The sequence below is a fragment of the Argiope bruennichi genome, chromosome 3 (genome assembly GCF_947563725.1).
Source record: "Argiope bruennichi chromosome 3, qqArgBrue1.1, whole genome shotgun sequence".
NCBI classification, from domain to species: domain Eukaryota; kingdom Metazoa; phylum Arthropoda; class Arachnida; order Araneae; family Araneidae; genus Argiope; species Argiope bruennichi.
In genome coordinates, this window is record NC_079153.1 from 21,328,269 (window position 1) to 21,457,270 (window position 129,002).

Below are 129,002 nucleotides of genomic sequence, written 5' to 3' on the forward strand. Positions count from 1 at the left end.
GCGAAATTTATTCAAATTATTCGATAGTTAGAATATACTAACCACTTACGATGACCAGCCAGTTAGCTAGGAATATTGATTGACTTTAATTTAATCAAATCTCAGTTTGTGATAAAATTATAAGTTCTGTCATTTTATCAAAGTGCCATTAAAATGTAACCGTCCAAGTAATGCATCTTCTAATTATACTTTTTATTTGCAGCTCTGAAACATCACTTTTTAATACCTCATAAAAATTAATCAGATACTGAACAGGATTTTTTTGACTTTCAAAAATGGGGAAAAAATATGTAATTAAATATTTCATTAAAAATAAAACGACTGGAATTTTAATTCAACAACGAAATCGATTGTTGAATATGAATAACAAAATTCAATTGAAAAATACTTGTCAAAATTTTTAAAAAAATTTATGAAAATCAAATTAGTATTTTTTACAAGGACAATTTTTTGTACCTTAAAAATGATGTAAAAATGTAAAAATTGTTTGTGTACAAAAATATTTACGGATCTTTTCTCAAAAAAACCCCCACTAAAATCTGTCATAAAGATTTTTTAATAAATCGTTCTAAGTGCAATTACTTATCCTCCGAAGTATATATTTGATCCAAATTTAGCAACTCTATATAAAAATACATTCTCTCTAAAGAACATCAACATGTACATAGAAACATAAATTCTATCTCGTTAACAAACTCATAAATTCGCCTTCATTCATTGAATAGAGATTACTGTTACTATTACTGTCTGCAAAGTATTCGTATTTCTGTATTCCAGCAAAGAACTCTGTACTCTACAAAGTATTCGTATTTCACTATTCCTGCAAAGTATTCGTATTTCTCTATTACTGCAAAGCATTCGTATTTCACTATTCCAGCAAATTATTCTGTATTCTGCAAAATTTTATGTTATTCTGTTTTCTTGCGAACTATTCTGTATTCTGCAAAGTATTCATATTTCACTATTCCTACAAAGTATTTTGTATTCTGCAAAATATTCGTATTTCTGTATTCCAGCAAAGTATTCTGTATTCTTCAAAGTATTAGGATTTGACTATTCCTGCAAAATATTCTGTATTCTGCAAAGGATTTGTTATTCTGTATTCCTGCAAAGTATTCGTATTTTACTATTCTTGCAAAGTATTCATATATCACTATTCCTGCAAAGTATTCATATATCACTATTCCTGCAAAGTATTCATATATCACTATTCCTGCAAAGTATTCATATATCACTATTCCTGCAAAGTATTCATATATCACTATTCCTGCAAAGTATTCATATATCACTATTCCTGCAAAGTATTCATATATCACTATTCCTGCAAAGTATTCATATATCACTATTCCTGCAAAGTATTCTGTATTCTGCAAAATTTTATGTTATTCTGTTTTCTTGCGAACTATTCTGTATTCTGCAAAGTATTCATATTTCACTATTCCTACAAAGTATTTTGTATTCTGCAAAATATTCGTATTTCTGTATTCCAGCAAAGTATTCTGTATTCTTCAAAGTATTAGGATTTGACTATTCCTGCAAAATATTCTGTATTCTGCAAAGGATTTGTTATTCTGTATTCCTGCAAAGTATTCGTATTTTACTATTCTTGCAAAGTATTCATATATCACTATTCCTGCAAAGTATTCATATATCACTATTCCTGCAAAGTATTCATATATCACTATTCCTGCAAAGTATTCTGTATTCTGCAAAATTTTATGTTATTCTGTTTTCTTGCGAACTATTCTGTATTCTGCAAAGTATTCATATTTCATTATTCCTACAAAGTATTTTGTATTCTGCAAAATATTCGTATTTCTGTATTCCAGCAAAGTATTCTGTATTCTTCAAAGTATTAGGATTTGACTATTCCTGCAAAATATTCTGTATTCTGCAAAGGATTTGTTATTCTGTATTCCTGCAAAGAATTCGTATTTTACTATTCTTGCAAAGTATTCATATATCACTATTCCTGCAAAGTATTCATATATCACTATTCCTGCAAAGTATTCATATATCACTATTCCTGCAAAGTATTCATATATCACTATTCCTGCAAAGTATTCATATATCACTATTCCTGCAAAGTATTCTGTATTCTGCAAAATATTCGTATTTCTGTATTCCAGCAAAGTATTCTGTACTCTGCAAAGTATTCGTATTTCACAATTCTTGCAAAGTATTCTGTATTCTGCAAAGTATTTGTTATTCTGTATTCCTACAAAGTATTCCTCCAATGATTTTGTATTTTCATTGATTAAAAATTTTTGCAGCCAATCTGTTCCAGATTCTAAACTTGATAAATATTTATAAATTGGCACTCTATTTATAAACTGTATCAAGCTGTAACATCTTGACGCTATTGATAATTAAAACTGCGCAATTATATTTAAAACCATACAGTGATTAAAAAGTATTTCTTATAAATCTTTCTTTATTCAATTTTTCTCGATTACGCTAATATCTTATAAGTACATTTTTGCTATCTACTGCAAAGACGCTCTAAAAATATCATTTACCCGCGCAACTGAACCACATTTTGCTTCATCTACCTCTGGGAATCTGCCGCGGTCATTCACTCCAACGCTTACGTCAGTTGCCCCCTCTCCTACACTTCTGTCCGTCATTAAAGATCTTACAGGTGGGGGGAGGGGATTAGTATTACTGGTCTGTTGTCACAGGACATCACATTTCAGTGTGGATAATGAAAAGATAAATTTAAAACGCATTACAGAGTAACCAGAGAATCTAGAGATAAAAAATTTGGAATATAATTATTTCGCGGATAGTAGGTGCTCATAAAGAAAGGATTTTTAAAAATTTTTAATAAGATATTTAATTAAAAATCAAATAGTATTCCAACGTTTTTCACCTACATAATTTTGAAATTGAGAATTAAAGAAAAATATAATTTTTATATATATATATATAAATCAAACAAAAGTTTTCTAATCAAAAAACATACTTAAATATTACTGCAAAAAGCGAGATAGATTTCGTCCATAGAATGAAATATACTTTAAGGAAGGAAAAATCAAAAACAGTTTCATTTATTCTGTATGCAACAGAAATTCAAGGAGATCAGAAATCCTTTATTAAAATGAAAAATTAACGTGTACTGATGGACTATTTGCTTCACCAAGAGAGACATAATTTCCATACAAAGAATAAGTTGTAAGAAATACGGCAGTCTACATCGCGACACAAGAGCAGAGGAGACAGAAATTTTCTCCCTCAGTGATTTTAGAATGAGATTTTGATAGGGATATCTTTGAATCGTGTCTATTTAAGAAAGGCAACTTTAGGTATCTTTAAAAAAATATTCTAAGCACTAGGGATATTTATCCCTTCTCTCGGAGCTGAGATTTGCAGTTTTACAGAGCGCATGTAGATTTAATTAAATAAAAAGTGGGAATTGGAACAGGAAATAAGAGAACATTTTAGAATGGTTTTCTAAATTAAGTTAAATTTTGGAAATTAATTAGGATTTAAAATAGATTAAGAAACTATATATATGTATGTAATGATATTTTAAAATCTAATTTAAATTTTAATCATTTTCTAAAATTTTATCTTAATTTAGAAAACCATTTTAACTTCATTCTAAAATGTTCGCTTATTTCCTGTTCCAATTCCCATTCTTTTTTATTTAATTAATTCTAAATGGGCTCTATAAAACTGCTGACTTTAATATTTTAACACGCTCCTAAAGAAGGAATAAAAATACCTAATGCTTACAACATTCTTTTAAAGTCACCTAAAATTCCCTTCCTAAATAGACATGATTCAAAGATGTCCCTATCAAAATCTCATTCTAAAATCACTGAGGAGGAAATTTTCTGTCTCTTTTACTTTTGTGTTGCGATGTGAATTGACGTCAGTGTATCATCGCCACTTTCCTAACTATTTTTTTTTACAGAATATAATATTATAATCCATAATCCATCTTAAGATATACTGAACTATCACCGGCTGTAAGTTGGAAATAAATCTAATCCTTTGTGTCTTACATACGATGATTTTTTTAACCAATCAACGGGTGAAATTATTCAGAAAAACAAACCGTTTCTGCGTCAGCAATTGGCAATAATCATATATCCTATATCCTCTATATATCGCTGCCGCCTGTTTCTGGTTATTAGATTTGCTGCCACGTTACGAGGCATTGCAAACTTAATAAGCAATTCATCTTCTGCCTTGTTGTTTTTTCCGATTCTTCGATGACTGAGTCGAGAATTCGCCGGTCTCATGACGATTGGAGTTCAATAGACGAAACGACTCATAAATTAAATGACGGGAATTCTCTCTCTCTTATATTTCGAATACAAGTCGCGTGTTCAAATTAGTTAGTTTCTTTCTTCATCGAAAAATTCATGCTCAAATTGTGATAAATCATCTTATTTTAAACTTTCTGACGTTCGAAAAACACATTTTTACTTTCTCACTTCCAAAATATATATAAATATAGTTAAGTATTAAAAAAATACGAATTCGAGATTTTGACGACGTTTCCACGTTTTAACCTCTCTTGAGCTCGAAAAGTCTATTTTTTCTCAGTTGTCTGTTACAAAGATAACTCAAAAACGTTTTAAACTAAAAGGATGATATTTATTATATATCTTTACACCAAATTTGCAGATTTCTACCTATACATATTATAGATACTTAACCTATATATATTATAGATACTATACTACCTATATATATTATAGATACTATATATACTACCTATACTTAACCCAAATTTGTAGATTCCTCTCATATTTTGAGTAAAATCTAATCTGAGCGAATATGTCTGTCAATCTGTTCGAATACTAAGTTAATAGAGTAACTACAAACAAAGACAGCTGACATAGATAAAATTCGGTAAACAGATTTAACATCTATAATGTAGAAACCTATCAAATTTGGAACCAAATCCAAAAAGGGGTTGAACGTTTGTTGGTCTGTACTTTTAGAAGCCTGTAAATGGGATTAACTCAATGATTTAAATAACGCAATGATTTGCAACGCAATAACGCAATGATTTAAATATATCAAATTTGATATTTAATTTTTGTGACTACAATTGTAATTCTGAATCAAATTTTGGTTTCAGTCGGTGGTGAAAAACGCGTCTAAATTCACCTTGTGTGAATTGGAGGAGGTCACGAGGAGGCCACAGTAATGTGGATGGAACTTGTGACATTATAGGCCTAACTCAGATGTTGAGCAAAATCAAACACTCCATAATGATTTTTCAATTGCCATAAAATTGGTTAAACGTATTGTTAACTGTCAGTATTCTTATCATATTTTCCCATTTCAGGAGGTGAAAACTAATTAATGAAGTACTCAAATGATACTAAAATTTTTAAAAAGATACTCTGAAATCATTCCAATGCTGTCAAATATTAAATCCAAGAAGTTTCAATTGAAGAGCAATGTTTAACGAAGACTGAATATGTACATAAAAATAGAAGTATTTTTGCTAAAGAATCAAACTCGAGAATATAAAAAAATGATTTTAGATAAATACGCAGATTTAGCTACAGTCGGAATATTAAAATTTGCAAATGCTTTAAATGAATATATCTGTAAATATTTGGAAACAAACTTTTCAATAAAGCAAATATTAATTATCCATTTTCTTTGATGTTTGGTGTAGCCACACTGAAAATTAAAAAATAAGTAAATAATGTTTTACAACCGAAAGTAAATTCACCATCAAAAATAGTTGAAATACATTTTTATGAATAATTATTTACATTCAGTTTCTTTTTATTTATATCTGGAAAAATTCATCAATATTTGCAAGATCAGATTTGGCGACACAAAATGAGTCAATACATATTTTTTATATATTTTTGAAATATCAAATATCTTTAAACTAATATACAAATGCGAACAATAATTTATAAAAGTATCATTGTTTATACAATACTCAACAATATTTGTGCTACTTATTTCATAAAGTTTATCCGTCATTTATAAGCAAGCAATTCTTAAAAAATATGAATAATTTTAAAAATACATATACATGAACAAAAGTATAGTTTAATTCAAAAAATAATGTGCTTTACGCCTGATTTACATGGAATACTACACTTTTAAAATATCGTTAACTACATCTTCAATGCAAATGTCAAAGTTCGAATAAATAATTTTAAATTCATTATTTTTTAATTTACGTTCGAACATATAAGAGATCCACATATAAGAGAAAAAAATATCAGGCAAATTAAATTTAAAAAGTCGTCTGCAAAAAAAATATAAGGTTTTTTTATTCACGTCTTGAAGAAATAAATTTTTAATAAAAAAAATCACTTCATACTGAAGTGCTAACTATTTTGCTTTAGAATATTTCTTTTATTTTTGTGAAAAACATTCCATAATTCTTGCAGAATAATCTAGAATAAAAGGCACACAATTCTCTCACAGAATAACCTAGAATAAAAAGCAATTGCTTTTTCATTAAGAATTTGAGTAAATAAATTAAATTGTCGAGAAAAAAAATTACTGGGTTTTTTTCTCTTACCCGTCTTTTGTTGAAGATCAACCACTTTAACCCATTCAAGATTTCTAAGAAAAAATTCATCCAATGCCAAGATTCTTATGCTTTTCAATTATGAAGGGATGCTTTTGCTAGCTGTTGCTCGAAATATAGAAAATAAGTTCAACAGGTGTGAATGAAAGGGCCCGAAGTGACGAGCATTGAGATTCATTCAAAGCGAAGGTTTTGAGGTGATAATTCTTTTGTTTTATTCGCTCGAGTATTTCAGCCACGTAACTATAAATTTATCTGGAAAAAATATTATTAATTAGATTTAGAACGTGATAAAAATTTGTTAATTATAATAATTAAAAAGGAAATTTATTTTTTGTACTTAAGGTTTGGTTCTTAATTTTTTTGTTCAAGTATTTTTTTTGTTATATTTTATCATGTAGTAATGTAATTAACAGATTTATACGTTTTTAAAAAATACATCTGTATTCATTGTTTAAAGAATTTTATTTACTTATAACACAATTCTTTTTTTTATTTAGGTGCACTTAGTTTTTCAAGCTTACTAACCAGTGGCAAGTTAAGTTGACAGTCCGAAAAAAGCTACAGCGAGGTATGTAATACGTATTTCCTTACTTTCTCGAATATTGAAAAAAAATTAAAGTACTTAAAAGGCATCCCTTTGCACAAAACATCGAGTATCGCTTTTTAATAGAAAAAAAGGTTTCTAATAGTAATTTAAAATACATTCAGGTTATATAAATAGACATAATTATAAAGGATGTCCCAAAATTAATGCAAGAATTGAATTTTGCTCCATTCATGCAGTAAAAGTGTTAAAAGCCCTATTAAAAAACATTTGACACTTGATAGTTAAGGGTTAGTGAAAATGGAGCTTTAGAAACAACGTGTAGAACTATAGAATGTATGGAGCGTAGAATAATGGAACTATAGAAAAGCGCGTTTTCATTATTAAGCAATATTTTAAAAATAATGAATATCTGGCAGCCACAGTTCAAAAATGTGAGAATTGGCTCCCTAGATCGTATGATTTAACCCCATTAGATTTCTTCTTATGGGAGTATTTGAAATCAAAGTCTATGCCAACAATACCAAGCACGCGTGCATTGATGGAGAAAATTCAACGCTGCATCAACGAAATCCAGCCACATTTATGCAAAATGGTCCTGTAAAATTTCGATAAAAGAGGGCGTTAAGTGCCAGAAAAGCCGTGGAGGCCATTTACCCTATGTGTTATTCCATATATAATCTTATCTTATGTACTTCACAATTTAATAAAAATATAAAAAAATTTTTAAGAAACTATGTTTTTTAATTTAATTCAGATCATGCGTTAATACGTCGAACACTCCATTTTTACTAACCCTGGACTATCAGCTGTCAAATGGTTTTTTAATAGGGTTGTCAACACGTTTCTGCACGAATGGTGGTAAATTCAAATCTTGCCTTAATTTTGGAACACCCTTTATAGGACACCAGAATAGATATATTTTTTCATTGTCAAGGAAATGGATTTAACATTGTCCATACTCTGTAGATAAAAAAATTCTTTGTTATATATAATGTTTTTAGCTATTTTTCATAGGAAATGATTGCATCTTTCAATTTTATAAATCCTTTCCTTCATATACTATGTATTATATATAAAGTATCCCCTAAAATATTGAACTTTTCATTCCCTCTTGAAAAACAACAGCTACGGTTATAAAAGTGCTATCTATGAACAGCAGAATTGATCTTATATGCAATGCGAGAGTCATCGCTGATCCTGCATCCTACATTCAACAATTTTCACGCACCAACCTAAGTATATTAGATCCTCCACAGTTGCATGAAATTACGAAAGTCCTCTATACTAATGTTCGGTGGAATTTGGTGTTATATATATGATTATCTTATCTCTAAATCAAAATCTATCACAAGGCAATCTCCAGATTATCTTCACGAAGACGCAAAAAGTGAGTCTTCAACAAATAGTGCATTTTTATATTAGTTGAAGCAATCATTCGTTTAAATTATATTTCCATCGTCACAAACTATGTTGAATAATCCTTTGACATTCAAATATTTCTCTCAGATCAATAAACAAGCACAGAAGTATATTCTTGCTTTTTAAACAAGATTTCTCATTGTATTTTCAAAACAAAATGCTAATCCAATAAATTAAATTAGAGACGAATAGGACACATTTAAATGGGGAAAAAATGTTGTTGTCAGTTAGTAAACTCTTAAAAAATGAGTTCAAAAGATTTTGGCGACTTTTTTTTTTCATTCCGAATTGTCAGCTGTTTTTAGTTTCATTTTTTTTTAAATACGCCAATGTATACTGGAACGAAATTTGAGGGTTTTTTTTTTCCTTTAAAGCTCCTTGCTGTTGATGGAACTACCCATTTGCAACAGGAAAATTAAGTTATCGACAAGGACATATTGTTACTTTGAGATCTTTTCAGATTACTTCATTCTAAGAAGTCGTATTTAAATCGGTTATATAATCGGCGTTAGATTCTTTTAAAAGATTTTAAAAATAATTTTAACCAACAATACGGTTCTAAGCTTTACTTCACCTATAAAATTTTAATTAATTTTATTAATGGAAGATGTTCTGTCTAAATGGGCTATTATCCTGTTAATAATATTTCAAATCTAATTAAATGCCATTCCATTTTACTTTGTCTCAACTTCCATCGTGTAATCCTCTCTCTTTAGCTGACCTTCATCTTCCTATAATGGAATTATCTCAATATATAATGTTCACGAACAATAAAATCAGAATTAAGCTGTAAAATTAAATTGGAATAAACCGTAAAGCGAGAATATGATATATCAGTTTAACTATAAAATAATAAAAAATGCAGACCTCAGCTCATTCACCTTTGTTATAACCTATTATTAAAAATTAAAAATTGAATGGAAAGTTTACAATCCTATAACTGATTTTTATTCCTTCTTTATTAGCATATAGATTAGGTAACTCATGCATTAAAAAATCTGGCCGATATTCTTGACGCCAATCAGAGCTGGGATCTAATAATGAAGCAGACTAATTAGGTTGGGGATATTTTTATCTCCTCCCAGCTTTACAGATGACGATGGTCAACTATATATACTGATTATTAATCCACAGATCGGATAAGGTTTCTAGTTAAACAATACTTTCTCGGCATGAGTAAGAATCAAAATGTAGTCCTTGTCGGAGATTATTTATGAATGGGCGCATTTGCGTGAGTTGATGTCCATCTGTCCAGAAATATGGAAAACTCAGGTAGAGAGAGAGATGAGATTAAAAACTCATCACACTTTTCTGAAACTAAGACGAAAGCAATTGCAATTCAATCTAGTCATCCTCAGGACATTATGAAAAACTCTTTGTCAATGAATTTTATGAAATGATAGGTTACAGCAAATTAAAATGAGTAACACAGATTTAATATGAAAATGTTATAATGATTGAATAACAACTTGCGAAACGAGTATCGCTTCGAATGGCAAGACATTTGAACATGTACTTTAAATACTTCAAACATTTGTTATTAATACATCATCAAATTTGCTGTTCTTTACATTATGTTATCTATGATTAATAATGTTTTATTCAAGCAATTGTGTTTGTTGTGTTGTCTTTGGTACCCTATTTTATTGCAAAACAGACTTGTTTATGTATGAATAATGTTTGTGAAACATCTTTTGAAACACCCTGCATTTAAATAGTTAAAAACGTTGAATGCGCTGTATTGCCATAATGTTTGAATACGATCCAATCCACAATGAAATCAGTTTCATACATTTAAAACTTCAAACAGTACCAGTGGACAAACTGAAACCAGTTGTTTCTTTTCCGACCTTACTTTTTAATCGATCTGTTTTAAAAAGAGAAAAAAATAATAACAATTCTTTACAAAAAATAATAATAATTCTTTCCAAAGGAAAGAATTAAATGTAATTTGGATTTTGCGGCCCCTTTCAATCAAACTACAGCGCCTAAAATAGAAAAAATCAGAGTCCTGGTTTTTTTCTAGAATGGTTTCATCTTTCTTCTAAATTATGGGCAGTGTGATTATCCAGTTTAGAAGAATCGAGTGAAAAAAAAATTTCTCAAAATCATATGGAAATGGATTTTCTCTTTTTTGATTGATAATGAAAGGTTGATTAAAATTCTCGGAGTTGGAGGTGAAAAATTGTCCTTCTTTATATTTCTTGCGTACTTATTTATTCAAAGAATCTGAAGCAATTTATCAGTTCTTAGAGAGGAAGGTAAAATATACTGAAATATACGTTATTTTGGAATGGGGATCTCTGCAAATGAGTTGGACTAAACAAAAATAATGAACATTGTATTTCGGAAAAGAAACGACACATATATTTATGAAAAAAAGATATAGCATTCTTTTTTCTTATTAAAGACTAGCCGCCTTTGGCGACCAGCCGGTTCGCCAGTACTAATGTTCACGAAATTCTTCAATTAATATTTTATGTAACTTGTTCTCATAATAGATATTTTAGCAAAATATTTTTAAGCTTCAAATTTTGATAGTCATATTATTTAGTTATACTATTATGTAGCCCTTATGTTCATTGTATTCCGCATCTCTCTCTTTCTATTGGCGCCCGTAAAATTCAATTTCAAATTAAAGAGGAAATGATGAAACTGCAATTAATATAAAGATGTATTTCAGTGAATCCAAGCATGTCTTTAAAAAAAAATATAAGAACTGAAAGAAGAGTCGTTTGGTATTGAAGTCTTATTTACACTATAGAGTAATTTTCGTAATTTATAACATCTCAAAGAATTATTCAACAAAAATTTCACGGATTCAATGAAAAATTTAATTTTTAGTTTTATTTTTAAGAGGATATAAACACTTTCAATAATATTTTATTTTTTTCTGTTTATAAGTATATTACAAAAAATTATAATGTTTAAATTTTAGGCAGACCTTTGGTCCTAAGAAATGATATTCTGCAAAATATTCTTGATACTCCAACTTTTAAATGAATAAATAAAAGTTTCTATCTTTTGCTTTCAAATCTGACCAACTTATTAAGTTTTGAATATTACAATATTAGAACAATCAACATTTTCATAATCTATGCAAATCATAGGGAAATTATTGCTTCTTTGTGACGGTCGATGAATGGATCTAAAATCGCCTGTTTTTATAAAATAGTGATATTGAAATTTTCCTAAATCCGTCAGCTTTAGTGATTGATTAGTTGATTGGAATGTAAATCTTTTTATTTTAAGTATCAGCGTCTTAAGAATGTTTTTTTTAATATCAATCACAGGGCAGAAAATATATGTAAAGTCGTAATTCATCAGCATTTATTGACTCAATTAATATAAAATATAATTATTTATTTCATTTAGATCATTCGTTAGCAGATGTATGTCTATTACTAAATATTTACAAATTAGCTGTTCTGCTCCGATTAGAATAGATATCTTGTACATAATAAACAATATTTGCTTTAAATAAAACTGTTTCATTGAATTAGTAATATAAGTATTGTAAAAGATCGTAGAAAACGTTTCCCTTCATTTACTTTTTGAAATAGTATCATGTTTCATATTCTTTCATTCCATACAGACACGTGCTCAAAATTACATTTTTATATGTTAAATTTCCAATAATTGTTTGAATTATTTTTTAATTTGATCTTTGGTCAATATGATGGCAACGCGTTCATAAAAGTTAATTTTTTCTCATTAACGTGCAAATTAAATTTTATTTTATTTTTGTACGAAATAAATTGTTGAAAAATATGATTAAATTATTTTTTAAAAATTAATTAAAAATAGAAATTTAATTTGTTGATTAGTATCATTTAAAAGATTATTTTTTAATGATACATTAAAAAATCATATTTGTGAGATAATATTTATAGCGGAAAAACGGCAAAATTTCGCTTAATTTTTAATTAATTGAAATTCTAACAAAAAATTTAAAAAAATCGCTCCGATGTGCACATTTTCGACTTAAAAGGTATACATGTGTCGAATTTGGAAGCTGTAGGTCAAACGGTCTGGCCTGTAAAGCGCCAACACACACACACACATTGAGCTTTATTATAAGTATAGATAACCATAAATAATTTGTAACATGTAGATTATTAGGTGAAGGTAAAACACAGAAACATTTAAAGATTTCAGAATATATTTTTTTTATAATTTTATGACTTTATTTTCAAGTAAACGAAAGAGGTGCATTGTTCTTTGCTTTTTCATTCTTACTTTATTTATATTTATTTATCTATTTCTTTCCGGATTAAAATTATAATACGCCCACCTACTCACAAAGAATTCAGTAGCCTAAATATCGTAATGTTGAGCTTAACCCTTTGCGCTTAACTCTTTGCAAAGTAATCCGATGCAAGATTATTCACCTAATAAAGGTTGTCCCAAAATTAACGCAAGGTTTGAATTTGTCGTTATTCGTGTAATAAAGCGTTGACCACTCTATTAAAAAAAACTGTTTGACAGCTGATAGTTTAGGGTTAGTAAAAATTTAGCGTTACGCGATGGAACAACTTGTTAACACAAAATATGAATTAAATAAAAAGCATAGTTTTTTTCCTTTAAATTGTTATATTTTTATTGAATCGTAAAGTACATAGGATAGGGTTATGTTTGGAATAGCAAATAGGGCAAATGGCCTCTATGGATTTACTAGCACATTCGCACTGTTTTGTCGGAATTTTCCACGACCGATTTCCAGAAATGTGGCTGAATTTCGTTGATCGTTGAATTTCCTCCTTTAATGCACTCGGGCTTGTGGGCTTATTGGCATAGAATTTTGATTTCAAATAACTCCATAAAAATAAATCCAATGGGGTTAAATCACACGATCTAGGGAGACAATTCTCAATTTTTTTAACTGTGGCCGCCAGATTTACATTCTTTTTGAAATATTGCTCAACAATGAAAACCCGTTATTCTATCGTGTAATTCTCCATTTTTACTAACCCTAAACTGTCAGCTGTCAAATGTTTTTTCTATAAAGTTTCAATCATTTTACAGCACGAACAGTGGCAATTGAGTTTTGTGACATCCTTTAGAATGTGACCAGAAAATTGATTAAAAATAAATTTCATCTTTCCAAATACATGTCAAGCTGAATTAAAGTGTATAAAAACAAGAAAAGATAAATTGAATTATTAGAACTTATCTTGTCTGCTGTATTATTAACTTTCTTGAGAAACAGAATCACAAAAGAATCCACCCATTCTTCAACAAACCATAACATTGCAAACATTCTTTTTTCTAATGAAATAAATAGCAATTTCGCCCCAGAAATATGGATTGTCTAAGCAATAATATCTAAAAGCTAATAAATGAAACGTTAGATTTGATATTTCAGCAAAGCAATTGATAGAAAAAGAATTGGTAAAATATTTGACCATAAAGATAATTTTTTGACAAAGGGAACTCAAATGAAATCTCTAGATTCGTTTACCATCAAAAAGGAATTTATAGTTATCAATATATTTTTTACAATACTAAATATTGATTTTTTTTAGATTTTAGTGTACACAAAGAAGAAGTATTTGAGCTCAAAATGTTGACAAATTCTTAAGTTCCAAATATCTCTTGCTTCAAAACATTTATTTTAAAATTTCTCCTGTTCTTGTAATTAAAATTGTTTGTCTGTATTTGAAATCGACTGTGGCGAATTTCGTAATTTTTGAAATATTGTTCAACAATGAAAACACGTTGTTCTATCGCGTATCCATTTTCCATTTTTACTAACCCTAAGCTATCAGTTGTTAAATGGTTTTTTAAAATAGGATTGCCAATACTTTACTGCACGAATGGTGGAAAATTCAAATCTTGCCTTAATTTTGGGACAACATTTACAATCACTTGTTTATTGCTCATTAAAATAAATATACATATTTGTTTTAAATTGAAATTTTCCTGAAAAATTAATCTACATCTCCTTTCTACTCTCTGTAAATATTTTTAAAAATCAAAATTAAAAAACAAATAAGTGGAATGTCAAAAATGATGCACCGTCTTGAATGATGCCTGAAAAGAGCTATCCGAGTACAAAGAGATAATAAAACTGCCAAAATGTGAAAATTATTTTGGTGAAAAAGAATTTTTTTCCCTAAGTGAGAAGTTTTTCATTTACTTAATTATTAAATGATCCAGAAAAGATAAACATAATATTGCCCAGTAATTGTTTTCCCTTTATTCCAAAAAGTCTAACAAATTTTTAACCACAAGCATTTTAAAAGTGTGTTCGAATTGAAGGTACGGTTTTCGATTTGGGAGTGTTAAAATCCCTTTTGCAACTCTTTATATTGTTTGTGTTCCTTTATCTCAAACTAATAGAAAAGAATCCAAATTCCATCCATTGTTACAGACATGCGTAAAATACCTTTGGATTCCCTTTAAGAATGTTTAATCCTGTTGTTGTTTTATTATGACACTTGTCCTAGACATGCTCACTAACAAAGTCAGAGGTTTCACGCCGAAAGAGCATCTATTATTTTTCAGTAGCGCCATCTAGGGCTAATAGTATGTCTTAACTACTCACGCGTCACAACCTTTTGCACGAGGTGGATTTCATTCACTCAACCGCAGATCGTAAGTTAGACCTGAATCAGAGAACGATCACCTCTGAACCAGTACCCCAGGTGGTATTGCTCTCTACATAGAGTACTTTGTCACCACAACAGATTTAAACGCGTGCCAGCCACCCTACACAAGGAGAATCTTCGGCCGGCGAAGATTCGAACTCACAACCCAATGAAAGCGAATCTAACGCCCTACCAACCAGGCTACCCCGGCATTAATTTCAACCCTTCTAACTATTACTGTAGGTCCACCTTGCCGGAAGTTTTCTCGTATGTCCATATAAAATACCATCCCCTTATGGTAATGTAAAGAATATCAATTTAAAAATTAATTTTCTGTGTAAATTTAAAGTGAATAAGATCTAAATCGTTCCGAAGTTACCTATTATTTTTAAGATTTGCATGTTATGACTGTAATTAACGTTGATGAAAATTAATTGATTTTAAAAATATCCAATTTCATTCCTGTAAACAAGGAAGCGCATTTTAATTCTCAAAAAGAATCGAAATTAATTTTATTTCTATACTTTGATTTCTTTATTTTTCAGATGCTCTCTTTTGAAAAACTAACGATAAAATGAATGAAACGATTATGTTGTAATTATAAAACTCGCGAATATTTCAATTTCAGCGTATAGTAATTTCTCGAAAGATTTTTTTTTTCTTTTTGTAAACAAACTACAAAACTATCAACTATCCTTATAATCTAATTTATTTCTCTTTACAACACTAAAGAGAAATAAATTAGATTGTAGGGATAATTGGACAGCCTTTGTTTACAAGAAAAAAGATTAAAATATTCGAATTAATGAGAATTATGCAGAACATTAGCTTGGAGTTTCTTTTAGTACTGTATTCATTTATTTTAGCAGAATAAGATAAAGTGTATGCTAAAAAATAAAATTAATTTCTGAATACGAAATGTAATTATATTTAAGTTGAATTTTTTGGATTGTTAGAAATATTATATTTCTGTTCTGTTTGTTACCTCTCTCAACAATATTCCTCTACCCACCTTCCAACTGTTTAATTACGCTGTTGTGACATAAAAAGCTGCACATATTATAACGAAGACAACTTTCTGCGTATGAAGTGTAGTAAATTATTAAAAGTGTGTTACATATGCCTCATTTATTTCTCAACAACAACAACAAAAAATACCATCACAGATTCATCAGGTACATACAGGGTGTCCCTGAATTCGTGGGCCAGACATTAAGGGTAGGTAAAATACATATAAATAAACAATTTTTGCTTATCAATATGGAATCGGAAATAAAAAGTGTAGGCAGAACAAACAAGTGTAAGTAAGTACAAGCAAGGCTGAAATATGCAGTGTCTCCCAAGACTCCAATTGACTCTGATGAGGGCCTCAGTGCAAAACTTTCTGTTGCTGCTGCAATTGTTCGTGTAAGAACAGACATCTTCGAAACAGTACGCCAATCAGCTGCTAGAGGATTGATTCTAAGCGTGTATCGTTGCTTGTGATGACATATTTTAGCACTTACTAAAATATTATTTCTTTTCATTTCCTAATTTTTTTTTCCGCTGTAACTTTCCATTTTTCACCTCTCATTGCTATACAAAAAATGCTTCTTTATAGGTATTTTACGTACCCTTAAAGTTTGGTCCATGAATTCAGGGATCCATCAATAGTGCGTATTCTAATTGCGATGTAACAGCCAATAATTTCAAAATCTTATATAGGTATGCACCTATTACAAAAAATTCTCTGAATGATTTGAATAATTATATTTTATGTTGTTCAAGTCAGGAAATGTGCTTCAAAGAATTACAAAATTTGAAATTTAAACTGTCTTCCAGTTCTATTAGTTATATTTTAAAAAACAATCTTCACAAAGTAATATTTTAAGTTCAAAAAAGTTTAAAGTTAACCGAGTTATGAAGTTTTGAATTTCAATACTTAAAGACAATCAATAGCTATCACGAAAATGCGCAATCCATTGATTGTTGTATCTTTCTTGAGTCGATCAATGAAATTATCCAAAAAATCTTTTAAAATTGTGATATTTAAAACTTCGTAATTAGTACAGTTATAATAGTATAAGAGTGGGAGATCTTTATTTTCAAATATTTGTGGATCAAGAATATTTTTGCTGAATGTACGTAATAGACTTGAAAAATTGTATAAAAAATTCGAATTCATAATTTTTTCAATAGATATCGGAAAACATAATATTTAATTCCTAACATGATTTTAAAAACTTGTCCAATTGGAAATATATCTCTGTCACTATTTAGAATAAAGCTATATTGAGCCGATTAGAGTAGATATATATAGCTATTTTAAAGCATCTGTTCTCGCAAGTCATTATTCAAATTATTATTCTAAAATGTATCATATTTTATATTATTTTTTAAAACATTCCATCAAAACATAATGGACTTAAGATCATTATTAAGCTTGATATAATTCTTTTACTCTTTTTTTTTAACATTTTATTCCTGAAAAGTGTAATACTTTAAAATTCAAAAAAAATGAGCTTTTTAGTGATATCAGTTTTATTTATTATGCTCGAATCACTTTAATTTATCAGAATATAGAATAAAAATATATCGAAGTTATATGATTGTTAGGAATAAAGAAAATCGCTATTGTTTGATTCCGTAAGTCGGAGGCCAGTTTTAATTTATATATTTAAATGAAACATATGTAAAAACGAATGTAATTTTTCATACATAAATAATACAAATTTATTATGATATTTGCTGTTTCAATACAAAAACATCACAAATCCTAATAAATAAACGGTGTGGAATTTTTTTTTTTTCGGAAAGCACATGTTTGAACTTCTGTTTGCATATCTATGATAATATAAACAAAATAATTTAAAAATGAAAAACGCTATATAGTTGACAACTGATATTTTATCTACATATAAAGTTTTATAGCAAGATAATTTTTTTTATTACTAATGATTATAAATATTACTATTACTTATATTCTTCACTATTGTTTGGAGGTTCTAAAATGTTTAACCGTCTGTCAATCTTGCCATTACCATTTGTTTTCGTGACATATTTAGATTTGAGATGTTCTACCTATAATAGCAATTTCCATTCGTTTGATAAATTCATCGACTGTTACTTCAACAATTCATTGTTATCATCTTCCAAATGAAATTACTTTGCAATATAAAGAGGTTCTTCTATTAAATGAGTGAGTTGGACTTGTTTTTGTCACATTCATTTTTGAAAAAAAATTGACACATTATTTTAAATTCTGTTATTTGTGTTTATTTTTGAATTTTACATTTATATCATTCTCTAAAATATAAAAGTATTCAAAATGGAAAAAAAATCCTCAACTTCGAATTCACGTTAGTTGAGATTTTGCTGTGCTATAATCCCCTCGCCATCTTAACTACAGTCTTATTTTATCAGTACTAAATACGATAATGAAAGCTTATGTACTAAATCAGTGCTAAAAGATGATAAAAAGAGCTATTTTATTTATCTTTCATGTATTCAACAGGTGCGATGGAGTGGGTGCGTGTCACCCTGAATATGAGCAACAGCAGCAACCCTTCTAGCGCAGCCAATGGAAGCGTTTGGGAAGGGGTGGACCTACATGATTTCTACCGAGAGCGACTGACCGTCACCCATCTACAGAATCTGGTACTGGTCACCCTCTACGTGGTCACCTTCCTCCTCGCCACTTCAGCCAATTCCATGGCTCTCTTGGTATTTTGGAGGTAAATATTTCTTTACTCCTTTCCCAGTCTTCTATCCTTAAAACTGTCAATTATGAATTATTTATTATTCAGTCATAGCAATTAATTCATTCATGCGAACTCTGATTAAAATTAGATTTTTTGTGGGAAACAAAATTTTAAATAACATCAATGCATCAACATACTATTTCAAATCTGTAATTTTTCGACCCAGCACGGTTAGTTCAATCACCGGAAAGACCATTTTTCTATCAGCTCTGCTGGATGCTGATCGAATAACAAATCAGTGATCCCAGGGTTTGACGTCCATTTGGCGACTTGGCGATGAATTTGATGATTTTGGTGACAAAATAGAAAATACTTGAATCTTTCAGAATTTTGACGCTAAAGCCAATAGGAACCGAGGTATGCTTGACTGCTCCAGAACCTTTGCTGCCGAGTCTTGGGAATTATAAAAAGCCGTGCGACCGAGCTGGAGGCAATGTTTTGAGTTCAACTCTGGTTAATATTTGAACGTGCTTGAGTGCTTCAAGCAGCTTATCGTTGTTTTGCCGTTTGCGAGAAGTGCTGCTGTGTATTGCTTGTGTGCCCCTCTGCTTTATGTCTGTTGTCTGTGCATTCTTGTCTTCATGTTAATGAAGTCGTCATTTGTTACCGAGGCCTGTTGAATGTGCACCTCATAGTACATAAATTCAGTATATAAAATACGGATTCTTATCAAATTTTGAGCCAAATATGTTAGAGACATGATCAGCTGTCGCTCTGTACTTTCGCATGCATGTAAACCCAATAACATAAACCAATGAAATTCGTTATGTTTCTTTGTGAATGCACCTGTAATTCCGAGTTAAATATTATCCGAATTGAATAGTTTTTAAAATACTAATAACAAATGGAAAATAATTAGCTTTATTTAACTTTTAAAATCCATTTGAGACAACCAAGTAATTTTTCGAGGAACTTATATTTTAAAATTTCTTTCTAATGTATATTTAAATTTCATTTCTAAAATGTAATTTCTTGTTAATGTTATCTTGTTAACTCATTATGTTATCTAGTGAATGCAACTATAATTCCACGTCAAATACTAATGTCAATAGGTTGGCAAAAAGGCGTCCAAACTGTATATTCTCACAATAGATTCAGTACAAACGCAAGATTCACTCCAAAGATCAAAATTTCGTAACTGTCACTCAGAAAAACCGTACAAAGTATTTGCGGAATTTACCTAAGATCCGCAATTTTATGCGGAAAGAAAAAGAATAAATAATAAATAATTTTTTATACGGGAAAAGAGAATAAAAAAAATTAAATATACGATTACAAATTTCAAGTTATCATCTGAGAACGTTATTATTTAGTAATTATTTGTCTTAATTAATTTAAGTCATTTACCAGTTTATATATATATATATATATATATATATATATATATATATATTCAGTTTATATATATATATATATATATATTCAGTTTATATATATATATATATATATATTCAGTTTATATATATATATATATATATATATATATATATATATTCAGTTTTTCCAGTTGGCAAACAAAGTTTTAGTGCTCGACCGATTTTGAGATAGAAAAAAAAAACATCGTTTTTCTAAATATAGACACATGCGTAATCTGATAGTCTCATGATTATTTCAAACCGATTTAAACTGGTTAATGACCTAAATTAATTAAGACAATTCGTAAGAATTCCGAGAATGAATAATTTGGAAATCAAGTTGAAACTTTATTTGGCGATAAATCGCCGAATGTGGCAACTTTCTTCATTATTTTCTAATAACCCTAAAAGCGAAAAATGGATGCCTCAAAAGCAAATAAATCTCCAATTTGTTTCCTACTCATTTTGAGACTTCAACAATTTGTTGCATACACATTTTGAGGCTCCAATATTTTGTTGCATATGCATTTTGAGGCTTCAAAGCCCATTAACCAAAACAACATCATGTTCTCACATAATAATAATCAATAAATTTTTAAGAATTTTAAATACATCGAAAGCTAAAAAATTAACTTAATACTTCAGGAGAAATTCAAAAATTAAAGGCCAAGTAATTTTTAATAAAAGGAAAGCAATTTATAATGATTTAATGATTGTGGAATAAATTCAAAAATTAGATGTCAAATGATTAATTAGATGATAAAACCAACATAGTGATCTCCCCAAAACTTTCTCGCATATTCTCTAATACACTTGTCATGCCAGAGAGAGCCTTACACAGCATTGGCATACAATAGTTTGAAATATTAACTTTTGGTATGAATTTATCATTTTTACTGAATCTATTGTATTACCCTTGGCCAGTTATTTGGCGATTAATGCCTTGCATGCGTTGATGATATCCGAAAATCGTATTTGTGCTTTAAACATGTTTTTATCAACTAATTGAAACCAAAAATTTTACACAAAAATTCACTTGTAGTCGGAAAATTGGATATATTTAAGCAGTTGCGTTATTGAGATATCGTGTTTATATGGTTCTAAAAGTAAAGACCGACTGACAGTCAACTCCTTATTGGATTTGGCTCAAAATTTTATAGGTGTCTAAACTATAGATGTTAAATCTGCGTACCGAATCTGTATAGCTCTCATCATTTTATAGTTATCGTGTTAACTTATATTCGAACAGCTGCACAGACGGACTTACTCTGAGCAGATTTTACTCAAAATCTGAATAGAAATCTGCAAATTTGATGTAAAGACCATATGACAAATTTCAATCGTCAAGCTCAAAGCATTCTTTAGTTATTTTTGTCACAGACATCTTCTAAAAATTTGTTTTCCATTTTTGACGATTTCTATACTTTCTCTATGTATACGGGAAAGTAAAAATAAAAATTATTAAACTCATAATAGATTAATTTGCAAAGAATTGCAAAAATATATAGAAAAATTATTATTTAGAATGAAAACTAGAATGTAAGATAAATATTTTTTTCCAGAAATTTTACAAATTAAAAGGAATAAAAATACTTATTAAAGATGTTTAAAAATGTTCAGATATTTCCTGTTACTAATAATATTTTAATATAATAACTTTTAAATGATATAAATGCTGCCATGCAAACAAACCTGTTCAGAAATAACATAATTGAAAGACTCCGTAATCATATTAAGAGATTATATTGTATTATTAGAAAACGAACAAATTTTCTTTCATATATATCCAGACATTCTATAGCGCCATTTTTCTTGATATATGTCTATGTATTCAATAAAGTGAACAACAAAAGGAATTCTTGACAAGACGAAATGCTGTTATGGTTACAGGAAATGAATTGCAAGAAAATTATTATAAAAGTTATAAGAAAACTATTAAACTCGTACCTCGATTACGCTCTTTTAAAATGTTATGTTATACTGTATACATATAAACTTCTTTAAAATGAGACATTCAGTGATTTCATAATAAGGAACATTCGTGAAAGGAAAATTTATTCAAAATTGAATAAAACATTAGAATAAGTGTGTAAATATATTATAACATCATCTCTTCTACAAATAAATGCAAAGTACTTCTTAAAATATTCAATAATTGTTGTTCGAAAAGGTCTAAGCCACCTACTCGAGTGAATATTTAACTCCATTCCGCCTACCAATGAAATAAATAAAAAAAATTCCAGTCATTCGGATCTTTCCAACATTTTTCTCTTGAATTCGAATTGAAATAAAATAATAATAATATAGTTTCTTGATACAGATAAATCTCGTATTAATCTCAGTAGAAAGATACGACTCCTATACTACTATATTTAAAAAGCTGAAGTTCAGTAACGAGAAGTGCAATAAAAGGTTATGTTTCTCAACAGCAAAATACAAGAATTCATTAAAGCCTGATAAACCTGTTTTTAAGTAAATATTCTTGCATTTACTTAAATGTTAAGCTTCCGGCATTTTAGTGGAATAAAATCAGAAGTATTTAGCATCTAAGTAGATTTTTAAAAAAAATAATTTTGAGGCGTTTATTTTGAGAAAGAAACGAGTAATTTTTTACTTCTTTCGCGCTAGTAGCTAAATTACTTTTCCAGTATTTAAAAACGTGAGATAATTGTTTGGTCTCAAGGATTAGCTTAGGAAAAAAAATATTATCTAAAAGTACACAATGGAAAGATAGTGCTTATTCTATTTTATCCCAAAAATTCCATTGTTCATAATTTTTTTTTTGTTTTAGATAATCTAAAGGATTGAATTAAACGAAACATGATTAATTTTCGATTTAGGAATTTTTAGCATAAAAGCAATTTATTTTGTAACAAATGAAAGGTTACAGTTATATGAAGTCAAAAGAATCAGTCAAGAATGATGTCAAATTAAATGCAAACGATAATCGATAAAAATGGAGCCATGTTTGAATGAAATGTTTGAAGAATTTCGTTGTTTTGAAAAATGCTAAGAGTTGCAAAGCAGATTATATAATTGGTGTCTAAATTGCTCTTCATACAAGAATTAAAGCATACCTTTTAATAAATGACTTTTATAAAAGAAACATCACATTATACACTTTTATTAGTTTTAATGATATGTTCGAAATTGGAATATTTTTATACTTTTTAGTTTCAATTGTATTTAAAATATTATGAAAGTTTAAAATAATATTTTCTCATATAATCAGGTGGTGCCACTTGAACAGAAGCAAAATTCAATTTCATTAATCGATCAGTTATTTAAAAATTTCTGAAAATATTAAAATAATGCGTTAAAATCTAAAAGAGATTCGAGATTGAAAATCTTTTCCTATTAAGAAGTGAGCGAAATGTGGATATCAAAACTTCAAACAGAAAACATGTTAAATAAAAGTACATAAAAGTGAATAAATGATATTAAAGGAGCAAAATTCAAAAGAAAGAATGCAAAATTGACCAATTTGGCGCTACAAACCAAATTTAATTGCTCAATTTCAATGCATATTAGAGTTATTGTGTTTATAATCCAACACGCATAATTTCAAAATGTAGTTGTTCCCACCTTATGGAAGTTTGTAGTTTTCTTTAGAACCTAGATGAGAAATTTTTGTGGATTATAATATGATTAATTGATTACCATACTTTTTATGACTTTTCTTCCATACTTCTTCGCATAAGAGCAAGAAAAATAAACCGACGAAATAATTGTTCCAAATTTAAAAAATATTTTTTAAAAATGATTAAATACATTTTGCAATTGATGCTCATCGCTATATTAGTGCACTAAGTGATGGTTACTTAGTTTCAAATTGGGAACTTTTCATAAAGCCATTATAAGAATCGAAACATTTCCTCGAGAAATAGTCTTCAAAGATCAAAACGGAAACGAGTAACGGAAATCCTTTTCTATTCTATTGAATCGTTTCAGTTCAACCTCTCATCTTTGGAAAATTCAATAAAAGGCCTTTAAATTCTTTAATCCGAGGGATTTTGTTTTCAATAAAAAGATTATCTTTGCCAACAAATATTGCAAACGATAATTACCTAAATGAATTTATGAATGAAATTATAATTCGTTTCATATTTTATGAAAGAGGTTAAATTATTATTTATTAAATTAGTATTTTATATTCTCAGTTTATTCAAGTTAAGAATTTAATTGTAAAACTTTTTGTAAGATTGGTTAATGAAAAACTTATATTATCCATTATATTAAACAATATATTTAATATATAAAATTGGAACATTTCATGTTTGGTTTTAAATTACATATCTTAAAATCATCATATTCGTTCATTTTTTTTCTTTTTAATTCTCATAAAATTAAGCAATTCAAGAATCCACCAATCAAGTTCTTTTTTAGCAATAAAGACATATTTACAGCCTTTACATAGTTAAAATTCTCTTATTCAGAATTCTTTTAATTTAAAGTTTGTGATGGTTTTAGTGAAAAGATAAGAAACTCATTTAAACAACTCTATATCAATAAAATTGCAATGCCATTTTATTTTATGTTCTCAAAAGAAATACAAAATAAGGAACATATATGCTTTTTTTTTTTTACAAATACTGCGAAACATAAGAAAAGTTGATTAAATAAGTAAAAGAATTGAATATGCAGAAATGGTAACGCACTAGCATAGAACAAATCGCTAATTAAATAGTAGCGTAGCAAGACATGTTTAGCTTAAAACAACTGAAGAGCTTGATCGGCAATGACACTTCAAATAAAGATCAACTCATCTCTTTAGCGTTTATACAGTGTTGTTGTTTTTTTTTTTTTTTTGACAGAATATAGAATTTTTAAGAAGAATCTCGAATCTTGTGTCCTAATAGGGATATCGTCATAACTCTTCTATTTTCTAGTTTTGCCATAATAAATTATTTTTATCCCAAAATTCGCCAAATGGTCGCCAAGGCTGGTGAGTAAAGACCTGGCATTCATTCAACATCCATTAAAAATACCTGTAAATCTCTCTTCTTTACTACGAAACTAATCGCGCAAGGGAACAAGCATTTTTATATGGGAAATGAAACCTTTACAAAATTCGTGGTTACTCAAAGATCTACTTTTTTTCCCTGCAGATTCCAGCACATGCGTTGCCTGTCCAATTCCTTGCTGATCACCCTGGCAGTGTCCGATCTTCTCGTCTCCATCGTCTGCATGCCCATGGCCATCGGATTTTACACCTACAAGTTGTGGATCTTTGGGGAAGTCATGTGTAAACTCGCTAACTATCTGCAAGGTGGGTGAACCTCCCTTCCTTCTTAATAAGCGCGTGAAATTTAACATTTAAGAAACCTAAATAAAAAATCATCTTTTAAAACTAATGAGACCTTTGTGAGTTACCAGTAAAGCTGGCACCTTCCGCATGGTTCGAGGTTCTAAGAGGGTCACAAATCTTTTTATGAATTTCGCACTGCTCATTGACTTAATGCACTTACATCGAAAAATTGGCATCATTGGGTTGCTCAGATGAAGATCCACAAAAGAGATTTGTGGCTCTGCAATCATATTAGAATCTCATAATAAAACATAAAAGAGTAACACGTGGCCGATATCGTTCGTCTTTCGAGTAGGACGCTTTAATGGACAAAAAAAATCAATGCATGACAAAAAAGCAATCATTAGACTGCTTCTAAAATTTGTTATATACAGCACACTCACGAGTATTCAGCTTCCGTACTATCCGGCCTAGTTTTCTTTCATCATAGTTAAATGAGGAAGACAAGGCGTTCAATTGGCAACATTGTTTATATTTCATACATTTAAGTTAGGCATTACAGAATTTATGTTAAAATGTGAACGGTTTATATCTTTTAACTTACTTTTTCTCAAATAAATTCTAGAAACTTAAAGTGCAGTATATAAAAACCACTACAGAGCCTTCTATTTTAACCCGACACGTTACCATCAACTGCTTCTATGATTTACCGGGCTGCGGCCGCGCCCGCGTTCACATTATACGTGATTTGAGATAAATGGAGAATAAGTACTCAATAAGAAGTGTGGAAATACGTATTATAACTGTGAGTTTTGGAGTAAAAAATTTTGTCTTCTGGTATTGGTGGGCAATGAAATGAATTCATAGAGCACCGATCTATCCAGGTTTTTTATTATCCGGCCTACCCTTCCGCCACATTAAGTGGATACTCAGGAGTCTACTGTATTGTATAATGCCCTGCTTTTCTTTCATCATTTGAGGGATTTCGCTATTAAAATACGTTTTTTAAATGAATGATAATCCAGCAATCGTCTCATAGTTGTCAAATTACTCAGAGATTAATATTATAAATTACATTATATACCGATGTTTATTAGAAACTTCAAGACAGATTCTCTGAATCACCAATCCTTTCCAAAGTAAAGAGTTACTCATCCCCCCTCCCCCATCCCACTTTGCATCACTAATTTAATTGAATATCATTACAATAATGAAACATAAACTAGGACTGAATCATAAAAGTCGCCATCAGGTACATTTCATCAACTGAACGCAAGTAACATGATTCCATGTTATTATTATACTTTCCAGGTAGAGAAACGAAACCCCTCTCATTTATCGGTCAATTTTTTTCCCCTTATCATATCTTCTTTTGGTATCCCTTTCCAAGAAGTAAAATGTGTTACATGAAAAATAAAAAATAAAATAACATAAAAACCAAATATGACTTGGTTATGCATACTACAAGCGTAAATACTTCAACTTTCATTTAACAATTCTTATTTCTTCATAGAATTATTCTGTCCGCCTTATTTAGTGGGAATATTTTATTACCACTATACAGTTTAGAGAAGAATATCCTGATTTTGAAAAACATATTAGAAGAATCTAGCCAGATAGTTAAAAAAATTTAATTCATAAAAGAAGGCTCAAATGGTAACGTAAGTTTCTTGGAATAAAAATAATTTAAGGTAGATAGTTGAGTTGTTGTAGTTAGTTGAGTTTTTGTCATAGTTGAGTTTTTGAAGGTATTAAAATAACTTGTTGCCATCGACAACCACCAAATGTCGAGAATTTCAAAACAATTATTAAAAGAAATTTAAAATCTGCTATCGCAAATTTCAAATTATCATTTAAGAACATTAATTTTTTTATGTAAGGTGGTATAAATTCGACAGAAAAACAACAACATGTTCTCATATGACTCATATTTTGTGAAACATTTAGAAAAGCGATGGTTTTTGAGTATTTCAAAATGAATCGAGTTCTACATTTCTTTTTTCTTCAGGCCAGTTTTTTTTTTTTTTTTTTTTTTTTTTTTTTTGAAAAATTAGTTTAAACCAGTTCGAAATAATCACGTGAGTATAAGATTACGCATGCGTCAATATTTATAAAACGATGGGGGTTTTTTTTCCCCAATTTCAAAATTATTCGAGTCCAAAACTTTTTTTCCCAGCTAGATTTTATTGAAAGTTATATTTAGTTGAAAAACTTTTTTACCCCTCCTTGCAGTATCGTGTTCATTCCCATTTTCTTCACTGCGCCTCTTCGGGTGATAAATTCGTACGATCTTGCCCTTTATTGGACACACAGAAGAATCGGGTACATGACGGACATTCACACTAAATTGTAACTTTTTCTTGACAAATCTCCAAATGTGACAACTTCTTTATCATTTTCTAATAACCCTAAAAGGGAAAAGTGGATGCCTCAAAAGCGATACATTGCCAATTTTCTGAACGTGCATTTCGTGGCTCTAAAAACCCAAACCAAAACAGCCTCATGTAATAATAATGAGGTAACAACCTGCCTCAATGATAATAAATGAGAGAGTAAATAAAAAAATCGACCGCAAAAATTTATCTTTCCAAACTTTATATGAATCAAATTAAGTATAAGTACGTTAATAATGAATAACAAAAAATAAAGACAAATCTTTCAGTCCTATTTCGATAAGTCTTGTCTACGGCATCATAATCCATGCCACGCTTTATGTCTGAGGAGTTGTTACTAACCGAGTCCTTCCCTTGCCCCGGAAAAAAACACATTTATGAAATCTGATGTCAATCGAAATCCTAGCTTCGTATTTGACAACGACGAATGCGACAGATTGCAAACAGTTGAGCCCGCATTTTCCTCGGAAATGAATAATCCTCTTACTGGAATTCCCAGATACATGGAAGCGCCTTTTCGGAAGCGCCGCGAAAAATTGAACAGTTGTAATCCTCTCTTCGTGTTGTTGACTGTTCGCGAATGAAATGCCAGTGCGGGTGAATGTAAGCAGTAATTGCTGTTGCGTCTTTCCAAAAACATTCATCATAAAAGCATCCGGTGAAGATGGAGTCAAACCCTTCTATAAAGCTACTAGATTATTTTGACATTTATTTCTCAGGACTTACAAGTAGGCGAACTATATAATACACTCTGTCGTTAATGCGGAAATATAATTTAGAAACTTCAATCTTTACTAATAATTAAGAAAAAGGCGCCTGTGTAAATTAGCGCTCTAAAGAAAAGCTCTCTGACCTACAGTTACCAGATTTGGTACAAATATATTTTGGAAGGTAAAAATACGCACCTCAAAACGATTCTTTTTAGATTTTAATTAGAATTTTAATTTATTAAAAATTGAGTGAGATTTTGATGTTTTCGTGATAATTTCTGAAGATTTTATTATACTGTTGCACCATTTTAAAACTTTAAAAAAATGTTTGCTTAATAATAGCCGTCTTGGGTGACAAATCGATTCACTAGGATTTGTGATTTCAAAAATTTAAATTAAATATTTCGTATAACTCTTCGTTTTAATGGCAGCCTCATCAAAATATTTTTAAACTCTTGATATGCATCACACATCCCATCCTGTTTTCCTTCAACCGCTCTGTTTATTGTTCTAAGCATTTCCCTATTTTCCAATAATCAGCTAATTTCCCCTTCATTTTTTATGCTAGTTGTTAAGTTTTAACAAATCAAACAATATTCTCGATGAAATTACTTATAAATGAATGTCTGTCTGTTACAAAGACAACTCTAAAACTCTTTGAGCTATGTTGATGAAATTTGTTGTATGGTCTTTACTCTAAATTTGCAGATTTCTGTCAAATTTTTAGTAAAATCCGTTCAGTGGAAGTTTGTCTGTCTGGCTGTTCGAATATAAATCAACGAGATAACTGCAGAACTGTATAGTAGCAGTATATCGAATAATGGACTACATGTTGATCGTCTGTCAGTGTGTATAATCAGAAACATGTAAACGCGATAGCTCAAAGATGCAATGACTTAAATACTGTTACGAAATTTCCGGGGTTCGTTTGGATAGTGGGAGTTATATGGTGTGGATAACGCCCAATCAGCAGTAGAAAATAAAACAATGACGTTTATTTACATGAAGACACACAGGACAGCACAAAGACGACAACTATATACAGCACAACAGACGATTATTTTCAGCCGAGACGTGCAGCATACAAAACAGCATAAACAGCAGCATACAACAAGTCTCTACTGTAGATAGTAGCGCACAGCTTAGTTCAGCACTATCTTCACTCCGTCGCTACTCCGCTTATCTCTGGAAGGCTAGTTCTTTACTGTCGATCCCGACTACGACTCTCCGATCTGGTTCACGACGACACCCTGGCAGCTACAGCTCCTTTTATAGGTCTCAGGAGGCGGGGCTAGAAGCCTCTCAACCAATCAGGAACGTTCGAGGCATAACTCGGTCCCTACTGGAAGGATCGGGAAAATTCTCGATGTTTCGGGTATAATCTATTTTCGCGCCAAAGTCGCCAAGTTTGTCGCCAAACTCTGGGACCTCTTATGGAACCCACTATGCTGGGAAGCCGCATCAAGGATTCGTAACAATACATTACATTTGATATGGGATTTTGTGACTACAAGTGTAATTTTCTGTCAAACTGTGTTCCAATCAGTTAAAAAAAAGCGTCTAAAACACAAATTCGATTTTTGAATACCACATACCAGGGATTAATCGCCAAACAAACTCACCAAGGATGACACAATAGATACAGTAAAAATGCGAAATTTGCATTAAAAGCTAATATTTAATAGCTATTGCATGCCAGTTCAATACAATAATGTACAAGACAGTTCTGGGAAAGACCACTCCTGCTGGTTTCCTTCATTTTTTATAAAATAAGTCAACTATAAAATAAGTTTTTGGACAAGAATGGAGACAAAAACTACTCATAGAGACTAAAAATAATTGTAAACTACGAAATTTTTCCCGTGTGGTACCCACATTTTAGATGTAGTTGTTTTTAAAGTCTGAGATTGAGAAGATTAGTTCTCTTCTCTTCTTCTTACAAAACTTCTTACAAACTTCTTATAAAAGATTAAGGATGTCTTCCTTTTATATTGACAATTTTATCTGTTGTTGCTTCTTCTGTCTGTACTTACATTCGTCAGATATTAAAAGCATCTTCAAAAATTAATCAGTAGGGGTTTGATATTTTAAAATATTAAAAGCAGCTTTGAACTTTGAAAATAGAGAATAGTTTCAGCTTATTTATTCAAGAGATTTTACAGAAAGTTTACAAAGAATTCTTTACTTTTTTCCGGAATCACTAGGTCAGGAACGTAAAGCTTTTTCTTTTGTTCATAAACAATGTTTCGCTTCCAGCAATTATAGATAAAAATATTTTTTTTTATTTTGCTGGACTAAGAAGTGTTAGAAGTGTTTAAGAAATGTTTTTTAGGTACTAAAAGAAATTCTTAGTTTCTTTTTGTTTGCTAAGTCTTTATAAAGCTGAAGCGTCATCTGTCGGTAATATTTAGTACTAACATGAAGAGGAATAAGAGCAAAACGTTCCGATTTGCTTAATAATCTTTCAAGATAAAGAATAAAATAAATAGCTTTCATAGTTTTCTTGCTATTCTGTTTCATAAACCGCCAGGTACTTATTTATTTTTAACGGTCACCGCGATAAATCACCAAGAAATGCTAATCTTCACCAACCATCTTGGCTATTTTGGCATCTTAGACATGATGGAACTAGACGATCTCTGCTTAATCTAAGAATTCCCAAATAAGTCCATTATCTTCGTAATCTTGATGTAATCCAAAAATTTCCAAGTAATCCAAGGGGCAGCAAAAATAAAGAGAAACCATCAGGCTTTCCTGATATTGATAATCTATATTTATCTCGTCTTTTTAAGCAATTAAACCAGCGAAAGAGTTCTTTCATTGATTAAGGATTACGTGAGCTTTATGATATTGAATTAATTATGCAATGAACCCATTAAAGAACTGAGCCCACTCGCTCCTTTTAATTTCAGAACGTTGGCAGGTGAAATCATGAAAGTCGTGTCTATGTAAAACGCTATCGTGTCTACGTACAGTACTATTGTGTCTGTATATAGTACTATGGAGTCTATATATAGGACTATCATGTCTATGTACAGTACTATAGTGTCTATGTAGAATACAACATCGAGTCTATGTAGAATACAACATCGAGTCTATGTATAGGACAACCGTATCTATATACAGTACTATCGAGTCTATGTACAGGACAATCATGTTTATGTACAGTACTATCGTGTCTATGTACAGTATATGTATAAGAAATTGGCATATACAACATTTTTTACTCAGGCGCTCCAAAATATGTGACGATGTGCGAATATCTCTGCATTAAATACTTCATGCTAATGAAGTAGATAAAAAGATTTGTCCCCCCCCATTTACGTATAAACAATGAAATATATAGAATTATAACTAAATCCCTTTTAACCGGATCAGTGCAAAGTCGACTATGTAAGATGCCCATGAATCACTGGTCCAATTCTAAATAGATACTAGAACACGCTAAATATAATAATAATATGCATGGAACATGTCATCGTAAATGTAGCCGGATCCATTTTGACAGGGGCAACGCTATGTCGAATGTACAAGACGTAGAATGCATAGTTGAAGCTTAAAGTGGGCTTACCCCTTTTGGCAGAACATACAAAATTTAATAACAATCTGTGTAGAACATGTGATCTGAAATACGGCGAAAGGTCAGACTCACCTTAAATTCCACTCCACTCTAACAGCAGCAGTGCAGTGCCAAATATACAAAGCACCCTAAGAACGCTCGGTTCAAACCTAAAATTGAGCTACCGCTTTTGATAGAACACATTATTATTAAACATAATAATAATCTGCGTCAAACATGTGATCTGAAATATGGCAAACGTCCGCCCACTCAAACCGGAGCCACTCAGTGTCGAATATGCAAGATATCCTAAAATGCATGGCCCAAGCATAAAGTGAACCTACCCTTTTTTGGTTGAGTATACTAAATTTAAGAATAATCTGAGCAGAACATTTGATTTTAAATATGACCAAAAGTCGGATACTTTCTAACTGGAGCGATGGAATGTCAAATATACAAAGTGTCTAAGAATGCAGAGTTCAAACCTAAATGTACCTCTGGTACCTTTTTGTAGATTTAAAAATAATTTAATTTAATAACAATACGAGTAGTATTCCTTAATTAATATGTTAAATTTAATAATATGAGTAAAAAATGTAATCTCAAATGTAACTAAAAACCAGATCCGCTTTAAAATTAACTCAACTCTAACAGAGCAATATTGTACGCCGAATATGAAAAATATTCTAGAATTCGTGGTCAAATTTAAAATAGTGCTGTAAAACATAAAATTCAATAACAATCTATATTGTTGTTGTTGTTGTTTCTTATGGCACTTGTCATGGACAAGCCCGCTGTTCGAAGCCAGCTGATTTAAGCCAGAGGGGGGAACGCCTCTTGTTTCTAACGTAGCGCCATCTAGGGCCAAGAGAACGTCTTAGCTACACACACGTCACAACCCTTTAATCTATATAAAACCAACTAATAATCTATATAAAACATATGATCACAAACGTAGCCAATAGTTCCAAGATCAACTATAACAAAGTTATTAGATGCAATCACAAAGAAGCAATAGATGCAATCTCTAAGTAGATTAGGTACTTAGAGATTCCAGAAATACTATGCGATTGCTTTCAAAAACAAAATTGTCTAATAGATTTCAAAACAAAATTGTCTAATAGATTTCAAAACAAAATTGTCTAATAGATTTCAAAACAAAATTGTCTAATAGATTTCAAAACAAAATTGTCTAATAGATTTCAAAACAAAATTGTCTAATATATTTAATAAATTCAATAGCGCACTTGCATTAGGGTCCCTTAATTTTTGAAAACTGTTTGTTCCATGAAAGAGTACTAGTAAAGAAACTATTAAATTACTACACATATGTGTAATAACTGGCTGATTACAGAGGATGGAGGATTCCCCCAGCTATTTGTTAAAATTGCTTCTTTTTGTCTCCACAGGTGTAGCGGTGGCGGCTAGCGTCTTCACCATGACTGTGATGAGCTTGGACCGATACATGGTGATCTGCCATCCTATAGCATTTCGGAAGCACCTCTATCGGCGTCACGTGGGATGGAGCATCCTTCTGGTGTGGGTGCTGGCATTGCTTCTCTTCGTCCCGGTGTTGATCGTAAGAGAGACACACGGTGTCATACTGCATGCTGGAACAAGGTAAGCAGTATGCTAAAAATCTCTATAAGGTATCTTGAAATACACACTCTAAAGATTGTGTGAGTTACAGAGTAGCACTTGTAGCCCATAACGAGAAGATATATACTTAAGTACTCGTAGTTTCATTTGTTTTTGTTAAGTTAGGACGCACCTCATAATCTTGAGCCATAGTGAGTATATCACCTGAACCAAATTGCCATGTCACACCAATAAAATAATAGTCTCTTTACGAGTGTCAGATAGATGTATATTGAGTATTTTGGTAAAACTCGGTTGGTGAAACCATGTCCTTACAATCGAGAAGTCAAAACTCTACCATATCACATCTATTAGTTCTTTATTTTAAAAGTTAAATTCACCAGTATTCATTCTTTGATCATTTATATAATCCTTCTTCTTGGACATAAGAAATGTTCAAATGTTTGATCCCCGATGAACAGGCTCAGGAAAGGAAAATGAATGAGAATCCTTCTTTTTATTTTTTCTCATACGAAAAGAAAGTTTAATTATCAAACATTTCAAACTTTAGATTTTGACGAATTTCTACATTTTAGGAATTATGTTAGACAGTCCTTGAAACCCGATAGCTCCATACTTTTTTATTGGATTTTTGGATTGTTATTTTTTTATGGCAAAAGAGCCTGAAATGGCTATACTGCGCCATACATATGGTGAATAAGTGAACTAAAATTGTATAAAAAGTTCAAAGAGCATACATTAAAACAAAAGATGCATAAAGCTGTAGAACAATACGGTGATGTGTCTGACAATACATAATAGAGTTTATAGATGTAGTGGTAAAACCCAGTTGCTTTTAAAAACTTAAAAATATTTTTGTGAGGATTTTCCTCCAACAACATTCGCAATATTCGGTGATAAGTAGTTAAAGAAATGTAAACTATGAGGATTACGATGACTGGTTGTTTCTTTATTAAAACTGATACCACACCCAACATGACCATCTGACTTAGAACCATCTGTGAAAATAGGCATAAGTGGAATACTGATAGCAATGGGAATTGAAAAGGTTTTGAAAAATCATAAGGGCCGCTGTCGTTTTCTCAAATCCCTTAAAAGGATTTAAAAAGGAAAATTGAGGGAAATCCCAAGGAGGAAATGAAAATAAATCCAGTATGTCAGTATTCACATCACATAGTTCCGAATCACAGAGGTGCAATTTAATTCTCTCTCAAAAGAGGAGAAGGCAAGAGCATACTCGTTGAATAATGCAGAGCATCATTTAATTACATATTTGGGAAAAATGTGCAATTCCGTTTATTACGTGATATTGAGATCACGTGAATTAACTCCATTCTGAAAGAAACTTGTCTATTGATGTCATTCTTCGAAATTATTAATAATAGACTCTAAAATATAGATAGTTTGTTCAATACTCAAGAAAATGCGAGACACTTTGATAATCATCATGGTTCAGCATATACGAGCACCGGAAAAAATGAACTAATATCTAAAATTACATTGTTGTGATTTAAACAGATAAATACAATATTTGGCGGGATTTTCTGCAAGTTGTTAACGCACTGGTGCCAACAAAATTCCACCAAATCCTAACACCATTTGATGATTACTTATCGTAGATTACAATATGCATTTTATCAGTAACGGAGTTTTGGATAGACAGATTATGATATCACCTAGGGGTTTTTGGGTGTTAAGGGACCGGAAGTGGGTGTTTTAAAAAGAGTATTATTATACTAAATGCTAAATTATATATTAAAAAATTTATATATTAAAAAATGCTAAATTTATATATTAAAAAATATATAAATTTTATGAATCATAAATGTAACAATAATACTAATATCTTATCTATAATTATTCAGATTCTTATGCATTAGAATATGGTTACATATGGCATTAATAATAAACACCAGGTATCTGGTCAAATAATATTTGTAAACATAAACGCCATTCCTGAATCATAAAAAAAAAATAACATTTTTACTAAAATAAAAAAAAATTAATAATCAACATCTTGTTTAAGTTGAACATTTATAATTATATGAAACTAAAACAACCAAAAAAGGAGGAGCTCATACTGTACATTACCTAGGGCAGTAAATCCGTCCCTTTTTATTATTCTTTTTTTTCTCAATTTTATTGTTTCTTATAAAATAATACTTCTAAAAACAACTATGTTTCTCCTTTTTAGTCAGAAGTACATATTGGAAACGAATTAACCAGAAATTCTAAATGTTTAGCTCTTAAGTTCTGATATATTTTGCGAGTGGCCATCAACAATATAATAATTTTTTAGGCATTAAAAAAATAGAAAAAAATTCTACGAAGCTAGCAACAATATTGTCGGGTGAAAAGAATTCTATAAAAAAAATTTGAATGAAGGTAATTTTGAAAAAAAAAACCTGCAAAATTAATGAAAAAAGCTTCATACACATTAACGCGAATTCATTCTTCAATTTTTTTGTCCGTTTTTTTTTTATTCCCGAATTTATTTTTTTCATTCACTATGCTTTATTTTAATTAAACGATTTTTTATATATTAATTGTTATTGATGGGGAAAAAAGCTAAGACAAAAACATGTTAATCCACTTAAAATTAGAAAAAAAAAAAAGATTCATTGAAGTGTAGCAAACGATAACTTAAAAGCAAATTCCTATTTCGTTTTTTTTCTCCGTCTTTTAATAGTATTATATTTCAGAATAGTTATTTTTTCTTCCGTGCTTTTAGAAAGTTACTCGGATGCCGATAATGGAATCTATTCAAATATTGCCACAGTCACTTGATAAACATCACAGAGAAACTCTTCTAACATCATATTGTATTTCATTAAACTGTATGGCAATATTACGTGCTGTAAATTTGAAATTTATTTCAAAATTAAACTGACATAGGATATTTCACATGCGTCATCTCAGCATAAACTGACTTCATTGTCTTTTTAGTGATTAGAAAGCAAGCAAGGAACTATTACTATTTTTTTTTTGGTAATCAGAATTTATTATATAATTTAATAACAAGCGATGCAAGTGTTATTTAACGAAGGAAATAAAGTTGCCATATTTCTTTAACAGTTATTTTATAACATTCAGTTATCAAGTAGAGAATTAAACTTATTTTTTATCTTATTTTTCTTTATTCTTGTAGTGCCTCTTCAATCGCATAGATTTATTATATCATCAGAAAAAATATGGTTAAATTAAGTTTAAAATATAGGGCAACGTTATATATACAAAAAACAACAAAATATATAAATATTTGAGTCTGAAAAATATTATTATTTTACATCTACATACAGAACACTTCAATTCTTATTAAACAATTTTATTTAACTTAACTTGTTTCATGTTTATAAAAAATGAAATTCAGTAAATAGTTAATCGAACGACTTTGATATGCTAGAGCAGGGATCGTAATTTTTTTTTAAATATAAAAACCATATATCGAATTATGTTTACAAGCATATTATCTAAGGAGTCTAGATTCAACAACTTGAAGTATAAAATACGATATTTTTGTAACTTGAGACTAACATGCAATTATTTTGCATTAAATTGTATTTATTTTTCTATTAATTAAAGGTACTTTAACAGATTCCATAGCAATTTTATTATTTATTCTTAACATTGTAATAATCATATTTATAAAATATAATTTCTAAAGTAAAAACCCTTTTTACCATTTTTAAATATAAATCATAATTTTCGTCTGCCAAATATTATATAGAAATTCATATAATATTAATCCATTTAAACTGCGAAGATATAATTGCAATATCTTCTTTATAAATTGCGAAAATATATATTTTCTAATGAGATACCTTTTGTTGAATTTCTGGAGGAAGTTTCACAAAATTCTACGAAAATGTTTTTTTTTTTTTTTCAAACTAAATGGCAGTCTCAAAAAATATTCAGAACTGGTCGTCAAAATTGTAATTTCAAACCGACGTATGCTACAATTGCCTAACATTGTAATAAAAGATTAAAATTTAGTAAAGTCGTGGAAAAAAAGGAGTCACCCAGATTTATTTTGCAGTCTTTCATCTTATGTGAAAACTAAAAGCACCATTTTAAGGGTAGTAATGAATACTAAAAGAGTCTAAAAGTCTAAAATTTTAGTAAGGGTTATCTACATATTTAAAATTGAACAAACTTTGAAATTATCTATGGAAATACCCTTTTCTGATGTCATGAATAGATTTTCCATGGAAAAAATACTCGGAGTACAATTTTCGGTTAATACATCATATTTACGCTAAGAGATATTTGACATTTTCTGTTAAGGGGCTGTTTCCATATTTAAATTTATAAAACTTAGATATTTTCTAGATGTTGGTAATAATACATTTTGCATACTTTTAAAGTATCTTTAAAACTTCAATCCAAATGGCAAAATCGTTTGCTACTTCATTCATAACAAACTATTTATAACCAAAATTTTAGAAGAATCCTGATTCTTTTCAGAAAAAAAAATATTCAGGAGTACTGAAAGTTTTGTTTAAATTTCACCTGAGTTTGATTCTCCATTACTCTGAAAGCACCAAAATGGAAGGTTTTGTTGTATGAATTAAAAATATGAAATTAAATATATTTTTTATTATTTAATTATAATTGAAATATTATTATTTAATTATAATTACAATATTATTATTTAATTAGAATTGGAATTTAATTTACTATATAATTGCAGCAAATTAATTTTTATTAAATTTGAGACTTATGTAAGAAATATTGTGCACTAAACAAACATTAGTAAATTCAAACAAACACAAATAGTCCTCTTCTTTTAATACAAACTAAGGAATTTGTTATTAAGAGAATTAATTTGTTAGAATTGTGAAATTAAATAATTAAATTATAACTTTGTAATAAAATGCCCATTTTCGGGAAATAGTTGTACAGCATGCCTGTCTGTCAGAGAAGATCACAAACCTTCATTAACTGCAGCTGCATTTCTTCTTTAAAATGAGAGCTTTTCTTGTGTGCAGTTTTTTTTCGAATTATTTCTTTGGATAACAAAAGTGATTTTATTCGTTCTTGTGAAATGTGATTTTATTTTAGAACTGTTTCACACTCAAATGTCTAGTTTCTGCCATTTCGAATTAGATATCCTACATTTTTCAAATAATTATCGATTATGCTTAACCTTTGAAGAGCAGTCTATTTACTATTGGGGCAAATGTGAAGTATCTAAATTGAAACTGTCAAACTTAAGAGATTCAATTTTAACGTAAGTGCTTGACAGTTTTAAGAGGGGTCAATCTAAGATAATCTCTATCTGAGATAGCGTATCCATGATTTGATACTTGATCTAATACTACTGGTTGCTGTCTTAATATTAACTACTACTGAATAATTACAAAGAATTGTAATTATTACCACTATTTTTGTAAGTATAAAACAACGCATTTTTTTATTTAATATTTAAATAAACTGCAGAAGCAGATCAAATGAATGTCTAAAACAATAAATTTTAATTTACTTTAATTTCCACACTTTTTTTAGAAAATAAAATTTTATAAGAATTTTCTTTGATACGTAAAAATATTTTATAACCAAAAAATACATAAAATTTCCAATGAAATTTACTTTTCACTTATTATTTTTTCTGATAATTCTAATAATTACGTCAACTAAATTCATTCAAGTAAATAATTTTCATGCAGCAAATTGCAACATGCACTCTGTGAAGTACCTAAATGCAAGAATATGGTCATAATATTAAATTTATTAAATAATGTTATTGTATTAAATTTCTTTCTTGTGGAAAAAAAATTTAGTTTCCTGCTGATTTTGCAATCTGAATTCTCGCTCACTCTGCTTTGGGAGCCGAAATTTTCAAATCTTTTTTGAATGATCATTCAAACATTCAGAATATATTATTTGAATTTTGCGTCTTCAGGATACCACACTAACAGATAAATGCTGAATTCTAAATACAATGAAATTAAAAATAAACCGTAGAAGAAATTGTCTGCTCATCCATTAAAAATAGACTTTGAAACCTGTGTAACGAATAAATATAATAATTCAATAAAAGCTTGCAAGTTTAATATATCAGATAGAAAGTTACTTATTCTTCTCAAATTAAAAAACAGTCATGAAAAAGGAATTTGGTATATCAAATGAGACATTCAACATTTGAAGCCCTAAAATATAAAGGTGGGTTTACACTCAGCTAGCTATAAGATGACCAGGAGGCAAAAGGTGCGCATGCGTTTGTAGAATTTGGTCGGCGGGGGGGGGGGGAATTTACATGGAAAAAAATTTATTACATATTATGGATTAATTCCGACATTTTTTGCTCTTTGTTCTTTCAGATGCGAAGTTGTGTGTGTGTGTGTGCGTGTGTGTGTGTGTGTGTGTGTGTGTGTGTGTGTGTGTGTGTGTGTTAGTTCATTATGTTGGCTATATTTTTTTCCTATGGTTTTTCAAATTTAGCTATGTTTACCTTTTTTTTTATATAAATATTTATATAAATATCCATCATTTTAATACGATACGGAGTGAAAAAGACAAATTCAGGGACGCCAAAACGGCAATTTATAGCCAAGCATGGAATGTCTGAATCTATCTTATGAAATTGTGGCAAACATAAATTACTCCCTTTCTGAGCATGCGCTGTCTTACTGGCCGTCTTATGACTGGCAGAGTGTAAACCCACCTTAAGACAAAATTAAGCCAAATTGCAACAATTTCTAAAAGCTGTATTTAAAAGTACAAATATCTAGATTCGCATATTGAAACGAACAAAGAAATAAAAGCAAAAGTGAAAATGAGTGAAAAAAATTAATTTTAAGATTTAAAAAAACGCGTGACCGATAGATGTAATTAAATAATAAAACAGATTTAATATTTTAGCAAAAAAGGGTATTGTTTTAAATGTGTTTAAAATAATGTTGAATATTGATTAAATTTAGCATAGCAGACGTTCGGAAATGAAATTTATGTCACTGAAACTTTTTTTGAATTTTAGGACGGTGTAAAAATAATTTTTGTGTAAAAAGACCTGAAATTATGGCAGAAGGAATGCAAAATCTTTCAATCCCAATTTTTACTTTTATGGTGTTTAATAGCATTTTAATAGCTTAGTTAATAGCTCTAAATGTTGAGGAACTCATGTACCAAATTTCATTCGATTCGGTCATGAGGTGTGGAATTATATAAGGTTCAAAAATACAAATAAATAAATGGGCATTCAATTTTGTATCTAGAGATTTATTAAAAGACATTCCGAAATTAAAAACCAGTATGGATTTCATAAATTTTATTTCAATTATTTGCCATTTTCTTATATAATGAGCCTAATTACAAATAGGTAATTCGAATTCGAAAAAAATTAAAACAGAAATGCAAAGAGACGTTCTTTTAACTAAACCTAAACTCTTTCAGAACCATATTCACTTCTTATTTAGTCACGTTTTACATGCTTTTTTAACAAATTATGTCTATAACAACGGAAAAAATTTTCTTAATAAGCGGATTAGTGAGTTCAGAGCTTTAAAAATAACGTATCATAAATGTGAAAACGATTAGAATTATCGTCAATAAAAAAAATTGCTAAATAAAAATTTAGATGCAGTTAAACTAAAACAAATGCTACATGCCTTCTCAACAAAAAACATGCTCAAGTTGGGAAAAAGCATAAAAAATATTATCGAAATCCAACCGGGAATATCTATTCTAATAATCCGTAAAAATCGTCTGCATTGCATTCTGAATTCTTTCGGAACAATTCTCATTGTTTAAAAATATTTTCGAGCGGAAAGGGCCACTTGAGTATTAACTATAAGAACAATTATGAGAAAACTATTCGTTTTCTTCGATATAAAATGCTTTAATAAGTATAGATAAATCGTAGGAGGGAAGTATTCCCAGAGTGGTGCTGAATTGGTCCAGAAAACACGAAGAGACATTCTGGATAAGAAACGTGTTTTATTCTTGACAGAAAATAAATTTATCCTCTTCCAGTAAAGTCAGAAGCTCTTATAAAAAACTCTTTTAATAGTGTCTTTCCCCATTGTAACAATAAGGCCCTTAAGGGCATTGCTTGAAATCAAAACCTTATAACATGCATCTGCTGACAACAAAAAACTATGCTGGTTTTTCTTAAACTCTTATTTCACAGCGAAAAACATTCGTAAGTTTAGTGCAAGAAAATATTTGGTTTGGCAGGTAAAAAAAGAAGAAAATAATTGTTTGCTTTCCTTCGCTTTGCACAGCGTCGTTAGAAAAGAAAAGGTTTAAGTTCAAGCATTAAAATGAGCAACGAATCTGCAAGTGAAACGTGGGTAGAATATTTCGAAAGAAAAATGGCTGACGCATAATTTTCCTTTTTTAACGACTCATTACTATCCCATGATTTGATTGAAGATCACAGACTTGTTCGTATGGATTGAACGGCCATTACTAACAAAGATTTTTATTCATTATCAAACCTTTAAACTACGTTCGAGATTATTCTTTTTTAAAAAAATGTTATAAAGTACTTACATTTTTAAATTTTCGTATGAAATTGATTAAAAAACTTTGTGGCATACTTTTTGAGATACTTATTTGTTATAAAAAATGAAAAAAATATTTATTTCAATTATTTAATACTAGCCGCCTTTGGTGACCAGCCGGTTCGCCAATCTTAATGTTAGTTTAAATTTTAATAATTAAATAGCTTGAACCGGAGTTTGCCCCCCTTCTTCGCCAAGTTGTGATAACGCGCCAAAGCTGGCAATCTTTATTATGCACTATGATTGAACATCTGCTACTTTGCTTTTGAACATTTCGCAAGGCCGTTGTTGGCGGCGATTTTTAAAAATTTGGCCAAGCAGGGGGTTAAACTCCGGTCGTACCATTAAATATTTTACGCAATTCCAACTTTAATAGATTCTTCAGCAAAATATTTTAAAACTTCACATTTTGATAGTCATATAATTCACTCATAATATTATAAAGGCCTTCAGTCATAACGTGATATGTATCTCTCTCATTTTCTGTTACCCCTCGTAGAATTTATGCTTTAAATTAAAGTGTAAATGATTAATCTTCAATTAATATAATAATATTTTTTTACTGAAACAAAGCATTTTTTTTAATAATATGATTACTGATAATAGAGTCACTGAGCGTTTAAACTTTATGGGCACTAAAGAATATCTTTCTTAATTTATTTAATATCTCAAGAATTTGTCAACAAAATTTTCTCAGATTCATCATGAACAGATCTATTAATTAACAATGTTTAATTTTAAATGCATGAGACACTAAAAAAATAAAATGAATCGTTTAAAATAATCGGTCGAAAACAGGTTTAAAAAAACTACTTAAAAAACGATGTACTTAAAACTATAAGCATATACAAAAAAATATATAACTAACATAAATACAATTTAATTACAAAAGCATGCAACTAACCTAAAAATAATTTGAATCATTGAAAACAGGTTAAAAAAACTACTTCAAAAACGATGTACTTAAAACTATAAGCATATACAAAAAATATATAACTAACATAAATACAATTTACTTACAAAAGCATGCAACTAACCTAAAAATAATTTAAATCATCCGTTGATAATGGTTGTCATGGCAACAATCAGAACGCAATGCGCATGCGTGAATTTTCTTCGCCACTTACGTAACGTAAATGCGTGAATTTTTCTACGCCAGTTGGGGTAACGCTATGCAGATTAGACATTTTTAATTTCCTTTATTCTGTGTTATTTTAATTCAAAAATACTTCAGAATGAATCTGAAACATGGATTAATTAACAATGTTTCATTTTAAATGCATAAAACATTAAGAAAATAAACAGAATCGTTTGAAATAATCCGCCGAAAAATGGTAACCCTAGCCTCATGACTGTTGGGAGAAAAAAAAACTAAAGCCTTACTCATTTGGCGGTGGGGAAAATGGAAGATTTTTTTGGCGAAAAAGTTGGCGGTGGGGAAAATGGAAGATTTTTTTGGCGGGAAAGTCAGTTTTTAATTAATAATTAAAATTCTAATTAAAATTTCAAAAAAGGGACCCCAGGTGCACATTCCCGACCTCTAAGGTATACATGTACCAAAGTTGATAGCTGTATGTCAAATAACCTGGCCTGTACAGCGCCAACACACACACACATTGAGCTTTATTATAAGTATAGATGTAAATTTCTGAAATTAAGAAAAAATAATAGCATTTCAAAAAGTCTTTTTTATAGGATGGTACATATATAATCCTACCATTTCACAGCTTCAGAATTAATATAAAATCGAAAATAACATGCGTTTATTTATTAAAAAGCAATTTATTCAGTCATAACAAAACAACACATACCGTTTATGAAAGAAAAAATTCAATGAATTTCATAACGCGTCAATCTTAATCACAGCAGCACATACAACTTACTGATGCTTTTAGATTTGTATAAATATTTCTCAGATATTTACTGTTGGTGCATCGCATTGCCAAACGATTGAAAAGCTTTAAATAAAATATTAAACTGTACGACTAGAAGTAACTTCAACGTTTCCAGATGAGTTAAAATATATCCCAATGTGCATAAAAAGCTAAGTAAGATGTGTGTTAAAAAGTATATGTGTTGGATTTTAACCCACCTGGTCCAAAGATTTAAGTCATATCACTGACTCTCCGACCCGCCCGAAGGCACACGGATAAAGAATACTGAATGACCGGACCGCCGCAAGAGCAACATTGGCGGGAACTGTGGTTGAGTCCTAAGGGCCATCACCGGCCACGGTACAACCCTTCCCGAAGGAAGTACATCCCGTCATCGATGGGATGAGCCAAAACTCCCACCTATTTAAGTACCCACCAGGATGGCGAGATCCAACCACCATACCAGAAGTACCTCATCCTCATTTCGAGGTGCTCCCCCGGGGGTTAGTTAGTCTCAAAGAGTTAAAGGTCGACAATATTTTAAAAAATTCTAAAAAAATTTTTAGGTTTAAAAGAAGTATAAAACGAAAATTTTCTAGTTTAGATGTTTATCAAAAGATTTGCTGGAAATTTTACAGATAATTTTTTTAAAATTATTTCTAAGTTCTTGAGGTTTCTAAGCTCTTATTCAAGTTCTCAAAATAAGAGAGAAGCTACATTTCTATCCAGTATTTAAATATCGATTGATAAATAGAATGAAATTTTCAATTTATTTTCCACATTATGAAAAGGATAGAAACTGCAATTTTTTTTTTTTTTATATTTACCAATTGTTCATTCTTTAACTCATAAATTGTAAACTACATTAAGAAACTATTATACTAAATTTGAACAAAAAATATGTAATGTATTTTAATTAATAAAGTTTTCCTTAAAATGATATTGTTAAAATTTAAAATTTGAGAAAATAGCATTTAAAAAAATAAAATAAAGATTGTATAAAAATATAACTTATATAAAAATGAATGTAATTTCACAAATAATGAAAACAGTACTCTCTTTTCAAATGATATTATGAAGGGAACTGTATTGAAATTAATACTGAATTAAAAAGATATTCTATATTTTCTATAAACTTATTTCAATCTATTCTATAAAGAAGTCTATTTTAATATATTTTATAAAAAAGGACGAATATGAGACATGCAGCTAATGAAGAATTATAATTTTTTCAATAGCTGCATATCTTTTAAAATGTCTGTTATTTATGAAATGTTGGTGGAGGAGGAGGGGGACTAGTTAAAAATCATCACAGGAAGAAAGAAAATTAGAACCGGCGTCCTGGCGTAAGGGTCTTCCCAATGACCTGGGCGTCCTGGTTCGAGTACCGGTTTGGGCATGGTTGCTCTTCATCTGTTCTATGTGTGAATGTGTCCCCCCCCCGTAAAAAAGGGTTGTACACGCGAATGTGATGCGTGAGTAGCTAAGACGTACTCTAGGTCCTAGTTGGCGCTACTAAAAAAAGAGACGCTCCCTTGGCTTAAAATCGCTGACTTCGTCAGCGAGCTTGTCCATGGCAAGTGCCATTATAAACAACAACAAGAAAATTAAAAATACTTTTTTTTATATGAAAACGACACCTTCCCGTGAGGAATCAATTTCAACATTTGATACATACAATTTATCATTATTTTATCATTCACCCATTCATGATAAACTGCTATGACTCGATTGCGAAGTTTTCGAACTGCCATTATCAACCCTGAATTTGGTACTAGCAAATTTTGATTTTTTTTATACCCATGAATAGGTCTAAAATTTGACTTTGACAGTAACCTCATAACACCGACAGAGTTCTGTGAGGTCGGAATTTTCAAACTAAATTCAACATTGAGGAAAATTTCAACATGAACCGCAGTTATTTTTAAAAGTAGTAAATTGACAATGCTTTAATTGCCGATTCATATTATCATTCATTGCATTTTTTATTATTGTATACAAAATTGTGTTACTTATTGATGTCCCATCATTATTTATATTCATGCTTAACTTTATTCATATATCGATAAATCAGTCACTTTAAACATAAAAAACTCTTCTTTGAGCTAGCTGCTCACGCCAAAATAGATGCTAGTATTTGCTTATCCGATAAAGACGCAGAAAAATGAGGCGGAAATATTTTTAAACTCCTCCCAGGATTACAGACGGCGGTGGACGATTATATTATAAAAGTTACTAAGCTCAACATAAAAAGCTCCATATTGAATATTTATATGACAATATCGAAAAGAGAAGGTTTTATTTCTTGTGACCACATAAAATTTGGCCTATAAAAGATTATCAGTCATGTGGCAGATATTAGATTAAAAGAAGGTGGATTATAGAAAATGTTGGTTTGATAGATTCATTCACAAAACGAATTTTAAATGCAAAACTCGTGTTTATTTCCTAAAATATTATAACAAAAATACCAAATTATTATGAAAATTATTCTACATGCAGTGCCCTAATAGCTAATATCTAAACCGTTTGAAAGAGGCATACTCATCCAATTGGAAATAATGCGCCAATTTGTCGTAAAAAAATCATACTTTATATCGTCTGAGTCAATAAAAATACTAATGAATAGATTACGAAAATTAAATTCTAATATAGTGTTCTGGTCTCTATTTTTTGAGATTTGAACAATTTAAATAAAATAAAACAGTTATACTATTGTGTTATTCTGCCACCAAAATTAACCAAATTATAAACCTTTAGGGTTTCCTTCTATTAGACGAATCAATAGTCTCTTCGAGGGAGTACAGGGGCTTTAATTGGTTGATCGTCCCCGAGGTGGAAATTGAAAGGGTCTGAAATTGTCTAATATGGGTGGTATTAGAGAGGTCGAATGGGTGCAGTGCCAAATTATTGAGAGGCAATTGTGATAATTAGCCTCTTAATGAAGAGCCCCTAATACAGGTACGATAATACCTAATACGAGTCCTATAGGCATCGAATGATCACTTCTCAAACTCACAATCTGAAATTCTATAATATAAATATATTAAAGATTGGTGAAAAATTACATATAATCCACAGATACCTCATGCATTCTATGATTTTTAGTTAAATCACTAAGACAGCGCGTTCTTGAACCGTGGCGTTTCAACTAATTAGATTAGGAAAAATGAAACAGTTGCGGATTAAGTTTCATCAATCTAGCGTATTGCGTTATCGAAAGATCGCATCCACAAACACATTATCAAATAGGCAGACATTTTTCTTAATTAGAGGGGGGGGGCTGAAATATGAAAATGGATAAAAATCTCTAGGTCACAATTTTTTTTATACTGTGTGTGTGTGTGTGTGTGTGTGTGTGTGTGTGTGTGTGTGTGTGTGTGTGTGTGTGTGTGTGTGTGTGTGTGTGTGTGTGTGTGTGTGTGTGTAAAATTTTATTGAAAAGAAACTTGTTACAAAGATTAATAATTAGGATCTATTACCATTTATCGAGTTGAGGATGATTGCCTACGAGATAGAAACTTGGTGGTTTCGAATCAAGATAGTCATTGATTCATTTTCGCGCCTCTTCAACTTCCGTGAACTGCTGCTCTGTCAAATATGCCCACATGGATCTGAATAATATGTGGATACAGATGAGACCAAATCTAAGGAATGCGTCGTATGCTGGACAACTCCGCAGCCTAAGGAGAAGATGAGTTCCTCGGTATTTGTTATATATTTGCGTGCGTAGCTTGCAACAATATCACTTTCCACCTTTCTTGGCACGTAAATTGTCTTTTTTCCTCCAGAACATCACTTCATTTGATCACCTTAGTCTGTAACATTCAGTTATAACTGTTTGATCAAGTTCCAGAAGCTTGTAGTAAATAAATCTTTTCAATCTTACCATACATACAATGCAACTAGGGATTTCAATACCGATATACCGGGATACCGAATACCGGTATTTTGAGTCATTTGGACAATTTTGTAATACCGGTATTCACAAGTTTAAATACCGGTTTTTCGGTATTTACTAGAAATTTTTAAAATTGTCTCCACTATATGTTCAGGGATCGCCAACATAGCAAAATAGTATACGTTTTTGTTTTTATGTCTCCCTAACGGGCGAAATTAATTAACTAATGAATGGCTTCATTAATTGCTTAAATCTAAATTAGCGAAACATGGATTATCCCTGAAAGAAGAAATTGTATCTATAATGACTGATGGAGCAACAGTTATGAAAAAAAGTTGGAAAATTGATTAGTGCAAATCAGCAATGGAATTCGGTTAGGAATAATAGATGTATTATACCATGAAAATAAAGAACAGAACAATCCAAATACTGTGGATATAGAAACTTCGGATTCCAACTTTGAAGAGAGTAAGAGTGAGAGTGATATTGACAATGAAGATAATAACAATGTAATTATGGAAGAAGTTATTGCTAATGAGGATAAAATATTAACCCATCAAGAATTGCTTCCTATAATTTATACAGTTCGAAAAGTTGTTAAGATATTTAAACGTTCCTCTATAAAAGATGACATATTAGTAAAATACATACTAACTGAAAATAAAATCGAATATATGTTAATATTAGATTTTGAAATACGTTGGCACCGTTTACTCCTAACAGCACACATCACACTAGAACAGCACACATCACTATTTGAAGATTATATATTACATTCAAAAATCGCACAGAAGAAAGGCATATGGAGATAGAAAATGTCTTATGGTATTTACATAATTATAATGATTTTAAAAATGAAAATGAAAAAGAAGAAAAGAAAAGAACCAATTCAAATCTGATTAAGTTTATAGTAAATTTACTTAAAATTTTTTATCCACAAACCTATCCACATTCAAAAGAATTCTGTTCAGCTATCGAAGATTATGATGACACTCATGTCGATAGTGAAAAGGAATTGTCTCTTGAACAAAAATTAGAATTAGCGATAAATAAGAAAATTTCAACGAACCAAATTACAATACAGAAATCAATGTATCCAAATCATCTCTATATCCAAAACCAACCGATAAGAAATCGATTTATTTGAAGATGAGGGATTTAGAGGTAAATACTTGGGAAAAGTATATCTCGCATTGCTAACAGTACCACTAACTATCGTAGATGCCGAAAGAGCGTTTTCGACAGCTAGTAATTTTTGCTCAAAATTACTGTTCAGGCTTAATGACATTACAATCGATGCATTATGTTTTTTAAGATCACATTTCAAAAATTTGTATGAGTACCACAGACTGAATAGTGATATTTACAATTTTTTGTGATTTAAATAAATAAGTTGTTCCTTTACTTTTTTGTGATTCTTTATATACTGTTATAATTTATAAGTTACAAATTATTTTTTGTGATATTTACCCTTTCTAACAAAACTGGCAAATAAAACAAAGAAACACCTGTGTTTTCTTTCTTTTTCTAAAATTTCGAATACCGGTATTAAAACCGGTATCCCGGTATTAAGATCTAAAAAATACCGAATACCGGTATTGTAATTTTGGTCCGGTATTGCAATCCCTAAATGCAACCTTCTTAGCATGAATATTCATTTTTACAACTGATATTAATGACTGACCTGGATCGATCCATCTGTTTCTGCCTTTCGAATTGTTGCACAGAAGCCATTTTTCATTCCTCATAAAGACTTTTATGCAAAAAATAAAATCTTTCTTTTATACCAAGAAAGCAAATGTCAATTCTTCGGTGTGGGTTGTTTTTTTCCATCTTTTTATGGTGAACCATTTTTTCTTCCTTCTCTGTCTTCCCATTGCATGCAATCGAAGTGATACTGCTTGGCGAATAACACCCAACTGTTCTGCCAAGCTCTTCTTCACTTTGACATGGATTTTCATACTGTGAAACTTAAAAATTCTTCTTCTCTTCTTTTTTTATTGCTCCTTGAAATGGATCATCCTCAAGATGAAATCTTGCAAACCACTTGTTTATTATTAAATGACTCGCAAAATGTCATTAGAACGAAATAGCGTAAACGTTGCTTATGGACATCCGTCTCTTATAAAATTGTTACACTCTGAATGACAACTTTTAAATGACTAAAATTTATGTAAAGAAAAACATCAATGACTAAGCTACATATATCCAAAATGTCAGGCAAATTGGATGTATTAAAATATATTTTTAATGCAACAAAACTCTGAACATCTATTTTTAAGTTTCCAACATTTTCACTAGACAGCATTTTGTATCGGTTTCTACAAAACATAAATGTATATTTGAAACAATTAGACAATATATCAAACCAATATTAGGTATTTAATAAATACCTTTCTCATATAAAAAGAGTACGTACAAAGTGAAAACATAGTCATATTTAAAAAATTCGACCACGAGATTTTATTAAATCTCCACATTTCTGACTTTCTTAAGTCTGAAAAACGAATTTGTGGAATTATGTATATCTGTGAACACGATACAAATACTTTGAGGTAACCGGAGAAAATTTGGTACGAAATCTATAAAGCTAATTTGTAGATCTCTATCATATTTTGGAAAAAATATATTCTTTCTGTCTGGTCGGCTGTCAGAGTAAAAAGGATGACGATAACTTAAAAACGCAAAATGCTGGATAAATAAAATCTGATACAAAGTTAATAGACTAAAATATGGATCCGTATGAAATTTTAATTCAAATCTATCAGAGCACTGATTGTCTGTTAGTCTGTATTTTCGCTTGTATGTAAATTCGGTAATTCGAAATCACAGTAAGTACAATTATTAAAATCTGGTATGTGATCTTAATTCTATTCTAAAATTATATTTCCACGTCCAATTTTGGTTTTAATCGAACGAAAATAGAGAGTCCTAAATGTATGTTTCAACTTCTTTACTATATTATAAGCACTCGTGGAATTCACACCCTAGATCAAGATCCAATTTTTATATGGCGTGAAAGGGCTATAAACTTTCGGAAAGACCACTTCCGTTGATTGAAAAAAAAGAACATTTTATGCATTCCATAAAAAGACATGCTAAAATATCTTAAAAGCAGCTTCTTTCCCTAAATTTCTACCAATTTCTTCTTTTTTATACTAAAAAGAGACTTTCACCATTTCTTGAAAAAATAAAATGTTTGAAAACAAAGAGGAATGATTTTTAAACCTTGAAAGCTTCTATAACACCACTACAATAAAATCCAAAGAATACTGCCATAACATTATTACTCCATCATGGCACCACTCTACGCGGTTTCGAAATCTTTTCTCACGCGCCTTTATTCAAGAAAAACGGATTTTCTGTCGAATTCGATGCAGCAAAAATTTTTATTGCTGAATTCGCAGGCTTGAGGCTATCATTCTATTTTCAGGTCGTCTACTTACATCGGAACTCGTTTTCCAGGATTATTTTAGAGAGACATAACTCACAAAATAAAATTCGTTATTAAAAAAATTCACTTAAAAAATAAATTTAAATAAATTCTTAGCAGAGTTGATAAAACAAAGTTTCATTAACATAATATAAAGTTTACGTTTTACATAAAGTATCGATTATGAGCACTAAATAGCAAACCAAATGACAGAAAATAGTTACAAATTTAATAAAATTTGATTTTAAGAACACATTTTAATTAGCGTAAAAAGGCAACAATGTTAACTTTTTTTTTGCTTTTTACCTTTTAATTTTTAATAAATCAGCCTATTATGAAATCATAAAATCCATTTTTTCTCTAAATCATTAGTAGATGGCGCCATGCGTATCGATACAAATTTTAATTAAATAAATAAATCAAGGTCTGAAAAAAATACTTAAAAGAGTGTATTTTCGTCAAGAACACTTTATTTTTTTAAATTTAAATATTGTAGTATATGTATAAATAAGAGAAAATTCGATTATAAAACTTTTTTCACAAATATTAAATAAATCCCCTGTAATTGGTTCAAGAAAGAGCAAAGTGTCAGGGGCAAAGTGCTTGAAGATCACAGGGCTGAAACTCAAAAATTTACTCTTGCAAAAGCGTTACACTTTCCTCTATCTTTCTTCAATGATATAAATTCTTCATCATAAATAAATACAAATTATGCTTTAGATAATAAAACATTGCCAGAAAATAATCCTTTGAGTCTCCTGGAGAAAAACATTCGTATAATATATGATCTTATACTAGGAGGAACACAGTATAAAGACTAAAACACTGGTAAATCTTTTAAAAGAAATCACTATTTATAATATGTTTAAAATATTAATGTTATAAATAAATGTCTAGGCATTACAATTACAAAGGGACTAAAAACGCTCTTATAAAAGAATTCATTTTTTCATTTATCGTTAAATTATGCAAAAGAAATATTTTATATCAAAATGCAATACAAATTGTTGTTAAATTTCATATATCACTAATATTAATAAAAGAAAATTCATTATGTATATTTATTTATTTATTTATTTTTTGCAACTATTAAACAAAATATTCGGATCTGATCATTTTGATTTTACAAAAGAGAAAAAAAAAAGGTTTTCCTTAAAACGTCTATTATTTACTTTTTGAAAAATAATATTGTAATTGAATTCCCATTTGAAAAATATGTTTCTATTTCATTAGGTTTGTTATCAATTTTTGATATTTGAAAAAAATAGTTATCAATATGTTATTATTTTCAAGTTATATTTTGCGTAATTAAAGTGTTTCAAAAAAATTCATTTCAGTCTCGTTTGATAGCTAGATTGAATTTAAGCACCGAGTTATTCTATATTTCTGCACTTTTTATTAAACTTCATAAAATTCAATTATATGCTGACATTTTAATTTTATTATAAAATATTCATTTAACTTGTATATTAATAATATAATCTATGATGAAAACATGTTATTTTGATTCAGAAGTGTGTTAACTGAATTTTCAAAGCATTTTCTGCAAAAGAACTTCTTAAATATTGCAGTAAAATATCTTGATATTAATTCGCTATTTAATTGGAATTCAAGGATTTTTCTGAATAAACCTTTAAATATTTACGAATTTCAGCTCTACGGTTGAACTGAAAGAAAGAAAATTGATTATTTCTAATTCAATGGCAACGTGTTGATGTTGCGGAGTTCTGCGGCGTGACAAAATGGTCACGAGCGCCTCCACATCATAATTTGGAATAGTTACTTTAATTTATAAGTTTAGGGAAAGATTAAAATTAATTGAAACAAATTTAGACCAGCGCATAAAGCTCTAAAGTCAGGAAATTGGGTATAATTGTTAGATTAATATTTTTATGACATAATTAGTAACAGGAAAAAATATTTTGATTATGTTTGGGCAATAGAGAACTTTAATGGAATTGCAATGCACATGCCTTTTACTATGGCAACTAAATTAACTATTTTGATACGTTATCTTTGAAAAAAATTCCAGAAATTTCACACGTGTATCTTATCGAAGCTATCTAAGGCCAAGACAGGGATAATTTTGAGAAATTTTAATCTACCAGATTGATATACGAGAATTTCTAATTCAGGTTATAAAAAATGATTATTTCATGTGAAATTATTCATTCCATAGCATTCATAACAAAATGGGAAGCTATACCTTAAAGGATTGTTAATATATAATACATATTAGGAAGATGCATGATATGTTCTACGCATTCAACATGAGTTACATTTGTTATGCAAAAAAAAAAAAAATCAAATCGGATATCTATTTTTTGCCACATGTGATGTAACCTAACGAAGGTACTGAATTCATCCCTGCGTCAATTTGGTCTTGCAAATCTTGAAAAATAACAAGAATCGGTTTTTAACACACACCATACAATTGGTTGCAAAAATTCCCAAGCTATTTCTTGAAAATTTGCGTTCGAAAATACTTCGAATATTTTCAACATTTTCATCTAACGGAGGAGGACGACCAGCGCTTTTTCCTTTGCATATATAGTCATTTTTTACAAATTTCGTGTACGAATTGTGAACATTCTTATGACGAGGCATATCTTTATTGACTTACAACAAAATGCAAAAATGGATTCACTCTTTTCAAACAGCAGTACACAAAATTGGGATCGCCATTTTCGCAACTCTCCTATCGCCATTTTCTTGCAAAAAACAGCGCCGCTTTTAACAGGATTATTCGAATACAAAAAGAAATAAAACTTCGAACTCTTTTTTGTACTTTTCTCTATTCAGTATCACTTAGTATGCATCAATCTCTATTATCATGTGAGAAAATGATGTTGTTTTGGTTTGAGGTTTTGAAAACCTCAAGATGCACGGGCCGAAAACTGGCGATTTATCGCTTTTGAGGTATCAATTTTTCTCATTTAGGCTTTTTATAAAATGATAAAGAAGGTTGTCACATTTGGCGACTAACCGCCAATAAAAAGTTACAACTTGGCGTAAATGTCTGCCATGTATCCTACTCTCCTGTCTGGCCTATAAAGGGCAGGCTCGTAAGAAGTTATCGCAAGAAGAAGCATAAAGAAGAAAGTATTTGGGAAATGTCTGTCTGTTTGTCTCTATATCTGCTGTCTAGCTTGAGCTAGATAAAATTTCATATACTATCTTTACACCAAATTTATATATTCCCATCAAATTTTGTACTAAATTCGTTGAGAAGAAATCCATCTATCTAGCTGTTCGAATATAAGTTAATATGATAGCTACAAAACGAAGAAGCCAAGATGGATAAAATCCGGTGCATATTTATAACATCTAAAGTGTAGATACTTATCAAATTTTTAAAAAGTGATTCACCGTCTGTCCGTTTGTTCTTTCAGAAACATGAAAATGCGATAACTGAAAACGCAATGATTTAAATATATCAAATATGATACGTGATTTTTTTTACTGTAACAGTAGTTTTGTGTCAAAGTTTCGTTTCAGTTGGTTCGTAAAGACGCGTCTAAAACACAAATTCGATTTTCGACTACTGTTAATCCCTTGTCAGTGATTAATCGCCAAAACACCGCCAAGGATCACACGACAGAACCATTAAAAATGCTAAATTGTCTCCAGAGGTTTCGTTAACTATTGTACGACAATGCCATGTAAGCCGTTCTCTGAAATAATACAATTGTTACAGATAATGCTGGACAGTTTTGGTCAGATCATTTGGTCCGGCTAGTATTATATTCGTATTTCGAACTATTTTAAGCCTATCTGTTGCTTATCTTTTCGATGTATTTATACACTATTATGGTTTGTCTCCAGTATTTTTGTTGTTGCTGAGTGTTAATGCAGGAAATTTGTCATTTTTAGCCGCGAGCTGTCCTTCGTTTACTGCGTGGAGGACTGGTCCAGCGATCGGGCTCGGGAGGGGTTTGCCTTTGCTACCTTCACCCTGGTCTTCGTGCTGCCCGGAGCTACCATGGCCGCTGCCTACTGTAGAATTGGAGTCCGGCTCTGCGGAGGTAACACAGGCCTCAACCGGTCAGAAGGACATGCGGGAAAACAGGTAAGAGTCCTTTTCTTATTCCTTTCACTAATTCCTTGTGAAATTAATGGTTTCGTAATAGTCATCAAGAAGAAAATTGGCAAACACATGCAATATTTGAAACCGGTAAAAGTAATCTCAGAATTTGGCGTCTTTTTGCTCTGTTGGCGCGTTTGGGTTCATAATGACAATAAATAATGGGTAAGAGTAATTTTTTCGTAACCTTTGCTGGAGTACAAATTGAATTTTATTTACCTTCAGGAAGCTAATCCGTTTTCTAAAAACTCATTATGGCAGTTTTTTAAACATATAATCTCGAGTGAGAGTTGGTTTTGATTCTAGAATGCATCATATAGCCATTGGACTGCACGTGTTCATTTTCATTTATAATCATAAAATCATAAAACTTCACCTGATTTTTATAAAGAATGAGTGTTTGAGAATCCTTTTTACTTTCCTTTTGTATGCGAAGTACAGAGAATCCCATTAAACACAAAGAATACGGAAAGTGCTGTAATCATCCAAAAATTTGAATTCGAGATTTTGGCGAATCTTTACGTTTTAGATCTTTTTGAGTTTGAAAAAAAACATTTGGGGGAAATTTCTGTCTATATGTAACAAAGATAACTCAAAACTGCTTGGATATGGAATTATGAAATTTAGTATACGGTCTTTACACTTCATTTGAAGATTTCTGTCAAATTTTGAGCAAACTTCGCACAGAAAAAAGTCTACGAGTCCGGCTGTTTGGGTACAAGTTAACACTATTGTCATAAAACGAAGAGAGCTAGATATATAAAATTCGGTGCACAGATTTAACGCCCATTACCTGGACATCTATTAAATTTTGTGTCAAATTAAACAAAGGGTTGATGATCTGTTGGTCTGTATTTTCAGAAACTGTATTCCAAGGTCAGTTCACCAAAAAACTAACCAAGGATCACACGATAAATACAATAAAAATGCTATATCCATGCCAAAGGTTAATATTTTTGTACTCCAAAGGTTAATATTTTGTATTTGTACATCCAATACAAAGCTTTCTCTAGGATAATATCGTTATTAGAGAGTATGCGAGAAAATTTTGGCAAGACCATTCCCGCTGGTTTAAATGCTTTTTTAAAACATTTGTACAGTGCGCGAAAAAAGTATAAGGACAACATGTAATTGCATGAAAATATGCTTTATTTCCATTCCATCTAAATGAACTTCTTATATTTCTTACTTCTGCTGCATAATTTTGTGATAACACTTATACCACATAAAAAACATAATTTAGCTTCAAAATATTGATTTTACAAAATTTAACATTAAAGGAAATACGGAAAAAATTATAAGGACATGTTGTAAAATACTTAAAAAATGTTTCAATAATCAAGAAAACTATCTTTCTTTTCAATCACTTGAATAAGCCGAGAGGTCATAGATCCTGAAAGATCTTTTAAAATGTCCAGATATATTTTTTCCCAAGCTTCTTTGATAGCGACGACAAGATCTTGTGTACATTGATACTGTGTGCCGTTTTTATAAACTTCTCGGGCTAGAAGTCCCCATAAGTTTTCGATTGGATTAAGATCGGGACTTCTCGCCGGCTAATCAAATAAATTTACAGAATTAGCTCCAAACCAGAGTTTTGCACTCGTAGAAACGTGTATCGAAGCATTATCCTGCTGAAAAATATAGTCCCCTGAAGTAATTAGTGGCACTACAGGTAACAGACTTTATCCTAACATATCAACATACCTGTCCGAATTCATTTTACGGTTGATAAATACAATTGGAGTGGTTCCATTTGCCGCAAAAGCGCCCCATACCATAACCGAACCACCACCATATTGACGTCTGGAAAACACTTCCTTGGTCTTTCGCAGATCATACCAAAAATAACGAAACCCATCCGGTCCATCAAGACTGAACTTTTTTTCGTCCGAAAAAATTACATCAGCCCACTTTTGACCAAGAGAAATGTATTTTTTGGCAAAGTAAACTCTTCTTTTCTTATGATGATTTGTAAGAGGGGGGCGTGACACTAATTTCCCATAAGAAACTTGAGGATGTTTACTCAAAACATTTTGAACAGTCCTTGTTGAGCATGGTAAACTCAAATTTTGTCTAACTTCATTTGCGGTTTCTCTTTTCTCGCAAGCTCTCCTTACAATCATTCTTTTTTGTCGACGAGTGAGAATTTCTGGTCTCCCAGTTCGCTTTTTCATACCATACATCCCAGGATTTTTTAGAAAATTATAAACCACCGTTTTAGATCTCTTGATTATTTTTAAAATTTCCCATCCACTTAATCCACATTCTCAAAAAGCAACATTTTTTCCTTTTTCAGAGTCAGGAAGTTGAGTTCCTTTGGACGTCATTTAAAAATTCACACTGAAAGTCGCCGAGTGGGAAATTCTTTTCGCAAATGAATCTTTTAACTCGGAATTGTCATTTTATGCTCTCAAATATGCAAATTTTTAAATAATTACTGGAAATAAAGCAATGTCCTTATACTTTTTTCCGTTTTCATTTAGGTTTAAAAATCAAAATTTAAATTTTAGCAGATTTAAAATTGAAAATTTTAATTACTTTAAGCATAAAATATTTTAGTTTTACTTCTATTTTTGCTGCAAAAATTTGCATACGATTCTGTAAACAAGGCTTTTAGATTTGGCGATTTTTCGCGTGTCCTTATAATTTTTTCGGGCACTGTAGAAACAACCGATATATGGCAATAGCGACGCTAGAATTAGATTTACATCGTAAACTTTAAGAAAATACCAAGATGGCTATTGTATAAATAGTTCTACTACTATAAAAAAAATTTGTATTGTAAAAAAATATATTCGTAAAAAAGAACTTTTATTTAATTCCAACTATTAGTTCACAACTGACCCTATATATATTTATATATCTTGTTCAAATTTTTAATCCCTAATAAAATAATTTTTAATTCATCCACTCAAATTCAAATACATTTTTTTAAACTTGTAGTGGATGATACTTGATGTTAATACAGTTTTTTTTTAAATATTAATTCATTAATTAAATTTGTCCAGTCATTTCTATTGGGTCGCCAAAGTCGCCAAATTTGTCACCATGTCGTCAAATGGTCGCCACGTTTGTCGACAAGCTCTATTTTGCCACTTAATATTGTAATTCTGTCATTTGTATATACACATTTATATTAATTGTAATTATTTAATAAAAATTAACTAAAAAAATGTGTTGACCTAAGTAGAAATTGACTTAAAATTTTTTTATATATATATTACTTGTTTTTATTGCAGAATCGTTATAATGATTTGTGTCACTGGGATATTTTTTTATTCATATTGCATTCATTTTTATACACATTTTATTTTATTTTTTAATTTTACAAAAAAATAAATTAAAAAAAAAATTTTAATGATTTTTTTAAATTATATGCAATTATTCAAAACGTATATATATATATATATATATATATATATATATATATATATATATATATATATATATATATATATATATATATATATATATATATTGCGGTTGCGGTGCAGACACGAGCCGAGCAAAAGGAGATTGAATTCCTTCGAGTCGTGGATGCGTTGGGCGTAACATGGCTAGTTACACGCACCGCGAATTGGCTGACATGCATTTAGTTTACGGCATGGCCAACTGATATGGGCGAGAAGCCTTGCGAATGTATTGTCAAAAATATCCTAGTAGAAAGATGCCTAGCCGCTCATTCTTTGCTACTATTCACTTAAGATTGTGTGAAACCGGCTCGTTAGACGTGCACAAGCCAGATTCAGGTCGCCAACGAATATTTCGGACAGTTGATGCTGAAGAAAGAGTTGTCCAAGCACTTCAGCGTAATCCTTCAACAAGTATACGAGTTGTATCCCGAGAGACCCATATTCCCCAAACTATCGTCTGGCGCATCCATACACGACGAAGGACTTTACCCATATCATTTACAACGCGTCCAGGCACTTCAACCGGGAGACTACAGCAGTCGTATGGATTTTGCGCGGGGGTATGTGCAAGTAAAAGCTGCCGACCGACATTTCGCTGCAAGTGTTCTGTTCACGGATGAGGCTGCATTCTCATTAGAGGGTGTGATGAATTGTCACAACTTGCATAGATGGGCAGATGAAAACCCGCATGCTACACGTCCGCACGCCGCACAACGAAGATATTCCGTGAACGTGTGGGCTGGCCTTGTAGGAGACTGTTTACTTAGTCCGTACATTCTACCAGACAGAGTGAACGGTTCCACGTATCTAACATTCTTGCAAGAGGTTCTGCCAGACATGCTGAATAATGTTCCGATGCCTATTCGTCGACGCATTCAATTTCAACACGATGGCGCTCCCGCACATTTCAGTACACACGTCAGAGCACATCTGCAGGCTACTTTTCCTGGCGGCTGGATTGGTCGCGGTGGACCAATTGCATGGCCACCACGATCACCAGACCTGTCTCCCGTGGATTTCTTCTTATGGGGCTTTTTAAAAGGATTTGTGTATGAAACACCTGTTGAAACGCCAGAAGACTTGGTAGGAAGAATCGTTGAGGCAGCGGGATGTGTTCGAGATACACCTGGTATCTCTGAGAAGGTGCGCAATTCCATGCAACGTCGATGCCAGGCATGTCTCGATGCATCTGGTAAACACTCTGAGCACCTCCTGTAGGCGCAACGTTTGGCATGCATAAGTCGCATGTCAGTTGTTAATTATCAATAAAATGTTCTGTATTGATTTTGTTTCTTCTCTTTGTGTTATGTATTATTTTAGACGCCCTTTAGCAGCTCCGCATCACAGTTGCGACCCCATGTTCCTATGCAATTTTTTATCCTTGTTGTATGACTGATCTGCCGTGTCATTTTGTCCACGTTTTTTCGGAACACCCTGGATATATATATATATATATATATATATATATATATATATATATATATATATATATATATATTAAATTTTAAAAAATCATTCATTTTAGAGTTAATGTATGTAAACAATACTGAATAAATACACAATACAGAATAAAGTTTTAATCGAGTACATAAAAACTGTTTTATGCGACCTCGCTTGTTCCTTCGCTGAACACCCATATAGTAATCCAATCTATTCCATTCCTGCGCGAATGATTCTTCATGGATATTTCCATTGTATTCATTTACATCCATTTCATTCTTTATGGATGTAGCAAGAAAAAGAGGATACCCTGGTAAAATAAAGACATAAATATTAATTTTAGAAGATTTCGTACATGATGCTGCAAATATATTTCACAGCGGTTGGTGAGAAATGAATGATGAAACGAGTGTTGTTCGTTTGATCAATAGAAATCCCATAAATATTTTACAAACAAAAGCACAATATTCTCTCTGTAGAATATTCACTTTTTGGAGGGGTTGTAATCTACTTTAATGTACTCTTTGAATTCCTCACCAGTTTGGTAACCCAATAAAGCAAACAGTATTTCTTCAACCAAACTGATACATAGTATTGTTTACCATGTCAGCCATCTTCATTTTTGACTCCTTTAAATCTAGCGACTAGTGTTGGAATCCTTTTGATGTGAAGAGGCACATTAAAGTACATTCCAATCTTTTTTTATTCCCTATCGTTGCTTACAAAGAAGTTACGCTTATAAATATTCTTTGCAGTTGTTTCAAATAATCATGTATGTATAATAACAATAACACAAATGAAAATACAAACGACAAAAGACGAGGAAATTATGAAAATAAAATCAAATATTCCTTAATTTCCTCGTATTATTGTATTTTTTATTTTTGTATTTATATGCTGTTTATTAGCAACATATATACTTTTAAACTGAAGATAGTCAGAGTCTCATTATCGACGAAGATATAAAAAAAATTTGAAACTTATGGGAAAAGGTTTTTCTTTATTATTCCCGCTTTACTTAAATAAAACATCGAAATAACCATTCGGCATTAACCGTGTTAAATGAAATGCGAAAGTTGGCGAATTATTGCTGGAAAAAATCCTATTTGATATCCGCATCAATTTTTTTGAGTATAACTAGAATATAATTAAAATAGAGCTAACTGTTAGAATATCACAAATATGACATTTTGTGAAGAGTAAAAAAAAATTTTTTTCGTTAAAAAAATTCGAATTTGAGTTTTTGACAAATCTCTCTGAGTCAAAACCCCTCCAAGTCCGAAATACACATTTTGAATATTTGTCTGTCTGTCTAGATCCACATCAAAGCTCTGAAAGAATCCTTCAAAAGGTTGATTATCTGTCAATCTATAAACTCGTATGAATGTTTGAATGAAATAATTCAAAAATCTTAAAAACTAAAATAAACGAAATTTGGTTTATCATCTTGCTACCAAAATTGTAGCTCTGTGCCAAATTTTGGTTCTGATGGGTCGAAAAAATGTAATCGAAACTGAACAATTGATTTTCTTCACTGTTACGAATCTCAAAACATTCACGGGTGAAATTCGGGGAAGTAAAAATCTAAACAATCTTGACATACATGAGTGCTCAGATTTTTATTTTCACTTTCCAACGTCTATAATTTTTACTCGTGAAATATAACACCTTTATTATGAAGAATACGAAAATGTTCCAAAAAGACCACTACTTCTGTTTTATATAATGAGCATTTCCATATTCATTTACATATATAGATAGTCTACCTTATATAGACAAATATGCAACAGCCTATCAATGAGTGAGACCTATTCAAAATGGAACAAGAGACTTTCAATGCAAATTCCTCCACTTGAATGTCATTCTAATAATAGAAAGGTACAAATGGATTAAATGGCAGACACTACATCGATCCATTACCAGTTGACGTCAATTCCGCATTGTCGATTTTGGTCTAGGCATTAAGATCCGGCAAATATATGAAGCATTCCTTTTGCAAATGGTCTTTATTTTTACTTTCTCGTATGCGAATTATTCGGGGAGAAAATGTTGTAAATGTCAAGAAATTCATTTTAAAGTTTAAAAATTATCTCCGCCTATCTCCTCTTCCGTGAGTTCGATCATGCTCAATTTTTTTTGTGTTATGCATAGCTGGTAACCGATCCGTCCATTGGTCTGTCTAACTCTAATCACGTTAACCCTAATCACGTGTTAATTCGAATTGCACACTGTGTATACGAAGAGTTTCCTAGCCAAAACGACGAACAGCTCACCATATGTGCAAATGATACTAAAGGGCAATTTTGACTTCAGAGGATAGTCTAAAAGAAGGAGCCGTCACGAATAGGTTAATTCAAATCAGCAGTGAATCAGGCAGATGAAATTTGATACGTGACTTATACTGTATAACTGTACATATGTTTATTAGATTTTCAAAGAGATTCATATAACCGGTTTTATCTTTAGAATTTCGTCTGTGAATAAAGCATGTTAGACAAATTAAAAAATAGAAAATTGGAATAGCATCAGCAAAGTTCTTATACACAAATGAACTTTTAAATCACACTGTCTAAGGAGTGTCAGACATCAAAAGAATCTTCAATAACAAAAATTATTTTTTATGATAAAGTAAATATTTGCTTAAATTGAATCATCTTTGTCTCTTCAATATTTAAGAAGCCATAGGAAATGAAAATTTGATCTACCACCAAATACAAACTCAGCCGAGATTCCTCCCTCCATATATTATGTCCCTCATAGGTTGAAATTCACTTAAAATTATTCTAATCATCATTATCACTAAATAAGAAAGCTAGACACTCATATATATATTTAAATATATTTTAGCAGATACGTGGTCGAAAAGAAGGAACTTTGAAATTTTAGCTTCTACAAGAGCGAAGCAATGATCAAGTAGACGTCTGTTTACATCACGATACAAGAGCAAAGTGCCCGAAATTTTTCCCTTCAGTGATTTTACAATGAGATCTTGATAGGGATTTCTTATACACGTTTAGATTAGAAATCTTAGGTAATCTTTAAAAGAATGTTGTAAACATTAAGATTTTTAGCCCTTTGTTTTGGTGAGCGCGTGTTAATAAATATATATATATATATATATATATATATATATATATATATATATATATATATATATATATATATATATATATATATATATATATATATATATATATATATATATATATATATATATATATATATATATATATATATATACACGCATAATTCATATTTAATTTGTATATGAATATATAACAACAGTTGTGAATCCTCAGTGTTCATGTGAATTCCAAAAAGTTAAGCTGGAAGATCCTGACCAAATCTGGAGAAGAAACTAAATTCGATGACCATCTTAGTGACCATTGGTCCTCTTAGCAATTGCCCTGGTGGGTCCGTCCACAAACTGCTACTGAGCTCTTCGGGACTCCTTACATCTTTATGATCGTGTTTTATGTCTTAATTCGGGAAGTGACGGTGCAAATTCTTGTTGATGGTAACTGATTCTCTCGAAGAGCAGAATTCCAGAAGTTCTGAGACATACTCATGGAAGAGAAAGCTAGCTGTTGGCATTCTGGAGTCCTGAAAACAGCACGTAAACCTGGAGAACGGTTTCACTTGGATCAACTTCGCGCCGACATTGAAAAATGGTGCAGAGAATACCACATTGCCAGAAATTGAAAAGAACAAAAGGTCACTTGCAGCACTGTTATGTTGGTGCACCATTAAAAAAAATGGCTTTGGATGCTCTAGGATAGAATATCCTGTTTATCAAATGGTCAAAAGCAATTGCAATCACCGATCAGTTAGCCTCGTCGTGGCTGAGGAACTCGCTCGAAGCTGAATTTCGCTGTATGGTGTACCTATGGTAATGCATTCAGATCAATGCAAACATTTTAATTCCTCTCTCTTTTCTGAAATTTACAAACTTGTGAGAACTCTAAAAACTCAAACAACAGCATTAAATCTTGCGGCATGGTCGGAGGAATGAATCGAATGATTTTATATGATCTTTTATTATTTATTTCAGTTTCTTCAGATCTAATCGAAGGAGGTCTATGAGGTGAAAGGATTGACACTAAATCAGATGCTTTTTGTTTAAACGTTGCAATTGCCCTGTGATATCTTCTTTGGACGGCCACGTGATATATCTTCCTCAAATAAAGAATAAATGGGGAAATTAGAGGCACATTTAGAAAGCATACGTACTTTTCCCATAAGAACGAATTCATTCATCAAGTGAATGAATGAATACTCATTACAATATCAAATCAATACGTCATCATTTTAAATAGAGAATGATCAAGTCTGGATGTATAATCCAAACTTAGTCACACGCCTTAAATGGAAACTCTCCGATGGAAAGGTTTGAACCCGAAACCACAACAGAATTGCGATGGATCTTATACCATTGTCAAGAAATTGAATGACTTCATTTACAGAGTCAAAAAGTGGTCCAAAACCAAGCCAAACACATTTCTCCTCAATCGGCGAGCTCCCACATTTCCATTAATCGGCTAGCTACCGATAGCTGAGCTCCATTTCTCAGCTATCGGTAGCTTGACAGATTATTATCTGTCGAGCTACAGATAATAATCCTAGTTAATAAGACTGCCAGGAATTGCACTCGTTAAAGATGAGAGCAATGTTACGAATCTGTAATATAGCTTATCTGCGTAGTTACTCTCTAACTTAAAAAGAGGGTTTTACAAGAATCGCTAATGGATGCTGAATAGATGCCGGATCAATGATTCCCAGCCTTTACGACCATTTGACAAAGAACGGAGACTAAATAAACGGAAATGTAAACTATTCTTCAGTTAGGACTCGAGTTTCAACGTTAGTTCTAGGACATTCGATGTTCTGTCATGGGAACTATAAAAGTGGAGGCGCGCGGACGATTGAGCGCTTTGTGCTGTTTTTGTTATTAACGATTTGATGTTTGTGTACAAATGATTACTGCAAGTGCTGTTCTTTTATACGCTTCGGCTGTGTTTCATTACCTGCATTTCGTGCTTTATGTAAAATACAGAGTCGTTACCTATTATTGAACCTGTCGGACTTTCCACCGCTCTCTCATTTCCACCGGATAGATTTTTAGTAAAAATGCCATTTACTGTTGTCGTTTGATACTAATAAACTGTTTAAATCTAATACTGTTAACTGTAAAATATTTACTGTTTTCGTTCGCTATAACTCTTACTTTTAAAAGAACTTATAGTTATTTTTAGCTTGATTAATTCAAAAGTTCAAACTATTAGTTATAAAATACTTCCACATAGAAATTTATCAGAAAAAAATACTCTATTTTAAATTAAGAGAATTCGATACTAATATTCAAATTTTTATTGAGAATTTATATCATTATTTTAAATAAATATTTATTGGCTTCAACAAAGATATTACATTTATAGCTGTAATTAAGAAAGTATTCTTTAATTAAAAACCCAAATTTGATTTTGAAAATATTTGATTTTATAAATTTCATTTCTTATAACGTCCATTTAATTAGCATAAGCTTAATTCATTTAGAATAAAATATCTTTCAATAGTTAAATTTAACGGCAATAATTTCATTTGTTTCGGCTATTATTTATCTTATTGTAAGATTTGAATAATAATATGAAAACTTTTATCTAGTCCAGATTTTTACCATTATCTAACATTGCCTGTAGTTTAGTGGAACAATTTTTACTTTCCTCACATTGTAAAAATACTTAGTAAATGCAAATGAGTTTTTATCTATATCTATACTTATAATAAAGCTCAATGTGTGTGTGTGTGTGTGTGTGTGTGTTGGCGCTCTACAGGCCAGGTCATTTGACATACAGCTATCAAATTTGGTATATGTATACCTTAGAGGTCGGGAATGTGCACCTGAAGTCCCTTTTTTTGAAATTTTAATTAGGATTTTAATTATTAATTAAAAACTAATTTTCCCGCCAAAAAAATCTTCCATTTTCCCCACCGCCAACTTTTCCGCCAAAAAAAATCTTCCATTTCCCCAACCACCAAATGAGTAAGGCTTCAGTTTTTTTTTTCTCCCAACAGTAATGAGGCTAGGGTTAACGCTTTTCGGCGGATTATTTCAAACGATTCTGTTTATTTTCTTAATGTTTTATGCATTTAAAATTAAACATTGTTAATTAATCCATGTTTCAGATTCATTCTGAAGTACTTTTGAATTAAAATAACACAGAATAAAGGAAATTAAAAATGTATAATCTGCATAGCGTTACCCCAACTGGCGTAGAAAAATTCACGCATTTGCGTTACCTAACTGGCGAAGAAAATTCAAGCATGCGCATTGTTCTGATTGTTGTCATGACAACCACTATCATTTAATTAAGGTAAATTGTATTTATGTTAGTTATATATTTTTTGTATATGCTTATAGTTTTAAGTACATCGTTTTTTAAGTAGTTTTTTTTAACCTGTTTTCAATGATTTAAATTATTTTTAGGTTAGTTGCATGCCTTTGTAATTAAATTGTATTTATGTTAGTTATATATATATTTCATTTATGCTTATAGTTTTAAGTACATCGTTTTTTAAGTAGTTTTTTTAAGCCTGTTTTCGACAGATTATTTTAAACGATTCGTTTTATTTTTTTAGTGTTTGATGCATTTAAAATGAAACATTGTTAATGAATCGATCCGTTCATGATGAATCTGAGAAAATTTTGTTAACAAATTCTTGAGATATTACATAAATTAAGAAAGATATTCTTTAGTGATCATAAAGTTTAAACGCTCAGTGACTCTATTATCAGTAATCATATTATTAAAAAAAATGCTTTGTTTCAGTAAAAAATATTATTATATTAATTGAAGATAAATTCTTTCCACTTTAATTTAAAGCATAAATTTTAAGAGAGGTAACAGAAAATTAGAGAGATACATATCACGTTATGACTGAAGGCCTTTATAATATTATGAATGAATTTTATGACTATCAAAATTTGAAGTTTTAAAATATTTTGCTGAAGAATCTATTAAAGTTGTAATTGCATAAAATATTTAATTATTAAAATTTAAACGAACATTAAGATTGGCGAACCGACTGGTCGCCAAAGGCGGCTAGTTATAAATAAATCTACAACCGAATCTTTATTTACGTTTATTTAAATATGAAATTAATTTTGCTTTATAACAAAGATAAACTAGAAAAATGTTGCTTGCCTCCCTCCGTCCTCTTTCCTACTGAAACATCTCTGCCACCGTCTAAGTGTGATGAAAAAAATTAATGTTTGAATGAAAATTAGGTTTTGTTGCCAGATGTAAATATATGCATTGGATATGTAGCACAATTCTTCAGAGAATTTCTAAATCTTATTTCAAACGATAAAGGGTTTTATTATTTAATGAAATTCTCATTCAACTTTCCAAGCGATGTTACATAACTACAACTAATTAAATATTTTTTCGAAAAACAGGAGAAAACCCGTTATTACTTCTCTAAAACTGGCATCATGACATTTTTCGCGCAAATAAAGATTTCAAATTCGCAAACGATTCCAAAACAGAAAAAAAGTGAGAAAGAGAAAGGAATTCCACTCAGAAAAAAACAAATAATATGTCAAGAAATGTCCGCTTTGAGCATTCTTGCAATTTCATTTGTTCAGAAAACTTGGAAAAAAAGACTTAAAGCTGTAAAATAATGCAAACACTTCAAAGAAAAATTTTATCACGTTATACATCTTTGAAGATTCTTTCCTAATCCTTTTAATATTCCACAAAATTAATTCCAGAATATACTTTTTAACCAACTTTTTTTTTTAGAAATAGGAAAAAAGTTGAACATAAAAAACAATGTACACGGCTTTCTGTTTTTGTGAAAAAAAATTCCCTAGGTATAATTAAAGATAAAACAGAAAGTAAATATTTCATGATACATTAGATAAGCAAATAATGTTCTTAACAATTAACAAGCAAATAATTCATAAAGACCTCGATGTGTATGATTTCGTTGTATATTTTCCGAAAAGTTTCTATTAATAGTTTGTTTTCTTTCATAATGAACGTAAACGTTTGTTGTTCTAATTTCCCTATTTTATTAACAGTGTGTGTGTGTGTGTGTGTGATTTATCTACAGGCCAGAACGTTTGTACAGCTACGTAATTTAGTACATAAATAGCTCGGATGGTGGAAATGTGGACCTTCGAGAGATTTCTTTTAAATTTTAATTATTAAAAATTGGCATTTTCCTCAGATAACTTCCAAAGATATTATTGCACAAAAATTAACTATACACAGTTAATTACAAAATTTAAAACAATTGTTCTTTTGATGATAAGAAAGAATGATAGTCATGTGTATTTTTAATGAATGTTGGCTGTTTTATGCAATTGTTTTTTGCCTAATTTCCAAACGATAGATTACATTAAATGTAGAATAAATTTATAGTATTATTGATTAAAATTGCTTTATGTGAAAAATTACAATTTCTCTTTATCGTCACTAGAATTATTACTGTTTAACATTTCAACTACAATTACAGCATGCACTAGATATACCAAGCTATGCCAAAAATGCAAAGATAGTTTTTTTTTCAAAATTGGTTGTATATGCACTTTAATATTTGAATGAACAACACCATAAAAATGTACTGCCATGAACACTAAATCTCATTGCGGACAACATTTTAAAACACAGTTCTTTTCCCAATAGTTAACTGAATAGTTAACTTTTTAATAAATCGTAATTTACTTTTAATTTAGTCTTATTAATAGTTAACATTCTATTGTTAAAAGTTTTAAGTATTTTCTCCCAAGCAACGCAGTGTATTCTAGATAATTTTAAATACATTAAAAGCAGACGAAAATTTGAAGCAAAAAAAAAAGAAAGAAATCCTTCAACAAAACATTTGAACTAATGCAAACGAATATTTCCAATTATGTGAAAAGCTTTAGAATAATATTTTATACAGATTTTAAAAAATCAAGTTAATGCAGCGACATCTTTCTTTTTTTCGCGTCTTCTTTTTTCATTCCTTGTTTAGAACGTTTTAATGTTTCGTAAGTTTAAACATGTTGTTCTCTTAAAATTATTAACAATTTATTCTTCATCAATTAATCCAATTTCAAACTCAAACTATAGAATATTTTTAAAAATTATTTTTTATTTATTTTATCTGAAACTTAAATATTAATTCAAAACATACTTCCAAAGATTTTTTTTGTCAATTTTCAATATCTCAACCTTGAGAAAGCCTCTCAAAGTGAATTACTTTATATTTGACTTATAAAATCCAATAAATACCCATGATCAATTAATGTTTAAATAATCATGTTTTTAAAAATTAATTATATAAAAAAAAGTCACAAAGCTAGATATTAATCTCTTCATTGTATAAAACACAAAATATTATTATATTCTGAATCAAATGTCTTCTAACCAACAAATCTGATCATTTCTTTGACATAATTAAATTAAAAGAGAAAGCAAAGTACTTTTCAGCTACTAATTAATAAAATATATCATTAAAAACAAAATATTCTCTAAGAATATTAAGGCATAAAATAATAACTGTGTTTTGGATAAAAATGTTTTTTAATTCAAGAAGCAAATTCCATGTTTTATTTGTTACTTTCATAAATATATGGCTTGATTAGTAATATGAGCTAGTTAATGGTTTTCCCCAAGATTATTTATCTAATTCTAATTTAAATAATAAATATTTGCTAACAGCTTTGTTTCTTGTTCTTTCTTCGTATTTCAAAGCTTTCATTTTTAATAATGGAAGAGTTCAATTAAATTTATCAAATAAAGAAATTAATTAAGCAAATTCAAATTGAGAAGTTTTTGACGAAGATAAAAAAAAAAGATTTGAAACAAATAAATATGCCTTTTGAATCCATGTATTGAAATTAAAGCTAGACATTTGTTATTTTTCATCTCATTTTATTCTATATAAAAAAACTCTTTTCATTTATTGATATGACGAAGTTTAAGAGATCTTTAGATCAATTTTCCAGAAAATAAATATATTTTCTGAGAATTGATCCGAATTTGTTGTTAAAATTATCATTACGAGTCCTGAATTGGACTCTTAATAATAATTTAATTATAAATTTTGACTGCATCGCATCTCTGTTTTATTGAAAAATTTAATTTAATATAGCTTGTTTACTTAATTTAAATGTAGTAAAGCATTCATTAACATATTTCGAGTGTTGACTTGGAAACTATTCACTAAGAAAAAATATTTTTAATTCGCAATTTGCTATTATTTAAGTTGGTTGGATTCATTGTTCCATATGAATGCAAACTGACATTATTTAACTAGTTTCTGGAAATCGTTCGATAAAACACGGCTATTACAAGCATTGCTATTTAATTATTCTTTAGAATATTGCAGAATGCATCGTATTCAGAGCTGATTTAATTATCATCATATTTATAAATGCTGTATTTTAAAATTAAGTTCTTAAAAATAAATCAATAGCTTTAATGTGGAACTAGTGTTCCTAAGCTTTATACACAGCTTTTATGGATATTGTAATCACTTCATTGTTGTATTTTCAAAGTTATGTTATCAATATTTTTGTTAGTTCCTTTATTTTCCGCTAGGGGAGTTGCAATCTGTTTCAGATGATTGTGCAAGGAATTTTTGAATTTTCACAACTTTAACTTCCACCGTTTGAACGTTAATTTATTTAATAAGGAAACAATTATACAGTCTATATTAGTAGAATTTTGCGTAATTAAATTATTTGGCAATTCCTATTTTATAATGTATTCCTCTCAATTACATTAAACCCGTCAATTGGCATGTCTCTCTCTCTCTCTCTCTCTCTCTCTCTCTCTGTGTGTGTGTGTGTGTGTGTGTGTGTGTCATTCAAAATTCATGTTTATGTGGTACAAGATTTTAAAACTTTGAGACTCTTTGATCCATGCAATAATCAAAATTTGTATATATTTAGAACACCCTATTTTTGTTTGCACGTGTCTCCCAAATAAAAGAAGAATTTGCAAAGAAACAGTTTCTTTAATAATGTTCTAAACGATATTAATTTTTAAGTTAAAAATTTTTTTCCCTCTAATATAAAAATTGTGGAATCATAAAATTCAATATTTTCCAAATTTACTTTACTACAAGTAAGGCTACCAGCATAGAATCAAAATTCAGTCAAATTAATCTATTAATCAATACAAGGTGAACTGAAAAAATAAAGTTGTTTTGAGCATATCAGTGTTTGTTCACCATTCATTAGCTCATTGTGTTTGCATTTCAAAGTCGTTCCAAAGACATTTAAAATAGTTTGTTTATTTGTGAATAAATCATTTCTTTGCAATTTTGGTTGAAATGGCCAATCGATTATTAGAAGAATTATACGCTTTTTGAGTTTCATAAAACCAGTAGCACAACATTTGATTCTAAAAACATTTGCGTTGTTTATCCAATTGCATTAGACGCTTGCAAATACCAGAGGTGGTTTTCAAAGTTTAGATCGTGTAATTTTAATCTTTCTTACTCATACCAATCAGGAAGACGAACAATTTTAGGCAATGACGTGTTCAGGGTAGAAGTGGAAGCTAATTTCTGTCGAAAAATCGAAAAACTGTCAAAACATTCTTATATAATCTTGGACGATCTTCCAAGAACTTTAATTAAGACATATTGTGTCACACGATAATACAAGACCATACTGCGCAAACGAACCCTGGAAACCCTGGAATTTTGATGGGAAACATTGACGATGAGTCAGGTCCCATCAAACTCTCCCGATATTGCGCCATCGGATTTCTATTTATTCCGATAATTACAATACTTTCTAGGTGACGAAAAAAATTGAACATTTGAATGACATCGAAAATGCCGTCTCCAGATATTTTGTTCAGTAACCAATTGATTTTTACCGATACGACACTGAAAATTTGCACATTGTTTGGCAAAAGATTGCTGATAATGAGGGTTGTTACATAATTAACTGAAAATAAGAAAATAAAAACCATGTTAAAAATCTATTTGTTTGAGTTTAATCTAAGGAAGCGAAACCATTTTCGAGATCTCTTAATAATTTCGTTCTGCAAAAAAAAATGTGTTATCATCTAGATTGGTTTCGGTTAAGAGGAGTTTTTTTTTTTTTTTTTTTTTTTTTTGCTTCAAGGGTTAATATGTTGAACATATTAAGTGATCATGCACATTCAACATTCTCCAGAGTAAGAAGTAAAAAAGTAATATTATAATCTAGGACACACAAGTGGGCGAAATCTCCTTATTCTAACACATCAAAGAGAGAGAGGAAATGGCGAAATTCCACCCATTTAGATAATTAATCTAATCAAACCGATAAGTCATTTTAAATGAAAATGTGTAAAAAGTTGTCAATTTTTCTACGGTATAAAAAGGATCCAACAAATCAATATAGAAACTTTCCGATCAATAGAATAAAAATTTAAAGAAAGAAAATGGATTGTCTTAAACATTTATTACATCCTTTTTGTTTGTTTTTTCATAGTGTGTGACTTTCCGCATCCAGAATATAATGGAACGCCGGAAGCTGGTGGCCAAGCGATTCCTCATCTTGACCACAGTGTTCGCCATCTGCTGGGTGCCCTACAACATCGCCACTCTCCTCCTGGATTTCCAAGTAAGGGGTCATTTCAATAAACCAATAAAAAAATATTGGTATAAAATGACAGTTTTAAAAAGCAAATGGAAATAGCGAGTAAAATCAAAAGAATTCATTTTATTTCTCCTACTCCTTTATTTCTTCTTATTTGAAGTTTAAGCAGAGAAAAAGATGTAAATTGAGTTTGCACGGATTGAAAAAGAAAGGGACTTTTTTAATTTCTTACTAAACTATAACCAACGTTAACTATGTTGACCTTAAGGTATGTGACTACGTTCGGGATTAATTTTTTGAAAAACGTTCGAAAATAGTTTTAGTTTTGATTCAATTCAAATTATACCAGTTAAGTATCTAACATCTTTTTTTAAAAATTGTAAAAAAATGGGGCTTTTTTTTTTCTTTAAAAGAAGTAAAAAGCTAAAATCTTCTGGTTTAGAGATGTATCAGACGATTTCCTTAAAATTGTGCAGATAATGTTAGAAATATATTATACAGTTGCTGAACTAAAAAATAAGCTGTATTTCTACCCATTCTTTAAGTGTTCGAGTGATAATTAACAAGAATTTTTTTTTTCGTATTGTGAAGCATTAAAACAGTTGTAAAATATTTCTGAATGAATAGATTACTTAATCTCTAGTTAAAGATCTGCAGAACACATTGAGAAATTATTATACCAAATCTGAACAAAAAAACATGCATTAGATTTTAATTTATGAAGAACTACTTAAAAAATTTTATGAAAGATTAGAAAACAGCTTCTAAAGATGTAAAATTGCAATAAAACTTATATAAATGTACATATAAAAATCAGTGTAACTTCCCAAAGAATAGACTTAGAAACAAAATCCTGGCTTGTTTATAAAGAAACCTGTTCAAACATTAAAAATATTAAGTAAAAAAAAAATCAGAATTTCGTGAAAAATAGACTTTTTTTCGTAGTCTTACCTTAAAAGTCACTAACTATGTCGATAATCTTTTATTTTTTGGAGACATTTTCTAATACTTAGGTTTTTTATAAAATATCCTTTTAAATTATATATATATATATATATATATATATATATATTTGTAGGACTCAGAAATCACTACTATTTTAGAACGCACATTTAATTACATTTAGGACGATTAGGACATATATACATTAACATAAAAGAATTGAACATTCAGTAGATTTCGTCGAATACGTCGCGTCTCATCTCGTCTTTACTCTCGTCCAGATCCGTCTGATCTGACACGTCTTCACTCTCGTCCAGATCCGTCTGATCTGCTCCCCGTCTAACCAGCGTCAACTCCGTCTAACAACCAGCAGATGGCGCTCGCCAACAAGCGCTCGTCACCACATTCGGCGATCCTGACGTCTCTTTCGTCCTCGAAAGTTAAAGTAGAAAAATCTGAAAGAATAAAAAAAAGAAAACAGTATCTGGATAAAACAATAAACATTTTTTTTTCTTTTAGTCTGAAGACCATGCTTTCATGAAATCGGCTGCTGTGGAAGTTGTATTTGGTCCGTCATGACATCCAACTTTTTCCACGTCATGGCGATCCTTAGGTTTGACCTTAACAATCCGATATGGTCCATGAAACTTTGGTCTTAGTTTGAGTCCAGTTCCAAACTGCGTCCGTTGTATGGCCACTAATTCACCGAGTTTGTAGATGCGCGCCACTTTTCTTCGTTTGTTGAAACTTTTCCGATTCTCTTCTTGCATCTTCAAAATGTTTTCCCTTGCTTCTTCTCTCATATTATTTCGATCTTCCATCATTGCTTTTGTGTATTCTTCTTCCAATATTTCCTTTAAATGTAAATCAGTTGTATCTTTTAATTTTACACCAGTTAAAAGCTCAAACGGGGTAAACTTTGTACTCCTCGAAACAGTACTATTGATTATTTTTTGCACTGATGCAACATGTTTATACCATTTGGTAGGGTCTGTTATTGAGAGTTTTGATAGAATGGGTATTAAAATTTTATGCATTACTTCAATTTGTCCATTTCCGCGAGGAATTCCAGTGCTAATTTTGAAATGTTCAATATTTTCATCCTGACAGTATGTTTCAAATTCTTTTGAGGTAAAAGCTGAACCTCTGTCTGTTATTATTCTTGTCGGATTTCCAAAAGTAGATTGTTGAAGCTTAAGTTTAGTTATTGCATCCTGAGTAGATGTTGATTCAACCGGGTACAACCAGACAAATTTTGTAAAAGCGTCGACTATTGAAAAAATATGCTGATAGTTCTTATTTGTAGAAGGCATAGGGCCAATGAAATCTATGTGATATGTACTTAAAGGCAAATTTTCTTTTGGGATGGGGTTAAGGAAACCTTCACCTTTCCCACGTTTCTTATTACAAAGAATACACTCCACGCAATTGGCAATCACACTTTCTATTTTTGACCTCAACTTTGGTATGTAAAATTCTTGCTTTAAAATTTCTTCCGTCTTAGCCACAGCGTAATGTCCTTTATTGTGAATTTCTCGAATAATTTCTCTTTGTAATGCTTCTGGGACTATGGGCAATTCTCTACCATTATCGTATTTGTATAAAACTCCATTTCTCACAATGTGTTCACCGTCTTCTTGTTTATCAATCAAAGCTTTCAATTTCTTAAGGAATTCGTCCTGATTTTGAGCATTGGCTATTTTAGTGGTCACTTCACTATATGAACGAGTAACAACAAGTACTGCGTTTCGACTAAGAGAATCTACGTGTGCCATTTGTTTTCCTGATCTGTGAACAATTTGGTAATCAAATTCCTCTAATTGTAAAGCCCATCTTGCAACTTTTGGTGTAAGATCTCTTTTACTCATAGTTTGTTGAAAAGCGGAACAATCAGTCACAATTTTAAATTTAGAACCCAGTAAATAATGTCTAAATTTTTTTAACGCTTCGATCACAGCCAAAACTTCTAATTCATAGCTACTATATTTTTCTTGTTGTGGAGATGTTTTTCGACTAAAATAATGAATAGGATAAAACTTATTGTCGGTTCCCTGTTGCAGCAGCACTGCTCCGAATCCCTGACTGCTAGCATCTGTATGGAGTTCTAAAACTGATCCCTGTTGATAGAGATGCAAAATTGGCTCCTGAGTTAAAATATCTTTGAGTTTTTGAAAAGCTTCCTTTTGTTCAGATTCAAACTTAAATGCAATGTCTTTTCTTAGTAGATCACTAAGCGGTTTTGCGATTTTTGAATAGTGGGGTATGAATTTCCGAAAATAACTAGTAAGGCCTAAAAAGCTTTGTACTTGTTTAACAGTTTGTGGTTGTGGAAATTTTTTTACAGCTACCGTTTTAGATACAGAGGGCTGTATAGTTCCGTTTTGGATTCTATAGCCTAAAAATTCTATTTGTGGTTTTAAAAACTGACACTTCTTAAAATTAAACTCCAAACCGTACTCTGATGCAACCTTCAGAACACGTTGTAATTTTTCTAGCCCTTCTTCCTCGGTTTTGGATGGTATAATAATTTCGTCCATATAAATCAGTACAGTTCCATCTAGCATCAAATTCCTAAATATCACATTAATGTAACGCTGAAATACACTCGGACTATTGGAAAGTCCAAATGGTACTTTAAGAAATTCCCACTGCCCATGATGTGTTACAAAAGACGTAAATTTTGTGCTATCTTTCTCTACGTCTACATGAAAAAATCCGTTTTTCAAGTCCAAAGTAGTAAATATTTTTGATTGCTCAAGTTTGTCGAGCAAATCTTCTATGAGGGGTAAAGGGTACCGATCTTTAATCATCTTTTTATTTAGCTTACGATAATCAATGCATAACCTATAACTATCATCCTTCTTCTTGCACAAAACCACGGGTGAAGAAAAATTTGAACTACTGGGTTTTATTATCCCTTCCTGTAACCATTTATCAATCTGAGTTTCAACGAATTTTTGTTCTTTAAAAGGCAGCCTTCGAGGGTTATGACTAATCGGAATATCATCGCTCAATATTATTTTCATTTGCAAATCCGTACTTTTTGTTTTGTTTGGCGAATACTTATTTAAAAGACGATTTATTTCCTGTCTCAACGGGTTTTTTACATGACTCATGTCGATTTCATCATAGTTTATCGAATCCGTTAAATGAATGAAGTATGGGAGAGGATGTGTATTTATTTTATTGCCAGTCTCAGCAAAAATAGGTGCCTGACTGTCTCTTTTCAGCTCCGAGGAACGTAGTGATACGACCTTGACCTCGTTTCTCACTAGCCGGGTGTAATTTATTTGGGCTCTTTTTTCATGAATGATAATTTGATTTTCTTGAAATGAAAAGCTTAGATTATTTAATACGTCCATGCCAATGATTATTTCGTTCGGCATTATTTCTAACACATACACATTAGTTGATATTACATATTCATCAATTAATATATCACAATAAAAAAAACCTAGAGGAGTAATGCTATCTCCACTTATACCAGCTAATTTCACATTATCAGTCATTAAATTAGGTTTACCAATTTTCAAATAAAAGTCATAATTGATCATAGTAATATCACTTCCAGTATCAATTAATGCATCACAATTTACACCATTTATTTTAACATTTTTACTAAGCTTATTTACAGTTTTTGGAGAGTTACGAATATACACTTTATTAGAGAGAGACACTTTAAAATCTCTTTGCGGGCAGTTACTGGCTTTGTGGCCAAAGTTACCACATTGGAAACATTTCAATCCTTTGTTTTTAAACTTGCAATTAGTTGATTTATGGCCAGTCTCATTACAATTAAAACATTTATTATTACTCTTGTTATAGTAATTATCATCAACATAATTCTTTTGAGCACGAACGAACGGCAATGGTGAATTTTTAGCTTCTTTCGCGATATCAAATTTACTTCTGTTTTCGGAAACACGCCAATTTCTGTTTGTTTCCTTTTTAAGGTGACTTCGTGCAGCTTCATATTCGTCCAGTTTATTAACCAAATCTTCTACTTTCTTTATTTTGGGCAAATCGTCGAGGAAATGATCGCCTACGTCATTTGGTATTTTACTCTTTAACTGGTCAACGACCATTAGCTGCTTTAAATCTTCAAAATCGGTTATTTCTAAACAATTTATCCATTCCTCAAAAAAGTTATTCAGTTCAAAACCGAAATCCAGCCATGATGAAGAAGAATCTCGTTTGTGAGTAAAGAACTTCTGCCTGAGTTGTTCGGAAGTTAATTTAAATCTTTTAAGCAAGAGTTTTTTTATGTAATCATAGTCATTAGCTGATGGATCAGGTTCGCGAGCAATTAAATTGACTATATCCAATGGTAATAACCCGAGTAAATAAGAAATCCAGTTTTCTTTTGCAATGTTAGCCCTACTTATTTGTTTCTCAAATAACGAAAGGTAAACACTTATGTCTCCGCTATTATCGTAATTCTTTAGCAATTTTAATATATCAGTCTTAGGCATATCTGATACAGTTAAAGTATTTTCTCTACTTTTTAACTCAAGTTCTAACTTTTTCAAAGTATATTCACGCTCATTCTTTTCGGCTTCTGCCTTAGCCTTTTCGGCTTTGGCCTTTTCAGCATCTAACCTTTCGCGCTCCTGAGTGATAGTTAAAAGTAAATCTTTTACGAACTTTTCGTCATAGTCTTTCGACTTTGTTATCATTGTAACTAACTGTCGCACTTTGGCATCCTGTGGTGCCGTTAGTTCTAATTCGTCTACTAAAGTTAGTAAGTCGCTCTTTCGTGCTCGTGTAAGAAATGCCATACTTGAGAATAAATCAAAATTGTACTCACAATTTCTTCAACGTCGATCCACACTGCGTCAGTCCACAAGTAGTTGATATACAAAAGGTTTATTGTAGCACGTCAAATTTCACTCCTGTTTGGCTCTTCTTTCGTCTATGTGCCGGTCTTCATTAATATCTCGGCCGAACCCCCATATTTGTAGGACTCAGAAATCACTACTATTTTAGAACGCACATTTAATTACATTTAGGACGATTAGGACATATATACATTAACATAAAAGAATTGAACATTCAGTAGATTTCGTCGAATACGTCGCGTCTCATCTCGTCTTTACTCTCGTCCAGATCCGTCTGATCTGACACGTCTTCACTCTCGTCCAGATCCGTCTGATCTGCTCCCCGTCTAACCAGCGTCAACTCCGTCTAACAACCAGCAGATGGCGCTCGCCAACAAGCGCTCGTCACTACATATATATATATATATATATATATATATATATATATATATATATATATATATAAGAAATTAATACATACCCCCAGGTTAAAGTTACTTCTATAATCTGAAACTGTATTTTCTAGCATATAAACGACTGAAATTGCACTAATTTGGAAATAAACTTAATTAATAATTACATGTTTTATTTTTTCGGCAATAAATTGGAAAATTTATTAATAGTTACATGTTTTATTTTTTCGGCAATAAATTGGAAAATTCATTAATAGTTACATGTTTTATTTTTTCGGCAATAAATTGGAAAATTCATTAATAGTTACATGTTTTATTTTTTCGTCAATAAATTGGAAAATTCATTAATAGTTACATGTTTTATTTTTTCGGCAATAAATTGGAAAATTCATTAATAGTTACATGTTTTATTTTTTCGTCAATAAATTGGAAAATTCATTAATAGTTACATGTTTTATTTTTTCGGCAATAAATTGGAAAATTCATTAATAGTTACATGTTTTATTTTTTGAGCAATAAATTGGAAAATTCATTAATAGTTACATGTTTTATTTTTTGAACAATAAATTGGAAAATTCATTAATAGTTACATGTTTTATTTTTTCGGCAATAAATTGGAAAATTCATTAATAGTTACATGTTTTATTTTTTCGGCAATAAATTGGAAAATTCATTAATAGTTACATGTTTTATTTTTTCGGCAATAAATTGGAAAATTCATTAATAGTTACATGTTTTATTTTTTCGGCAATAAATTGGAAAATTCATTAATAGTTACATGTTTTATTTTTTCGGCAATAAATTGGAAAATTCATTAATAGTTACATGTTTTATTTTTTCGGCAATAAATTGGAAAATTCATTAATAGTTACATGTTTTATTTTTTCGGCAATAAATTGGAAAATTCATTAATAGTTACATGTTTTATTTTTTTAGCAATAAATTGGAAAATTCATTAATAGTTGCATGTTTTTTTGGCAATAAATTAGAAAATTCATTACTAATTCTGTGATGCTAAATGGAATATTTTAGCACTTATTCCCAATTTTTTTATCTGTTCTTAAAATATGATAATAAACTTGTAGTTCAAAATGTTCTTTCTTCCAATCTTTTGTGAATGTTATAGTATGTGAAAAGTTTGCAAATATTGCTCATAATTCCGAAACTAATTATTGCAAAATAAAATTGTAAATGTATGTCATCAAAGAAATATTTTCTCTATAAGTACATACAATACATTCCCGAATGTCCGGTTCGTGATTAATTGACTTAATTTTCTTTTATCATAATTAAATGAGAAAACTAAAATGTAGAGGCATTCATTTATTAAGGACTTTTTCAAAAATAAAAAAGCCTTTCCTTATGTTAAGGTTACCTTTTCATGTCTGTGTAATCATTTATCGGTGAAAAATAAAATCCGTTTGAGTCAATTTTCTTAAGAATTAGGGCCTACGATTTACATTTTTCTTTATGTTTCCTGCATTTAAGTTAGTATTACAGTATTTATGTTAAAATGTGAAAAATTTATGTTCTTTAATTTACCTTTTCTGCAATAAATTCTTGAAACATGAAGTGCGGTATATAAACATATATAAACTAAAAATACAGAGCTTTCTAATTTAACTTGACACGTTATGACAATTGCTTCCACGATTCACCGGGCCGCGGCCGTGTTCTTATTATATTGAGATAAATAGAGAGCATACTAATCAATAAGAACTGAGAAAATACGTATTACAACAAAGAAATGAGTTCATAGAATTCCAGTCCATTCAGCTTTTTTGTTAACCGGTCTGCTCTTCCGCCACATTAGGCCGCTTATTCGGGAGCGTACTGCAAAATAATATTTTTTTCCTTCCAAGGACTCGTCTTCTTCTTAGATTTGCATGAATTCATTCTTTTCTAAGCAACAATGCCCACTTTACAATACATATTTGTATTTTTTTGATTAATAAAGCTCAAATGTCTATAAATTTTTGTTATTTCCAGTAAACTGTTTAAGGAATTATAATCAATTGAAATTTGGCATTCTTTATATTAAAGAACAGTTTCAGTTTTTTCAGTATATTTCAAAATATATTATATATTTGACACTGATTCTTATTTTAAATTAAAACACTTAATATATAAATGAAAAATACATTTTTTTTTAAATTTCAAAATCTATTTTATAATTTTTTTATTAATTTTTAAATTCACAAGTTAAACCAGCGGGAGTGGTCTCCCCAAAACTTTCTCGCACACTTTCTAATACACTTGTCATGTCGAAGAATGACTTTCATGGCATTGGCGTACAATAGTTGGCGTACATTGGCGAAATATTGACTTTTGGCAGGAAAATAGCATACGTAGCATTCTTACTGAATCTGTCGTGCCATACTTCACGAGTTACTTAGCAATAAATCCTTAGAAAATGGTAAATAGTATGGAACTTGAGTTTTAGACAATTTTTTCTTAATCGATTGAAATTAAAATTTGACACCAAACTACAATTGTAGTCACAAAATCCCATACCAAATTTGATATATTTAAGTCTCTGCATTTTTTAATTATCATGTTTACATGCTTCTGAATGTACAGACCGACAGAACGGTTAATATTTTGCTGTAATTGGCTCAACATTTGACAGGTGTTTACACTATTAAGATATTAAATCTATGTACCAAATTTTATCCATAAAACTCTTTTCATTTGGTAATTCTCGTGTTAACTTATATTCGAATAATCGAACAGACAGATTTTCTCTGAATAAATGATACTCAAAATTTGATTAAAAAATCTACAAATCTGGTATAAAGAGCGTATACCAAATTTCAACTATCCAGCTGAAAGTGTTTTTGAGTTATTTTGTCACAGACAGATAGACGGACATTTTCCAAAAATGTGTTTTTCGAATTCAGGAAGGTTTAAAACGTGGAGATTCGTCAAAGTCTCGAATTTTTGACAATTACTGTAATTTATCTATACTATGTATAAGAGAAAGTAAAAAGGAGGTAGAGCAGGAAAAATTTCAATGACATTAGGATGAATAAGATCTAAAATTCCAATGTTCCTAATCTTATCGGTTTCCTTCGAGGAGTTTTAAGATGCAACAGTAATCTAATCAACATTACAAGAGGTTAACTGTCACTACAAGTGATTTTTTTTCTTTTAAGCATCTCAACTTTGCAAGAGGTTTCACTGTCAGAAATGACAAAAGAACGCTAAAAAGAATCGGCAAACAAAGCATGTCTTTCACCGTTTCTTTAGATTAAAGTTTTCTTCTTTCTTCCTTTCAAAATAAATGTTAAGATGAGGGGGTTGGGAATCGATATAAACTTGACAGATTCTACACCGCCTACTCTATCAAGCGGAGTTACGTTTGAATCATTAAAGGGCAAAAAGGGTCTGATGATAATTTTAGGATTGTTTAGAGGAATCTTTAATTCGTGTAAAAGTACAGAAGAAAAATTCTGTACAAATACAAATTCAGAAAGTTGTTGAATGTATGAATGAATAAAACATTATTAGATAAAATACATTAACAGGTCCTTTTTTATCGAGGATAGAATACTATTGCTATTACTTTTTTAACAAATTACAAGATGCTTTTTTACAAGATTCTTTTTTAAAAAATAAAATAAAATTTTAAAATATTTCGTTATATCAATTATTGTTATTTAATACCTTTACATACAAAAGGACATTAAGCGTAAAAGAAAAAAAAAACATAAAAATAATGACAAGTATTGTTTAGTGGAAATTTGTACATGCAAATAAACAGATTGTTTCAATTACAAAGAAATATTTTATAAAATGAATATTTATCTTTTACTCTTCATCTGCTGCAAAGAATTGTTAATAAAACAATATAATGACTAATATTAAATAAAGCAAACATTAATTTGTTTTATTTAATATTGTTACAAACCTGTAATTTTGCTTCCCCTCCCCGAAGAGTGTCATCGCAAGAAAGACAGTTTTACGATCAGCCCTGTGGGTGCTGATTGGATGCCGCGTCAGTGATTTTAGAGCTTGGCGAAGAATTTGGTGACAAAATAGAAATTACTGGAAACTTTGAGAATTTTATCAATCCATCCAGCAGGAACTGAGATACGCCTGATTGGTCCGAAAACCTTTTGGGCCCGCCCCCGGGAACTATAAAAGACCGGCAGTCTCAAGCCGGAATGAATGAGTCGTGAATTAAATCGGAGTCGGAGTCGTAGACAAGTAACGAGTCTTTGAGATGATAACGAAGTAACGGTGGAGTGCCAGTGTCGTGTGATGCCCAAGCTATTGCTGAACTGGGTGTGTGCCGAATCCTGTTGTCTATTGCGGAAGCAGCATCAAGTTGTGTGTGGAGTAGCCAGTCGTGTGATAGTGAGTCGGCAGGTGAATACAGCTAAAGCGAGGAGACAGTGAGAAATTCAGCCGTTGGAGAGACCGCAGTGCGAAACTCCGAGGATCCCTTCTCCTGTTGGATTCTGTCTGGCCGCTTCAAGTGTTATGGACGATTACTACTTGTGGGCTATTAGCTGCTGCAGTGTGCTGTGCTGTGTCTACGTCTCGGGTGTATATAGTTGTCGTCTTTGTATTCGTCGTGTGTGTCTTTGTGTTAAATAAACGTCAACGTTGTTTTCTACTAAAGGACTTAAAAGAACCCCTACGGACGAGGAAGAAAATCCGTAACAACATTAGTCCAAATTCTATGGATGTAGATCGCGAGGTCGTGTGATTACATTTGCATTATTCGACATGTCATCATGACCTTTGTTAGAATATTATCATTTGTTTTGGATTTATTTGCTTTGTAAGTTAGCAACAGCTTTTTATGGAGAATCAAAATGTTGTTATTATTAAGATTAATACAAGTGTTATTTAATTTTTTATATATACATTATTCAATATGCTAACCTTTAATTTTCTCAAAACAGGAAAAATCGAGCTTGTGCCATTTTTAAAAGAAACAGTCGATTTAATATTAGCACAAGGCGAACTTTCCAAATAATATCATTTGCAAGTTTTTTTAATTAAAATGGAAAAATCTTGCACCAAGGAACTTTAAAATCTCTCATCTTTTCTGAAAAATAAAAGATGATCCCAAAAACTTTAAAAAAAATGAAAAGAAGTAGAATAATTTTTTTTTAAAACGTTATTTACAATTTTCTGGGAAATTTTTATTTAATCTTCTGAGTACAGTTCAAATATATATGAGTGCCATTTAAATTTTCAACGAAGAATTTTAATTTGCTTTGACAGCTAACGGCAAGCAATGAAGTTTTGAATCAATTTTAATTAATAGAAACCGCGAAACTACTTTAAGAAACGATTTTTAAATGAAGTTAAAAAAGCATTTATATTTTAATATCTTCAGGCAAAATGTTTTTTTTAATATCTGTCTTTCCCATCTTTTTACTATTTCACATTCCATTTCCTAAATATATCTTGAGGGCATCCTTGATGTTACTGTTAGTATGATACTGTGTATGGTAAAGGAAAACATAATTTTTTATTAATAAGAATTAAATTATTAAATTAATTGTTACTAAACCGCCAATAAAATTTTCCTACTGCTTCACAGTATTTGTAACAAATATTTTGGAGTAATATCAAATCAGTATTTTGAATTTCTGTAGAGTACAAAAACAGAATTAACAATTCGATTTTATTACTTCCTCATAAACGAAGTATACAAAGAGAAAACTTTGTAATCGTCAAAAAATTCGAAATCGATTTTTTCAAAGATCTCCACACTTCATAAATCGCCAGGGTTTTTTAATGAATTACACATCTAGCATACAGTAAATATAGTTTATAGATATTTATTACAACAAATATGTGTAACATGAAAGGCCATAATTTTCAACGATCGGCATATCGGCATTATTTTCAACGATCGGCATGTATGTAGTAACACGCTGTGTATTACTACATACATATCGTGAAATTTATTTACTTGTCTTTAAGATCATGTAAAATTCCTAAATAACCACTACTTACCAAATGTGTCAAATGTTCCCAAAACCAAAGGTCACATGGATTGATATCTGGGAATCGAAGAGACCACAGATCGCGACATTGGGGCCTGATGACACATTCTTCTGTAAATGATTTTTAGGGCGTCCTTAATACGGAGGCTAATGTATGGAAAAGCTTCATCTTGCATACGAATTGTGCGCAATAGGTAACGATGTGTTTCTAGATACGGAACGATATTATTCAGTAATTATAATATTTATTGCACCACTATGATCGGCATGTTACTGTGCCTCTAGCATTTAATTCCTCGAAGAAATGCGAGAAATGGTGCATTAAACCCACACCACACAGCTGCTTTTGGTGACTGGATTTGGATTTGCTGTTTACCAACTTCGGCAACCGTGAGTATTTAGCGAACCGTCCTAATGAAAGTGCGCTTCTTTTGTCCAGAGATTATTTCAAAGACATTTTGAATCAACCTCAAAGCGAAACAGAAACTGAAGTGAGATCTGAAATAGGATCTCGAAATCATGTGGAAGCAACCTCTGTCCAGGTTGAAACTAGTACGGAAAATACCATAGGATACTTATCAAGGGTTTTTTGGAACTGTTGTTATGGGGAATATCCAATTCTTCCGTCATACGATAGACACGCGCTAGCTTGTGCGTTGAATGTTTTGGCATCTTTCACCTGAATCGCAAATTTCTCTATTGCTCCTACGATGTTTTCTTCCTCTTCCAGAACAAACATTAAAGGAAATTGACTACATTTAATCAGATATTTTTAACAGTCAACAAACCATTTTGAAAATCTTTCCAAGGTCCGATGTGTCTGTAGAACAAATACTGGGCAATTATTGTTTTGGTAAAGCAATTTAACCCTTTCTAAGGCCGTAGGAAGTATGCTTCCCACCAAATTTATCAATCTTTGTATGAAATTATGTAGGTTGGCATAAGTTCTGACAAATTTTTTTAGTAAATCAGAAACTTAGATGCTTCAGTTCTTTATCTCGGACAAAATGATGTGTCTTGATTTGTTACTTAATTATTAATTAACCAAATTCATTAATTAATCAAATTAAATTTATCTAATAAGCTAAATGAATCCCTTTTCTTATTCTAATTTCAAGCCTAAAAATATTTTTACATAATATGACTAGAAAAAAATGGCCCTTTAAAGGGTTAACTAACAAAGTTTGATCTGATTAATGCAACGACTCTCTAGTAAATACATTGAAAATAAAATCCTCGCGAAAGTTTCCAGGTTTAGTTTAGTTATATTAACGTCCCGTTTTTAAACAACACAATGGCTATTTTGGGACGGCCCTTATAATTTTGAACCGCGGTCAGATGACGAGGATGACACCGGAGCTGGCATCCCCCTCTCCACACTACGCCATACTAGCGGAAGGGCGTTTGGCCAGGACATTTAACGTGCCCAGACCCGCTTACACGACAGTTCTTCGGTGGAATTGGGTCTCTAACCTGAAACACTGCGAATCCGAATACGAGACCTTACCACCAGGCCACTGAGCTTCCAAGATTTAAGCAACTGCTGCATGATGAGTGAACGTTTTTGTTTATTCATTTTTTCATTTAAATCTTTGTTCGAAAATTAGTTATTGAACAGTTTTCGATCGAGTTTTCAATCGATTATAAGTTTTCGACTGAGTGCAATTACCGAACGACACCTGGTTAAGATATCTTTTGCTTCGCAGTTGCTCGCGCATTCGTAGATAAATATTGTAAAAGTTCTCAAATGTCTGATTCGAAGGACATTTCTCGTCTTGAATATTTTGTTTTCCTCGTTTTAATTGTTGATTATGATTTTTTTTTTTCTAAATTTCGAGTGAGAGTAGGGAGTTTGAGTGTTTTGAAGATAACTTCTTTCGAAAATGTAATCAAATGGAATTTCAAGTGTTTCAATTAAGATTAATAAGTCACTTCAGAGACTGTATAATTTGATGAGTATGATTTAATGCTTAAGAATAAATTATGGATTAAAAGGGGACGAAATCTAAATAAAAACTTGTCGAAAAAAAGAGTCTCTGAATTCGAAATTTTGAATTAATTCTTATTAGCTTAAACAAATTCCCATTCCTTCCTTATGTCTTATACAAAATTTTATATCTTTTTGAGCAATAGCTTCGTTTATAGACAACTTTAAAATGGGGTTGTTTAATTAAGTATTTCTGTACTTTAAAAAGTGCAACTCGAAAAAAAATTTAAAATTTTAGTTAATCAAAATTAAGCGAAATTTTGTCGTTTTTCCATCACTTTTCACTTCTGGAAATATTGCAACACAAAAAGAGCTTTGGCGACATCCAACAATTTAAAAAAATAATCTTTTCAGCGATAACAATTTAATATTCGAGTAATTTTTATCTGAATTTTTGCAATTTTTTTAAAAAGAAATCGCCTAATTTACAATTGATTGCATTTTTATCAAGATTCAAACCATTTTCGCTGTTTTGTCAAATATTCAATCGAGTGATTTTTTCTCCATTGTTTAAAACTAAAGAAAAAGGATTCTGTTTAATGTTTGCGTAGCTCATGAATCGGAAATTGAATATATCGTGAAATTTAATATTTTAAATTTTAAAATGGTATAAAAATTAATTTTATGCAATTACATATTTTGCAATTATTGAATAAAAACATTAACACTTCTTTTAATTTTTAATTAAAAAGTATTATGGGTATCGCATCAGATGCCATTCACTTAAAAGATTTATTGTTGATATTGCACTTTATTTGCTATTATCCTGCTGTTTATGACAAATGAAGGATTTATGGATTTTGAGGTCACATAATAATTTTGGTTTAAAACTAATCGTCATTTAGTTTCATATCTCAACCATTTTTAACTTAACGACATTAATTATTTATTTTTATTGTATTTAAGAATTGTTTATTAATTGCTCATTTTAGTTTGTTTTTTATTTTGGTAACTTTAGTGTTTCCGTGCGTAAATTTTTCGAATTTCAATGAATTTTTAAAAATATTTTTAATGTATTTTGCATCAATAGTTTTTTAGAGTTTCAGTAACTGGACTACACACACATTGAATGCAACAATATTAAATATAATTTTTCAGTACACATTTTTGCTGCCGTGATCATGAGGAAATTTTCAAAAATAATATAAATCTGAAACCTTATGACGCTACGATGTTTCTGAATAGAGACTCGAATCTCTTGAATATATTTTGAGAAACAATTATTTTTGTGAAGCATAAGTTTTTTTTTTATTATTTATTTCATTATCACTTTCCATGTGGCATAAAGTATTAATAATTCCATTTTATTTTAATAAGAGCATGTAAAAAAAGGAATCACATTTAACGAAAGTACATTTTTTCAATTCAGAAACAAAAAATATGATATAAAAACACGAAAAGTCCGAATTTATTTGTCACCGTAAGAAAAAGAAATTAAAAATATGTAATAAATTGTAAAAAGATATCATTCTTTTATATGTCATTAGATACTGAATAAAACATAACTTCTTTGTAAATCTACTTTCTTTTCTCCAAAAATAATCCATTTTTACTTTTTAAATAGAAATTATTAATGGAACTGAGAATTATTTCAGCTAATAAATAAACCTAGTGTGTTCAAATAAAAATTGAGTCCTTTTTTTTTAAATATAAATCATTCTATCTCAAATCGAAACTCTGTAAAAAATGTAAAGAAAACCTTTACTTTCAAAAATATGACGTCATAATGCATAGAGGACGTCAACTCTTATTACATTAAAATATCTAAGGCTGATTTTCAGATATATATTTTTTGCTGACCTTTTTGATGCAAATAAACAGACAAACATCATTAAAATTAAAATATAAAAATATTTGAACTAGTGAATGTCTCTTATTTTTTTCTAAATCTAGTCCTGTACCGGAAAAAAATTTATTCCTTTTATAAAATAAAATTTTTGAATTTTTAACAGTATAATGAATTATCATAAAAACTTTATTAAAACCATTTTTAAAGCCACCACCGAATACCAAAATGCATCCGTAACAAATGTGTTTTTTTAATAATTTATTTTTGATCCAATAAATTGCTTTATATAAAGTATTACAAAATAAATTTTTTTGATCCTCTGTAAATTGATTTTTAAATAAAATCAGAAAAATTGTTGCACCAAAGATTTTTAATATCTCGTGGCTTCTGGAAAATTTATAGAGTATACCAAACGATTTCTTTCTTTAAAGTTATTATAATTTTAAAAGAATTACGCATAATTTAGTTAAATCGTCTGAGTGGTAACTTAAATGTTTCATTACGACGTTTATGCGGGTTTATAATCGGCCAGTTGCAAGACGGTCAGTAAGCAGCACATGCGCAGAAAGGGATTACTTTATGTTTGCCACAATTTCATAAGATAGATTCAGGTATTACATGCTTGCTTATATATTGCCGTTTCAGCATTCCTGTATTTTTCTTTTCCAGTACGCATCGTATTAAAATAAAGGATATTTACACAAAGAAACATGGTGAAATAAAAAATAAAAAAGGTCAACATTCTTAAATGTGGAAAACTATAAAAAAGAAATGGAAAAAAATCCAATCATAAAGAACAAAGAGCAAAAAATGTCGAAATTAATATATGATAAGTAGTCAATTTTGGAGATTTTGGCCATAAAAACCGCCAAATTCTATTGGTATAAGTGAAACCATTTTCAACAGTGAGCTTCAATTTCCAACAAATCAAAGGCTAGTATCAAATTTTAAATCAGTTTTTAGGTAGTAGGTGATCTCAAAACAATTTTCAAATTAAATGAAGTATTTTTCAGTGATAATAAAATAAAATAATTCGTTTTTAAATATCTATTTTTTTTATGGCTTAATTTTTATAAATAAAGTTTGTTAAACAAACAAACAAAAATAAAGTTTGCTAAACAAATATTGGATGTCGACATTTATTTTGCTGGCGCAATTCAGCGCATGCCTAAAGTGGACATCATTTTCAATAACTAAAAAAAATTAATTGTGTAATTTATCGTCACGAACCTTCACAAAAATCTTCCCTAAGATTAAAAATATTTGCAAGAAAAAATGTATAGAAAATTTGTACAGCAGTTTCAATTTCTATAGGAAACAAAACAAAACTGCTTTTTACTTTTAATTATATATATGGTTCCTTATTCATTGATTGAATAATAAGATTCATTAAAAATAAATTCTTGCTCCGGCCAATATGCAACTGGTTCGCATATTGGCTTTTGCTTGGAAAAAGCCAATCCAAAGCTTTTGGTTGGAAAAAGTGATTTAGCAATTCAAAAATTTTAATTTTCATAGTTGTGATTTCGTTTGTGGATATGAGAAAGTCAAAATATGCATGTTTTTATCATTATTAATTATCCTATTATTAATAATTAACTGTAAAATTCTAAAATTCACATATCTATATTCTTTCTTGTATGAGTAGGAAAAAAAACTCATGTTTGCTTGAATTGAAAAGAAAAGAGTATGCATTTGAACCTCTTGCATTTGATGTAATTGGTACGAAATTTGAAGCAGACGATTTGTGCAATTATGACGTCAACATCACACATTAAGTTTCATTCATTTAGTTCGTTACGAGTTTGAGTCATTGTATTCATACAGACAAATAAATAGACAGGCAGCTCTTTTTTTAAGGAATTGGTCCTAAATTTGATTTAATTAGAAATTATATTCTAAATTTAATTCCTCAGTTTAATTCATAGATTTTCTTCGCAATTCATCGATATCTGCTGTGGACATTTTTTTTTAACTTTGATACTTTCGATTTTAACAGGAAGTAAAGATTGCTTCAACTTGATTATTTTAACAAATTAGAATAATTGGTGTGAAATGGCATGGAATTTCGAAATGAAATGTGACAATTTAAAATTCATTTTTGATCTCAGATCATTTTTAGAATTAAAATTTCCATCCCATATCATCGATATCGCTCCTATCTAGTAAAGTTCTTTACTTAAAAAACGCCTATTTAATTATTTTCAGTCTTTGCTTCAATCAATGTAAAAATTGTTCTACGATTCATTTTACTTGTCGAAAACTCTGTTACATTTCTATGCATTATGAATTTTGAAAAAAGCAGCTATTAACAAAATATTCTTTTCGAGATAATAATTAATACCGGAATTATTCTATTTTTAATTGTTTATAATTAAATACTTATACATTTCACAAAATTCTATTACATTCTTTTAAGATCGATCTTTATTTTACAGGGAAAAAAATAAATACATTACATGCATGCTATTTTTGATTCAAAATTTCAGATTTTTCTTTTTTAAAATGTTAGAACATTTTATTTATTCTATTCTCACACTTAAAAGAAGAATCGTTAGTCATACATCTATTAAATTAATGCGAAATGAAATATTTCAAAGGTATTCGCAATCAAAAGTATTCTTTTGACAAAATCATTTTACAATTAATTGTTTTCAAATCTTTTCTTTTATCAAAACGGTTTGTTTACCAAATTATTGGCATAAACACAATGGAATGCCAACATTGGAAGTAAAATTTTTAATCCCCAAGATAATGATCCTTCAAAGCTTACTTAATCATCTTCATCATTAAAATTTGAGGAAGTTCTCTGACAATTAAATGTTCTTAATTATTTGGATCAAAATAGAGTCTTAGCTCTTTTTAATTAGCTTTGCTTTCTAGAAGATATCATTTATTCTAAGAACGTTTTGTTCGTAAAGAAAAATCGTTTGCTTTGTTATATTCTTCATCATTACGCTCTATCATCCAATTCGGAAAAAAAGTGCGCCATTTTTTTGTGTAGAGAAAAATAAGCGAAAGAGAATAGAATATTAATTCTGATTTTAACAATAGTCTGTTAAATGTAAATGGTTCACAAAAGACTAACGTTCTTTTTTCTCCCACTTTCAAGCATTTGTAAATATATTTACTTCATTGAATTCTTATCAAAAATCAGCTTAAAAAGGCAGACATTATTCAGCCTGCAATAAAATAGAAACTTTAATATGATAGTGTATACAAACTGTATATTATTATATATTATAACATAGTGCTCAAATATTTACAATTATAACAATTTTATTTGAATTGTTTTTGTTTCTCATATGCATAGTACAAAGAAAATATTAGTCTCGTCAATCTCCACATTTTAAACCTCTCTGAGTTCGAAACAGACAAACAGTTTTTCATTTATCTTTGTCACAGACAAACATTTTCCAAAAATGTTTGTCTGTGACAAAGATAAATGAAAAACTATTTGAGCTAGGATGTTGAAATTTGGTATATACAGTCGTTACACCATATTTGTAGGTTTAACGAATTTCGAGTAAAATCAACTCGGGGGAAGTCTGTATGCTTTGCTGATTAAATATAAATTAATGCTTTAACTACAAAATGAAGAGAGCATGATAAACAAGATTCTGTACACAGATTTAACATCTATTGTGTAGACATCTATCAAATTTTGAGGCAAATCCAATAATGGATTAACCTTCTGTCGATTTTCACTTTTAGAAATATGTAAATGCGATAACTCAAAAACACAATGTCCAAAAAATACCAAATTCGGTATGAAATTTTATGAATACAAGTGTATTTTTGTGTCAAATTTTTCTTTCGACCGGTTGGAAAAATTCGATTTTCAAATACTCTTAACCACATGCCATGGATTAATCGCCAAAAGTCTCGCCATGGACCATGTGACAGATTCAATAAAAATGCTAAATTCACACCAAAAGTTAATACTTCATAACTATTGTACGCCAATGCTAAGCAAGACGTTCTATGGGATAACACCTTTCTTAGAGACTATGCCAGAAAATTTGGGGGGAGACCACTACCACTAATTTCCTCTAATTTTGTGTAGTTTTATAAATGCGTTTAAATATATTTTTAAATCATATTTTTTCATTTTTTTTTTAATTTTGCACACGAACGTGCCGGCGGAATTTGAAATATTTTTCGTGCATATGCTATCGTTGCTATTTAATTAACAGAAAAAATTTTAAACATAAAGAAAGATCAGCATAAAAATGTTCTAGGCCTGTTTTATCTATATAATTAACAACACATTTTGAAAATAAGATAAAGGGAGACGAATCAAATGTAGAACATTATCAGTGCCGCAAAGTTTTGAAATAAACTCTTTTTTTTTCTTCTTATTTTTATTTTTTATTATTTTAGACTTTAATTTACAAGTCAACATCAAACTGTTTTGAAACCTTAAAAACAATTTCTTCATAAATTTATTATTAAGTGATGTCATCAGTATACAATAAAAATTTAATTATCTCAATCGATTAACTCATAACCAAGTTCTGAAATTATTAAATATAATATATTGTCATCGAAAATATAGATTGTACAAAATTTCAAACTCTATCACCTTATGATATAGTAACTCGGAAAAAAATCATTCACAAAATTTCTTCTTAACAAACATAAAAAAAGTCAAGTAAAATACAAGCATTTAAAAAAGAAAACAAAATTGTGATATTTTTTTTTTCTTTGCAAGAATATATTTCTTGTTATAAAGAAACGAAAAAATTTGCAGATAAATAAATAGATTCTTTTTCCATTGTCGATCTAAGCATGCTAGTGCTTTATAAAAAATACATAAGAAATCCCTTCAGGCGTTTTCTTTATACTCAAAGGTGTGTGTTTTTTTTTATTTTTTGCCCATTTTTTGTCAAGTACGTGTAATAATAACCTAATTTTTTAATGAGTCGCGTCTCGAGGAAGGGAAATCAAAATAACTTCAATAAATACTGCAAAAAATTAGAAAAAAAAATGAGAAAAAATCTAAAATGAGAACTAGACAATCCAATTAACTACTGTCTCGCCTTTTGAAGATGACACAAGAAAGGAAAAGACGCTTGAAATATTGAAGATCATGCTTATCCAGCGTGACACATTCTATAACTAATTCATACTTTCTTTGGATTATTCAAAATGAGTTGTCTCATTTATGACAACACATTCTTCTTCAGCTCACTTCGGTTCTTATTAAACTTATTATAATTTCCCTTTTTTCTTCTTTTACCTTTTTTTCCCTTTTAATAATAGCAGCATATTTCATTGATATCAATAATATATATATATATATATATATATATATATATATATATATATATATATATATATTATTATTATTATTATTATTATTAGATTTTTTGTTTAAAAAAATTCATTAATTTCCTCAAGAAATATTATTTTAATGCTCATTTAATTTGTTTGAGCTTGTATTTCATTTTGTATAATATCGTTTGATGTTTTCGTTTTGTTTTGATTACTTTTAATCCTTGTTCTTTAAGAATGCTTATTTTTTATTTGCTTAATTAAATGAGAATGGGAGTTAATTTTAAATGTGCGATGTGATTATCTGTTTGTTTATGTACAGTGGCTCAAAAAATTGCGATTACACCTTACTTTTACTTGATAAATCCGACTTTCAATATAAATAACACATTTCCGGGAAATGCAAACATGTTTTTATTTTTACACATAACAAATGGTTTAATTTAGAGTAAAAATAAAGAAAAATCAACGAAAAGCTTCTAAATTGAAAAGCTTCAGAAGCATTTTAAATAAACATATGCAGAATTTTGCCTCAAAAAATTGAGAATACACCAATGAAATTTTGCAATATCACGCATAGAAACAAAGTTCACTATTAAGTTGCATGTCTTTTGGCTCTTATAATTGCCTCTAAACGTCATGGTAGCGATTTGACCAATTTCTGGTTTTATCTGAAGATATTTTACCCCATTTTTCTTGCAACACTTGTTTTAAATGGGTTTTGTTTCTAATTTTATGTTTTTGAACCACTTTTTCGAGTATGGCCCACGAATATTCAATGGCATTGATGTCAGGGTACTGTGGTAGTGTCTGTAACTGCTGTTTACAATGAAAAAGACACCATATTTTGATGTTACGTGCATTCTGTTTCGGGTCGTTGTCCTGCTGGAAAATGGAATTTCCATCTAAACCCAAATTTTTAACACTTTCCTTTAGATTGCTGCTACCATATGGTTCATCCAACTTGTTGCAGAAATTTTTCAAATCATAGGCAGAAGTGTAAGTGCTGAAACAGCGCGAAATGCCATTCGACAAGTTGGATATAAAAGTCACATTGTTAGAGAGAAACCATTCAACAGCTTGCAAATTCAGAAAAAGCATTTCAAGTTTGCAAAAACTCATCAATTGAAGACCAATAACCTTTGGAAGAAAGCTATATTTAGTAATGAAAGAAAACTCAACATTTTTGGCAGTGACAGCCATCGTACTGTATGGAGAAAGGCTCATACTGCTTTGGATTCAAAAAATTTACGTCCTACAGTTAAACATGATGGTGACTCCCTCATGATTTGCGGTTGCATGGCTTCATCAGGGGTAGGAAATTTAATTTTTATAGATGACATTAAAAACGATATGGTTTACTTGGATATACTTCGCAGTAATATAAAGGAAAGTGCTAAAAATTTGGGTTTAGATGGAAATTTCATTTTTCAGTAGGACAACGACCCCACACAGAATGCACGAAACGTCAAAATATGGTGCCTTTTTCATTGAAACAGCAGTTACATACACTACAACAGTACACCGAGATCAATACCATTGAATATATGTGTGCCACACTCGAAACAGCGGTCCAAAAACACAAAATTAGAAACAAAACCCATTTAAAACAAGTGGTGCAAGAAGAATGGGGTAAAATATCTTCAGATACCACCAAAAATGGGTCGAATCGCTACCACGACGTTTAGAGGCCATTATAAAAGCCAAAGGACATGCAACTAAATACTGACACGTTCTTTCTATGCGAGATATTACAAGAATTTCATTGGTGTATTCTCAATTTTGTGAGGGAAAATTCTGCGTATGTTTATTTAAAATATTTCTGAAATTTTTCAGTTTAGAAGTTTTTCGTTGATTTTTCTTTATTTTTACTCTAAATTAAACCATTTGTTATGTGTAAAAATAAAAGCATGTTTACACTTCCTATTAATGTGTTATTTATATTGAAAATCAAATTTATCAATTAAAAGAAAAGTGTACTCTCAATTTTTGGAGCCACTGTATGTTATTTCCCGACTTCTTTGCAACAAATGTCTGTAGAAATTTTGTAGAAGAACTAAATCTTAAGGTGATTTAAAATTTTTTTAAAACAGAAACACGAAAATCTGTGTGTGAGTTTCAAAAGTAATTTTTTTAAAAAAAATATTGGAATAATCAGAACTTTGGATAAAATTTCTTACTTTCTAAATGGAATCAATTTATGCTCGAATCAAATACCTTGTACCAATTTGATATTGTAATCCAATACAAATTTCTCATTATAAAAAAAAGAAATGACATCATTTGACCTTATAAATTGCATACTGTGAGATACCAGATAACATGGCACTTATTTTTACTTTTACTTGTACTATCTATTAAATACTTGTTAAATACTACAATACTACAATTAATAAATACTACTTCTTAAATACTACAATTAATTACTTTTACTTGTACTTACTTGTACTATCCATTAAATGAGAAAACATACAACTTGATGTTTGTCATGTAAGTGTCGAATTGATTCTGTATGCCAAGTATAATTTTGAAATCTATTAATATTATTTTATTCTTCTAATGTTTAAAGGCCGCGGTGGCCTGGTGGTAAGGTCTCGGCTTGTGAAATGTAGGGTTTCAGGTTCGGGACCTGATTCCACCCAAGAACCGTCGTGTAAGGGGGTCAGTTGCACGTTAAATCCGCCATGCCAACCGTCCTCTCGCTGGTGTGGTGTCGAGAGGGGCTGCCAACTCAGGTGTCGTCCTCGTCATCTGACCGCGGTTCAAAATGACGAGGTCCATCCCAAAATAGCCCTGGTGTTGCTTTACAAAGGGACGTTAATATAACTAAACTAAACTAAACTAATCTCCTGATGTTTAATAAAGCACTTCGAGGATTAGGACTTCCAATAATTATAAAATTGTAGAACCGAATATTTTTGTGAAAGTTGGTAAAAATCTTAACAAAAACTTGTACAAATTACGCAATACATAGCCAAAATGTTTTAGTGCAAATCATGAATTTATTACTGTTGCACACATCAAGCACTAATTTTCAAAGAAAAATATTGAGAACATAAAATTTAGAAGCCCTCATTTTGGATCGCTCTCTCTCTCTCTCTCTCTCTCTCTCCCTCGCTCTGTCTTTCTCTAAACAATCAGTCTTGTATTTCTCAAACTAGAGAGAAAGTCGAACTCTTCCTGCTGGTTAGATAAATGGCGCTGGTAGTTACAAACAGCTCACATCATAGCGAGTAGTTTATGTTTAAGTAATGTCAGTTGATTTCCACGAAGGCAACAGATTCTAGAGGTGTAGCTAAATGGTATTGTTACAGAACTTTTGAAAACTGTTCGCTGTAGCGTGTGTATGAGAAAAAATAAACAAATAATAACATTTATTAGCACGAATACACACGAAATAACAAGACGGCCAAACATAACCGAGACGTACACAAGCAATACACAGTAGCACTTACAATAAACAACAGCCCACAAGTAGTAATCGGTAGTAAACAACCACAATAGCACACAAAGAAGCCGGACAGAACTCAGCAGGAAGAGAGAATCCACGTAGCTATTCACTAAAGTCCCTCTAAACGCCTGCTATTCTCCACTGTCTCCTTGCTTTAACTATACGGTATTTCCGACTCAGTATTATACGATTGGAAACTCAACACACAAATTCGATGCCGCTTCGATATTTGTCATCAAGACCAGTCACACGACTCAATTCTCAAACCACTAATCGCTTGAATTCTGCTCAATTCTTGCGCTTCGCTGGACTGATCCAAGTAATTCGCCGTTGACTTAATTCTGACTAACTATACGAATGACTCGGGCTTGACCTGCCGCCCTTTTATCGCTTCTGGAGCAGGGCAGGAGTTTCTCGAATAATCAATATCATTCGCCTCCTGTTTGTCCTATCACCAAAATTCCTGAATATTCTACTATCATACATTTTGTCACCAAATTCACCAAATGGCAGCCAAGTCTGTCGCCAAGCCCAGGGCCTATTGATCCAGCATTCAATTAGCAGCCAATAGAGCTGACCGTAATTTCCCTATAATGGAATTCACTGTGCTGGGAAGCAACACTGTAGATTCGTAACAATATATCTCTTCTTTCAAATGTTTAAGTAGGAACACTTTTAGTCCAGAAGAATCTAATGAATGGCGGATTTTAATATTATGAGACTATAGATCGCTCTCTTTTTAAGACCACTTCCTTTGTCTTATGTAGTAAATTTGAAGTCCGCTGATATTGCGATATTAGTAAAACAGATTTTGATGCACTTCAGAGTCGCATAGAAAGCGCCTCTAGTGCCTGTACTATCATAGTGCTTATATAACACTTCAGATTAGGTCCTCTAAGGCCATGGACTCTTGTCATTTATATTTGTATTTGTCATTTCTTACTTCGCTATAATTACGAAACGGCCTGAATTGATTAAAAAGGTTATTAAATCATAGAAATTAGGCATTCAGGAAAACTAGGCAGTCGATTTCTGCAAGGACAATTTAAATAATGAGCATTCAAATTTCTAATAAAACAAAAAATCCAATAGGCATTTAAGTAATTTAATAAAAATTAAATAGATTTTTTTTTGTTGTTGTTGTTGTTGTTTTCACTATTTTCTAATTTGTATCATTTATTATTTTCCCGTTTAAAAAAAATATAGATAAAGTATTTTAATAGTAAAGAAATTCGCCCTCCAGATGGTTTTGACAAATCTGCCTGTCCACCCTGAGTTTGAAAAACGCATTTTTGGCATTTCGTTTGCCTGTCACTAAAACACGCTTCAAGCTAGACAGATAACATTTCATATATATGGACTTTAGATCACATTTGTAGATTTCTATCGAATTTTGAACGAAATCTATTCAAAAGTCTGGTTTTTCTGAATAATTTGAACTGTCTCGATTATTAAGTAGGAATGAACTGGGTAACTTCAGAATAAAAAGAACTAGATACATAAATTTGGTACACATGTGTAGCATCTAAAATGTAATTTCTTATCAAATTTTGAACCAAATCTGTCAAATGATTGATTTTCTGTTCTGTTGGCCCGTACTTTCGCAATGAAATTCGGTATGTAGTCTGATAATTAAAACTGTAGTTCCGTGTCAAATTTTGGATACAACTGATACAAAGAAAAGGCGTCCAAAATATATTTACACAATAGATTCGGTAAAACTTTAAATTCACACTAAACACCTATATTTCGTATTGTTACGAACCTATAATATTGCTACCCGGCACGAATAGAGTCATCGCAAGAAAGACCGTTGTACGATCGGTCCTGTACGTGCTGAGATCAATGAACTTAGAGCTTGGCGACAGACTTGGCGAGCATTTGGCGGCTTGGCGATAAATTTGGCGAGTTTGGCGACTAAATGGATAGTACCGGAAAGTTCGAGAACTTTCAAGATCCATCCACTAACAACCGAGATGCAGCCAGGTACGCCCTGATTGGTCAGAAGATTCTAGCCCCGCCTCCCGGAACTATAAAAGACGGGCACTCAGAAGCTACGAAGTTGTTGATAAACAATGAATTTTCGGAAGTAAAACCTATTCTTGCAGGTGTACCTCAAGGATCTAAACTAGGGCCAATTTTATTTTCCTTGTTTATTAATGATATCCCCAAGCAATTTAACACTATGTTGTGCATGTACGCTGATGACACTGCAATACTAGCTAGAAACAAAAATCAAAATTTCATTACCATAGCTTTAAACCGACATATTAAATCTCTTGAGGACTGGTTCGTCGAATGGAAAATTGAAATAAATGCTAGTAAAACTGAAGCTATAGTTTTTAATAAAAATAACTGTAAAAAGAATTTCTCCCCAGTTAAAATTAAAAATCAAACTGTCCCGTGGTCTAAGGAATGCAAATATTTAGGTGTTATTCTAGATAGTAAATTAACTTGGAAACCCCACTTTATTTACACAGCTAAAAAGTTTCGAGACCTAACTCGTAAATTTTATCCCTTAATTTCTCGAAACTCCAAAATGAGTAGACAAAATAAAATGCTTATTTACTCTGCCTACTTGCGTCCAGTATTAACTTATGCCTGCCCTGTGTGGGGATATGCTGCCAAGACTAATCTTAGACTTATTGAACGCCAGCAAAATAACTTAATTAGAAATTTCTGCAATATGAAATACTACATGCCCAATACAAATATGTACTTATGCCTAGACTATCCCCCTCTTAAAAAATTCATTCAAAATCTAGCCACTAACTTTTTTAAAAACATGGATAAGAATGAAAATGAAGCAATAGCTAAAATCCCTAAATATAAACCATCTACAAACTCTAGAAGACCCCGTAATATACTACTTTAATTTATCTCAGCCCTTTAGTTTTTCTTCCTTTTATTTTTTCAAACTCAAATTAAACAGTATCTCAATAGCCAATTCTAGCTCACAAGCAGTAAAAACTTACTAAGCCCAACGGCAGCGTAACCCCTCCCCCCCCCTCACCCTAATATCAGACAATCACAATGAGTCCTGACACTCGTCATCTCCAAATTTCGTCGAAGACGGCCACGGCAAAGTATAGACAGCAAAGCACTGTGAAGTCTCTCCTTACCGGGGATAAGCCCCTGCCGGGGCTAGGCGCCCCGTCAACCCAACCATCAAGCTACGAAGTTGTTGTTGTTGTGTGGATCGTCCGAGTCGTCGTGTGTATCGTCACAAGTGGTGTGAGAGGAGTCGGAGTCGCCGACACGTAGAGAAACTGGAGGATTAGACAGCAAGAAAGCTGCGGAACTATAGCAATTAAATGTGCTGCGCTATTACGATTGATTGACGGTATTTTGCTGTAATAGAAGAAAAATTTTGTAACAGTATCTATTGTTCGCCAATGCTACACTCGACTTTCGCAGCCTTCCCCACAGTTTACAATTTCATGCAGAGGGAGAAGTCTAAGACCTTTATTGGAGAGTATACCAGAAAATCTCAGGGAGACAACTTTCTCTTTTTTATAATTAGTTAAAATATGTAATCTTGAAACCAGTGTTTCTCAAATTTACATCCGGAAAGTTATAGTTGTTACTTCTGTAAAGTTCTACTGATCAAATATGTTCCTTTATATTTGAATACATTCCCCAAACAAGAAAAAAATTTTCTACTGCATATTAGATTACAGATCATAATTTCATACCTGATTCGCTTTATTTCTTGGATTTTCAAATCATGAGATATAACCTGATGAAATTCATTGCCGAAGTTCCCACCAAAACCCACTTTTGTCCTTGAAATTTGCTCTTTTTAATAACAACTAATGTTTTAATGTCTAATTTTTAATTTTGCTTATGCGTTAACACGTAGGAAGTGGACAGAAATATAAAAACTCTTGCTAAAGTTTTTTAGCGAAATTTTGTATTTGGAATTGTCGTTTTATCATATTGCAATGGCATATAAAAGCTTTCAGCGTATAACAAGTAACATTTATTATCAAACTAACAGTTTTCTGTGTTTGCGAGGGAAGCATGCCTGAGCTGATGGAATATTAAATTCGTACATTGGAAGCTTCTATAAGCAAAATAGTAGAAATTTTTGGTTATAATGATGCACAGTGTCTAAAATAATGGCTGCATACAGGAAGACTGGAAAAAACCATCAGAGGTAGACAAACATCGCATATGATGTGATGAAAAAAGTTGCATAAAAAATGTGATGAAAAACACCTACAAAAATGATTGTTTAAGCTCAATACCATCACAAATCTTAACTCAATGGGTATAAATTTAATTCAAAAATTCATTGCCTTTGGAAGGACTTCATTTCCTATTGCGTTGAATAATATATAAAAGTAGTATATTTTGTGTGCGAATTTATTTATTTGAGCGATATGACAAACATATAAATTAGAATCGTAAAGAAATGTCCTCTTATTAATTACTCTAGTCATGAACAAGAATTAATATGTTTAATTTTGTCCTAGTTTAAATAATGAATTAGACTAGTCATCTGTAAATTAGGCCAAACAAGTGCATGATGAGTTTTCAGTCATTAAATGCACCCAAAGGATAAATATCAAGCCAAATCCTTTTAATAAAGATACATAAGAGAGTCCACAGGCAGGATGTTTAAAGACGAATTTAGAAGTGCCAAAGTCAGAAAAACTGAACGTTGAAGCATAGAGGACAAATCCTTTAACCAACTGAGTCGAGCTTTACAATGTTTCCGATCTTGAAATTAATTTATGTCTGGATAACGCCATCTCAAGCTCGTCATTCAGGGGATTTTTTTTTTTGTTGTTTGTTTGTTTTTGCTACCTAAAGTGAAACATGGAGGGGGTTCATCCATAGTAGGTGTCAGATCCATTCTTGCACTACCAGGTTACATTTTAGTAGTCAGAAAAATTACCATTTTGAGTGTCCAGATCTTTACTTTAATTCCTTAACTGTTATTCTTCTTATCACGAAGACAAAGACCTTGTTCACATAGCTCACCTCATTCAGAATTGGTTTTCTGAGCATGACCTACAAACTTTGAAGTCCTTTAAATCTGCTTCAGTCATCTATTTTTACTACTTCTGCCATGACCTCCAAAATCATCCAATCTTAATGTTGTTCAGCCCTTGTGGTCAGTGCTTTATGCAAATGATTGAATAAGCTCCCCTCTCCCATTATCATTTAAAGAGTTTGGTACTTGAAAGAAGGATTCAAGATTCCTCCAACCAATTCTGAATGCTGCAAATGGTTCTTAGATTATAATAGACGAAGTGATACATTTTTACAAAGTGTCTTCTATTTGGGGAAACATAATTTTGAATTAATAAGAAATAAGCTGTTAATTATTTGTCATGAAACCTTCGCTAAATCCTTTCTTATCCTTCAAAGTATTTACGAGTTAGATTTGAAATAAATTCACCGTCAACTTTAGATTTCTGTGGGGCGTGCGAATTGCTATTCATGAATTTCTACAATTATACATATAGATTTTATTTTAAAGAAGTTATTAACACAAGATATTTTATAACGTATCCTCGATGTTATTTCATATTCTGTATATCTGCAATATCATCAAAAAGATATCATAACAGTATTGTTGGTCTTTCTGTGTTAAACTACTACTTGCCATTGCATACTTTCCTGAGTTTGTATTTCATCTATTCTTAAGGTCCTTTTTTGTTTCTTAGTTATTTTATTCATAAAATCTTAGAAAAAAAAAAGGAAGAAAATTAATATTTTTCATTAAATTTAAAAATGAAGAAAGAAAACTTCTACTTTTATAAATTTGCAGTTTTCTAAAATTTCATCATCGGTACAAACGCTTTTTTTTTCTCCATATTTACCTGGAAAAAATTAATTCTGATTTTAATCATGAAAGTCATTAAAAGTTTGTGTGATTTTTTTTTCACTCTTTCTTTCGATTTTTCATTTTTCTTCCAAAACCGTTTGCTTTTCGTAATCTCGAAATCTTATATTTGTTGAGAAAAGAAGTCACATCGAGAAGTTTTATTTTTTCAAAAGAGAGATGAATATTCTAAAATTGCAGGAATCATAAGAAGGGAAGATAAATATAAAAGTAATTTTGATGAAACTTTCTTTTGGAACTCTTTGATGAACTCTTTTCTTTTTGGAATTATGAATATTAATTCGACTTTGAGAATATTCGTAAAGTTTGTGTTGCGTTTTTAGCACAAGTCTCGCGTTGATCCCTCTCTGCCAGATGTATAAATTTCCGAATGAGTGATGAAATTATCTGTAAGTAGAGTATTCATAATTAGACAGGAAACTATTCAATTTTCATTGAAAGTATTTTTGTAGTTCTTTCATTCTCTATATTTCAATGTTTCTGTAAATGCATCTATGGTCAGATATTCTGGTGTATTTTGATGGTGATTAGGTATGTGCCAAAAGTAACGTTACACCGGTAAAAGCTCATAAATAAAATTTTTTAAAAGTAGAATTTAAATAGCTATCAAAAACTTTTTTTCATAATCTTGTGTACTAGAAGCTAAAAACAGCCAAAGGAAAAAAAAAGATAAAAAAGAGTACGCATAAAAAAGAAAAGTGGAGAGGTCTAAATAGCCCAAGCAGAAGAGTCTACATAATATTCCAACAAAATCATTGAAATCATCATCATGGTCAGATATGTGTGCATATTGAGGTGAGAGAGGGGTGTTTGGTAATTATAAATATTCTCCAGTGAATATTAATATTCTCAAAGTCGCTTGTAGTGTATCTGAAATATTTCCTAATTATCATTATTTCATACTTGCACTTGAAAATTCGATTTTTAACAAGTACTAAAATAAGATTTATATTCAGCCAGTTGCAATCTATGCATTAAGACCATGCATGCGCAGAAATTGTACGGTAGCAAGCAGTTGTCCCATCGAGACAAGAACTTCTATTGTCCGCTCTTTCAGCGCATCCGCCAGCTTCCTCTTGTGGATACATGCTCTTGCCAATATCTTGTAACTGACTGAATATAAACTAACTGACTGTAATATTACAGATTCGCAAAACTCAGTTCATAATTTCGGTCTTCCGCAATGACATATATACAATGATCTCCCTTCAATACGGCATTCACCAATCCGGGTTTGTCAATAGCCCAGCTTTTTAGAAAGGCGAGTGGGAAACATAAATGGGTATGCAGGCTTTGTTTTCAAAATCACTGCCTGCCGAGTCTCCTGCAGAACATAAGTAACATGCTGCTGCTCAGATTTTATAATTCGTGTTATAAATAGAGCAACGTTCCGTATAATTTTTTTATAGTTTGTAATATTTTGTGCATTAAGCACACGTTTTGTTGATGAAATGCGTTTTTCATGAATCCCCATTAACTCACTGTTTTCGCCAATTCGGCAGTCTTTTCTGATGGCTCGCTAATTGCTCTGATATAATACTTGCCAAATAACTGCTCATAGCAAAAGCCGGCAAATTCTAATACTTGGTAAGTTCACTACAGTAAAGAAGAACTAAATACTAAACATAAATTCCACCCACTTCTGTAAATACACTATTGGCAATGCAGCCGTGAGCAATTCAAGTGTAATTGGAGTCTTCGATAGTGCATCGGAGACATATTGAATGTTATCTATCAGAATCGAAAAATTGGCATTGTGTGGATCTTCACAAACTCAAAGATCCAAAATTTAAAGTTTGATTTAATTGTTTTGGTACATTTTTGGCATAAATGGCTTTTACAAATAATAATGCTGCGTTCTGGCATAGGGGTAACACGTCTTCCTCGTGATCTGGGCGTCCCGGATTTGAGTCCCGGTTGAAGCATGGTTGTTCTTCTTCTATGTTCTATCTGTGAGGTGTGTGAATGTGCCCCCCTTGTAAAAAGGGGGTTGTGTAAACGAATGTGATGCATGAAGTACCTAAGTCGTACTCTGCATGAAGTATCTAAGTCGAGAGCACTAGACGCTCTCGGCTTAAAACATTGACAGATAACTGTCAGCGGGTTTTTAAAGTGCCATAAGTCACAACAACAAATAATAATAACTTCTCAATTATGAAACAGTGATGCAAAAATTATTTTTAGGATTTAAACTCCTAAAAATAGTATCATTTAACTTTCAATCGTGTAAAATTTTGACACTTAACAGCAGATATTAAATAATGTAATACCATTTGGAGACTTTTCTTATCTACATAACTTATTTTTCAAAAAAGGAATAAAGAAACAGTTAACATTTAAATTTTTCATTGATAATATGCAAAATTTTGACATTTTGTTAAAAAAAATAACACTACTAATAGTTATTTTTAAAAATAATTATAATATTAATAGTTACTTGTTAGTAAAAACAGATTTTTAAACTGTATTTTTATTAATATATTAAAAAACAGAAATTCATATTATTTTAACTATTTTATACAACTTATTCTTTAATTTATAATTCCTTATTATAAATATTATTAAGACCTTAAATTCTTGAAAGCAATTTTTTTTCCGCAAATTTGATACAAAGCTGCTTTATTTATATAAAATCAAACTGAATGAAAATAATCAATAATTGACAGTTCGGTTTTCGAAATATTAAAATAGAGTATTATCATCGTGAACATATTGGGTATAGAATTTCAGAAATGAAATTCATTAGGAAATGAGTGAAAATCAATAATGAAATTCCCTGTTTATACATGAATTAAATATGCACATAATAAACAAATCCTTCATTGTACAAAATGCTTTGTAATATTGCTTCACTATTGTGCTACATTTTGAATGCCGAACCATATATTGAGCATTATTTTTGATTAATAGGAACTACAGAGCAACTAAAGAAATAAAACATTTTGCAACACAATTTATCTTAAAACTATTACTCTCTTGCTCCAAATATGCAATTTTCATAAGCATTCGAAGCGATTTCGTAAATGAACTTAAATAGAAAACCATGAATAATTGTTATTGTTTTTCTACTTTCTATTAAGTTTCCACAAAATGATGGTTAATGTTCAATCTCAAACTGAGATTATAGAATGTAATTGATAAATTATTTGATAACAGTAGGTATAATTAAAAGTTCTTGCGCTGTTTCAGAATGTGACAGTCGATGGCAGCTCAAGAATATCCTTGCACCAATTCTGCTTGCTAGTTGACAGACTAATGTGCTAAGTGACATCAGTAGTGTGCTTCCAAAAAATTTTGATTTTTCATCGAATTAATTGCATTTTCCTACAGTAAATTTTAAATATATCTGCATATATAACAACTGCCTCAGAACTTGGAATTCTTTTACTGAAATATTAAGAGAAGGAATTTTTCAGGAGATGTAACTATAAGAGGAATGAACTGAAAAACTACCAAATACTTAAAAGAACCAGACAGAAAGAACTATAATTAAGCAAATATACAGACACTGCTACTTCCCATCCTTCTTCTTTTCTAAAAACCACACCCTGAAAAATTGCTGACCCCCGCCCTTCTGTCTAGTAACACCACTGGAAAATAAAACATTTGAATTACAATTATCTTTCAGAGTGTGTTCTACGTTTTTAATTCTAATAATCAAGACCCTATTGTCTTGATAAGAAATAAAAGAACTTTTGATAAAAGTTTTCTAAACTTTTTTCAGGTGAATGGTAATATGGACGCCCACCTATCCATGTTCCTGCCCTTCGGCCTATACCTAGGTCACGTGAATAGTGCCATTAATCCCCTCCTCTACTGCTGGGTGAACAAGCGATTCCGGAAGTGCGTGGCCCTCACCTTCCGGTGCGGAAAAACTCGTGATGCTGTTTGGGATCGAAGAAATGTGTTTCAATGTCAGGTGAGAAAGCGTCTTTAACTTCAAGTTAAACACTTTGTTTATGAGGAGCATTTCGAAATTTTAGCATATGTTCAACTTTTGGTTTAGTATTTTATGTATAATTATTAAATTTTCATAGATAATACACGATGTGGGAACATCAATAAATATTTAAGTTTCCCCCCCCCGATACTTTAGAATTTAAGTAGACCTTAAAAATACAAAATTTGACATTTTCCTTCTAATATTTTTAAAAAATTTTTATTGTTAACGTTTCAAATCTCATTTAACGAGTTGGCTTCCGGAATGGCATCTTTATGCTCTTTCTGACGACTTTTTTAAAAATATAAACTGTTGTTACTCGTTGCAATTTTATCATTTTAAATCAGATTAAGGCATCTCCGAAGTAATAAAGTAATCACTTAAAAAAACTTAGAAAAGAAACGAAATTCGAACGTATAGCATCGAAACATCGTAAGCATGATAACATTTAGTTTCAATTCGTCTGATTTTATTCGTAAAATTTTATTTGATTAAGAGCCAGTTAGTCGAGCATTAGAGCATTAAATTAATGGCGAGTAGGCATGCGAATTTAGCTCAGGCGAGTAGACATGGAAAAAAGCAGGCCCTCGAGAGACGTGTATAGTTGTGCAAAGTCTCTCTCCTACTGAGCTCTCTTTAAGAACTTTGTGCTGTTTTTGTTTGTTTACTATCAATTTGCTACTTGTGTGCTGCTATTTACCATAGGTATTATTCTTCTGTACGCTTTGGTTGTATTTTGTTACCTGTTTGTTCCTGCCCCATGTCGAATAACCTATCACATTATTTCACAGTACATTACAACGCCAGACGCATTGTTTTCGCATTTTTAATTTTTCATAATCCTATTTTTAAACTGCATAACGCATTATAAAATAAATCCTTCTTAGCACTATATATATCAAAGGACGGTACTTTAAGTTACCAAATTTGACATGTTATTTCTTGGACAGTAGGTTATGACTAATAAAGGGTTTTCTCCCAAAATTTTAATTAGATTTATGATTAAAATTAATTTTTAAAAATCGAGTTTTTTCGTCTCTAACTCCAAAGTTCATTACTCAAGAGAAATTTTTACACCGTTTTAAAATTCAAAAAAATGATGTTCATTAACAATTTATTTCCATAAAACTACTTTATTAATTTTAATAATTTTTTGATAGGATTTGCAGCATGGCCTTTCATTCTTTTACTTACTGGATTTATACTTATTCCATTTGGGAGTATATTAAATGCATTTTGTATACGTGCGTGTGTGTGGGTAGATTCACAAGGTTTCTACTGCATAATCAAAAGTAAAATTTAAAAATAAAAATACACCTATCAAGTCTGGTTGTATGACTTTTGCGTACAATACACTTTGCGTATGAATCATAAAACTGTCAATCAGTTGTCTCGTTTACAATGCGATTGTGTTAATGATAAGGGTCAGTTCTAGATGAGGTTACAGCATCTTAAACGTTATCTAAAAGTGTCATATTTGGCGAGAGTTAGCCTGATGTTTGACACAATTTCGAATACTTAACGATACGTTCATTAATATAATTCCATGCGTTTTAATACTATAGGAGTAATTTCCACTTTGCTTTTGATGAAAGATGGATTGCTTTTCAATATATTTATTTAAAAATGTAAGATAAAAACATTGAGGAATGATATTTCTGCTCATATAAATAGTGTACCCACTTCGAAATAATAATCATTTCTTCTAGATTTCAGATATAAATGCATTACTTTACATAAATATAACGTTTTGCGTTAAACAAAAGAGTTTGCGTTTCATTAATTTTTGATTTATTTCTTCTTCATTCGTTTATTTAATTCAATAATTTCGAACATTAAAATATATGTTATTAAAATATAGGCACTTAAAAAAGTTGTTTCTTAAATTTAAAGTACAATTAAATGAGGTTAGTGATATTGGAATGATTTGTAAGGAGGGAAAACTTGCAAAAGCAATTCTTGAAATTCCGTAAATAGTAAGAAAAACTTCCAATTACGGATGTTAAGTTTCCATGCTATATCAATTTTTAAAAAATCAGTTTCCAGAGTAGAAAGCCATTACAAATTTAAAATTTTCTGTTTGTCATCGTAGATATAATTTAAATATTGTTACATTTTTTTTAAATCTGTACTCTGATAAAGATAAATTATTTGTTCATTGTATGACTTTGCATTTTGTATATGAAATATTGTAAGTATACGGTGCATGAAATAAGCAACTTACTAAATCGGAAGTATATTAATATTTTGCTAACTGATCATTTGTATCTGCGAAAATTTGTAGGAGATATTAGCCGAATTCAAATTTAATTTTCTTCTAGTTGCATTATTTATTAAACCATAATCCAAATCTACGGTTAAAAAATAAAATAGAATTAAGAAAAATGATTTTTACATTAATATATGTAGTATATGTCCTTCAGTAACTTTAATTTTATTGAAGATCGTTCTTATATTTACAATAAATCATTAAAAATAGTTTTGAATGAAGTTCTGGTAATACACTCTTCAACAATATACATCTACCCCTTTATTGAAATGTTTACTTATTAGCTATGCGTTTTTTCCATATTTTAATCAATCTAATTATTTCTTATTTCAGAAGAATTCATGGCCGTTTTAAACCTTCCAGGAGCCTTGAGATAATGCAAATCTCTAAGCCCTTTTTCTCTCCAAATTTTTTAATTGATTTTAATTTAATTTTTATTCAGCAATTTTAAGTAGTAAATTTTGAAAACTGAAGTCGCAATATTATGTCCCTTTCTAAAAAGTCAATTTCAATATTGTACAAATAAAAAAAGTGCACAGTCAAAACGTAAAATTAATTTGAAGCAAAATATCGAAAACAAAAGACAACTTTCTATAACACTCTAAACAATATTGTAAAAAGAGGAAATATATTTTTTTAAACTGTAAAGCTCCAAATTTTTTAGAATTATAAAACAGCATAACGAATAACTTGTAAATGGTAATTAGGAATATAACTAGAATAAAATTCTAAAATTAATTTAATAAATACTTGATTATGACTTGAATAAATTGACTGCAGGGCCGTCTGTCATAAATGAAAGTATAAAACTAAATACCTTTCTACAACTACTAAAAATTATCAAGAGCTGAGGGTAGTTTTCTTTGTTGCTTTTTTTAACTAATCACTCTTTGCTAAGATTTGTCATTTAATCAGACTCGTCATATTTAAATACTTCTTCATCCAATTAGAATATTATGTTAACTTACCTACATATGCATTTTTCGATTAATATTTATTATAAGTATTCTTTATAAGCTTCTTATGCGTTCTACTTTCAAAATTTACTTCATCAATGGAAAAATAAGAGAATACAGCGTTTCAAAATTATCTAAATTTGTAACAATGTCACAAAAGATAAAAGAAATCACACTAAGAATATTTTAAAATAATATTCAATACATTGCGATATTATAAAAATCAAATAAATAGTAAATTCGGGAAAAGTTTAAAAAATGCTTTCTTACGTATTATTATTCCATTTTCAGTTGTAATGTTCCCATAAAATATCCCGAATTTTATTTTTAATTCATAAAATAAAATAAGGACTGATTTATGAACTTAAATAACAAAATACCTGATAACATATGCGCCCCCCCCACACACACACAAAGGAGGGGGGAGGGGAGGGAATGGAAAAAATTGACTTTAAACGCGGAAGCATATACTTTAAATTTCACAGGTATTTCCAAATTTTTCGTTTAAAATTATTCAAAAATTAAAGTGTGGAATATTCAGACTTTAATTTAGAAGTTTTAATTAACAAAATAATATTTTCTTCCAAGAATAAAAGTGAATGTATATATATGCGTCTATCAATCTATTTAAAATATCGACCATTAGATGTAGAGATACTAAATTTAACACACGTATATTTGGGAGAAAGAAATATGCAATTCAGTGCATTTAAAAATATTAATACAAAAAATAATGTTATCTCTAATGTAAATTATCTTAAAATTTTTAAAACAACATTCATTTTATTGGTTTATCAGTCCTTGCGTATTTTTATTCTGCAAAAAGAATACAGATCTTAGATAGCATGTATGTTTTATAGTCAAGATCTTCGGTTTATATTTACGTATGAAAATATAAAGTTTTCATATAAACGAGAATACTAGATTTTTAAATATAAGATAAAATGTATTTTTACAACTATATCAGGCTTCTTAAGTTATTTATTTCATGTGTATATGAATTATTTATTTGATTACCAGATTTATCAAAAGCTTTGAACAGATTTAATTTCAAATAGTAGCAAATTTATCAACTGTTAAATTCTCTTATTGACTTGTGTGTTATTAATGAGCTGAAATGCACATTTAAATAATCCACTTATCTTAAAACAATTGGAATCGCTTGTGATGGTAATAGTTAAGTTCAGGTGTTTATGTTTCAGGTTTTCTTTTAAACTTTATTGATTTTCATTGGAGAACTATATTTAGCATACTTTGACTGTGAATGAATAATGCAGAGAATTGATATGATTTGCAAGTAAAAACTATTTTTTACTGTAAATTTTTAGAAAGTTATCATGAAAAAAAGTCAATATTTATCTTAATTTTTGATTAATTAAAATTCTAATTAAAAATTCAAAAAATCACTTTCCTACCATCCAAAGTATATATTTGCCAAATTTGATAGGCAGACGACCTGGTGAGTACAGAGCCAGTATATACACATAGAGACAAATGTTTTTTCCTTGTGTTTAAGTATCAAAATTTAGTTAAAATATCAATACATTTTCTCGCCAAATACTTTTGCCAACAGAAAACATATGTTTTAGCAAACCTAGACTAATCACTCCCTACCCCTTTTTTTCAAAGAGCTACGCATGATTTATTCGCCTTTTATGATCCGTACGCAAATGGTTGTACGCATTTGTCCCACTACCTATGAAGTCAAAAGCATTATCATGTTACAATGATCTGGGTTGGAAGTACGAATTTCCGTTACATTATTGTTCTCACTTCTTTCAATAGGAGTATCCCATGACAGTTGCAGCCAGTCTGAGATCCTCGTCGCTTGTCTGGAAGAAGTCTTTGCGCAAGAAGGATTCGCAGACTCTCAGGGAAAGAACAAGATCCATCAAAGATGGCGCGGCAACCAGTGCCACTCTTAACTCTGGAGTATCTTCCAAAGACTAGATACCCCAACAAAATGAGTTTCTTCTAATAAAACCAAAAATTCGGTGAGGATTTTTGGTTGAGAGATGCCTTCACAGTTAAGAAAGCATAAGAAGGCAGTTTTTGAATCTATTGATATAATCAGGTCAACTTCTTGATTGTGTTTGAAATAAAGCATCCAAATAATTTCAGAAAAAGAAAAATAATCACTTATATTTTTAAAAGGAAACAACTGCTTATATTTGAGCATGAAAAAAAAAACTCTTTTGCACACTGTACATGAAAACTGCAAGCATGATAAAGCAGAATTCCTTTAATGTTTGGACTGAGAAGAATTTTGGATTCAGAAAAATCAAAATCTGAAGAATGTGATATAGTGAGTGAAAATCTAGTCTATAGTTATTTTCAAGCAATAGCGTGGTATGATTCTGTTGATGCCAAAGATGTTTCAGTGAATATATTGAATATAATACTATATATTCCAGATCTACAAGTGTTTTACAATATTGCAACATATTGTTAAACTATATAATGTAAGTTGCGTATTATATTGCATTATTTCTGTTAAAAACAATTACGAAAAGACATATGAGGGGTTGTGGGAAGGAAGAACAATATATAGGCTGTAATACAACCTGAACTCAACTAAATTAATGGGGGAAGAGTGTGGGGTTGAAACCAGTTTCATTTATTTTGTTTTGTTTTCTTCAACGTGCATTTTTTACATCGACATTCCGGTGGTTAGAAAGATTGATATACCGAAACCTATTCTGCTGTATTTCTATTTATCTTATCCTATTCAGTGCCAAATTTGTGCCAATATGTTAAAGAATACGCAATAGTTCTTCGTCTGGACTGGCTCAAAAACAGATATCTCCATCACAATCAGCCTTCGACAAGCCTCCTCTCCTGTGATTGGGCCTTCTTTCCTCTCCTTCCCATGACCTAGATCTTTCCCAGTTAATCTTCAGTTAAATTTCAGATCTCTCCTACACCGAAACGAATCATTTCGCCTTGTTCTTTTTCATCGTGGGTAACGACTCTAAGGCGCCGTAGGAGATACTAACTCCAATATACGAGTGTTTGGATTTCTGTTGTTGTGAAACGAGAATTTGGAGAAATAATGGAAATTTCGAGGAGATTTTCTTTAAGTGATGATTTGCTCCTTGTTTAATAGGAAGACAGGTGAACGGTAAAGTGAGGATGAAGGTCAGTGATTGACCATTTTGTGGCTAGAGGCCAAATGACTCGAAGAGGATGTCAGTTTGGTGAATTGGTCAGTGTTATGGACGGACTTAGCTTAAGATAGCAGTCTGCCACAACAAATCCTATTGATACTGCTACGCTCAGTGATGGCGAGGTGGTCAGCTGTACACAAGAAGAAAAACCCCAATGTATGCCTACGTCTCTTCAACTGGTAGTTCTGAAAAGACAGAAATACTAATAGAAATAAGTGATGAAATGCGATACGAATATTTTGCCATTATATGGGACATGTTCTGTAGCATTCCATTTTACTCTATCTTATCCATTTTCTCAGTAAATGAATTTACGTTTTCTGTTCACATAGTGAGAAAAGAAAACAGAAATGTACTTCATTGGCCTGTTTTCAAGAGAAAAAATTGGAACGCACAACTAACCTGCATCTGAAAAACGAATTGCTTACTGAAATACTATTTTCCTTCCTTCGAATAAATGCGCGTCACTGTTGTCAAGATATCCCCAGAGCTTGTATTTCCCACCTTAAGTTATCAGAGATAGAGACAGTTTCTTGTAAGGGACCAATTGTATACTTTGAACTGTAACGAGAAACGAATCATTTTCACGAATCAAAGACTTTTCTGAAATCGATATATATCAATGTTCTCTTTGCCGTTCGAATTTCTCTTCACTTTGACGCCAAAATATTTTCCCTAGAGTAAGTAAATCGCACTATCATGTTCTCATCAAAAAATTTTGTTGTTTAAGAAGTAGCAGCATTGTGTAGTTCAACTTTTTACAATTTGTTCCTTTTATATATCTTTAGTGTCATTATATGTTCTCGACATTTTTTACTTGCACAATTAATTATAAATAACACTCTCGCAATTCTCAATCAATGTTAAAACAACAACATCTGTGTTGAAATCATGTTCTTAAAACACAACAATTGAGTTTATTTGTGTTGACTGTTATATGTTAAGCTTATCGCACTACATTTTGAAATCATGCACATTATATCTGTACGTCGCTACATTTTGGAATCCCAGTCTGTAATATCACATAAAAATAACGTGACGTTACAGAATGCATATATTTAGGTGTGTGATCAAGTGATTCAAACATCACGTAAGTTGCCCTTATTGAAAGTTAGAATATTTGGAGACACATTAAGTCGAATTTATTCTGCTGAAATATATGTCAATCCAAGTTTTTGTTCTGACTAAATATACATAGTAGACAAATGCAACAAGTAATAATAACAAAATAAGTGACTACAAATTACATTTCATAATTAGAAATGCTTTTAGAACTATTCAGTGCAAACTGCAAAAACAAAGAATATTCTTTGCCATAAAATAATTCCAAAATTTATTTATTTCAAATGCAAAATGAAGACACAGTTTATTATGTTATATTCACAAAATAAGTTTTTCTAATACCTTCACTACTTTCTTAAGATCTAATTCTATTTCTAATAGATTTTATTCAAATTTATTTTAAATTATACTTCAAATAAAATGAGTTCCAAAAATTACTTGTACCTTTACTATCAATAACTACATCAATAGCCCAACAAAATTTCATCCAAAGAATGGGAAAACAAATTCATAAATATAGTTGAATACTTTAAACGGACATTAAAAAATGAGAACAAATATAATATTTAACGAAATAATAATAATTTGTATAAATTTGGGAAAAGGGGAATTAGTATAAATTTTGTATAATAAAATTGGGAAAAAGAACTGAAATAAGATTTCTTACTTTTAACGTTGCTTCATTCAAATATTGACAGAACAATCCATATTTTAAATGTAATTGGAATTTCTTCCAAAACTTTATAATAATTTGATTTTAGCATTCCATTGATTTTGAATTTTTCACTTTATTGGTTTCTTTCTGCGAAAACTTTTCATGGGAGAAAAAAATTTAAAAAATATTTCGTATTAATATTTTATGTTAAGTACATTTCCATGTGATTGCTCATTCTATATTTTAAATATTTTAGAATATTCATTTTATAAAGAAGTGAAATGAATGGGATATATATTTACATATATTATTCACTTGCTGCATTATGAATTATCCAGGATAATTAGAGTAAAACAGCAAAAATGTGGGCAAATAACTCAAAAAACATTATCATCACGAAGAATGGTTTTGTATTGAAATATCTCACTTAAAAATAAAACTAAAGAATCATGAAATATTTGTAGAATTTTTAATTGATTTTGAATACAATAAATTTACATTAAATTACATTTCAAATGTATCATTTAGCTATTAATTTATATCTTTATTTATTGCTGAACGTACACCTGCCTGTTCAGATTTTACATAAATTACTTTTTGTTTGGAACTTCCAGAATCATTTTCTTTTATTGTTGTTTTTGTGATAAGAATAAATAAATTTTTAAAAACGATTTTTATTTTTAAAAAATTGTTCTGTTTATCAGAACAGTAAGGTAAACAGCAAAAATGTTGAAATCTGGAGGGAAAAAAAAAGGACCAAATTTTTTCCCAATTAATATATTCTATTTCAGTTGATGTTATTAATTTGAAAAGTTTAGTTGTTATTACTTAATTATATTGCAAAAGCTAAAAAAATTTAACAATTATGAATATCAAAAGCAGTCTTGAAACTTAAACGGAAAAAAAGCAATAAATAAAATATGCACTGCAAATTTTCATCTGAAAGTTTTAAAATGAATATTTTAAAAAATTTTAATGAAATCTACGATCGCAAATTTCAAGTTATCATGTGAGAACATTATTATTTTTTAAGTCGTTATTTGTCTTAGTTAATTTAAGTCATTAAAGAAGTATACAAATAATAATGCAATACTGGTGAAAGCAGGTAAAAAAATATATGCGATTAAAAGATGATGAAATTGCCATTTATGCTGTATTCATTGCCTACGTGATTTCGAGCTTCAATATTCATTGCCTACGCGATTTCGAGCTTCAAAAACCCCTAATCAAAAGAACATCATATTCTCACATGATAGAATTCTCTATTTTACAAGCGGAACGAAAATACTAATTATGCAACTTAAGATCTGGTTTGCCTTATTTAAATAAATCATTACATGGAAACATCGCTAAACTTAAAACATTCATCATTTATTCAGAATTCTTAAATAAAGTTTCTCTAAGCATATGCTTAAAAAATTCGTAATGAACAAAACCATATAAATACGAAGCATTTCACATTATTATTATTTCAAAGGATTCCCAAGAAAGTTGTGTATTAATTTAACTCCGCTTTTGTTTTAATTAATGTATCTATTTAATTTATTTCCACTGCATATGATCTTGTAAACAAAATGAAATTACGATTCCTTAATAATATTTTTCGAACAATTCGTGTTTAAAAGTTGTTCTTAGTCTAATTCTGGTTCATTTCATTTGCATAGTTTTTAATTAAATGTTTAGTTAGAATTTAAGTTTCATTATAAAAAACAAAACTTCTTAACGGGAAAGTTAATTATCCTTACTTTAGCTATTTTATTTTATATATTCCTTTCTATTAAATTAAAAATAAAAGTTATAATAATTTGTATCAGCTAGAATTTCGTGCTTTCACTGAATAATCTTTTGCACTAATAATTAACATTTTTGAACAAGAGAATAAAATAACTAATTATACATTCTCCTACATTTTTTAAATAAAAAAAATATCGCAAATAAAATCAATTGCCATTTTATATAAATCAATTTATTTTCATACGTCTGTATTTTGTTTTAATTGACTTAAGCACCTGTGCACTATTCACACTGATAAAATTACTTTTCACATACATAAATGGTTAAATTCAGCATTCAATGTTGCCTGAAAAACTATAGCAAAAGTTCAAAGGAGATTTCATCCAATTGCAGAATTTTTTTTCCTATATTTGACATATTTTAAATATATTCGATTATTTTTGGACAAATCCCCTTTAGAAACACTGCTTATGGCTATATTCAATGGTATCTTTGTTGTTGATGGACTATCCACTCCGAAGAGGCTGAAAATGATGAAGAAATGAAATTTTTGTTTCCCTATAATTCTCTTACGATTTCCGACAAAAATCAATATTTTAATAATTGCAATTATTACAACTTTTTAACATAATTAAACGAAATCTCGTTAGAAGAAATGCTTTTGAGTAAATATATATGTTCATTTTTTCATATATATATATATAAGATATTTTTCCAGATATCAGGCCTACAAGAAAACAATTTTACAATTAATATCAATTTATTTTTTCCATGGGAGAACATGGTTTGTACAAGGGGATTATTGATAAAAACGTTCATACTGGAGCACAAGAGAAAAAGCGTGTAAAGTTTTTCTGTCTGCTTTTTTATTGAGAGATTCTCATATGAATTTCTTAGACACATGTCGATTCAAGAAAGGGAATTTTAGATATCTTTGAAAAAGCTATTTAGGCATTAGGTATTTTTATCCCTGCTCTTGCACCGTAAGAATTGTATAGTCATCAATTTTTTTTAACGTATTTTAGAATTAAATAAAAAGTAGGATTTGGATCAGAAAATAAGAGAAACTTTTCGAACAAATAGTATGAGCTAATTTAAAACGAAAAAATATGAAATTAATTAAGATTTAAATCATATTAAGAGATATCGTTACATATATAACATAAGACAAATTTTATAATTTGTAATTCCCAAATGACGCTTTTTTTCACTTAATTGGTAATTATATCATAAATGCATGTATTTAATTAACATAATGAAATATTTTCTAATATTAAAGGCGAATAAAATAATCAAACTGAAAATAATATAAAAAATAGTTCCTTACAAGTTAGAAATATGTCAATTAGTAAAAAACGAATGTATAAAGATATTAATGTCTTAAATGGAACTTCAGAGGACTTGATTGGAGAATTTTTTCCAAGCAATAGTATAAACAAGAAGGAAATTGCAATCAGTTAAAAAAATATATAGCCTTTTAATGCATTAATAATTATGTCTAATACCAAATTTCGTTTTCAGACATATGCTAATTATAAAAAGATTTAGAATTTTCTGAGTTTTTGAAGTTTTTACATGAAATATAAAAGAAAAAAATGCATATCGGGTTATTCATTTGTATAATGATTGGACTTAACTTGTAATTCCAACATAAAATTCCGAAAAAAAATTTCTTTATTTGATTGAACCAGTTTCGTAGAATTTAACAATTTGTAGCTCAAACAATAAAAGTAACATAGACGATTAATCGCCCATTTTGATTGCACTTTTTAAATGTGTAAATGTAAAAAAAAATATGTAAGTGAAATATAAACACAATATGTGTGAAATGTAAAAAAAAAATTCTATGATCAAACAAACAACAAACAAATTGTAATTCTAACAAAGCTATTTAGCTTTAAAGTAAAAAGTTTTTAAGATTATTCATACATTTTTGCTTACAAGAAAATGAATAATTGGCTTATTTTTTCAAAAAATAAACTGTTGACTCTGTCTCAAAATGAAATTCATTCTGTTATATTAATCTATTTTAAGCGATTTCCAAGGCCTTCTTAATTTTGTTAAACAACTTCAAAGTAATAATCTGTTTATATAGAAGCATTTATTATTTCATCATAATCATTATAATTATAGCCTTAATCAGTAATAGTAATCTATTATCAACATTTTAATTTTATAAGTATTATAATCACAGAATGACATTGTAAAGAACTTTTAAATTGTGTTTGCTCACAAAATTTAAATCAAATTTGGGTTGTGTATTCGGGAACTAATTCCAAAATGCATATTTTGAAGATTACTGATTTCATAAAACTTTAGAATGAATATTTAAATGATGCATTTTTACCAAATTCATTAATGCATTGTGAGTAATCACTTGTAAAACTTCTTTACGAAGCAAACTATAACAGCAAGAGGGTTCTTTCTTCGGCATTCTCATTTATGTAAATCAAAATGCAACGTTTTGTGATTCACAGTATAGCGAACACACATTCCTTTTCGAAGCAGCACGAAATTTTTTATCATCATAATAATTAATTTGTTGATCACATATCTTTGAGTCATGGACACGTTATAAGGACGACAACTGAACAGGCACCCAGTTCAAAACTCCGAACATACCAATAGGAAATCATATAGCTCGGATATGCTTAACGTGCACCTTAACCTTTTACAAGACAATTCTTCGATGGAATCGGGTTTCGAACCTGGAATCCTTCAATCACGAATTAGTTTAGTCTTATTAACGTCCCGTTTGGAAACAAAATGATAGCAATTCTGAACTCTAGTCAGATGACGAGGACAGCACATGAGCTTGTATTCCATCTCCAAACGTTCGCTTCATGCAAACCGAAATATATTCAGTCCTCGACGTCGGATGTATCGGACAATATATCCATATACTCGATAGATCTTTGGTGGAATCGTACTCAAACTCTCCGGTCCCGAACTGAAACCTTACACATGTTCTCTGTAATCCACTCAGAGTATTGTGGAGAAAAGCGAGTATAGATTTTGGGTATCATTTCTTTTACCATTTGGATCCAAAATATCTCCAATTTTGATCCAAATAGTGGGGCTGAAATTTTTTACTATTACAGAAATATCTTTTTAATTATTTCATGTAAGACAAAATAATGTGCTTAAGCATAATTTGTAATATTGAACCCGAAATCCACAAAATGTTGGCATCCATTTATGGTAATAATAAATGTTTAACTCATGGTTCAACAATTAACTTTAAATAACTAACTCCATTCAATAATTTTCAATAATTTGCTCTCTTGTTTATATATTCAAACTACCAACTATTTTTCATATTATTTACATGTAGTTCATAAACTAATAATAATCAACTAATAATTCAATAACCTTCGATAATTCTCTTTTTTTTTAAATATTCAATACCAATTTATTATATTATTTATATGTTTACAAAGAATTATGATTTCTCAGATTAAAAAGACGAACCAGGAGCTGCGAACAACTTTGACTTGATTGTATTTTATCACGCGATTGGGTTATTTACGTTACTTTCAAAATCCACCCATGAATCTGAAAGATACAGACGGACAACATCTAATACAAGTCGAAAATGGGTCAGGAAATTGGTAGAAATCAAAAAGCAGCGAATAAAGAGGACGATCCCTATTTCAATGAGACAGCATTACCTCTTTCGCATTTTAAAAGAAATCTGCAATGGAAACCAAACAAGGTGAATGCTTTGAGATAGTCAAAACAGGGAAAGAAAGTCGATTCGAGTTCAATTTAAACACAGAGAAAAAAAAATCCTTTTACTTAAATATGTATTCAACGATGAAATTTTATATCGGCATTGACTGGATGTTTAGTTTTCATTCTTTATATTTATTCTTTTCTTCATTTTTTTTTTCTTCTATTTTCCCTATCTGAATTTTAAAATATCTTCTTTGTTGCACCGCAAAAAATTTAATGCAAACCAGTTGCAAAAATCGACTTTTGCAGCAGTTTTATGGTCATTACAATAAAACACACAAGAATTCGTTTATTCTTTGTTGAATCTTAGTTGAAAGATCGTGATTTCCTCAAAGTATCTGGAACATATAAAGAAATAAAAGATATTACTGGTAAATATGATCATGAAATGCAATTTAAAAGAATCTTAATACTCTTTGTTTGACTTAAGTGGCTTTGCTTATATAAGTTGGTTCAAAAATTCAATTATTCGAAGCCCTGCTTTAAAAGTATAATAACAAATGTCTCTTCTATTTCACTTCATGACAGGTTAAGAATGATTTTCATTCCATTTCACAGTGTTTGTTAAGATTGCTTACGTTCATTCTTAAAAAATAAAATAAATAAACTTTAGAAAAGAATAAAGGAAGAATAAGGCATCGCATTTAAAAGTACTTATGTCGAATTTATTCACGGAATTCGAATTATTCACTGAATCGAATTCATTAACTTCTTTTCATTAAACATTCATGGAATAAAAATACACGGAAAAGAATATTGTAAGATTCAGAATTTAATAAAATAGTTCACTATTTAAAGAATAAAATTTCTAAAGAGATATGATTCCTTATTTCAAAAAAAAATAATAATAATAAGCTGTGCTTTTGTTGTTGTGGTTTTACACATATTTTGCGAAATTTGACTTTCGAAGAATCTAAAGCTGAAGCGATCATCTCTTAACCAACCAAGTTTGAAATATAAAAACCATAAAATAAAACGAAACCGAAACACAATAATGTATGCAAAATGATATTTTTAAAAAAATGTAAAAATATCAACAAAAATATGATTTTTTTTAATTAGTAAAAATGTGGGAATAAATATTTTAGACTATTTATAAATGAACTATTTATTCTTTTGGCAGTGCAGAGTTATTGCAGGCTTCAACGCTTGTTTCAAAAATAAGAATTTGTTGTTGTAAGTTAACTTTTTTTTCTTTACTTTTTCCTCTAAATTACATTAACTTATCGGCGTTTCTTATTGATCGTTTGGTTATCCGATGGATATGCAGATACAGTCATTTGCTAATCACATCCTGAAATCATAACTAAAGCATGATAACTTAACATTGTTATAAAAACCGATGTAAATAAATCAAGTTTAAAGCCGCTTCATGCTGTATTTCTGTATCCAAAATAAATGAATGCACATGACGAAATTATAAATAAGTGAAGAAAGGTTACATTTTTATACCACTATAAGGTATGAACTACATAACCCAACTTGGGGAAAATGATAACTTAGCAATCGTCCACTTTCATATTGTTTCTTTCCCCCATCTCTACCACTTAATTTTTTTCTTTTACTATATTTTTTAAACATTTTATTTTAATATTCGTGTTAAGGTAACACTTACAGATTAATAATTTTTGTTAGTACTATTCCACATTGATTTGAAATAAACTGTTTTTATCGCAGAAAAAACATATTATGAAAAATATTTTTCCACTAAAGCTTCAACGTTGATTTGAATTAGCTTATAAAAATATCAAATACTAACCATTTAAATTCCCAAAAGAAATTAAAATATAGAAAATTTAAAATCTAATTATGAATGTAAAAATTTTAATCTAAAAGAAATTAAACGATATCGAAGCAATAATTGAAAAATATTTTTTCCAAGGTGTTCGTTTCTAATTTTAGAAACAGCATTTACTTTAGTTGTCAAAAACACTTGAACATATGATATTCATATCTTGCTGATATAAGAAATTGATCGTAGAAATTAGCTTTTTTTTTATTGAGAAAAAGTGACAGAGAAATGTTTAAATTAATTTTTGAAATCATTTTATTTATAAACTATTTTATTTCCATTTCAAGACAAAATTAATTTAATTTTACAAAGGTTTTTATTTATTTATTTTTTGAACAGATGTTGTATGGAATGACAATAATGTATTTTTGCAAATACAAAATCCATTTATCGTTTGTAATGTTATTATTAATTAAAATGGGAATATTATAACAATTTTATATTATAACAATATAAATGAGAATATTATAACAGAAAACAATTTTTAAATTTCGTCAAGAAGTTATAAACTGATGCAGACGATTTTTAAAAAAATTCTACTAGATATTTCTTCCCTTAAATTATTAAGAATTGTCAGAGTAATGCATACATGCACGGGTAAAACTGAATTAAACTTTGTTAAGTGGCAACTCAGAAAAGGATTTTTTTAAAAAGTATTATAAAAAAAAAGTATTATTTTCATTCAATTAGAATGATAAATTAAAGGTAGAATAATTTTTTCTGTATATAGAAATATACTGCTTTAACTCCTACACAATCCTTCCTATGCTTGCTTCAATGTATTTATAAAAGTTTTATTCAGTAGTTGGATTTCTATAGCGTACAAACTATTTAAGAATTTTCATTTTTATTTTTATAATTTTTTTAATTCTCACTGCATCAAAGCTATATATGTATTAATTCAATTATAATAAAATTAATTCGAAATCCTATATGATTTTTAACTTTTTTTATACAGTTTTCAATATATCTAATAGTATTATGGAAAGAATTTTGTTATTAAACGAATTAATTTGAAAAGATGTTTCTAGAAAAGTGTTTATTCTCATCACGATGCATCATAAAAACATGCTTTAGATTTTATAAAATTAAAGATAATTGATATCTAGCTGTTATATATGCTGTTAAAATTATATTTGTTGTTGTTCGAAATAATTTAAATGAACTGTTTTATATATATAGAAATTTATTGAAATGAATAGTTGTAATTCCTCTGAAACAATAGCACTGCTTGATATTTGTAACAAATGTATTTTATATTATCCTATTCTTTGGATTGTTGTGCCATATATAAAATTTAATAAATATTTGTTTTGTGAATATCGTTTAATTAATTTTGTTGTTTATTGACGTTTTCAATCCAAATGGCAAACAATTAGAATATAAACTTTTGCTGCATTCTTTCACTAGATGGTAATACGGTTGTCAAGAAAATACAAAATATAAAAAAAATGAAATACTTATTTCGTGAATGTATTTTCTTTCTAGTACTACGTCAGATTACTATGTTTTGTAGTGAAGATAGAAACGAGGACGTTCACCTTGTTTTTCTAATTGTTTCCGATAGATGGCAGCATGTGATTAGATGAACTTCCATCTCTGAATTGGAAAATTTGTACGTTACCGAACACTGCAGAAAAATTAAACTAGGGTTTATTTATTTATTTTGAATAAACGCAATGTAGTAGATTGTGCATAACATTTTTAAGTAATCCAGAATTATTACAATTCAAATAAGGTTAATAGAGAATTATTATTGAAAGAATTTTTAAGGAAAACTCTCGAATGAGTCTAATTCCTTGTATTAGTGCTTGTTATTATCATTATTTAAAAAATATATCAAATTATATTTTTTATGATACCGCTTCAAAATAACTTTAAACACTGCATGATTAAGAAAATACATTTAAAAATGTCGTTTAAAAAGTGAGAAAATGCCATTAAAATTGAACGAACAAGAAAAATATATTTAAAAATATCGTTTAAAAGATGGGAAAATGCCATTAAAATTGAACAAACTTAAGAAAAACATTGTCTGTTTTTATTTAACTTTTAATGGAAATAAAGTATTTTGTTAAAGATTTTTCACTGCAACTCGAACTTCAATACAATGCATAACATTTCCATTACTTTGTATTTCAGCTAACCGGAAACCACTATAAATGGCCCATTTTAAATAAAAGAGCACAAAATGACTAAAAGTATACAAAGAACTACGAAACATAAATTCTTTTTACCAGAAATTTCCAGATATAACACACAGAATTTTTATATTATACTTTTCTCTACTTCTTTATAATTAGAAACACCAAAGAGATCTGGATTCAAGCAAATTTATATATAAAGTTAACATTATGTCCAGTTTTTAAATTACACGAGGTTGGAACAGTTTCAAGATTTTGAATAATAGCCAGATGGTAAGAATATTCCCTAGCCGTATCCTTCTTGAAATTCCTAAACTAAACTAACAGGAAATCATATGAAAACGCCAATATACATAGCAAATCTTCTGAACTATTTACACATTCATGGACAAGAAATATTTCCAAGCAACCCTACAAACTTCATCTGAAACCACAAAATTATTTCCTAGCAATAAGCAGTAGCTTAACAACAAAGGCATACTTGTTCCGGGTACCAACAAAGGGGAAAGGCAGAAAACCGCCAAAGGCACATTTTTTTATACATTCTTTGTTTTTAAAATCAGAAATCAGGGGAGGGGGAGGAGTAATCCCTCCTAGCCTCATTAAATCTTGCTATACCACTAGCTAGAAATATAAGGAAAGAAATAAGTTTCCAACCTTAAAAGGGCTCTATAGAAACTTTTTATTGCTCCAAAATTAATAAAATTAGAACTCAGATAATACGCCTAAATTTATTACATAAAAAAAATTAATATAAAACTTCACCGGTAGATGGCACTGTAATACATATAAAACATTTAATATCTATACTTATATATAAAGCTCAATGTGTGTGTGTGTGTGTGTGTGTGTGTGTGTGTGTGTGTGTGTGTGTGTTGGCGCTCTACAGAAAAGACCATTTGACCTACAGCTACCAAATTTGGTACATGTATACCTTAAAGGTCGGGAATGTGCCCCTGGGGTCCCTTTTTTTGAATTTTTAATTAGAATTTTAATTATTAATTAAAAACTAATTTTCCCGTCAAAAAATCTTTTCTTTTTCCCCAACGCCAAATGTGTAAGGCTTCAGTTTTTTTCCCACACTAATGAGGCTAGGCTAAAGATTTTTCGGCCGATTATTTCAAACGATTCTGTTTATTTTCTTAATGTTTTATGCATTTAAAATTAAACATTGTTAATGAATCGATCTTTCAGATTCATTCTGAAGTACTTTTGAATTAAAATAAAGCAGAATAAACGAAATTAAAAATTTCTAATCTGCATAGCGTTACCCCAACTGGCGTAGAAAAATTCACGCATTTGCATTACCGTAACTGACATTGAAAATTCACGCATACGCATTGTGTTCTGATTGTTGACAATATTATCAACGGATGATTCTTGATTTAAATAATTTTTAGGTTAGTTACATGTTTTTGTAATTAAATTGTATTTATGTTAGTTATTTATTTTTTGTATATGCTTATAGTTTTAAGCACATCGTTTATTAAGTAGCTTTTTTAAACCTGTTTTCGACCGATTATTTTAAACGATTCATTTTATTTTCTCAGTGCTTGATGCATTTAAAGTTAAACATTGTTAATTAATCGATCTGTTCATGATGAATCTGAAAAAATTTTGTTGGCAAATTCTTGAGATATTACATAAATTAAGAAAGATATTCTTTAGCGCCCATAAAGTTTAAACGCTCAGTGACTCTGTTATCAGTAATCATATTATAAAAAAATGCTTTGTTTCAGTAAAAAATATTATTATATTAATTGCAGATTAATTCTTTCCACTTTAATTTAAAGCATAAATTCTACGAGAGCTAACAGAAAATTAGAGAGATACATATTACGTTATGACTGAAGGCCTTTATAATATTATGAGTGAATTATATGACTATCAAAATTTGAAGTTTTAAAATATTTTGATGAAGAATCTATTAAAGTAGGAATTGCTTAAAATATTTAATTATTAAAATTTAAACGAACATTAAGATTGGCGAACCGGCTGGTCGCCAAAGGCGGCTAGTATTTTATAAATGTTAAATAATATATATATATATATAAGTAGAATTAAAACTTTCAGAATATTCCTCTTCATGTTCAACAATGAGCTTTAATCGCAGAGCCATATTTTCCAAAGATGATCGGAATAAGTCAGCCGAAATATCAAGAACGTAGCGCCAAATTCTGCCACGGATGCTGGCCTTCGACGGTCGATATTATCCTTCAAGAAATCCCACAACTATACCCGGCGAACGTGGAGGTCATGCTCATGGAAAATGCTACTGATCGTCCATGAATATATGAAATGCTCTCCCAGCAATTGCTTTAAAGGAAGATCAATGTGAGGACATGTGCCATCTTATAGAAAATGACATCTTGAAGGTACTATTATAAGAATGTAAAACTCCTCAGCACGTCATGGTACTGCTCCCAGTGATAGAACAAGTTTGGATTCCATTTGCAGTTATCTTTTTAAAAATATACATTTTAAGGTAGCCATAAAATCACACCACACTGCCACTTTTACAGAATGCAAGGACTGATCCTGGATGGCGTAACTGTTTTCCGCTGCCCAAATTTAACACTTATGGTGTTAACTTGCTCATTGAAACAAAAGAGAACTTCGTCAGTTCGCAGAATGTGTTCATGGCCAAGTGATTCAACGATCATTCCAGCAAGGTATTAAAGTATAAAAGTTTTACAAACATCCGAGTTCCCGTTCAACAATAGATGCACAGGCTTGATATTCTAGAGATAGAATGTAAAATCCATTGTAAGATTTTTCGTGCAGTAGAATATGGCATATCCAATGCGCGGGAAACAACTAGCATACAATAAAAAAAACTAACATGTGGTGACTAACGACCGCGATAGCCACATTTTCGATGCCTAAGGACAGGATTTTATTTCCTCTACCTGGATGAATACCATTTTGTCCAAGTATTTCAAATATCTGTATCATTTTACTTAAGGCACATGGGAACTTTACATCTCTTCGTATTCGCTTCATACGACGAAATTCTTTTACAGATGCAAAAGGGTTCTGCTGGTTTTGATATAACAATTTTACGAAAAGTGCCTTTTCTTGCGGCATGATATGCTGGAAAGTAATTAAAGCTCATGTACAATTCCCCTTCTTTCCTTTTCAAAGAATAATTCTAATAGGTTTGCTCGGTAACACAAATGAGGTTTTATATTTTTAATATATGCAAATAAATATAATTTATGTCGTAGAGCCAGTTATTGGTAAATAATGACGCTTATTTCTTTTTATAAATGTTTAATGTATCATTTAAATTGTCTATAGTTTAAATTTTATGTAATTTAGACAAATAGAAGACATTCTAGAGTTCTCTAAAGTGGGAAACTTACTTCTTGCTAACCCAATAAATGTATACAGCACATAAATTTATCAAGTTTTTATTAGCAGATTTATATTGAATTAATTAATTAATAGCATTGCATTGAGAAAGGAGTAAAAGAGAGTAGAGTTTTTTTTTTTTATTTTTTTTTTTTTTTTAGTTATGTTAAGGTTCCGTTTATAAAGCAATACTAGGCCTATTTTGGGACGGGCCTCGTAATTTTGAAGCACGGTCAGATGGCGAAGACGATACTTGAGAAGGCACGCCCTTCTCCAAACTTCGGCACCACACCAGCGGGAAGACATTTGGCCCCCGCCGGATTTAACGTGTATCAGAACCATTCACACGACGGTTTAGGGGGGGGGTCTCGAACCTGGAACCCTCCGCTCCTGCAGATGAGATCTTGCCACCAGGCCACCGCGGCCCTAGAGAAGAGTAGATTCCTTGTAATAATTTGCGGAGGGTGCGGGGAAGGAGTATAGTACTAAGAAGACATAAGAACTTTTCGCTTATTTTACATTTTCTAAGGTCAAATATGGCAAAAGAATCGAAAAATATATTGTCTGAACGCTTTTTAGCCTCGTTGCGCAGCTAAAACTATTATTATTTTTTTCAAAACTTTCACTGGTAATGCTTTCAGAAAAACATTTTATAAAATTAACTTTGTTAAAAATTTTAAAAATAATTTAATGAAAAATCTATTTTAGATAATTGTTACCATCTCTCAACTTAAACATGGCTAAAAATATACAGAATGT

The 129,002-nt window shown here is 30.3% G+C and overlaps 1 protein-coding gene across 1 annotated transcript; it reads left to right on the top strand.

Moving 5' to 3' along the window:
• The first annotated feature begins 7,044 nt into the window (after positions 1–7,044).
• Positions 7,045–112,550, top strand: LOC129962777 (QRFP-like peptide receptor). Its single transcript, XM_056076772.1, has 8 exons — positions 7,045–7,097; positions 18,579–18,798; positions 25,289–25,449; positions 33,500–33,710; positions 55,275–55,470; positions 72,826–72,957; positions 107,160–107,354; positions 112,386–112,550. The coding sequence occupies exons 2-8, from the start codon at positions 18,584–18,586 to the stop codon at positions 112,548–112,550; spliced, it is 1,275 nt and encodes a 424-aa protein (XP_055932747.1). The 5' UTR covers positions 7,045–7,097; positions 18,579–18,583.
• The last annotated feature ends 16,452 nt before the right edge of the window (positions 112,551–129,002 follow it).

Coding starts and splice junctions, on each gene's coding strand:
- LOC129962777 (XM_056076772.1), top strand. CDS start 18,584: ATGGAGTGGGTGCGTGTCACCCTGAATATGAGCAACAGCAGCAACCCT. Junction 33,711..55,274: donor ATACTGCATGCTGGAACAAG/GTAAGCAGTATG, acceptor TGTCATTTTTAG/CCGCGAGCTGTCCTTCGTTT. Junction 55,471..72,825: donor AAGGACATGCGGGAAAACAG/GTAAGAGTCCTT, acceptor GTTTTTTCATAG/TGTGTGACTTTCCGCATCCA.